We start from the raw sequence: 144,179 nt of genomic DNA, 5'->3' as shown, positions 1-144,179 counted from the left end.
TCTAAGTTCTAGGGGACTGATGACCTCAGCAGTTAAGTCCCATAGTGCTCAGAGCCATTTGCCTAGAACTCTTCTGTAGCGTTTGAATTTATAACCATCGCAGTTTAAATGCGTATTACCACGATCACTAAAATTAGGTCGTAAAACGCGACTTTCTGCCATATTTTTCGCTTCGATAACTAACTTGAACTACACGACGAAACACTGTACGATTCTGCACGGAAATACCACCCCAGTTGACTCATACCTAGGGTTGGACCGTCCTGATACCTGGGTATAGAGATAGCAAGTTCGAGTGTGGGATTAACCGACCCTTCACAGTATCCTTCTTGTGGTCATTAAAAGTTGACGAGTTCAAGTCTGCCCCATTATTACGTGACTACTCTGCAATTCAATTCGCGCTTAAGTGCCTGGCAGAGGGTTCATCGAACCACTTTCACACTATTTTTCTACCGCTCAGTAGCCGCGCAGTCGAGTGCGTCTTGTCACGGTACTCGCGGCTCCCCTGTCGGATGTTCGAGTCCTCCCTCGGGCATGGATGAGTGTGTCGTCCTTAACGTAGGTTAGTTTAAGTTAGATTAGGTAGTGTGTAATCTTAGGGACCGAAGACCTCAGCAGTTTGGTCCCATAAGACCTTACCACAAATTTCCAAATTTCTACCGCTCATCTCAGAGTGCGGAATAAACGAACACTTAAATCTTGCCCAGAGAGCTCTGAGTTCTCCTATGATCATTTCTTCCGATTTAGGTGGGTGTCAATAAAATATTCCCACATTCGGAGGAGAAAGTGACTGAAGTTTCATGAAAAGATCTCTTCGCACCAAAAAACGCCTTTGATTGTCACCGCTAACTCACGTATCTCTCCCCTATTTTGCGATAGTACAAAACGAAATGCCCTTCACTGAACCTTTACGATGGCCCCTGTCAATCCTACCCAGTAAGGATCCCATACCGCATAGCAATACTCTACCAAAGGACGGACAAGCATAGTGTAAGCAATGTCTTTAGTGGATATGTTGCAATATCGTCACGATGGAGTGCGACGTGTAGTGTCTGGAGTTCATATATTTTAATTTTTCTCACTGTGACGAAAGCGTCTGGAATATGAATCTATGCTTGTTGTACGAGAGTATGGCGGAAATTTCTAGTTAAAAAAATGGCTCTGGGCACTATGGGACTTAACATCTGAGGTCATCAGTCCCCTAGAACTTAGAACTATTTAAACCTAACTAACCTAAGGACATCACACACATCCATGCCCGAGACAGGATTCGAACCTGCGACCGTAGCGGTCGCGCGGTTCCAGACTGAAGCGCCTAGAACCGCTCGGCCACACCAGTTGGCTGCGGAAATTTCTCACTCTGGTATAGAGAAGGTGGAAATTTCGTTGTTATTGTATTTGCACATGTTGCATATTAAGTGAAATGTCAACTTTATTTGTGGAGAGTTTCTTTGGAGAGGTTTTTGAAAAAATCGTATCGTCTATATTTCGTTGAAGTCAATAAACCGCAATATCACGCAATCATAAAATTATTTAAAATTTATTCCTGAAATTCATCTTACCCGTAACAGGTAAAGATGTACTATCTAAAGCGACATATGAAGATTTGTGCTGGACCGGGCTCGAACCCGGATTTCCCGCTTATCATGAGCAGTTGTGTTCCCACTTAGGCTATCCAAGCACGCTCCTCGGACCGATCCAATCCTCCACATGTCACACACCCATCTATTTCTTCTCATAGATTATTAATTGCCGGCCTTTGTGGCCGAGCGGTTCTAGGCGCTTCAGTCTGGAACCGCGCGGCCGCTACGGTCGCAGGTTCGAATCGTGCCTCGGGCATGGATGCGTGTTAGGTTAGTTAGGTTTAAGTAGTTCTAAGTTCTAGGGGACTCGTGACCTCAGATGTTAAGTCCCATAATGCTCAGAGCCATTTGAACCATTTTTTAGATTATTAATTAAATTACCCACAGACGCACGTCCCGTCAGTCCTGTGGAGGTTTTTTAGAATCAAGACAACGGGAAGCCATAAATTATCGTTTTCGTTGCAGGTTCGTCTTCGCGTTATATATAAAGGGCGTTAATAAAAAGTGTCGAATAATTTGAGAGGTGGTAGTACTCATCGAAATAAGAAAAATGGGTGCAGAAATGCTTACTTTCTGAGGTAAGTCCAATAAACAAGGATCCGGAAATGCATACCTTCTGCGATAAACACGTGTCTACAGGAGGTGTTTAACGTGGCGTCCATTCACGACAATGCACCCCTCTGCCCTCCGGCGTAAGGAATGACTCACGCTTTGAAGTACACGTGGTGGTTGTTGCACATGCTGGCACGGAATGAAGACGCGGACCTGTAGTGTCCGCATGTCGTTAATTGGCGTGGCGTAGGCCAATTCGTTACAGTGTCCCCGTAATCAAAAGTCTAGAGGATTGAGGTTTTGGGTAACGTGCAGGCCAAGGTGTGTCCTCCCCCATCTCCCTCCCCCTTCCCCCCTCCCCCTCCCTGGCTAATCCACTGGTCCCGAAATGTCTGTGTCAGACGTTCGCGCACGTTGTGACGGAAGTGTGGGTGCGCCATCACGGATGAATCACATTTGTATTCGTCGCTGCAATGGCACAGACTCCAGCAAAGTAGACAATACATCAATGAGAAAGTCCAGATAACGCGCCCCAGTTACCCTCTGTGGTAGCAAATATGGCCCTATTAATCTATCACCAAGTACGCCTGCCCATACGTTGATTGAGTATCGGTGTTGATGCCCTCTTTCCTGAATTGCTTTGGGGTTTACATCTGCCCATACACGCTGAGTATGGATATTCACACCACCATCTCTTGAGCACCTGCCTCGCCGGTAAGCAAAATCTTGGATGTAAACAGTGGATCTGCGGCACAGTTCTTCAATAGCCATTATCAGAAGCGCCTTCTGCCATGCCTTAGGGCATGAACGCGTTGTAGATGATTTGGGTACAGCAACTGTTCATGAAGTACCCCCCCCCCCCCCCCCCCCTCAGATAAGTGTATGAAACACACCTTCTGCAGCTATTAATCGTCGCACACTGGTCCCAGGGGTATCTTCCACCGAACGTAGCACATGCTCTTCCATGTCAGGCTTGCAGACTGTGCGGAACCTTCCAATATCAGTCTTCCGAGGTGCAAGGGTACCTGTGTCCTTCAGACGCTGGGAAAGACTACCAAGCAGCTTATCAGAGGGCACTCTGCGCTGCAGATATTTTTCAGCGTAGAGGATACGGACTCGCAGGCTACGTCCATTTGCTGAAACATAGCAGACCATCACATTGGACATTTCACTTGTCGAGTAGTAGGCTTCCATTGCTAACAAGCGGTGGAAGGAAGTAAATGTAAGTGTGCTACTCCATCTGTACGTACAAACAACGCAATAACAGTAAATACATAAGTGAATTCACGTTTATAATAAGGTAAAAGGTCATGACACGTACCCAGGATTGACAGCACTGCACAATAAGGCACACAAACACGACGAAAACTAACGTAGCCTACAACACTGCTCGAACCACAAAACCGACTGCAGACTACCTAATCGTAGGTAGAGTACCGTGAGTAACGCATCATAATACCCTGCCGACACGTCTGACTCAGCTCCAATGCAGCGACTGTGCTAACGTCAGCAACCAACTGTCGTGCAGCCCTTCCTATAAGGACGTGTTTATCTCGAAAAGTATGCGTGTTTATTGGACTTATTTTCCTCGTTTCGATCAGTACCACCACCTCTCAAAGTATTCGACATAATTTTTTGAACAGCCTGTATATTTATAGTTGATGTTGAACTACAATTTCAAATACTGAAATAATTTCCTGAAATTCAACCTAACTGTAATAGGTATAAATGGACTACCTATAAGGTGAAGGTGGGCATGTTATGAAAATGACAACGATGGCCTATGACTATTCGTTGTCTTGATTCTAAAAAACTGCACGGCAATCACAAGATGTGCGAGTGCAGGTAAATTAATTAATAATCTACAAGAAGAAACAGACAGACGTGTGACATATGGAAGTTTAGGTTGGTTCGGGGACCATTCTCGGATAGCCTAAGTGGTGACCGTTCGCAATAAGTGGATATCTGCGTTCGAGAGCCGGTCCAGCTTTAGGTAGTATATATATTACTGTAAAAATTGAATTTAGAGAATAAATTTCATTATTTGAAACTACGTCACCAAACAAAACATAAAATTATTTGTTTTGTTCAGTTTAGCGGTTACCGAAATTTACTCGAAGTCAGTGAATGTTAATAAGAAATCTACTTCGTCATTTTCAACAACTAAGAATTAGTATCTTCTCACACTTTTCTTGATACTGATCCACATAACGGACGTGCGAAATACGCTACTGGCCATTACAATTGCTACACCAAGAAGAAATACAGATGATAAACGGGTATTCATTGGACAAATATATTATACTAGAACTGACATGTGATTACATTTTCACGCAATTTGGGTGTATACATCCTGAGAAATCAGTACCCAGAAAAACCACCTCTGGCCCTAATAACGGCCTTCATACGCCTGTGCATTGAGTCAAACAGAGCTTGGATGGCGTGTACAGGTACAGCTGCCCATGCAGCTTCAACACGATACCGCAGTTCATCAAGAGTAGTGACTGGCGTATTGTGACGAGCCAGTTGCTCGGCCACCATTGACCAGACGTTTTCAATTGGTTAGAGATCTGGAGAATGTGCTGGCAAGGGCAGCAGTCGAATATTTTCTGTATCCAGAAAGACCCGTACAGGACCTGCAACATGCGGTGGGGCATTATCCTGCTGAAATGTAGGGTTTCGCAGGGATCGAATGAAGGGTAGAGCCACGGGTCGTAACGCCGTCAATGCGAACAAGAGGTGAACGAGACGTGTAACCAATGACACCCCATACCATTACGCCGGGTGATACGCCAGTATGGCGATGACGAATACACGCTTCCAATGTGCATTCACCGCAATGTCGCCAAACACGGATGCGACAATCGTGATGCTGTAAACAGAACCTGGATTCATCCGAAAAAAATGACGTTTTGCCATTCGTGCCCCCAGGTTCCTCGTTGAGTACACTATTGGAGGCGCTCCTGTCTGTGATGCAGCGTCAATGGTAACCGCAGCCATGGTCTCCGAGCTGATAGTCCATGCTGCTGCAAACGTCCTCGAACTATTCGTGCAGATGGTTGTTGTCTTGCAAACGTCCCCATCTGTTGACTCAGGGATCGAGACGTGGCTGCACGATCCGTTACAGCCATGCGGATAAGATGTCTGTCATCTCGACTGCTAGTGATACGAGGCTGTTGGGATCCAGCACGGCGTTCCGTATTACCCTCCTGAACCCACCGATTCCATATTCTGCTAACAGTCATTGGATCTCGACCAACGCGTGCAGCAATGTCGCGATACGATAAACCGCAATCGCGATAGGCTACAATCCGACCATTGTCAAAGTCGGAAACGTGATGGTACGCATTTCTCCTCCTTACACGAGGTATCACGACAACGTTTTACCAGGCAACGCCGGTCAACTGCAGTTTGTGTATGAGAAATCGGTTGGAAACTTCCCTCATGTCAGCACGTTGTAGGTGTCGCCACCGGCGCCAACCTTGTGTGAATGCTCTGAAAAGCTAATAATTTGCATATCACAGCATCTTCTTCCTGTCTGTTAAATTTCGCGTCTGTAGTACGTCATCTTCGTGGTGTAGCCATTTTAATGGCCAGTAGTGTAACAACCATGGATGAAAGATGTAGAAATTGGACAGTGCGGTATTGAATGATTTGGTATTTAAGGTCTATGAAGTAGCTGATACCAGTGGCACATCGGAGTAAAAATGAGGCTCATTTTCGCAAAGAATTAACATAGAGAAAGCTTTTGCAAGAATTTGCCGTATTTTTTGAATTCTGACAAAAACAAATAAAAAGAATGAATTTCTTAGCAGCGTTTGTGCCTTTTCAGAAAGAATCCGATTGTTTTGGCGCGCTGGCTTGTTATTGAGACGTGGATAAAACGGGTCTACCAGAAACCTCAGAAATGGAAAATTAATCGTAGCACTGGGAGGAAGCTGGTGATCTAGTACCGACAAAGTCTAAGTCGATTTCGTCTGAGGAGATTATGATCAATGTTTTCTGGCGTTAAAGAGGGATGGTTTTCGTTTAAGACCTTACAAAGGGGAAAATAATAACTGACGAATGCTTCGCGTGTCATTTGGACCATCTGGGTGAAGGAAAATGGCTATGTGAGAAGCAAAAGAAAACTGTCTTTCATCAGGACAACACACTTGCTCAAAGGAGAGAAAATCTATGGATTGAAACACGGCATGTTCGAACATCCACACTGTTCAGAGGGTCCATGCCCCCGAGCATGGAGAAAAATGTCAATATTCGCCCCGCAAAATCGATCACTTTAAGCTGAACCAGATTTGTCAGCTGTGGGCTATTCGAACGTAGTGAGTGTAAAGACTCGTGTCATAGCACAGTCACCGAGCGAGGTGGCGCAGTGGTTAGACACTGGACTCGCATTCGGGAGGACGACGGTTCAATCCCGCGTCCGGCCATCCTGATTTAGGTTTTCCGTGATTTCCCTAAATCACTCCAGGCAAATGCCGGGATGGTTCCTCTGAAAGGGCACGGCCGACTTCCTTCCCCATCCTTCCCTAATCCGATGAGACCGATGACCTCGCTGTCTGGTCTCCTTCCACAAACAAACAACCAACCAACCATAGCACAGTCAGTTGTTAATTCAAATGTACGGAATGGAAGCGGTAAGCAGAAATCCGTTTACCACAGGTGCAAATACTTTCATGACGTAAAGGAATCTTCTGACCCACCGTCAACAAATCTAAATACAGAAAATAGTGAGGAAGTACGGCAAGTCATGGCTCAACATCGGTGACTGACATTTGTATTAAGGTGCTTTAACACTATTTGAGAGTTTCTCACGAAACAGTTGCAGGAGGCCATTTCGCGAGACAACAGCTTCGGCCTTTCATGTAAATGAAACAAGTATGAACAGGATGAGTTGTCAGTTTGAGTTGACAGACATGTTAAAGTGCTCTGTTGGTCCTCATCCGTAATCGCCCTCACAGCGATGTTATATTCAAAAAAGAAAACAAAGCGAGGTTACTATTGGCAGAGAAAGGTATTATTACGTCGGCGATGCCAGCATTACAACAGTAAGGTTGCTTTAGGGTTGGCTTTGTCCTTTAAAAAGCCGTAATATTTGCGTGTGAACGATTCTGATTCATGTACATCCTCGCTACCTTTGAACAAGTAGTTTTTGTGAACACAACTCTATCAACAACTAATAACTAAGTATTCTGTACTATAAAATTGCACTTATGTACGCGTATGCAAGACAAAATTAACATACCTGACCCAACGTTCATGTTTTTGTCCTCTCTCGACCTTTCGCTTAAGTATTATCCCACTAAATATTTAATTTGTATTTTAAATTTGAGACTGTGTGTTGAGTGATCACACCCAGTTCCTTAGCCCACTCCTACCTCGTTTTTCCATAGTGTGATGCCATATTTTTTGGGATCTCACAAAAGAAAATAGTTTTTGTACATCTCAGTGGTGTTCACTGTTTGGCAAACAAGTACCAGCATTTACAGTACTGTCCGCAGCTGAGAAGAACGCCCTTCACTGGAAAGTAGCAGTGAGTAAGGCACACGTTGTGACGAGCTGATGAGCTGAAATCGGTCTGCAAATTTAATTACCTGGGGTCGTACATACAGAGGGACGGAGGACTGGAAAGCGAGATACAACACCGAATACATTGCGGTAGGAACAACTGGAGGAAAATGAGTGGAGTGTTGTGTGACCAGAAGGTGAGCATTGGGTTGAAAGGGAAAGTTTAAAAGTCAGTAGTAAGGCCTGCTACGATATACGGGGCAGAGACATGGCCAATCACAGTAGCCCAGGAAAGGAAGATGGAAGTGGCGGAAATGAGGATGCTGAGGTGAATGTGTGGGGTAACAAGGAAGGACAGGATTAGAAATGAATTTGTTAGAGGAGCTGTGAAAGTGGGACCCATGGGGAAAAAGATACAAGAGAGCAGACTAAGGTGGTACGGTCACTAACAGAGAAATGGGGGAGAGTATATCGGAAACAGAGTTTAAGATATAAAGATTGAAGGAGCGAGAAGGAGAGGAAGACTGAAGATGAGGTGGAAGGATAAGATATCCGGGCACTTAAGGGAGAAAGGATGGAAGAAGGAAGGGGCAATGCCGGCCGCAGTGGCCATGCGGTTCTAGGCGCTACAGTCTGGAACCGCGCGATCCCTATGGTCGCAGGTTCGATTCCTGCCTCGGGCATGGATGTGTGTGATGTCCTTAGGTTAGTTAGGTTTAAGGAGTTCTAAGTTCTAGGGGACTGATGACCAAAGAAGTTATGTCCCATAGTGCTCAGAGCCATTTGAACCATTTTTTTGGAAGAGGCAATGGATAGAGTACTACGGAGGAGAAGGATCCACAAGAGCAACGCCGACCCTACGTGACGTGGGACAAGGCGACGATGGAGAAGAAGAAGAAAGTGTACCACACAGAATAGTACGCACCGTTCAAAAATAAGTAGATCAATCTAAAAGTAAAGCACGTTTTGGTCTGACGAGCCACATAATCTTCCCCCCTCCTCCTGCCCTGCTCCCTGCTCCAAACGCCACCACCACACTACCACTACCATCGCCGCCGCCGCCACCACCGCCGCCACCAACGCCGCCGCCGCCACCGCCGCCGTCGTGTCATAGAGCTTCCAAATCGTTGGCGCCAGTATTAGCCTAACAGCGAGGAGGAATGATCGTTTACAGTTTGTTTGTGCGATTTTGAAATGTGTGTCAGGATTAACGATCCCGCCAAGTGTTACTTTCGTAATGTAATACGGCATGAAAAAAAAAAAAAAAAAAAAAAGAAATCGAAATTTACAAACGCATAACCACCGAAGTTTAGGGATATGTAACGAATGAAGCTTCAGTTAGAAAATGGTGCAATATGTTTAATGGTGGGCAAATGAATATTCATGGTAAATCACGCTCAAGTCGACATTCATTTGTGACTGACGAACTGAAATCAGTGACTGAGGAATACAGAAGAGTCGTTTCATTATTGCTGGAATGTTTCTGGAAATTTCACAATCACTTCTTTATCAAACTGTTAGTGGTGCTTTAGGACATAGAAAAGTGAGTGCCACGCGGGTCACTCGACTTTGACAGATTATCACAAAAAAAAAAAGAACTACGGATGGGAGCTGCACTGCCTTTTCTCACTCGGTGAGACAAGGATGGCGAGGAGTTTTTGCATCTCACTGTTACTGATGACGATCCCTGCTTTTAGAATAAAAGTTCAGAAACAAAGCGCCAATCAGTAGAATGGCTTCATTCAAGATTCCGAACAAAACTCCTATTTAAGAAGGATAGATATCCAGAAATTAAACCAAAAAATTCTCAGACAAACTCTGAGCACCAAACAGGTTGTGGCCACAGTGTTTCAGGATCGAAAGGGCATCATACTCATCGATTTTACGTCTAGAGAAGAGACCATAAATGCAGCAGCCTACTCTCAGACCTTTCACCGACTGCGCCGTGCCGTTCAAAACAATTGTCGGGGATTGTTGTCAAGTGGCACTGTGCTTCTTTACGATCATGCCTGCTCGCAGTCTGATGCGTTTAGGTACCTTAAGTAGGACATATCTGAATATTCGCCCAACAGCTTGGATTTGGCTCCCGAGCGATTACCATCTTTTTCCAGACAGAGGGGTTATTTGGGCGGAAAGCCCTGTGGAAATGACAACTAACTGAAGAGGGGGTTAGTGACGTTAACAGATTGGCAGCAATTGCGTACGCAGAAGGCGTAGGAAAGCTTGTGGAGAGCTATGACAGATGTTGAAATTTGAACGACAACTACGTAGAAGAATAGCTAATATATCGAAATATGCTGTACAATGAGTTTTCTTTCATTGTCTTTAACTCATTTACCTCATCAGTTATTAATAGTTTATTAATACCGGCACCGGGTACGCAAATAATGAAACGGGTTTTTTCATCACGACACAGTATCGTGGGGCATGTGATGTCTGTATGCACGTCTCATTATAATTTTGCTCTTTGGCGCTTCAAAATAATCGAAGAATTTGGAGACGAAGGGCGGCGAAAATGAAATGCAAGAAGGCTGACAAAAAAGACTAATGGCAAGGGAATACTTTCGGACGGTCAGTAACACAGAGCACGGGCAGTCGCGGGGTGGAAAGGAGTGACGATAAGACTGTTGCTCTGCTCTTCACCTCACCTCTGCAGGTATTATTCTGACCCTCCTAATGTACACGAAACGAGAGGAGCCGGGCCCTTCGACGCAAGTCCGAAAACCGGTGGTGATCTGCCTCAGCCGCGAAACAACCATCTAGAAACATGATGAGATTTTCACTCTGCAGCGGAGTGTGCGCTCATATGAAACTTCCTGGCAGATTAAAACTGTGAGCTGGATCGAGACTCCAGCTCGGGACCTTGGCCTTTCGCGGGCAAGTGCTCTACCGTCTGAGCCACCCAAGCACGACTCACGGCCTGTCCTCATAGCTTTACTTCTGCCAGCACCTCGTCTGCAACCTTCCAAACTTTACAGAAGCTCCCCTGCGAACCTTGTAGAACATAGTTTTAATCTACCAGGAAGTTTCATATCAACGCACACACCGCTGCAGAGTGAAAATCTTATTCTGGAATCATTCCCCAGGCTGTGGCTAAGCCATGTCTCGGCAATATCCTTTCTTTCAGGAGTGCTAGTTACTGTTTGGCAAACGACAAGTCCGCGAACGACAAGTCCGCAACTTCCTTGAAGTTTGGAAGGTAGGAGACGAGGTACTGGCAGAAGTAAAGCCCTGAGGACGGCGCGTGAGTCGTGCTTGGGTAGCTCAGCCGGTAGAGCACTTGCCCGCGAAAGGCAAAGGTCCCGAGTTCGAGTCTCGGTCCGGCACACAGTTTTAATCTGCCAGAAAGCTTCATCTAGAAACATTCTTTACGGATTGAATTAGATTTACAGTATGCGAGACTTGGCTCGTGAAAGTATTCCTCAAAGCCATCCGGAGCAGTGTAAACGCTTTTTCGGAGGACTTGAGGACGAGGTAGAGCAGTCTCGACGCAATCGTCACCGAGGTGCATGAAAGCGAAAGATTTGTTTCCGACTTGCGCCACACAAACAGACTGATGAACAAAGGAAAGGCTGATGAAAACTGCTGCAAATTTATCTCACATTTGTGATCAAGGCCTGTTTTTTCTGCAAACGATTGTAACAGAAGCCTGCTGCTATAGCTCTGCATGATGCTGCTATGCACTGCAGTAGTCTGTGTCGCCTTTCGACGAATGTGTAAGGAGTTATCAGAAAGTTTCCGTTCGAAGTTCGTTCAGCGCAGAATCGGTATTCCAGTTAGGCAAATCGCCATGAACATTGAGACAATCATCCCACCAGTGCACCAGGCTCAGGATACCCGGTTGGTAAAACAAAAAATGGCTCTGAGCACTATGTGACTTAACATCTGAGGTCATCAGTCCCCTAGAACTTAGAACTACTTAAATCTAACTAATCTAAGGACAGCACACAACACCCAGTCATCACGAGGCAGAGAAAATCCCTGACCCCGCCGGGAATCGAACCCGGGAACCCGGGCGTGGGAAGCGAGAACGCTACCGCACGACCACGAGCTGCGGGCCATTGGAGTAACTTCTACGTTACGAATTTGCGCGCTGTGGGGACGTGCATTATCGCGAAGCAGCAGCACCCCTCGACGCACCACAGTCGTGGTTTTCGATAGACATGCTGCTCCACACACTCTACCGGTTTTGTCGTTCGGCAGCGAAGGAAAGATTAACAGCACGGTGGTTCCGTTCGGATGCATTTGGTAATAACATCGCCATAATCACGTTTCCGCGTTTACCGCACGCACGTCGGAAAGAAACGGATGCCACACTAACCCGTTGTCTACATATCGGAGCTTATATACCCCGCATCGGAGTCGCGCTACATTGCACATACGTTTCAGTAATGCCCTCAGATGGAAACTTTTTGATGGCCCCTTATAGAAAACCGCAAGGAAGTGTGTTCACGCAGCAAGCTAATGACCTGGCACACATTATTAACAGAAACTCCACACTTGTCGCAGATGATGCAGTTATCTATAATGAAGTACTGTGTGAAAAAAGTTGCAGAAACATTCAATCAGATCTTGAAATGTTTCACAGTGGTCAGAGATCGGCAGCTTGCTTTGCACCCAAAGAAATGTACACTACCGGCCATTAAAATTGTTACACCACGAAGATAACTTGCTACAGACGAGAAATTTAACCGGCAGGAAGAAGATGCTGTGATATGCAAATGAGAAGAAGATGCTGTGATATGCAAATGACTAGCTTTTCAGAGCATTCACACAAGGTTGGTGCCGGTGGCGACACCTGCAACTTGCTGACATGAGGAAAGTTTCCAACCGATTTCTCATACACAAACTGCAGTTGACCGGCGTTGCCCGGTGAAACGTTGTTGTGATGCCTCGTGTAAGGAGGAGAAATGTGTACCATCACGTTTCCCGCTTTGATAAAGGTCTGATTGTAGCCTATCGCGATTGAGGTTTATCGTATCGCGACATTACTGCTCGCGTTGGTCGAGATCCAATGACTGTTAGCAGAAAATGGAATCGGTGGGTTCAGGAGGGTAATACGGAACGCCTTGCTGGATCCCAACGGCCTCGTATCACTAGCAGTCGAAATGACAGGCATCTTATCCGCATGTCTGTAACGTATCGTGCAGCCACGTCTCGATCTGTGAGTCAACAGATGGGGACGTTTGCAAGACAACAACCATCTGCACGAACAGTTCGACGACGTTTGCAGCAGCATGGACTATCAGCTCGGAGACCGTGGCTGCGGTTACCCTTGAGGCTCCATCACAGACAGGAGCGCCTGCGATGGTGTACTCAATGACGAACCTGTGTGCACGAATGGCAAAACGTCATTTTTTCAGATGAATCCAGGTTCTGTTTACAGGATCACGATGGTTGCATCCGTGTTTGGCGACACCGCGGTGAATGCACATTGGAAGCGTGTATTCGTCATCGCCATACTGGCGTATCACCCGGCGTGATGGTATGGGGTGCCATTGGTTACACGTCTCGGTCACCTCTTGTTCGCATTGACGGAACTTTGAACAGTGGACGTTACATTTCAGATGTGTTACGACCCGTGGCTCTACCCTTCATTCGATCCTGCGAAACCCCACATTTCAGCAGGATAATGCACGACCGCATGTTGCAGGTCCTGTACAGGCCTTTCTGGATACAGAAAACGTTCGACTGCTGCCCTGGCCAGCACATTCTCCAGATCTCTAACCAATTGAAAACGTCTGGTCAATGGTGGCCGAGCAACCGGCTCGTCACAATACGCCAGTCACTACTCTTGATGAACTGTGGTATCGTGTTGAAGCTGCACGGGCAGCTGTACCTGTACACGCCATCCAAGCTCTGTTTGACTCAATGCCCAGGCGTATGAAGGCCGTTATTACGGCCAGAGGTGGTTGTTCTGGGTACTGTTCTCGGGATCTATGCACCCAAATTGCGTGAAAATGTAATCACATGTCAGTTCTAGTATAATGTATTTGTCCAATGAATACCCGTTTATCATCCGCATTTTTTCTTGATGTAGCAATTTTAATGGCCAGAAGTGTAAATTTATGCACGTCAAAAAAGGAAAATAACGTAGGATGCTATGACTACAGTCTAAATTATCCGATTAATCAACTCATACAAACGCGTGGGTGTAAAGATTTGTAAGGGTATGAGATGGGTTTATCACCTAGACTCAGTCGTAGGCAAGGAGAAGCCATACTTTGGTTCATTTGCAGGATACAGGAATATTTAGTCTACCTACAAAGGAAACTGCTTACCAAACGCTCGTGCGATCCACCCTAGAATACTACTCGAGTGCATGGGACCAAGAAGAAATAGGACTAACAGGGGATACTGAACGCTGATAAAGAAGGGCGGCACGTATGGTCACAGGAGAGAGTCACGGAGTATGTGTGTAGATGTAGACGTGTGACTTTGCGTGTCTACCATTTCTGAAAGTACCTTTTATCGACAATTTTCAGCAGTTTTATGGATATTGGCGAAGGGTTGGTGTGGTCAATGAAAAAGAAGAAAGGATGAAACGATGGTCAGAGTTTATCGCCGCTATAGACGATAGGGCTTAAGACATGGAGCGCAAGCTGAGCATGAAAGAATGCAGCAACGGAATCGGCCATGCCGTTTCAGATGAACCGTCCTGCCATTTTCTATCAGAGATACCGGGACACTACAGAAAGCGTAACTCTGGACCACCACATGCGGACCTGAACTGTTTTGCTGCCTAATGTGAGTCCAGTCTACTCGTCCATTGCGGCTGATTGTTGTTCTGAAGGCAGTAAAGGTATTTCGTTTATATCTTTCGTATTTTTTATTCTTACACCCTCGACCAACAATTTTTAGGCGTCTTGTATAAAAATACAGGGTGACAGTTATTGAACTATATGAAAAAAAACGTAACTACGGCTTGCACACACTTTATTCAACATATAAACGTTACTACAGACATTCGCATTTAGGTTATGGCGTGTTCGATGTGCCTGCCATCATTGGCGATTATGTGGCGCAGAGGAATAGCGAAATTCCGCATGGCCCGCTGAAGTGTCATAACATCGATGCTGTCGATGACCTCCTGAATGGTTGCTGTACACCTTGTCTTTAATATAGCGACACATAAAGGAGTCGCATGTGTTCAGATCCGGAGAATATGGCGATCAATCGAGGTCCATGCCAGTGGCCTCTGGGTAACCACAGAGCTAGAAGGCGGTCCCCAAACTGCTCCTCCAGGACATCAAACGCTCTCTTGCTTCGATGGGGTCGAACTCCATCTTGCATGAACCACATCTTTTCGAAATGAGGATCGCTTTTGGATAATAGGGATAAAATCATCTTCCATAACCTTCATGTACCGTTCGGTAGTCACCGTGCCATCAAGGAATATCGCGCCGATTATTCCGTGACTGAACATTGCATACCACACAGTCACCTGTTGAGGGTGAAGAGACTTCTCGATGTGAAATGCGGATTCCAAGTCCCCCAAATGCGGCAGTTTTGCTTACTGACGAACCCATCCAAATGAAAGTGGGCGCCGCTAAAGAATGCGCATGTTAACTGCCATCATGCCCTGCGGCCAACCGCGCAGTTCGAACGTCCTAACGAAAACCGTTCAAAACTTATGTCAATTTTATTTCATATAGTTCAATAATTGTCATTCTGTAAATGCCAATTTGTAAAACACCTGACTTATTCATAGCAGATTAATTTTACCTAGAGGCATCGTGCTCATGAATACGAAACATAAAATAAACAGGGGAAAAATGGAAGATAATACAAAAACAGGCTAAAGAGGTTATAATGAAGTTCAGGTAAAGAATATACACTGTCCAGTCGCATTGATGTGACCACATGTCAAAAGCCTAAATAGTCACCTTCTGTAGCGCGGACGTGCAGGAAGAAAGTCAGTGAGGCTCAGGAAGATACCGACAGGTATGTGGAGCCACACTGACTCCAGCGCCGTGGCCAGCTGCGCTAGGTGAATTGGTTGAGGATCCCAGCCCGATCGAGTTGGTCCCGCAGATTTTCGATTGGGTAGTAATCCGTGGAGTTTTGTTGGCCAGCGGAGTACGGTAAACTCGTCCTGGTGCTCTTAGAACGACGCACACTGCGACCTGTGTGACACGTTGCATTGTCCTGCTGGTAGACCCCATCGTGCAGAGGAAAAATGAACTTCATGTAGCGATGGAAAATGCTTACTTGTGTTGTTCCAGTGTGTCTTCCAGAATGACAAGATCAACCAAGGAATGCCACGGAAACCTTCTCCAGATCATATCGCCCCCTGCTCCGGGTTGGACCGTACTGACGACTGTTGCAGGGTGTTTGCTTTCAGACGTTTTCACGCCGCACACGCTAACGGTCACATGTCCGATGGAGCACAAAACGTGATTCATCTGAAAAGGCCACCTGTCGCCGCTGAGGGGACGCCGAGTTGCTGTAATAGCGTGCGAAGTCCAGCCTTCGCAGCTGATGAACAGTATGCAGCATGGATACACGAGCAAGGCGCCTTCTGCGGAGGCCCATACGCAGCAACCTTCGCTGATTGGTCGTTGAGGAGACACTGTTGATAGCCCCTTCCTTCTTCACAGCGGTCAGTTTGACAGTTGCACGTCTACTCGCCAAACGTATCTCCGCAGCTGTCGTTCACCCCTATCATCTATGGCCCGTGGTGCATCGCATTTGCCTCGACGCCAGTTTTGGATAGAGCCGTTTTGTCATGCACGGTATACTTTGTCCACGGCGGCACGCGAACAGTTTACACATTTAACCGTTTCGGAAATGCTTCCAACCTTGGCCCGGAAGCCAATGGTAACGCCCTTTTCGACATCAGGTAAATCGCTCCCTTTCCGCATTACAACTACTGCTCTATTTTCCTGATCTCCAACACGCTTTATACAAGGTGTTACAAAAAGGTACGGCCGAACTTTCAGGAAACATTCCTCACACAAAAATAAAGAAAAGATGTTATGTGGACATGTGTCCGGAAACGCTTCATTTCGTTAGAGCTCATTTTAGTTTCGTCAGTATGTACTGTACTTCCTCGATCCACCGCCAGTTGGCCCAATTGAAGGAAGTTAATGTTGACTTCGGTGCTTGTGTTGGCATGCGACTCATTGCTCTACAGTACTAGCATCAAGCACATCAGTACGTAGCATCAACAGGTTAGTGTTCATCACGAACGTGGTTTTGCAGTCAGTGCAATGTTTACAAATGCGGAGTTGGCAGATGCCCATTTGATGTGTGGATTAGCGCGGGGCAATAGCCGTGGCGCGGTACGTTTGTATCGAGACAGATTTCCAGAACGAAGGTGTCCCGACAGGAAGACGTTCGAAGCAATTGATCGGCGTCTTAGGGAGCACGGAACATTCCAGCCTATGACTCGCGACTGGGGAAGACCTAGAACGACGAGGACACCTGCAATGGACGAGGCAATTCTTCGTGCAGTTGACGATAACTCTAATGTCAGCGTCAGAGAAGTTGCTGCTGTACAAGGTAACGTTGACCACGTCACTGTATGGAGAGTGCTACGGGAGAACCAGTTGTTTCCGTACCATGTACACCATGTGCAGGCACTATCAGCAGCTGATTGGCCTCCACGGGTACACTTCTGCGAATGGTTCATCCAACAATGTGTCAATCCTCATTTCAGTGCAAATGTTCTCTTTACGGATGAGGCTTCATTCCAAAGTGATCAAATTGTAAATTTTCACAATCAACATGTGTGGGCTGACGAGAATCCGCACTCAATTGTGCAATCACGTCATCAACACAGATTTTCTGTGAACGTTTGGGCAGGCATTGTTGGTGATGTCTTGATTGGGCCCCATGTTCTTCCACCTACGCTCAATGGAGCACGTTATCATGATTTCATACGGGATACTCTAGCTGTGCTGCTAGAACATGTGCCTTTACAAGTACGACACAACATGTGGTTCATGCACGATGGAGCTCCTGCACATTTCAGTCGAAGTGTTCGTACGCTTCTCAACAACAGATTCGGTGACCGATGGATCGGTAGAGGCGGACCAATTCCATGGCCTCCACGCTCTCCTGACCTCAACCCTCTTGATTTACATTTGTGGGGGCATTTGAAAGCTCTTGTTTATGCAACGCGGGTACCAAATGTAGAGACTCTTGGTGCTCGTATTGTGGACGGCTGTGATACAATACGCCATTCTCCAGGGCTGCATCAGCGCATCAGGGATTCCATGCGACGGAGGGTGGATGCATGTATCCTCGCTAACGGAGGACATTTTGAACATTTCCTGTAACAAAGTGTTTGAAGTCACGCTGGTACGTTCTGTTGCTGTGTGTTTCCATTCCATGATTAATGTGATTTGAAGAGAAGTAATAAAATGAGCTCTAATATGGAAAGTAGGCGTTTCCGGACACATGTCCACATATTTTCTTTCTTTGTGTGTGAGGAATGTTTCCTGAAAGTTTGGCCGTACCTTTTTGTAACACCCTGTATGCCATCGACTGCCAGTGTTGCCACGTGCCGTCTGTGAGTGGTTGTAGCACACTGATCTCGAACATAGGCGGTGGTCACGTAAATGTGACTGGCATATACAAACATCGCAGTGGCGGTGCGTGCTGTTTCGGAGGATATCTATAAAGTCAAATAAAAACGGCACAACAGCTATTTTTTCTCTGCGAATGGCACTGCCTGTTTCTCTATTCTCTGCATGATGTGACACAATCGGCTATATCTCACTTACGTCATTCATGTGCTCATAAGGTAATTGAAAATGAGCATATCCATTTCCAATTCAACTAACAGTACAGACCGTGACAGAACAAGGAAGCGACTTACTTGGCTACTTTGTGACGGATCAAGCTGACTATATACCTAATATTAACAACGATCAACAGAACGGAGCAAAACAGGCACTCTCTATTCTAGGAAATGAAAAGGCATTATATTTCGCGTACAAAAAAGACTTCTTTTCGGAATTTCTCCGTGAAGATGATGAAGACTAGCTACCATATCATAATTTTCTGCAAAGTTGATTATAAATTCCCTGTAGGTACCAAGGTTCCGCTACTCAGTAAGCAGCTGCTCTGGAGACCGTGGTTAACCTCATTAACTGTATGTAATCTGTGATACAGGCGACAAAAATGTATGGCTCGTCCACACTTGAACCGAGCGAGGTGGCGCAGTGGTTAGCACACTGGACTCGCATTCGGGAGGACGACGGTTCAATCCCGTCTCCGGCCATCCTGATTTAGGTTTTCCGTGATTTCCCTAAATCGCTTCAGGCAAATGCCGGGATGGTTCCTTTGAAAGGGCACGGCCGATTTACTTCCCTCACCCGAGCTTGCGCTCCGTCTCTAATGACCTCGTTGTCGACGGGACGTTAAACACTAATCTCCCCCCCTTCCACACTTGTGTATGAAACGCTCAGTAACTTTGGTATCATCCAGAAAAGTATAAGAATATTCCGAGACAAATAAAGTATGAAGGTTTTGAATGAAATGATCCGCACTGGCAGTAAAATATATTTGTTCAAAGTCACGATCGGTTTCGCGTCAATTCAGGACCCATCCTCAGGTAACCCGTACAAAAATTAATAAAGAGAAAAAAAATCTTACAGAGAACTCTTACCAATGGTCTGGTGAATAAAGGCATACTGAAATATAGTAACGTATTCAATACTTGAAAAGTACTTACAGAAATTCTATTTAACAACTCATAGCTTTAGAGCCACTACCTATCATTCAGGTCTACTTACACACGCAAGGCGCGCTAAAAGAGGCAGTCCATAGTTAGAATGAAGGGGATAGCGTCGAACATACAAAAATAAAAGCTGGGTAAGACCATGTTGGATCGACAAAGTTGTAAACTAGTAACGGTCCTAAAAAATTTCAGTGCATGAACACAATAAGCGAGAAGAGCTTTATTAAGTTTTGTGCAGATCACCTGAGGATGCTTCTTCAGTCGACGCAAAATCGGTCGTGACTTTGAATAAAAAGTATTTTACTGCCAGTGCGGACCATTTCATTCAAAATGATGAAATTTAGCTGCGTTTGCCCGCAGTTTAAAACAACGCGCCAGCTATGAACGAATGGACGGAGGTATTAACAGACAGAACATTTTTAGACGATATCGCGCGTTACTCGTGGAGTAATTGTTTAAGCATCGTTCCATGAAAAGACAAATGGCAGAGTGAAGTAGAACCAGCTTGACCGGAAGCTCGGATAGCCTGAAGTCATTTAACTTTGCATGCATGAAAGAAGAAGTTTTCTTTACGGCTCTGGAAACACGACAAACAAAAGCATTTCATGGTCTGTGTAGCGTGACGGAAGCATATTAAGGCGGAGGCGGACGGAGTCCAGCGCGACGTTCCCTTGTGAAATAGGCCGCCTCCCAGTTGCTTCGTCACTTTTTTCTAATGGTCATCGCCTTTCTCTGATGCATACGTTCGTTTTTAGTTCCTTTCTTTCACGCACATAGTCGGGCCGGACACACACACACACACACACACACACACAGACACACACACACACACACACACACATATATATATATATATATATATATATATATATATATATATATATATATATATATATATATCCCTACCAAATAAACCATACCCTAATGACAGAGTCATAGTTATATGAATACGTAGTAGCTGACATGCTGCTACTACTCTTCCAGCAAAAAGTCTGCTTCTAACCATAAAATGCAGGCTACGCGGTTTCTATAGTGACTTATTGATCTGGGAATACTGAGATATATCGAATACTAGAATCTTCACGATAAAGGATAACAGCCAAAACAGTTGCAGGATAAAAATTTATTAAAATTCTTGACCAAGATTTCGGTATATATAAATATACCTTCATCAAAAGTAAAAACTCCTGAACAGGAAGACACTTTCATTAGAAAAACCTTAGCATCGGAAGTGAGAAACACAAAATCTTAAGTAACAGTGAAATTACCAGAGTAATACAGGTACAAAATCTTTTAGTTACTTACTAAAATTACATCATGCAGTGGAGATTAATAAAACAATTGTGCCAAAGGCGTCGTCAATAATTAAGACATCTTCTCCATTTGTACAACAAGACTATGTGCACAGGGTCAATGAGAACAGTTTAGCACCAGTACTTCGCCTATGAACTATCGAGACAAGAGTGTGAAAGCACTAGGGCAGATGGTTTCGCCGAGAGAGGGCACTTGTGGTATGTGCCAGACACTCGCGCATATTAAAATCCATGAATACCTACATAAGCGCATCAAAAATTATTAAAAGTTGTGCTAATTCAAACTTTCTGTCTTAATAAATAAAACATATCAGACCATTTAAAAACATTTATGAAAAATAGAAAATATGGAACCAATTTACCTGTGTCCTAGTGTCAAACAGATGATGCTTGCGCTATGGAGCACATCTAACGAGAGAGGGCACTAATGTAATGCGCGAGAATCTCGCGTAACGTAGGCGGTGAAATACATACTAGCGAAAAGAACCAAAATGTTACAATAAAACGAAACCATCTGTCGTTGTGAATAAAAACATACTAGTCAATTAACCACACATATACATCGAAAATCACAAACAGCAATCATCAAAAATACGTTGCAGCCATGTTTAAAATCTTGGAATACTATGACCATTGGTATTTAACTCCTCCAATGGTAAGTGCTACAATGAACGAAAACTTCGAAAACTTTTACTGACGGAGTAACAAAGTGTCGGAGAATTTAAACACTTTAATAATTTCTCCCACGGCAGGAGCCGAATTATCAAGTAGAAACTTACGCTGATAAGCCAAAACATTGCGACCGCTTCCAACCGCAACGCTGGATGCTGCCTGAGGGCGTTGCGAGCACGTGACTCTGTAACATAAGTATCTAAGGAGAGCAGACAGGAATGGGAGGGAGATCACCCAAAGCGGAGGTACTGTGTGAGATGCAAATGGAGAAATCATTGAGATAAGCGACTTAGGCAAAGGGTAGATTATTATTACGCAGAGCCTGTGAACGAATATCTCGAAAACGACGAAGCTGGTCGAATGTTCACGTGCTACTTTCCTGAGCATCTACAGAAAGAGGTGGAAGTACAGTGAAACTACTAGTCGTAAAATGGTTGGACGCCCACGACTCTTCACAAAACGTGGAGTTCGAATACTTGTCTGCTCTGTAAAGTAGGATAGATGGTGATCTGTCGCATCTCTGCCGAAAGAGCACAATGCTGGTGCACGGACAGGTGTTTCGGAGCACGATATTCACCGTACAGCGTTGAACATGGAGCTTCGCAGCAGACCACTCCAACGCGTTCGTATGTTGATCCCTCGACATCGTCAATTAAGATTTCAGGGGGCACAGAACCATAGGGCTTCGACCGTCGATGAATGGAAAGGTGTCCACTCTTCGGGTGAATCATATTTTTGCTACACGAGGTCGCTGGTAGTCTCAACAACCGCCGTCATCGAGGTGGACCGTGGCTCGAAACGTGCAGTGCGCCTCAGACGCAGGCTGGTGGGAGCAGTGTCGTGCATTAGGAGCAATTCTCCTGCGCTTGCATGGGGCCTGTGGTAGTAATCGAAGACACACTCACAGCTGCGAACCACCTGCATCTCGTCATGCTTGATGTCTTCCCCGCCAGCGATACCCTCTATCAGCAGTATACGAGGGTCGGTCAAAAAGTAATGCCTCCCATTTTTTTTCTACTTAAAGAAATTAAGTTAAGTGAAAAATTTGAATTTGGCGCCATTCCTCAAACCTTCTTCTGCAATCCACTGCAGTAGTAACTTTCTGTGTCAACAGGTGGCAGCACAGCAGAGGTTTGTAAGATGGCCGACATCGATGTTCGTTTGCGACAGCGTTGTGTGATTGAATTCTTGAATGCAGAAGGTGAAACGCCCATACGCATTCATGAAAGACTGAAGAAGGTGTATGGTGTTGTGACAGTGGATGTCAGCACTGTTAGACGATGGGTTCGTCGTTGTAAGGAAGCTGAAGGGCAAACACCGTTGACTGACGAAAAGCGGAGCGGCAGGCCGGTGAGTGCAGTGACTCCACACAACATTCAGCAAGTTGATGACATCATTCGTGGTGACCGTCGGGTGACTGCAGATGAAGTGTGTCGCATTATTTCTCTTAGTAAAGGCAGTGTGATCACGATCATTAAACAATTGGGGTACTCAAAAGTTTGTGCACGGTGGGTTCCAAGAATGTTAACCGATCAGAATAAAGAGGCAAGGAAAACAATAGCCTCCCAACACTTGCAGCGCTTCCGTTTGGAGGGAGATGAGTTTCTGAAAAAAATTGTGACCGGGGACGAAACATGGTTGCATTTTTTGAACCCGAATCAAAGAGGCAGTCAATGGAGTGGCGTCACACAAGCTCGCCGAGGAAGAAAAAATTCAAAACTGTGCGATCGGCAGGGAAAGTTATGGCAACAGTTTTCTGGGATACAGAGGGTGTGATTCTGGTTGATTTTTTGGAGCAGGGATGCACAATAAATTCTGTTCAATACGTCACAACCCTCAAAAAACTTAAAGCACGTCTTCAGCGAGTTCGCCCAACAAAATCAATGGCAAATGTTCTTCTTTTGCATGACAATGCAAGACCACACACCAGTCGTCACACCTCTGACGAGATTGTCAAAATTGGATGGGAAGTTTTGCCTCATCCCCCATACAGCCCTGACCTGGCACCATCAGACTTCCATCTGTTCGGGCCACTAAAAGAAGCTCATCGTGGGATTCATTTTGAAGATGAGGAGGCCGTCAAAACATCCGTGCGTCAATGGCTTAGGAAGCAGAGCTGTGATTTTTACCGTGCTGGGATACATGCCCTTGTTCAAAGATGGACCAAAACTGTAGAGATGGGCGGAGATTACATTGAAAAATGACAAAATGATCCTCAATGTTGTGGTTTTCAACCTATGTAATTGCATTTAAATTTCCTGACAATTAAACGTAGAAAAAAAAATAGGAGGCATTACTTTTTGACTGACCCTCGTAATTGTCAATGTCCAGGAGCCAGAACTGTACTACAGTGATTTGATGAGCATTGTAGTGAGCTCAAGTTGATGTCTCGGCGAGCAAATTTGCCTAATGTAAATCCTATGGAACCCATCTGCTTTGCTATCGGGTGCAAATCAGCGGCCCGTTGTTTAAGCGTATTATATGACCTGTGCGTACGCATCTAACGCCACATAGTTCCAAAAACCTACAAACAGACTGCCAGACACCTGATACGCAGAATCAGTGATGTATTTCGTTCCAAAGACAGACAGACTAACTATTAAGCAGGTGGTCATAATACTTTTGTTCATCAGTGTATGTCTTACGCGATGACCTGCGATCCATAATCCATACAACACGGATGCATGCACGCACGATCTTACACGAAAAAACATCACCCTACCAGGAAGCAGCTGACAGCTTAATCGTGACCCACGAGAATAAAATCTGTTTGATGCTGACAGAATGATACAGATATGTCATTGGAATCTATTTCTCCAGAATATGTTCCAATTTCTTAACCACTACGTAGCCTTCTTTTGCTACACATAGTAGGAATGTTTGACTGTTTTACATACATTTGTCTGTTTTCATAAATCCAACACTGAAGAAGAGCACTTTGTCACCTTGGATCGATTTATGTTATAGTCAACAGTAATAACTGTTTGCTTGTTACGTTGATTCGAGACTTGAGAAGGCAGTTTCTAAACAGGATAACCCGCCTAGTTCCAGAGGCTTGAGGAGATCCCAAATTACTCACTTTAAGGGTCTTCTTGACAAGAAAAATACACTCATATACCTATTTCACACATGTGAGAAAAATATACAAAGTAAAGATGCATTAAAATTTTTCTTTTTAACAGCAAGTTAAACGGTTCACAAGGTAAGAGTCTGTGCCACGCTCAATGAAAAATCATGATGCCAAGGCAAGCATTTGATTAAACGAACTGTATTTCACAGAATTAGAAGAAATACTAGTTTTTTGGGACTTCGCTGCGATTAATTTACAATAATTATTCGTAAAACATTTGTGCTGTTGAACTGGAATTAATTCGTAAATCGTTTCTAGTTTTGTGATGATCTTTGTAAGTGAATAACTTGCTAATATTTACAGCGTTCCTCATAATTTAGGTTTATGCTGATTAATTTAGACTGTAAATCATTAATATCTTTTTCATTCATTCATTAATATCTTTTTCACAGCAACAATATTGATAAACCGTAGTGATATTGTTTTTCATTTCCTTTTGAATTAGTTTTTCATTGTTAGAATGTTCTTTGAACGGCTCTTTATAGAAATAGAAGATTATTCCAAAATTATTTATTCTTCGCATAAACCAGTTATTTATTCTTACTTTATGACAGTTTGTAATTAGTCAGTCGCACACGACCATCATCCAACAGATTATAGACATGCATTATTTTCACTCGATAACGGAAGTTAATAGTTTTCGTAGTTTTTACTTTGATGAAGGTTGCAAATAAATAAATGTCCCTGTGATAAAAACCAACGAATTCTATAAGATTTTTCTCACAGTGCTTCATGTATCACCATTTATTGAATTCAGGATACACATGTCGTCTGCTAATTGACTGCGCACTAATACAGGCTATATTCTGTCCAGCACATGTTATTGGACTTCTTCCGTTGTCAGTCAGACAAAACTCCAAAACTGAACATGTACAGTTAGTTAGCGTCATGTGCCATAGATCATTCGAATGTTTTTTTTTATGGAAATTACGTAAAACAGGTCAGTTAATTACGTTAATTATAGCGACAAATTAAGATGCCTTTTATTTCTCATTATTATAACAAAGCGCAGCAAGGCCCCAGGGTTGCGGATCTCCTCTTTTATCGGCCGCCAGCTGTAGGCTAACTGGCGAGCTAAAATAGTTAATGAATCTCAGAGACTCTGCACATCGGCATACGAATTAAGTCCTATCCTGAAAATCGCATTGCTGGCAAACAGCAGCGAAATTGAGTCAGTCAAGCTGTGAGAAATATTAAACATAGGTGTGCCTGCACATTAACCGGCAACAGACGCAAACCACCTGTCCACTGGAAAATACGCGTGGTCTTGGTTTATGCAAAGTAAAAGTTGCAGCTAATTCCATTGTCCCGAAAACGTCATAGATTTACTAACAAACTTACTCGACTGTATGACTAATATGCTCCGCTAAGAACTGGGCGGCCCTCAGGGTTCGGTATTAGGTCATATGCTCTTTTCATTGCATGTCAACGATGTGTCATCAATTTTGTCATCAATCGTGCCTACTGAACACAATGGAATCACAATCCAAATGATGAACCTTATCATTGACTCACTACTATACAAAATAACATATCTCTTTAACTACTCCTTGATTGCAGGAGTTTTCCCTGAGGCTTGGAAACGAAGACTTTTCGAGCCACTGCCCAAACGGGACGTTTGCACAGCACCATTTGATTGCCGAGCTATCTGCATTCTTCCAGCATTGCCCAATCAAGGCCTTAAAATATATGGTACTACCATGCGCTTCATAGACGTAAGCAAAGTCTTTGACACTCGTGATCTTCTTATTTATTGTACTTGCCAAACTTAGCAGCCTAAATTTCTCTCCGAATGCAGTCTAATGATTTCACGCGTGCCTGACTTTTCGCCAACAATATTTCATGTCCGGCACCATAAAGTCGCAATGGAGACAGTAACAGAGGTCCGCAAGGATTCGCTATTAGGTTCTAAACTCCTCTGTCATAATACGTCAATGGTGTATCATCAGTTCTGTCCTACTGTGAATAGCACATATATACTGACGATCTCCAGTTATATCTAATACGAATAAACGTGAAGAGAGCTGTCGAGAATTCCAGTGCTGACCTGTGCACATCATCGTCATTGGCACAAAATGTGTGTTTAAAGCACAATACGCGCGAAACCAAAGTGCTCCTGGTTGATCATTCTAGGCTCTTCATCCGAAATACCAGAAATATCTACCATATTTAATCTTATACGGGAAAAATATTAATTTTTCTCCATCAGATAACTGCCTTGCAGTTACAACAGATGAGACGCTAAACTGGATTGAGCGCATACTTGCAATGTGCGAGAAGGAATTTGCCTTATCCCATTCTCTACAGAAATATATAAAAAACGCTTTCCTTTTGACTTGAAAAAGCCTGTTATACGTACGCTTGTACTACCAGTTGTTGATTACAGCGATGTTACTCTGCAAGACATTCTCAGGGAAGCCCATGGCGCTTGGACCTACTGATGAATGCCTATGATGTTTGACTTTTAAATCGCAATTCTCCATCTTACGCACAGCTATCCCGGCTATATGCAGACAAGAGCAGAGATTTCCAAACACTCTGTCTCTTCTAGCGACTTATTAAAGTATGCGGGTACAGTCTCTTATATCTCTCCTCGATCTTATAGTTCCTATCTGAATAACACAGCAGAGTTCCAGAGCGAAATCCTTTCTGTCGCCCTCCATGACTCAGCCAATTTCTCGAAGTTCTTTCCAGTAGCAAGAATTCAGCTGTGGCTCCCCCCTCACTAATGAGATAACTGAAAAACAGCCCCAGCTTCAAAATACAGTTAGTAACGTATCTATTGAATAATAATATCTATGTGCTCCTGTATGCACTCATTACCTCATTACATCCTTGTTTCCATCCACATCTTCCTCATTTCCCAAAGCCAGTGACAGGTGCAGTCTTCCTAAATTTTTTTTCCCCTCAGAACTAGGTTATCTCGGAAAATATCACTTTTTACACCCATAAATACGTATTGTATCTGGTAATGTCACTATTATTATTTTGATAGTATTAGCTTATTAATTCTTAGTGCTGTTATTCACATTGTCATTAGACATATTCAGATCATTTTAGTTGTATTAAAATAATTTTATTTCTGTTTATCATATTATAATTATTGTCATTAATTAAGAAACTATTATGTAAAATTTGCTGTGTGTATAAAGCTCTCGTCCGATATAAGAGAGATCCTGAAGACCCCTGGCCACGCGGTTACAGGCGCTTCAGTCTGGAACCGCGCGACCGCTACGGTCGCAGGTTCGAATCCTGCCTCGGGCATGGATGTGTGTGATATCCTTAGGTTAGTTAGGTTTAAGTAGTTCTAAGTTCTAAGGGACTCATGACCTCAGATGTTAAGTCCCATAGTGCTCAGAGCCATTTGAACCATTTTTTTTTTTTGAAGACCCTAATCTGATCGGGTTAAATAAATAAACAATAAACGTCCTGAAATCAAAAACAGTAAGCTTACGTAATAGGTTTTTCTTTATTTTATGTCGTTTGACTAGTCATCAGTTTGTAAACATTAAATGATATCTTATTTAACGATTCGAAAGGTACACGAGGCGAACAAGTTAGGCTCGTCGTACTGTAAGCTGTGCATGTTACGTGAAAAAGATGAAGTGCATGTTTGAAGTGTACGAGAAGCTTATTGACTGAAGCTAAGAATGGTGCTATTTTAATAATCTATGATTAACTGTTTCGCCACTGCACGCTTACCGTATCCAGTTTTCCCGTCACGCACGAGAAAAGGACCACTAATCGATTTGGTGTCCGTGTCCAGGTCTCGTGCTTGCTTTGCCAGCACCAATGTACTTATCGAAACGAGTTAACGAACAATAGGCGTCATAATGAATGTGGCGTGATTAACGACCAAACATTCACATGTTTGCAGCAGATAAGCGCTTCAAAACGCCGCAGACGGGTTATTTCTGTTCAGGGTGCATTAACACCGCATCCATAAACATGTATATTCGAACGCTTGTTATGCGTTAGTAGAACACGAACGGGATGGAATCAGTGTATCTGGCTGGTTGAATGGCATGAAAGAAGTTAAACAGTAACGCGTTCATAATCTAATGAAGGTAATGAGCGAACTGTTAAAAGTATGTAGTCATCGATTTCAGTGCGCTAATTGTAGAATCTTCTTCACCTGGAAGAGCCCAACATAGTTAACGTATTGCGATGGTGCGTAATGCGTGTGGAGAGCACGTATCCTCGGATTTGTGGGACAGTTTACTTGATATGCAATAAATAGTTTCTTCAGACAGAAAATTGTAAAATGGCTTAGCCACTGCGCAAGTTTAGGGTAAATGAGTGTCTTTTGACACAACGGTTTCAGGATTCGTGCTAGATTCTGAATAGTGATTTAGTGACGTTTGAATGAGAAACACTTTTCGTCAATCCTGTCGCAAAAATCATGTTTAGTACCTAACAAATTTTCCTTTTTTTCGCTTCCTGTATTCTTCTGTAGTAAAGGAGAGTAGATTTGTCAAGCAATTGGTCAAAGGTGCACGCCATACCCCTTTTTCAAGAAATGTCATAGGACATTCAGATAAGGTGTTTTTCTTGGTAACTTACAAAATAATAATTGAAAGGAATATTTATTTAGATACGTAAACGTAAGAAACCATTTTTTGCTGTGAGATTTGGGACATAGATTTTTCAGTTATTTTCCAGAGAGCTGCAGCAACGAATTATAGCTTTTCAAATATAACATTTTTCTATTGTGCACCTTATGCGTAACTCCAAAGTAATTGCAGTTCAGTGTAATTCATTTATTTAGCGCATGGATTTTATCACATCACACAAGAAAGCTTTTTATTAACAATACATGTATACATATTCAACATACAGAAAAAAATCGTAATTAAAAGTTAGTTAAATTTACGGTATTTACAAAATATAGGTCACATACATACATCCAACTGCTGAATGTATTCAGCTGATGTCGTTTTAGCCATATGGAACTGTAAAAGATTAATTTTGTATCGATTCACTTCACAGAGAATAATTTATGTGCCTTTGGTGGATTTTCTGTCGTCATTTTTTTTGTAAGACAAACAAACATATAGCCGAGCTCTACAGACTAATCTTTCTCTCTTCGGGTGTCTAACCTATAAGATGTCTATTGTAGTAGTCTGAAATTGAATGAAATAAGTATCGTAAATGCACATATTGAATTAATGTTGTTTAGAAAAACCTGTCCCGTGTCCTTGAGTACTTATATGGGCGGATTTTATGTTTCAGCAGTTTACTATCGCTGTAAAGCATAAGTTCGGTGATGTGATGACGACGCACCATCCGCGTTTAGTTGCACGAATCTTTAATTTGCTCATTTTAGAATCTGCAATCTTATTTGCTCTTAAAACGAAGGTCGATGATTTATTGCTGTGAATTGCGATACATTTCGTCGTATCGTACTGCAATATTACACTGTCGCACATCAGCCGACTTATTGCTGACCAACAGAGTACTCTGCGCCTACGTTTAATTCCACGAACACATAAGAAAAAGTGCACAACCGGCTGTGCAGGGATTTTGGTACAAACATATATCTCAGTTTTTTTGGAAAATCCTTTATCATTCATTTTTACTCCCGAAACAGCTCTAGTAATATGTTCCGTAGTGAGGAAATTAACAATTAATCTTGACATTTTAACCTATACAGACTACGGACTATATTACAGAACCCTTATGGATAGCCAGAAAGTGGTCACTTTGAGCCCACAAGTATGAGGTGCTGAACAGTTTATTGTTCTGCATCGCAATCACAGTTGTGCGATGTTGTTAATCCCCATTTGTACAGTGAGTCAGCACATTTTTCACTATTTATCCTTATCATGTTGAGCGCAGTGCTCTTCAGTACCTGGTGGCTTAGACGAGATGCAGAGCACAGTAAGCTGTTCTGAGGTTGCATTGCTCTGCCATATTTCCGTTCATCGGTCTGTTATTGTTAATCCATTGTCCACCATTGGCATTCTGGTGAGGTGGATGACGAGTGCAGGAAAGTCTTCATGTACAGGGAAATAAAGATCGCCAGCTGCTTTTGTAAACTCCTGATTGACAGCAGATCCTCGCCGCAAAACTGAGACAGCTGTATGACTGAGAATAGGCAGCCAGAAAGTGGGAGATGTACTGATCGTTCCTGTTATGATGCGCATAGTCGGACTGAGCTGCTTATCGACGAATTTGCTGTATGGACTGTTGATCCAGGCTGCAGAGCAATATTCTGCTACAGGGTACACCAGTCCAAGAACAGAACTTCTTACTATTGGAGTTCCTGAACTCCATGTCGTATCACAAAATTTCTGCAAGACATTTCTCGTCTTCAAATGGTTCAGATGGCTCTAAGCACTATGGGACTAAACACTATGGGACTATCTGAGGTCACCAGTCCCCTAGACTTAGAACTACTTAAACCTAACTAACCTAAGGACATCACACGCATCAATGCCCGAGGCAGGATTCGAACCTGCGACCGTAGTGGCAGTGCGGTTCCACACTGAAGCGCCTAGAACCGCTCGGCCATAACGGCCGGCTCTCGTCTATATCTTAGTGCTAGTTCTCAGCAAGTGCTGTTTAAAGTATGACCCGTAGATACCGCTGACTTCTGTCGTGTCACAGCTGTGTCTCTTCGTAATGTCCCTGTTGGCGAGCGTGTTGTTAAGGTGAAAACTGTTTTGACAACATTTGGCTACAGCCTCCAGTTACGGAAGTATTTGCCAAGAATTTGAAGATATTCAGTCAAGACACACTAAGTGATGCACAGGTCTTTGTGGTTGATACCAAGAGCCCAACCGCAAGTATATCCAAATTTTCTGTTCAAAAATGGTTCAAATGCCCCTGAGCACTATGCGACTTAACTTCTGAGGTCATCAGTCGCCTAGAACTTAAACTAATTAAACCTAACTAACCTAAGGACGTCACTCACATCCATGCCCGAGGCAGGATTCGAACCTGCGACCGTAGCGGTCGCTCGGCTCCAGACTGTAGCGCCTAGAACCGCACGGCAAATTTTCTGTCTGTTATATACAAGGAAAACAGAAAGGCTAGCAGTGACCCTTGTGGAAGGCCATTATCAAGCTTCATTAGAGGTCTCATCTTATTGCCCACTAGAAAGTGAAAGCTTCTTTTGATAAACATAGCGTCGAGGAGGTTTCCAATTTTAAGACATGGTATGACGCGTGAAGTTTGAATATTACCTCTTACCTCCACACGATATTATAAACCGCTGTTAGTCGACTGTAAACACAGTTGAGGTCCTTTGACTGTTTTGAAATCGTGCTTCGATAAATGTGGTCAGTGAAGTATCTGCGTTATGCAACTGATTTAAGAAAGATAAAAGAACTGTGACTGACGCCCGAACATGCATCGAGACTAGAAAATAGGCTAGGTACTAGCCGAAATGTGGATTTGCCAAATAAAACCCGCAAACAAAGGACGATTGATTGCTACGCCCTATAATTTATAAATCACACCACAGTCGCTGAGTGCTCCCACTTTCCCAATGGAAGGTAACCTGATTATTTAAGAACTACGATAGTGAAACAAACTCTTGACATTGTCATAATTTACACAATATAAAATCTAGATATGCCCTCACCGTTACTCGTATGTCCCTTAGCACTACGATTGTGAACACAGATCTGCAGACAGTGGACATGTGAGCATGAAAATCGGGTGGATGTTTCTTTCGGCCGTTCCCTCTACGTTGGGGAAAGACGGTTTTCCCTGTATTTCATTCTTTGTATGAGGTGTTTCTCTGTATTGACTTGCTCAAGTTCGTGCATTTTGCTGGTCTATCTGCGGGTTCCTGAAAGGTTCACATTTGTTTTTGGCAGCAGGTACGGCCAATTTATGAATATGAGCCTTTACATGGCTGGTATGTTACCTTCCACAACGATTTTAAGTAGCCTTAGGGAGCCCTTCTGAGACTCTCTAGGGTTACTGCCCAAGAAGCTGTTACGGTCAAAGCCATTTCAGGTCGCCGTTCATATAAAACTGTTAGGATCATCATCACCTGGTTGCTACAGATGGAAAACGTTCAACAATTATGCGTTAAATTGTTTTCTTCATAACTGGGTTAACACCCATAAAGAACTCGTTAAATAAAGAGATGTTTCCAAGGATTTTGTAACTTCGTGTGATGTTAGAAATGATATGTACAGATCACTAATAAGTTTATTTCAGTGTGATTTACTAAGCTTTTAATGAGCATCATTCATTTTACCACATCTCATGTATAATTTTATGTCATAATCACTGACAGTCACATTGTAATGTGTGTAACTTTAAATGGCATGATTTAGATGTTACATTGGTACATGAAAGCAAACTATCAGTTAACTGATTGCATCAGAAAATATTCAGCTTAACAATCGACACCTGATTTGGTATCTTTTATGAAAGAGTTCTGCGGTGCGAAATTCACTGGTTATGTAATACATATCTTTTCCTGTGAATATCGATGTATCGACAGGCCTATGACATCTTCTGTACACCATTAAATCGTGAGCAATGTTTTAATCGATACCCGCGGAGAAATTAACAGCGACACATTATCAGGCTAGTGCCACTAAGGCGCACAAATGTTCAATAATAGCTGTCAGTGTACTACTGCATGTGATTCGTATATAATGACAAAGTTTCTGTTACAGTTTAACGTAAGAATAGTTCATAGTCACCATAACATGGATAGTAACTGCGTTTTAAACAGGATCGTCAACGCTGGCTAAAACTATTTTAAAAACGTTTGTTCACTGTCCGCCCAAAAAGATCCGAGACTGATTTTATTCCAGGCGTATAAGCGACGTCTGCACAATAACGATGGTAGCAGCTTGAACTAACAACTGTAAACAACAGATGCGCTGTGAACAGGCAGCGTTAAGTAGCGGACGTGCGGCCGCAATGTGTCAACGTTGCTGTGTCACAAATCGTAATTGAGCAACATCTCTAAATGAAGTGTTCAAGACTCCAAAATGTTTTGAAAAAGAGAAAAGTGTGCGCAAGGTTCGTCCGCACACCTTGACTTCCGAATAAAAACAACGACACGAGAACGCCTGCCGTGACTTGATTGAAATGCAAAATGTGCATAATTATTTTCTGGAAAAAATCATCACAAGTGTCGAGACTTCGTGTTATCAGTACGAACCTACCACAGAACGACAAAGTCCAGATGTTCACGTAAAGAGTCAACGCTTAGACGACATAACCAACTTTCTAGCGTACGCGATGCGCGAGTTGATTAGCAACCCAAACAAGGACTTTTCTGACAGTCTTACAAGGTGGAATCAGCGTTCTGTGCGTTGTACTCAAGTCACCAGCTTTTGCTTCATGTATGATCTACAACAGTAGACATGTGACAACTTACATTAAGTAACACATATTTTATTGTAGGTTTCATCTTTGATTCATGTTTTTTTGTTTTGAATGAGATAGATATTAGTGTCAGTGGTGTTGTGAAACAGGTGAAATCGTTAAAACTGAACAAAACCCCAGGGCTTGATGGGATCCCTATCATATTGTATAGCCCGTTTGCGGCTGAGGTAGTCTCTCTGTTGACTGTAATATATCGTAGATTCCTCGAACAAAAAACTGTATCCAGTGGTTGGAAAAAGCTCGGCTCATACCCGTCTACAAAAGAGTATCAGAAGTTGTCCACAAAACTACCGTCCAATATTCTTGACATCTATTTGTTGCAGAATATTAGGTCATATTCTACGTTCAAAAGACGATGAGGGAGAAACTTCTTGGCAGGTTAAAACTGTGTGCCGGACCGAGACTCGAACTCGGCCCGGCACACAGTTTTAATATGCCAGGAAGTTTCACATCAGCGCACACTCCACTGCAGAGTGAAAATTTCATTCTGATAATGAGGTGTCTCCAGCAGAATGACCCCCTCCACGCTAACAAGCCCTGATATCGAAATATGGACCATGTGGACGCCAACTCGCAACTTTTCTCTGATGACATTCTGAAAGCCATGGATCAAGGCAGTCGGGTAGATGCAGTAGTTCTCGATTTCCGAAAAGTATTTGACTCAGTGCCATACCTACGCTTATTATCAAAAGAAGGATCGTATGGTGTATCAAGCGAAATTTGTGGCTTGGCTGAGAATTTGTTGGTTGGGAGGACGCAGCAAGTTACCTTGGATGGAGACTCATCGATGGACGCCGATGTAGATGTAACGCCGGGTTGAGAGATCCCTTATTATTCATGTTGTATATTAATAACCATGTCAACAATATTAATAGTAACCCCATAATTGCGGAAATGATGCAGTTTCAGACTGTAGTCTGAAAGACGTTGCACAAATATTCAGTCAGACCTTAATAAGATTTAAAAGTTTTGCAAAGACTAGCAACTTGCTTTAAGTGTTCAGAAATGTAAAACTGTGCGTTACACACACACAAAAAAAAAAAAAAAAAAAAAAAAAACAGTAGTGTCGTATGCCTACAGTATCATCGAGTCATCGTTGGAATCGGTAAACTCAGACAAATACCGGGGTATAACACTTTGTAAGAGTCATGAAATGGAATGACCACATTAGGCTTAATCGTGGGTAAAGCAGGTAGCAGACATCGGTTCATCGGCAGAACAATGAGTAAATGCAATCAGTCTACAAAGGAGGTTGCTTACTATTCACTCGTTTTACCCATCCCAGAATATTGTCAAAGTGTGTGGCGGCCGTGCCAAATAAGACTAAAAGGGGATTGTGAACGTATGCAGAGAAGGGACGCACGAAAGGTCACAGATTTGTTTGGCCCGAGGGAGACTGTCAGTGAAATGTTAGAGGAACTGAACTTGGAGACACTTAAAGACAGGCATAAACTGTGACGAGAAGGACAATTTACAAGAAATTATTAAATCATTACGGATTAAATTAGACTCTATTTATGTGGAAAAACAACAAAAAATCCAAATATATCGAAACAAAATTAATGCACTGCAACATAATCGTATTTCAGCACTCACTACACGTAATGGGAACAACACAAATTTGTGTGCAAACAAAAATTAAGGAATTGTAGAGACAGGAGGCAAAAAATCAGTGTTAGACCTACAATTAGAAAAATAATTTGGATGAAGAAACTAACATCAGGAATTAAAAAAAAAAAAAACGCCTGGACAGAATCACGGGCACCCCAGGAATAGAAAACTCAAATTTTACGGACACATTCAGAGGATGGATGAGAACAGAATCGCAAGAAAAATTCTCGGAGTTATTAACTGAAGCAGGGGAAAAACTAAGTGAATGAAGGAAGTTGAATATGACGACAGATGACAAGGAAGATCGGGAAAAGTTCAGGAATGCCATCAACAAACGCGAATTTGAATCCATAAGCCAAAAGAAGAAGACAGGATGTAAATGGGTAGAGCAGAAAGAGAAAAATCACAGGTAGAGCAGAAAGAGAAAAATCACAGGGAACACTTTAAGAGAATTTGCGAAGAGAAAAAAAATCACAAAGAAATCATTGTAAAGGCATTCAAATGCAGACACTATTTACGAGGGAATGATTGATTGTAAATAATAATGATAAAAGTAATAGCAATGCCGCAAATGTCTAGAGCCAATGTAAGTGTCTTCTGTTGTTGCATAACCTTGACGGTCCAGGATTTTCCACAGGGGGAAGGAACTTACCTTTTATTCTTCTATTTCCGCTCGGTCACTGAAAGGGCAAAAATAGCGCAGTCTCCTAATACTATTGCAGGAAATTCCAAGGAAAAAGTTGTTTGACCTGAGAGCACTGTTATGGGCATGGCCAGAGCAAAGCCTTCAGATGATGGCGAACAAGAGGTACATATGAAGAGTGGAAATGGAAAGCCCCAAATCTGACATTTGTCACGAAAATGAAAAAGAATGTACCTCTCTTTGTACTTAACTGATTTGTATAAAATACTAAGAGGTTATTCTGATACCAGAGAATGTCAGTGCTCACCACTTCACCGCAAAACATAATGACACAAATTATAAAATAAATACATTACCCAGTAAAGTGAATGGTTGTAGGTGCCAATTCAGGAGTTCTTAAAAGTTTATTTTTGCAAAGAAGAAAACAGCAACCAGACACTTTTTATGATATTACTTATTTACGGCCGGCCGCGGTGGTCTCGCGGTTCTAGGCGCGCAGTCCGGAACCGTGCGACTGCTACGGTCGCAGGTTCGAATCCTGCCTCGGGCATGGATGTGTGTGATGTCCTTAGGTTAGTTAGGTTTAAGTAGTTCTAAGTTCTAGGGGACTGATGACCACAGCAGTTGAGTCCCATAGTGGTCAGAGCCATTTGAACCATTTTGAACTTATTTACGCAAATATCGCCGATACCGTTTTCGAACTGAAAGATTAATCTTCTCCGTTATATTACACTGTTACCTGCGGCTGCATTTGTAAATCTATAGTTTTGTTATGATGAGTGATGGTGAGTAAATAAACTACTGCATGTGCAATAACATCAACTGCCTATTTGGGTAGGCACAGCTCGTGATGCGCTCCGCGCTCTTTCCCGTTTCACGTTGTCCCTACGCACCAAGGTAATTTAAAAGGGCTACGCACGATGTGTCGGCATGCGCAGCGTCGCTGGCGAGAACAGCCTACGGAAGGACATGGGATCTATGCGTCGTGCTATCGAAGGAACTATACATTATTCAACGCGTACATTATGCAACAAATGGAGCGGAAGTGTGGATTAAACACACTGAAGATTGTATAAGCACTGAATTTATTACTTTGAATAGTTGCACATATCAACCAATAAAATCTGTTTCACAGATATATTAAAGTACAAATGAGAAAGAATAAATACTTTTTCAAAGAGTAAATATTTTTCCCTAAAGCGCGTAATATCCTCCTTGAACTACGTGTCCGCCCCGGTAGCTGAGTGGTCAGCGTGACAGACTGTCAATCCTGAGGGCCCGGGTTCGATTCCCGGCTGGGTCTGAGATTTTCTCCGCTCAGGGACTGGGTGTTGTGTTGTCCTAATCATCATCATTTCATCTCCATCGACGCGCAGGTCGCCGAAGTGGCGTCAAATCGAAAGACCTGTACCAGGCGAACCGTCTACCCGACGGGAAGCCCTAGCCACACGACATTTCCATTTCCATTTCTTGATCTACGCGCTTTATAACGCAGCCTACGCTCTTCCTCGGGATTCAAACTATCTCCACACTAAATTTCATCGAAAGAGATATTTGTACACATATTTCACGTGTCTCTCTGGCAAATTTCGTCCTGCAGTTTCGTTTTCATGCAGATCAATGTTTATGACGTCATATCTCATGAAACACGTGTCATACAATGATACAATTTTGTAGATACATTTAGCGACACATGAGGGCGAAATGTGTTGCGAATACAGTTAGTAGCAAACAAGTGATAGATTTAAACGTCGTGCATGATGCGGCAGTTTTTTACGCATCTGTGTGTTTAAGACGTCATACACCCTGAAGTATGTGCCGTACATTGATATAATTTTGTAGGAACATTCAGCCGTATGTGTGAACATTGTCTGCAAAATGCGTCGTGAATACAGTAAGTAGTAAAGAAATAATAAATTAAAACGTGATGCCTGATGAGATAGTGTTACTGCATGAACAATCAGTATGTAGTGAGCGGTAAACTTTTTTCCTTTCATCATTTCGGGGGACGTGGACGGGGATGGAAGGGGGGGGGGGTAGTAAGAGAATAAAAGTTTCGTAAGGGTTTGAAGTTATGCGTAAAGTTTGAAAGTTTGTTGCAAGTCACTAAGTGTACTCATTCTCAAATACTGGATGAATAAAATCTGGGTCTTCGTGTGTCACGGTCTACATTTATTTTTCATTCCCACCCCCATCCTTTTGATATGTAGGTCGTTCTTATCCCAACAGTGGTTCTTTAGAGACGGTAAGTGATATGTGTACATAGTTTGGTTATAATCGGTACAGCGATTTCGGAGGAGACGTGGAACATATATACATACATACATTCTTATAATACGGATGGGTATCTTTTTTTCATGGTCAGATTTTGATGAAATATAGCCTATACTGTGCCCCAACCTACACTCCTGGAAATGGAAAAAGAACACATTGACACCGGTGTGTCAGACCCACCATACTTGCTCCGGACACTGCGAGAGGGCTGTACAAGCAATGATCACACGCACGGCACAGCAGACACACCAGGAACCGCGGTGTTGGCCGTCGAATGGCGCTAGCTGCGCAGCATTTGTGCACCGCCGCCGTCAGTGTCAGCCAGTTTGCCGTGGCATACGGAGCTCCATCGCAGTCTTTAACACTGGTAGCATGCCGCGACAGCGTGGACGTGAACCGTATGTGCAGTTGACGGACTTTGAGCGAGGGCGTATAGTGGGCATGCGGGAGGCCGGGTGGACGTACCGCCGAATTGCTCAACACGTGGGGCGTGAGGTCTCCACAGTACATCGATGTTGTCGCCAGTGGTCGGCGGAAGGTGCACGTGCCCGTCGACCTGGGACCGGACCGCAGCGACGCACGGATGCACGCCAAGACCGTAGGATCCTACGCAGTGCCGTAGGGGACCGCACCGCCACTTCCCAGCAAATTAGGGACACTGTTGCTCCTGGGGTATCGGCGAGGACCATTCGCAACCGTCTCCATGAAGCTGGGCTACGGTCCCGCACACCGTTAGGCCGTCTTCCGCTCACGCCCCAACATCGTGCAGCCCGCCTCCAGTGGTGTCGCGACAGGCGTGAATGGAGGGACGAATGGAGACGTGTCGTCTTCAGCGATGAGAGTCGCTTCTGCCTTGGTGCCAATGATGGTCGTATGCGTGTTTGGCGCCGTGCAGGTGAGCGCCACAATTAGGACTGCATACGACCGAGGCACACAGGGCCAACACCCGGCATCATGGTGTGGGGAGCGATCTCCTACACTGGCCGTACACCACTGGTGATCGTCGAGGGGACACTGAATAGTGCACGGTACATCCAAACCGTCATCGAACCCATCGTTCTACCATTCCTAGACCGGCAAGGGAACTTGCTGTTCCAACAGGACAAGCTGTTCCAACAGGACAATGCACATCCGCATGTATCCCGTGCCACCCAACGTGCTCTAGAAGGTTTAAGTCAACTACCCTGGCCAGCAAGATCTCCGGATCTGTCCCCCATTGAGCATGTTTGGGACTGGATGAAGCGTCGTCTCACGCGGTCTGCACGTCCAGCACGAACGCTGGTCCAACTGAGGCGCCAGGTGGAAATGGCATGGCAAGCCGTTCCACAGGACTACATCCAGCATCTCTACGATCGTCTCCATGGGAGAATAGCAGCCTGCATTGCTGCGAAAGGTGGATATACACTGTACTAGTGCCGACATTGTGCATGCTCTGTTGCCTGTGTCTATGTGCCTGTGGTTCTGTCAGTGTGATCATGTGATGTATCTGACCCCAGGAATGTGTCAATAAAGTTTCCCCTTCCTGGGACAATGAATTCACGGTGTTCTTATTTCAATTTCCAGGAGTGTATTCTCAACTTACCTGAGAAAAACCCATGAAAATTCGTCAAGTAGTTTAGAGATCAGGGTGCTCAAACAGAGAAACAGGGAGATACGACGGTTTTAGATAAAATAAATCACGATATTTTTTTCATCCGTGATCCGATTTTGATAAAATAAAGTCTGTACTGTGCCCTAAGCTATTCTCAAGTTACCTGAGAAAACCCCTTGAAAATTCGACCTGTGGTTTTGGAGAAGTGTTTTCAAACAGACGGACATCACAGATTTTGAATTAAAATTCAGTTAACTCCTGCTCATTCAGAATGCCCTTGTAGGCTTTTCTGCCTCAATGTTTCTAAAATATTTTGCTACACATACTGTCACTCTATGTATAGTTAACGGCATTAATGATGCTGAATTTAATTCCCACTGTTAGTTCGAAGAACGATATTGGTTCAAGCAGGCCATTTCTTATTGTGAACGCATCCCATTGTGAATGATTTCAACGCATTTGAGCATACACTATCAAGTGATTCAGCGTGTTCTCGTGAAATATCACAAAAAATACCCACAATAACCCGACCGCACCGCCCTCACTCCCAGGTGAAATAACGTTATGATCGACTAACATTAGTATAGATTTGTTGTTGTTTACATCCGTTGTTGGCTGTTTCCGACAGCTAATTCAAATTAAAATAAATGTGATATAACATGACCTGTCGGTCGGAAACTGGTAATGGCGCTATTTGCGTAAATCAGCAGCGTTATTTACAGTGGCTGGCTGCTGTTTTCTTCTTTGCAAGAATCAACTCGTGTTTTTTACACAATCACGGCCTCAAAAATGTGTTTTCGATAGAAGAGCAGAAAGAAAGCTTTCGTTCAAAGTGCCATTAATAGTGAGGCTGTACGTTCTATTTGTGATAATACAAGTACAGAAATACAGCGTTAAGTTTTTAACTAGTAGAACTGTAGTCAACAAAAATCACTTCTCATACCTTTTAAATTTTGGATCTCCAGTGGGAAGCACAGCTATGTGCAAAGACCATGCGTCATCTGCTAACTCATATTCGAAAGACTTTCTCTACGATTTGGCACCTGGATCAAGTCTGTGGACATGTAACACAATACCGAGAACAAAAGTAACACCGGAGACGCATTTTTTGTTGTTGAAAAACTGGCTCTTAGAACGTTTTCCATTTCCGATCTCCACATAATCTGTGACCACAGGATAGACTCCAGTCTACCACCAGTATTGTAGGGTTAACCTTTGTTAATGCCCGCCGTTCGTATTGGCGGAACGTCAGAAAAACCGTTAAACAAAAGCGGTCAAGGATCCCGAGGCACAAGCCAACAAGGTAATACGTCAACAAGGGGCCACGAAAACTTCAACATTTTGTACTTACAAGTAAGCAACATTTTGTACTTACAAGTAAGCGTGTCGTTCTTTTGGATCTACATCTACGAGTGACGTTAAGTGGCCGATGGGGATGGAGAATGCAGAGGTGGAGGGGGCATTGTTGGTGCATCGCTTATCTGCATCGCTCCGCATGCGCTGGTTTGCGGACCATAAACGCGCACTAGACGCAGAGGAAAGAGGCTGACATTATCGTACCAGATTATGCACGAGTTTCGATTTTGCCCATTTGAGTATGAAAGGCAGTGTCAGTTGCGGGAGGTGTGTCCTGCAGTACTTGTGGGAGAGGCGCGCCGCCGTGACGGGCGGAGGAAACTCGAGAGCGGCCGGCGGGGAGCCCGAGGCAGAGGCTACCGCAACCCGACACACAAGGCGAGCCGAGGTGGGAGCACGAGAAGCCTGCATGTGTCCTATCTCTCTGTGTATGTGGCGCGCTACAGCACCAAGCCACACCCTACAGTGTTCCTCACATGCGTACAGCAACTACGCACTTCATAACCAAGTAGTGCACACCATCATCCGCATATGCGTTCGACACATATATTAAACACACCTCCATCCCCCTCCTTATGACCACTTCTTCGTCCCTCCATGTCCACCTCATCCTCCTATCTATCTTCTCCTCTCCCCTCTTCCTGTCTCTTCATATCCTCCCAACCTCTCTCTATCCATATCCTCCAGCCCCTATCTCTGATCATATTTTCCTTTCCCCTCTCTCTCACCATAACCTCTTCTTCCTCTCTCTTTCCATCTCTACCTTACCCTCCTTTTTTTCCATCTGCCCGCTACACCTTCCACTTGCCTCATACATCTCCCTCTCCTCTTCTCTCTCTATCCATTTCGTCCTCCCCTCACTCTCTTCATCCCCTCCTCTGTCCATCTCAACCTGTCCCCAGCCATGCTCATCGGCACGTGTAGCCTCTGCAGTATAGTTCAATAAAGCAGGCTGATACTACTCCCACAACACACTTGTCTTGAAGGGCAAGCTACATATTAGGAGCCTGAAGATCGTTTATTTCCTCTGACATATGGGTGGCCATGCAAAACAGATCAATAAAGTAGGCGATACTACTCCAACACAACCCACCTGTCATACTGGGCAGCCTGCATCCCAGGGGCTGAAAGAAACATGTTTTTGTTGTATCTACGCTACTGGTCGAGGGTTGGGTGTTTTGGGGAAGGAGACCAGACAGCGAGGTCATCGGTCTCATCGGATTAGGGAAGGACGGGGAAGGAAGTCAGCCGTGCCCTTTGAAAGGAACCATCCCGGCATGTGTCTGGAGCGATTTAGGGAAATCACGGAAAACCTAAATCAGGATGGCCGGACGCGGGATTGAACCGTCGTCCTCCCGAATGCGAGTCCAGTGTCTAACTACTGGTCGAGCTAGTAGGTTATAAACCCCACAGTACAGATACTCATGAGGCTTGCTGTTTTTGTGTCAGATTTGACTGGAATGGATCTAGCGATTTGGGAGAAGATCCTGGATAACCGCACATGCAGGGTGATCAAAAATTTAGTATAAATTTGAAAACTTAAAAAACCACGGAATAATATAGATAGAGGGGTAAAAATTGACACACATGCTTGGAATGACATGGGGTTTTACTAGAACAAAAAAAAAAAAAACAAAGTTCACAAAATGTCCGACAGATGGCGCTGGACAGAAAATCTGCTACCGTGACGGGTGAGAGGTACGCCGATATGTTACAGAATCGCATCATCCCCAGCCTGGCTGATAAACACCTGCTGGAACGTACGATGTTTATGCAGGATGGCACTCCACCCCATATTGCTAGACGCGTGAAAGATCTCTTGCGCGCGTCGTTTGGTGATGACCGTGTGCTCAGCCGCCACTTTCGTCTTGCTTGGCCTCCCAGGTCCCCAGATCTCCGTCCGTGTGATTATTGGCTTGGGGTTACCTGAAGTCGCAAGTGTATCGTGATCGACCGACATCTCTAGGGATGCCGAAAGACAACATCCGACGCCAATGCCTCACCATAACTCCGGACATGCTTTACAGCGCCGTTCACAACATTATTCCTCGACTACAGCTATTGTTGACGAATGATGGTGGACATATTGAGCATTTCCTGTAAAGAACATCACCTTTGCTTTGTCTTACTTTGTTATGCTAATTATTGCTATTCTGATCAGATGAAGCGCCATCTGTCGGATATTTTTTGAACTTTTGTATTTTTTTGGTTCTAATAAAACCCCATGTCATTCCAAGCATGTGTGTGAATCAAACTCACCAAAAGTATGTCGACACCTCAATGCAATGCAGAACTGATGTCATAAGGAGTGGCAGTGTCATGCTGTGACTAGAGAAGTGGTAACAGCAGAATGTGCCAGTCAGGACAGCTCAGTGACTTGAAATATGATATGGTGAGTTCCAACATCCTAACAGTAGTCCAGGTAGCACAATGACAGTGCATAAGGCGTTGACAAGAATGGAGTACAATGGCTGAACAACTCCTCATAAACTGTACACTTCTGCACTCAGTGCTAAGCAGCGTTGGAGGCGGTGTAAAGAGCGAGGCCACTGGACAGTGGATAACTGTAAACGAGTGAGTTGGAGTAATGGATGTCACCTGAGTAACAAATCCATCACGGACATTTCAATCATTCTAATGTTACCCAAGGCTACTATTCCTGATGTGACTGCGAAGTGGAAGTGCGAAGGAACAACTATAGCTAAACTAAGAGCAGGTGGAACACATCTACTAATGGACACGGACTGTCGAGAATTGCTGTGGTTATTGTAAAAATATAGCATGAAATCAGCAGAAGGAATCGCTGGTGAGTTTCAAAGTGCTACCAGCAGCCCAGTTAGCACAATGATGGTGCACAGGGCGTTAAAAAGAATTGGGTACAATGTTCGAGCAGTTCTTCATAAGCCATACATTTCTGTAGTCAATGCGAAGCGGCGCTTGAGGCGGACAGTGGATGATCGTAAACGAGTCAATCAGAGTAATCAATCACACTATATCCTGTGGCAATCCGACTGAAGAGTTTGAGTTTGACGAATGTCCAGAGAACTTTATCAACCATAACATGTATTGTCAACAGTGATGTGTGGAGGAGGTGGTCTTACGAAATGGTGAGTTTTTCCTGGTTGGGCCGTGGTCCCCTTATTGCACATAAGAAAACGCTAAATACAGAAGTATACAAATACATTTCACAGCATCGTGTACTAAATACAGTCGAGAAACAGTTTGGAGATGATGATTGCATCAGTATGATAATGCAACCTCTCATAAAGCAGCATCTGCGGACAACAGTAGTCCTCCAAAGAACTGGCCCGCCCATTGTCCCTACCTGAACTCAATAGAACACCTTTGGGATGAGTTACAACGTCGACTTCGCTCTAGACCACAGCGTCCAACATCACTACCTTCTCTGGTTTCATTAAGTGTATTCACACTTGCGAATGTGGACAACCATCAGCTGTAGAATGGAATGACGACAATGAAAATTTGTGCCAGACGTAGGTTCGAACGCGGATTGCTCGCTTATTGCGAGCAGTGCCTTACCGTTTGGCTATCTGTGCACGACTCACAGCCGGATTGAAACTTCCACATGTTGTCAACCACGCGCCTACAACCTGTACTCGTACCTCAGTTATGTATATTCCTGTACATGTGAGACATTCTACTTGAAAGTCGCTTGCCCGGTGTCGGCGGGCAGTACACAATTGCAGTGCCTCTGTTATTCTGAATTACGATGTGAAGTTCCCTTGAACATGCATGATCGGAATACTAAACTCCTTTCCCGAATACTTTTCCCCTACGGGAGATGAGTCAATTCCACCTCTACATCGTCACACAAACGAGAACTTGACGGGCGTCGAAATAAGTGATTACGGTGAAACGTCCCCATAGAAAAATTATGAATGACTGTGCTAGTAAACTTCTACGTTATTTGATTTTAAAACAGCTGAGCAAAACTCAACATACTCAAACAGTTTTCTGTTTACTTATTCTAATCATCACTAAACTGACACACAATATTTTTAGCGCAACGCAATCTGACTTTCAAAAATCCCTACAAAAGAATGGCCCTAACAATAACCTATACCTTTCATGAATCACTTACCTCACAAAAATCTTCGTTATTCGAACTACTGCAATACAGCGAGCGCCAATACTGCCAGCTAAATAAAAGATTATAACTACTGAAGGCACTACCTACGGATAGGCATAGTTAGCAAACGAAAGATTTTGCTAGAGAACAAACAATGTATTGACCTTCATTGTGTTCAAAAGTCATCATATATATCAATTCATGACATCCATCTTTACAAATTTCCTTTTTCTGGCGGACACAAGTCCAGATCGTCCGCTCATAGCAACCTCTCAAAACTCTGGCATCTCTCTCTCCACATCCACCACTGCTGGCGGCTCACCTCCAACTGCGCTACGCTACGCGCTGTTCACATCCAACTGCCCAACACTACACAAACCAACGAGTTAAAATTTCATAGAGTGGCTGAGATACTAGTTACAGAGCTCCTAGCGGCAACCAACGCTAACTCGGCCGCCATGTTCTCCTTAGTCAATACATTAGGAAAGCGTTACTGTTGTTTGTGTTGGAAGTGTGTCAGCTGTTGTGATATTACTGCAATATTTAAATTTTCTAGTTGACTTTTTTGTTACAAAATATAAAGTCAACATGCCTGCAGTGTGTTCAGCGTTCAACTGCACAAATCGCAGCGATAAAACAACAAATATTTCATATTATAAGTAAGTACAGGGTGTTTCAAAAATGACCGGTATATTTGAAACGGCAATAAAAACTAAACGAGCAGCGATAGAAATACACCGTTTGTTGCAATATGCTTGGGACAACAGTACATTTTCAGGCAGACAAACTTTCGAAATTACAGTAGTTACAATTTTCAACAACAGATGGCGCTGCGGTCTGGGAAACTCTATAGTACGATATTTTCCACATATCCACCATGCGTAGCAATAATGTGGCGTAGTCTCTGAATGAAATTACCCGAAACCTTTGACAACGTGTCTGGCGGAATGGCTTCACATGCAGATGAGATGTACTGCTTCAGCTGTTCAATTGTTTCTGGATTCTGGCGGTACACCTGGTCTTTCAAGTGTCCCCACAGAAAGAAGTCACAGGGGTTCATGTCTGGCGAATAGGGAGGCCAATCCACGCCGCCTCCTGTATGTTTCGGATAGCCCAAAGCAATCACACGATCATCGAAATATTCATTCAGAAAATTAAAGACGTCGGCCGTGCGATGTGGCCGGGCACCATCTTGCATAAACCACGAGGTGTTCGCAGTGTCGTCTAAGGCAGTTTGTACCGCCACAAATTCACGAAGAATGTCCAGATAGCGTGATGCAGTAATCGTTTCGGATCTGAAAAATGGGCCAATGATTCCTTTGGAAGAAATGGCGGCCCAGACCAGTACTTTTTGAGGATGCAGGGACGATGGGACTGCAACATGGGGCTTTTCGGTTCCCCATATGCGCCAGTTCTGTTTATTGACGAAGCCGTCCAGGTAAAAATAAGCTTCGTCAGTAAACCAAATGCTGCCCACATGCATATCGCCGTCATCAATCCTGTGCACTATATCGTTAGCGAATGTCTCTCGTGCAGCAATGGTAGCGGCGCTGAGGGGTTGCCGCGTTTGAATTTTGTATGGATAGAGGTGTAAACTCTGGCGCATGAGACGATACATGGACGTTGGCGTCATTTGGACCGCAGCTGCAACACGGCGAACGGAAACCCGAGGTCGCTGTTGGATCACCTGCTGCACTAGCTGCGCGTTGCCCTCTGTGGTTGCCGTACGCGGTCGCCCTACCTTTCCAGCACGTTCATCCGTCACGTTCCCAGTCCGTTGAAATTTTTCAAACAGATTCTTTATTGTATCGCTTTTCGGTCCTTTGGTTACATTAAACCTCCGTTGAAAACTTCGTCTTGTTGCAACAACACTGTGTTCTAGGCGGTGGAATTCCAACACCAGAAAAATCCTCTGTTCTAAGGAATAAACCACACACATGCACGTTGTGAACAGCACACACTTACAGCAGAAAGACGACGTACAGAATGGCGCACCCACAGACTGCGTTGTCTTCTATATCTTTCACATCACTTGCAGCGCCATCTGTTGTTGAAAGTTGTAACTACTGTAATTTCGAAAGTTTGTCCGCCTGAAAATGTACTGTTGTCCCAAGCATATTGCAACAAACGGTGTATTTCTATCGCTGCTCGTTTAGTTTTTATTTCCGTTTCAAATATACCGGTCATTTTTGAAACACCCTGTATATTAGTACCGAAATACGACACACGTTATTTAATGTTTATTAAAGAGTCATTTGCATTGGAACTGTAATTATGCTTAAGACAAATGCAGGAAAGTAATTTATTTATCGTTGATTACAGGTTTCCTTTAAAAGATAAGGAAATTACAAAAAGATGGGTTAAAAATATGAAGCGAGAAAACTGGTTTCCTACTACAGCCAGTTACCTCTGTTCAGCTCATTTTGAAGAGAAATACATGTACCACACAAATATCCAGAGGCGCCTTTTGTCAAAAGCAGTACCTACTATCTTTAACTTTCCACCACATTTACAAAAGCAAAATAAAGTATTACGACCACAACCCAGAAAGCGATCTTTCGACAATTTGCAAGACAGTGCTGTTACAGTGACATCATTAGCACAAAGTACGTCAATAATTTAATTTTACTCCGTGTTCTTATTACTTTGAATTACATAATTTCTATTATAATCTTATGGTGTAACTCTGTTATAAATTTATGATGTAACTGCATTCTTTCAGTGCCTGTCGGACCCACATCTGTTTCTGCTGACCACAATTACTGTCTACCAAGCCCTAAGAAGTTGAAAACACAATATAACAGAGTACAAGCAGAGAATGTGCAACTAAAGAATCGGATAAAGCAAATGAAGCAACTTAGTGTACGACACAAAAGAAGAATAGTGCAGTTACAGACCTTAGTTGCTGGTTTGAGAAGAAGGCTATGTAGTTCAGTTTCTGATATGTTAAACAGTGAACATGTAGTTGGCTTGTTGAAGGAGCTATTGGAACTTCAGTGCAGTGCTAAAGTATGCCATTATTCTCAGCAAATAAGGAAATTTGCCCTGACCCTACACTTTTATTCTGCCAAGGCATACAGCTACTTACGAAAATTTGTACATTACACCACCCAAGAACGCTTCGCCTTTGGGCAATGTCAGTGGGTGGCCATCCAGGTTTTACTGAGGAGGGTTTCACTAAAATTGCCTCTGAAGTTGAGAATAGCACAACCCAAATTTTTGCAACATTGATGTTTGATGAGATGGCTATTAAGAAGGACCTTGTTTGGGATGGGGAAAAATAGGAGGCTATGTTGATTTTGGGGAGGGTGGCATAGAAAGTGATGATAGCGAGGCAGCAAAAGAGGCTCTTGTGTTCATGGTCAAAGCGCTAAACAGAAATTGGAAAATTCCTGTGGGTTATTGTTTAGTTCACTCCCTATCTTCTACTGTAAAGCTAAATTTGGTACAACAGTATCTCCGAAAACTTGAAGACACTGGTGTTACTATAGTAGCTGTGGTTTGCGATGGTACTGCCACAAATAGATCTTTAATGGCAAATTTAGGGATCAGATGTGATGAACAGGGAGGACAGTGTTGGTTTCCCCACCCTTGAAATAATTATATGAGGGTATTTTGCATGTTTGACACAGCTCACATGCTAAAGCTGGCACGTAATTTACTTGCAGAAAAGAATTTTTTGTTAGATGGTACCATTTCAGGCAGTGATAGCATAATTAAATGGGAATATTTTAAAAAGTTAGTGGACTTGCATGAAAGGGAAGGTTTGCATGCTGCAAACAAACTTAGGAGGCAGCATATTCTGTACCATACTCAAAAAATGAAAGTGGCTGTGGCAGCACAAACCCTTAGCAATTCTGTTGCAAATGCCATGTTGTTCTGCAAAGATTTAGGCATTAAAGAATTTTATGGGTGTGAGGCAACAGTTAAATATATCAAAATGTTAGACAGTGCCTTTGATTTATTAAATTCTTGTCACACAATGGGCAAGGGCACTAAGGCACCAATTTTCAGAGGGAACAGAGAGACAGTCTGTAAAAGGATCAATGAATACGTTAAGTATTTCAAGTCTTTAAAGCTTTCTGATGGATGTCCTGTTATTCTGTCTAACAGAAAAGTGCCGTTGTATGGGCTTATGCTGAATTTAATGAGCATAAGTCAGATTGCAGAATTGTATGTTTGGAAAGAAAATGCAGAGCTCAATTATATTTTGACCCGTAGAACGAGTCAAGATAACTTGGAATTATTTTTCTCCACCATTGGTAGTAGAGGAGGAAACAGAAATAACCCAAATGCTGTGCAGTTTAGATCATCATACAGGAAATGCTTAATTGCACAGATAGAAGGTTCTCAAAATGGCAATTGCCAAGAATCAAATACTAGTATGCTACCTCCCGCTACCGTTCCATCACTTCCTTTTGCTAAGGTAAGCCCTGCAGCTGTAGACCATGATTATGTGCCAGATTATGCCTCACGGAGTATGTACTCTGAATATGTCATTGAGTAAATAGCTGGAAGTATAGTGAGACAGGTGACAAACAAAATTAACTGTACTGACTGCTTAGAAGTTATTTTTGCTTGTATTGAGGCTAAAAGAACTGGATTGATTACAGTGAAAGATGTGAAAACCAGTTTAATCAATCCAGCTAATGATGATGTTAAACTTTGTAATGTTGCTGAGAAGGTTTTCAGAAATAATGAGGACATAATCCTGAAATGTCAGAAAAACGTTTTGTTGAGGTTCCAGACAGAAGTGTTGCAATTGGTGAGAGGCTCCTTATTTATAAACAATGAACATCTTTTTACAGAAACTGAATTTGGTGAAGAAACCCATTATGTTAAACTGATAAAACTGCTGCTCAAACATTATTTTGTATGTCGAATAAATCACTTATGCAAATCAAAATCATCTGAGCAGAGAGGTAATGTTGTGAGACAACTATACACGAAGCTTATTTTATTTAAAGGTCAGTGAAAAGACTGAAAAAATACGAATGTCAGTTAAAACATTGTAAAAATTAAATTTAAATAAATTATTTTACTTTTCTTGTAGATTATTATTATTATTGAATTACTATGCTTGTGTTAACTACTTGTAACACATATTTCAAATAATATTCTCGTTCACAGTGTACTGGTTTTTGAGGCTTTGACTGTTTGCTTTGAAATAGCGACAAAAATATCGCATTTCTGCGCCCGTTACTGTTTCTAATAGTTAACCACAGCATGTTTAGAAGTTTCACCGTAATATTCTGGTGGTACCTGCTCTAATTGCATTAATTTATGGGCAACAAGTAACGTTATAGTGAATGGACAGACTTATTTGAGTTGTCTTGTAGTGTTATCTACATCGAAAAGTTTAGCCATATTTTGACAAAAACATCCCTTTTTGCTGTCAGTGTACACTAAAATCACTGCTGTCTATTGCTTGTTTTAGAAAAAATAAAGCTAGTATGGGCTATTTCAAGTAAGTCAAACGCAGTTACAAGGGGGCGGGACACAGCAGACGAATGCCTTGACTAAAGAAAACATGGCGGACAGAACTTCAATTTGCTTCAAACATGGCGGACCTATAGCCACTCTATGAAATTTTAACTCGTTGACACAAACGAATATTCAAACAATGAGTCCAACCAGCCACAGACTGCACACAGCACAGTCAGTGATTTTCATACAGAGCGCTACGTGGCATTACCAACATAAAAACCCAAACAGCCTACTTACAACGGGACAGAAAGCCACTGAATTAGCTCAACAGAGGAAGAGACACTGGAGCTTATGGGATGTCTATGCGATTCTGCACAGAGTATGCGAAAATATTTGCTCCTGTTTCAGCAGCAGTGTATTATAGGTCGCTGTAAGAGCAGTGCTGTATTCCTAACAAAAATAGGGATCTGAGGTGGGGGTGGGGAGGGACTCACCTACAGAAGACCCCATGAGTTGGAGTGTCGCTCAGACTACTACTGCACACGTCGATTAGCCTTCTTCCATTGGTTGTCCCCTGCATGCTTATATGTTTTGAAACATACTTTGATGTAATCGTCGGTGTTCCATCCTGCAGTGGGAGTACTACAATTGGAATAAACATTAAAAACTAGGGATGGCAAACAGAAAGCAAAACCGCAATGTCGTCACGACTAAGTTCATATACTGAAACCTCTTTCACAGTCCGATTTGCTCACAGGGAGTGTATCAACACAAACAAAAATCGGTTTCAGGAATGGTCTCTCCACTGCTGCCTATACAATGTCTGAAACATTCTCTTACATTTGGAATAGAAAGAAGAAAAAGTCATACATTTTTCATATATTTTATTCCCCTTGTAGCCATGAACATGATAGGGCCATTTTTTACTGTCCAAAATGTCAATCTCTTACATCAAGGAATTGAATTCTTCACTGTTTTTCGAAATTTGCCTTTGCCTCAAACTGTGACTAAGGCTTTGACAGAACTGTTTCCTACTAATTTAGGTAGACATTCTGTTGATGCTCTTCTGGGAACCAGCGAAACGTCTATGAAGCGACCTTTTGAAATTGCTTCCTTCATGCAGGCACCTGGCGTTTCGTTCAGTTGTTCAAAGGCTCTTATTGATCTATATGACGAGTAAATATCAGCACTGTTTGTTAGAAGATTGTTATGTACGACTTCATAAACAACGGTAAGGAGGGTTGGGCTATGCAATGGTGCGTCAACTGTCATCGTAGGAAAGCTGGACAGGAGCAGAAATGATTAGCGAACAAGTTAACACAGTAAACAGAAGATTTACTTAACCTGTTTTTCTTCAAGATGATGATGATGTTTGGTTTGTCGGCAGCTCAACTGCGCGGTTATCAGCGCCCGTACAAATCCCCAACTTTTGCTCAGCCCAATCTCGCCACTGTCATGAATGATGATGAAATGGGGAGGACAATACAAACACCCAGTCATCTCGAGGCAGGTGAAAATCCCTGACCCGCCGGGAATCGAATCCGGGACCTATTCTTCAAGAGTACGACGATTCATTATAAACAATGCAGCAAGAAATGGTCCAGCTCATGCAACAGCACCAAGGAGAAGTATTAACGATGGTGTCGGAGCCGCGACTAGACGGCGTCTGCGTAGGATCACGTAGCGAAATGGCTCTGAGTGCGAGTGGGCTGTGTGGATGCTGCCGGCCGTCCTGCAACGCGGCGGCAGAGGGCGCTCATGGTATGGAGCTACTGGAGACTAGTTTAACTTTAATTATAATCACCCTAATTAAAGCTAAACTTTTAAAACGCTGTAGAAATAACACCACTGGTCAGAATGACGTCAAATTGAAACGGCATATTATCGGAGAAGGGGGAAAACGTATGGCAGAAGGAAAAAATAGTGTTAAACTTGATCAATAAATGGCGCTGTACGTGTCAGAATACGTAAATGAAAACACCTGTCATGCGCACGACCCAATGAAGTTGGTATAAACATGCAGGGTACACGGCTTTTCCTCCTTTCGCGTCTGCGACGTTCGCCATGGCTGTTCAATGCAGGATCGCGCTCTGCTTGTAAAGCAGTATTACAAGAATGATGATTGTGCACACTTCGCTACAGAAGTTCCGGACACTGAAGGGTTTGAAAAAAGGCGTTGGTCCGATGACTGCCGTGGGTCTGGAGAAAGTGATACGGAAATTCGAAAAGACGGGTTCTTTTGGTGTGCAACCTGGTAGAGTTAGGAAACGAATTGATTCGACGTCAGTAGAAGCAGTGGCCGCAGCGATGCAGGAGAAGACGAGCGGTGGTGTGCAAATGTGTAGTGCACGGAAAATTGCCCGAACATTGGACCTACCCGTGAGCACGATGAGTAAAATCCTACGAAACACCCTTCTTTGCTTTCCATTCAAAATTAACCATGTGCACGAGTTGCCTCCTGTTGACCTGCCAGCAAGAGAGCTTTGCTTTAGAATTTCTTGCTCGCATGGAAGTGGACAATGATTGGCTGTGGAAGATTTTGTGGACAGCGAAGCCCACTTCCATCTGACAGGATATGTCAGTACACAGAACTGTCGAATATGGGCAACGGAAAATCCACACGCAAATCAACCAGCACCACTTCATCCTGAAAAGGTCACTGTGTGATGCGGGTTTACAGCATCGTTTATCATAGGACCATATTTTTTCGATGAGACAGGTGCTTCCGGTCCTATTACCTATACCATCACTGGTAAGCGCTATGAGTGTCTTTTGCGCAACCACGTCATTCCAGCTCTCCAACAGCGTGGATGTGTGGATGGAATCTTTTTATGCAAGATGGCGCACCTCCGCACATTGCAAACCCGGTTAAGGATACAGGGTACTTATAAATGGTGGAAAAATGGAAATTTTTTATGACTTTATTAAATTCTATAGTCTTTCCTGATTACATTGATATATACATTATATGGTTTCCAATGAAAAATGACCTATATATACCAAATTTTAAAGTTACAGTCATGTACGCCGCCACGCCCCCTTCATTTCTGTTACAGAAACCAGAAAAGCGTGAACTTTCTGTTTACAGCGATTAGACGTATGATACATTGTATATGTTGGTAACAGTGCAGGTTCTAGTGTCTGTAAATGATTATGTTTCCTAGTATTTACTTTTGTTTTGCTGGAGCAGTTTGTTCACGTGTTGCTGAATGTTTGTTGCCCAAGTGCTACATATATTTGTGGAAGTACATATCCTTTAGTGTACAATAAATACGAACTATGCCACGCATCAAGAAATTCAATAAAAGGAAATTTCGTGGTAACCAGTTCACAAACAAAGCAAGCCACACTGCTGAAGGTAACCTATGTATCAGTTCTTCAGGGAAGAAACTCCCACATGTACGCCTCCTGGTGATTCAAATTTTTGTGTTAACAATGACGCTGTTTGTAGTGGATTTGTTGTTGTTGATGTGGGCATCTTATCTTCTTTGATAAAGTGGCGAAATGTAAACAATATGATGGTGTAGGCTGTCTGGAAATAACTGAACAACAAAGTAGCAGGAGAGGTTTAGCATCAAAATTAGTTGTTCTGTCGATTCTGCAATAAATCTACCTCGCAAATGACTTCGAACATTGTGCAATATGAAAAGGAAAAAAAGGCTGCTCAAAAGTTTTGTGGTTTGAGGGACCCTCCTCCTCCTCTCAGTAGGTTCAGCGTGTACATAAAAATACTTTTAGGTGCCTTGACGGTTGTGCCTAAAGCATCTATGAAATGTGCAGTAGAAGAAACTGTAAATATTAGTGGAACCAGGGACATTGCTGTTGCACTTGATGGGACATGGCAACGTCGAGGACATCGTTCCTTGAATGGTGTTGTAAGTGCTACTTCTCTGGAGAATGGAAAAGTTGTTGATGTTGAGTGCTTATCTAAGTAGTGCCACATCTGCCATGGTAACACTGAAGGACATATTGAACATCAGTGTTCTAAGAATTACGATGCTTACAGTGGAGGTAGGGAGTTTCATGGAACTCTAAAAATATTTCAGAGATCGGTGCCCATTTATAACGTTAGATATACGAAGTACCTAGGCGATGGGGACTCTAAAGCTTTCAATAAAATTAATGAGTTTAATGTTAATGGTGATACCTTGGTAACAAAACTGGAGCGTTGTGGACATGTGCAAAAGAGGATGGGTGCTAGATTGAGGAAGCTACGAAGAGAATTGAAAGCAAAGTTGCTATCTGATGGAAAATCTGTCTAGCAGAGGCAGATTGACAGAAACTGTAACAGACCTTCTTCAGAGCTATTATGGACTGGCCATTAGACGAACTGCACCTTTGAATGATGTTACAGTAATGAGAAAAGCTGTACGGGCCACCTTCTTTCATAAGTTGTACACAGATGACCACACTGTTCAAGGACTTTGCCCTAAAGGAGCAGATTCTTGGTATGGTTACCAAAAGGCAAAAGAAAGTGGTCAAATATACCATCATAAGCATTCTCTTCCTGAGCCTGTTATGAATGAAATAAAACCAACTTTTAGAGACCTGAATTACCCTGTTTTGCTTAGTAAATGTCTTCATGGGGGCACTCAGAATACAAATGAAAGTTTCAACCATTGCATATGGGAAAGATTACCCAAGAATGTTTTTGTAGGACTAAATACATTAAAAGTTGGTGTACTAGATGCAGTAATATGTTTCAATGGTGGAGTGATAGGAAGGTTGGAAGTCCTGAGAAATTTAGGCATAAAATGTGGCTCTGATAAGGAAGATTAATTGCTTCAGTGTGGCAAACAACAGTTTGCATGAAGCTGAAAGATTTGCACTTCAAGTTACCAAAGAAGCAAGAGGTGCTAAAAGGAATACCAAGAGGAAATTTGAAGATGAAGAAATGCTACAGGATGAAGACTATGCTTCAAGAATGTTCTGAGACACAGTTTAATTGGACTTGTATCTTCATTCGCAATTTCCTGCAAGTTGTTTTTTTTTTCAGAATTCAGGTACAAATGGTTCAAATGGCTGTAAGCACTATGGGACTTTACATCTGAGGTCATCAGTCCCCTAGACTTAGAACTACTTAAACCTAACTAACCTAAGGACATCACACACATCCATGCCTGAGGCAGGATTCGAACCTACGACCGTAGCAGCAGCGCGGTTCAGGACTGAAGCGCCAAGAACCGCTCGGTCATAGCGGCCGGCAATTCAGGAACAAATATTTCCCAAATTTTTTTAAAGTATTCCTCTAATTTTTTATGTAACTTGCAATAGTCCATACTTATGTAGTAGACCTAAGCTTTATTGCAGAACCAATTAAATTATAGAAAAAAATAATATTTTTATTAGGAAAAAAATTATAGAAATTGAAATGTAAGATGAGATATTTTTTTATCCTTGTAATATACACAATAGATAAAATTAAATAGGTCTAGTACCTCAGCCATCATGTCATGCATATCTGGTAAAAATTTGGTCTCTTTCAAATGTATAACATAGAGTTAAATAGTACCTTAATTTGAGGAAGCATTTTGGGAAAAAATTGCATAAATTTCTTTGTAATTCTGATTAATAACCATAAGCAGGCTCAAAAAATAGTACTTCAAATTTGTTTAGAAGGTGTGCTGCATTAGCTGATATCAACAAAAAAATCTGTAAAATATATACACTACTGGCCATTAAAATTGCTACATCACGAAGATGACGTGCTACAGACGAGAAATTTAACCGACAGGAAGAAGATGCTGTGATATGCAAATGATTAGCTTTTCAAAGCATTTACACAAGGTTGGCACCGTTGGCGACACCCACAACGTGCTGACATGAGGAAAGTTTCCAACCGATCTCTCATACACAAACAGCAGTTGACCGACGTTGCCAAGTGAAACGTTGTTGTGATGCCTTATGTAAGAAGGAGAAATGCGTACCATCACGTTTCCGACGTTGGTAAAGGTCGGATTGTAGCCTATCGCGATTGCGGTTTATCGTATCGCGGCATTGCTGCTCGCTTCGGTCGAGATCCAATGACTGTCAGCAGAATATGGAATCGGTGGGTTCAGGAGGGTAATACGGAACGCCTTGCTGGATACCAATGGCCTCGTATCACTAGCAGTCGCGATGACAGGCATCTTATCCGCATGGCTGTAACGCATCGTGCAGCCACGTCTCGATCTGTGAGTCAACAGATGGGGACGTTTGCAAGACAACAACCATCTGCACGAACAGTTCGACGACGTTTGCAGCAGCATGGACTATCAGCTCGGAGACCGTGGCTGCGGTTACCATTGACGCTGCATCACAGACAGGAGCGCCTGCGATGGTGTACTCAACGAGGAACCTGGGGGCACGAATGGCAAAACGTCATTTTTTCGGATGAATCCAGGTTCTGTTTACAGCATCATGATTGTCGCATCCGTGTTTGGCGACATCGCGGTGAATGCACATTGGAAGCGTGTATTCGTCATCGCCATACTGGCGTATCACCTGGCTTGATGGTATGGGGTGCCATTGGTTACACGTCTCAGTCACCTCTTGTTCGCATTGACGGCACTTTGAACAGTGGACGTTCATTTCAGATGTGTTTCGACCAGTGGCTCTACCCTTCATTCGATCCCTGCGAAACCCTACATTTCAGCAGGATAATGCACGACCGCATGTTGCAGGTCCTGTACAGGCCTTTCTGGATACAGATAAGGTTCGACTGCTGCCATGGCCAGTACATCCTCCAATCTCTCACCAATTGTAAACGTCTGGTCAATGGCGGCCGAGCAACTGGCTCGTCACAATACGCCAGTCACTACTCTTGATGAACTGCTGTATCGTGTTGAAGCTGCATGGGCAGCTGTACCTGTACACGCCATCCAAGTTCTGTTTGACTCAATGCCCAGGCGTGTGAAGGCCGTTATTACGGCCAGAGGTGGTTGTTCTGGGTACTTATTTCTCAGGATCTATGCACCCAAATTGCGTGACAATGTAATCACACGTTAGTTCTAGTATAATATATTTGTCCAATGAATACCCGTTTATCATATGCATTTCTTCTTGGTGTAGCAATTTTAAGGGCCAGTAGTGTACATTATAAACAGAGGTGAAAGAAATAGGTCTTGATTTTTACATAATATTGAGTCGGTAGAGTACTCTGTATCCTTAAGCAGCTGCTTAAGCGCCATTTCGGAAATGCTAGAATTATCAGTCGCCATTTCGCTACAGTGTGGCCGTCCCAATCATCTGTGGGGTTATCTGAAAGATATAGTGTTCAGTGTTCCGATTTGCAAACTTAGCTGCATTGAGGGCTTGCATTGCACAACACATTCTGAATTTGACCCCAGAAACACTTCAATCTGTTTCTCGGCTTCAACTTGTTGCAGAAAACGCTGGACAGCATACTGAACATGTTTTGCGCCGGTCACATCCGATTTGATTTTGATTGATGCTTTTTGAGCGGTTTTTGGATTCAAGACAGTTAAAACCCGATGTGATTGATGCTTCTTATGCGTTTTCTGCCTCAGGACAATTAAAAACCGAATTTACCCATCCGATGGGATATGACCTTGCCGTGGTGGATAGGCTTATTCCCATACACACTGAGTAGTACAGTTTGTTTAACGTTAAACCTGCACCTTAGACATTGTTGGATGGTTCATCTGTCTTTTGCAGTCGACCACTATTAAATTATGATGCTTACAGCGCCATCTATTGCTACATTTTGTAACTATTTATTTTTCTTCTGCCATACATTTTCCGCCTTCTCCGATAATATTCCGCTGCAGTTTGATGTCATTCTGACCAGTGTTATTTCTACAGCTGTTTGAAAGTTTAATTATAATCACCCTGTATATACAAAATTCTCAGTTATACCCCTATAGTTCCACTATAGAAGAGCATGTGAACGTGAGCCAATTACAGCTTCATTTCGTTTTCTTCTTTTCTTTTCTTACCAAAATCTCTTTATTTATGCACTTTGTTTTTTCTTCCTACCATTCCTGTTGTGTCTTTCGTTGAGGCATTTTCACGTTTCCTGAATTTGATTTTACTTCTGAATTGTTTTCTGTCCTAAATTTATTCTTCTGAAAATTTCCGTTGCAGGTCTTGATGTGGTTCTTTCACCCAACTGGTCTTTAAATTGCTTGCAGTAACAATATTAACAATGTAATCTCCCGGCAGATTAAAACTGTGTGCCGGAGCGAGACTCGAACTCGGGACCTTTGCTTTTCGCGGGCAAGTGCTCTACTATCTCTCTCTCTCTCTTTTTTAATCTCATTTTGTTCGTTTTCGTTCGTTGTATCTGCTCAGGGCGGACGTCGAAAGACACCCTTTTCAGTTCGTTGCTGATCCATAAACTCAGTTTTTTTTTAATTTTTTTATTACAGAGTGCAGCTAGCCCTCTGAGCGAACGCGCTGAGTTACCAGTCGGCTACCATCTGAGCTACCCAAGCACGACTCACGCCCCGTACTCACACTCTCACAGCTTTACTTCCGCCAGTACCTCGTCTCCTAATTTGCAAACTTCACAGAAGCTCTCCTGCGAAACTTGCAGAACCGGCACTCCTGGAAGAAAGGATATTGCGGAGACATGGCTTAGCCACAGCCTGGGGGATGTTTCCAGAATGAGATTTTTCACTCTGCAGTGGTGTGCGCGCTGATATGGAACTTCCTGGAAGATTAGAACTGTGAGGACGAGGCGTGAGTCGTGCTTGGGTAGCTCAGATGGTAGAGCGCTTGTCCGCGAAAGGCAAAGATCCCGAGTTCGAGTCTCAGTCTGGCACAAAGTTTGAATCGACCAGGAAGTTTCATATCAGCGCACACTCCGCTGCAGAGTGAAAATCTCATCCTGGAATGTTGATATTTTCTTTGTGAGTCTCTTTTCATCCCTCCAACATAGGAGTCCGTACAATGATAGGCGTCTTTTCCTAAATTTATCTGCGATGTTGTCTGCGTGTTCGTACAGTTCCTCTGTAGATTTTATGACCAATATAAACCTGTCATTCTTGGGCCTCTTGATTGCATAAAATTATATTAAGATAAAATATATTAGGAAGTCAAAAGGATGTGATAATGCTTATGACAAGATGATCGTTATGTAATGTTCATTCCCTTCATTATGAGGCGGGCTCCTGGTAATTCTGAGAAGGTATTGGAATGTTTGGACTATTGGAAATGACGCTACATAGAATATTGGACAGAAGTGATAAGTGGGATGTAGGTGTTAGGTGGTGAGAGTGATTCCTGCTAGGTAAGGAAAGGGTGAATTGGAGCCTACATTTGCGATTGCATGGGGAGTGTTTGAAAAATAGGTGAACTTCAGGGATGCGTTCATGATCAGGGAGGGTAAGGTGATTGGGAAGGACACGGGGAGTCTGGATGGAGGGTAGGTGGGATATGTTGACAGAGGCGTGGCAGCGGCTATATTTCACTGCTGTTGTACCACAGATAGTAAAGTAAAAGAGGGAGTTCGGCAGATTAAAATAAGGTTGATAAATAGTCTACGATAATGTAGCTTTGGTTGTGGGAGAGCAGCCATACATACTGGGGGGCGAAGGAAACTTGGTGTAAGGTTTGGGCGCGGTGGTCTCGCGGTTCTAGGCGCGCAGTCCGGAACCGTGCGACTGCTACGGTCGCAGGTTCGAATCCTGCCTCGGGCATGGATGTGTGTGATGTCCTTAGGTTAGTTAGGTTTAAGTAGTTCTAAGTTCTAGGGGACTGATGACCACAGCAGTTGAGTCCCATAGTGCTCAGAGCCATTTTGTAAGGTTTGGGGACGTTCGAAATGATGGATATTTTGGAGGAGTATGTTACCAGACCGGACTACTTGGTCAGATGCAGTAGTCGGCCAAGAAGAGCGTGTGAGATTGATTGGGGTATCAACTAGGCAGATTCTTTGGAGGAGTTTTGGCCTTGCACTTATGGGACTATGTTGAATGTAACTCAGTGCAGGTGTTACAGGTTGGACGATATTTTTAAGCCATCACCGTCTTTAAGGAAGTGGTGAGATTTGCAATGGGGACACGTGGGCAAATTATTGCCCTAGCAGCTTGTGTTGTGATCATTATTCTGGAGAGAGCAAAGCCAACATAAGGCTTGGGCTTGGCGTTTGAATGCTTCGACTTTATGGTGTTGGAAGTGTTGAAGGTCAAGTCCTTGAGTAGATGGTCAGTGGTGGCGGGGAATTCTGTGGAAATGCGGTCTAGGTAGGTGATCACCGGTATTATTGTTGCGGAAAGCGGTTCGCGTTTCTAAGTCAAGGTTGGAGGTTATTTCCCATACGATCTCCTCCACTGTGATCTATGTATTCACACCCATGACGTGGTGGGGGTCTGGGGTGAGAAGAGGATAGAAGGGTAAGGGTGGCATGGGTGCCAAAGGTAGCAATCTGGCGGAATAGTTGTGTGCTGTAGTGGAGTTCGATGGACTTATAAAGATTTTATCTATCTTAATATGATTGTAAATATTTTTATATTTGGGTAATACTGTCCGATTTCCTGTAATCGTATTTTTTAGTTCTGAACTTTACGATCATTGGAGGACAATGGAGTAAACGTCTACAACGGCCTGAAGTTGAGTGACCACACACACACACACACACACACACACACACACACACACACACACACACACGCACACGCACACACACACACACATACACACACACATAAAAAAATTAGGAACAGTAGATGACAGGCTGAGATTCATTGGGAGACTCTTAGACTCTTAAGGAACTATAATTAGTCTATGAAAGAGGTTGTGAAGGCAACTCTGCAGTACGGTGTAGATATTTTTTTCCTCTTTCCTATGCTTTCCTTCTTCCTTCCTTCTTTTCTTGGTAGGCCTACGGTGGAATATTTATTTTAGGTTTTTTGCAACTACGTTTTTGTTTACGCCATGGAGTTGATTTGAATGATTCTACATAAAACTGAAAACTGTTCTACTTGATATATTCAAAGTTTGACATTAGACAGTGGTATAATGTTAAGTGAGATTTGTTGGGCTGCAGAAATAACCCACAGGTCGAGAGAAAACACCCCCAAATATCCTATGTAGAGAGGACGTGTGCTGATTGCCGAAGACCGTGCGTGCTTGTGTACTGTTTTCTTCGCCGTTGTTAAATAACCGTTTTAACGGTGATAGGCAGTTTGATCTCGTTGTTTACCGTAGACAAGGAACAAATAGCCAGTTGCGCCGCGTTGCTTCATTCTGAACGATACTCGGCACATTAATTTTAAATTAAGATGTGCATATCCTCAAATCACGTGAATGCTCTACGTGTAAGGTTTTGACAGTGAACTGCACGGACTGTGTAGTGCACACAGTGTACTGTCTAATTAACCTGGAAATACAACGCATTTTCTCATCTTGAATTGACACTGAGAACATTAATCTTGAATGTACGGTGTGCCGAGAGGCACGCGACTGACGTGAGTGTACGGCGCCCACTGCGAACAGAACGGACTGTTCGGGGCGTCCTGCGGATTCTTTAATCTAATTACAAGTATACTGATGCACTTCGTCATTGCAAACTGTGGTATTTTGCAATGTTCGGTACCGGGATAAGCCGGCCGCTGTGGCCGAGCGGTTCTAGGCGCTTCAGTCTGGAACCGCGCGGCTGCTACGGTCGCAAGTTCGAATCCTACCTCGGGCATGGATGTGTGTGATGTCCTTAAGTTAGTTAGGTTTAAGTAGGTCTGGGTCTAGGGGACTGATGGCCTCAGATGTTAAGTCCCATAGAGCTTAGAGCCATTTGAACCAGGATAAAACGGGAAATAGCAGATTTCAGACTATGGCTGTAAACGGCTAACAAGCGTTATGAGGTCGGAATACGTCACTTATTAATTGAATGAAGCGTGACTTACCCACTGGCAAGTGATCAGTGAGGTTATCTTTTAATTTCTGACCACTTGTAAGTTGTTTAACGACGTCATTTTCTATTGCAATTATGCAGAGAGAATTTAACCTATCATTTGTCATTGAATGGCCAAGGCGATTTTTAATTCTTCTAAGGGTGCTCATACTTCTTTCAGAAGCAACTGTAGTGACAAAGAATGTAAGGATCAATTTGATAAACTTCGTTACTTCATTATAAATATTTTGAAGATCATTGTCCATTAAGAATCTGAGAGGACTGTAGGTGGTTAATATTTGTTTGTCAATGTGTTTCCTAATTCATTTTCTAGTCATTCTTTCTTGGAGAATGTTTACAATATGTTACGATGGGAAGGCTGAGAATCGTGTGAAACACAGCTCCAATTATTAATACACGATATGTTAAAAGTCGAAGTTGCTGGTAGGTCGTCTTCCTAGACTCCCGAAAGGCTTTCGTCATTGTACCGCACGGGTATAAGGAACAGTGCACGGTTAGTAACGGTACCGGTGCACTGAGGGAGCACGCCGGAAGTGTGATGTTGCAGTGGCACGTCGGCGACTCGGCGCTGCAGCAGTTAGCTCTCCCCGGGCACTGAGAGTGGAGTTCAGGCGGCGCAAACGGAGCGTGGTGCCTCACCGCGGCAGACATGCAATTAACGGCGGTCAGCCGCCACAGCGCGACGGCCGCTGGAAGCAGCCGCGGCTGCGTGGACGCCGACTCGCGAGCAGGCGGGCGCAGGCTGCAGTCCGGACCTGTGGGCTGCGCTCGTGGTCGGACATTCCTTCACGGTTCAGGACTGAAGTCCGTCGCTAACCGTAAACCGAGCACTGCGAGGCTGCAACCTGTCCCGCAGTGGTGGAGGATCAGCGCAGCGTGACCCAGAAGCTAAGGCAATGGACTCTGGGAATTTTCGTCTGATGGAACTTAATGTCTCGTACTGGACGGCCAGTGTCCACCATGTACCAACGTAGGTCAGGCCCTCCTATTGTACTAGTAATGGTGTTATTCTTGTCAGTCGGAAAACTGTTTGATGCCGTTTCCCATGTCTATTTGGTGCGAACCTTCTCATCTCTGAACAACTATTGGGCCCCACATCCATTTGAACCTATATACTGTATTCACACCTTCAGCTCGTTCTACGATTTCCCCCTCCCCTCTTTACAGACAAACTTCCTTCCATTGCCAAATAACGATTCCCTCATAACTCAGTATGTATCCTATCAACCGATCCCTTCTTTCAGCCAAATTGGCCCACAAATATCTTTCTTCCCCAATTAGATTCAGAACGTCATTACTCGCTCTGTCTACCCATCTAATCTTCAACGTTCTTCTGTAGCACCACAGTTCAAAAGCTTCTATTCTCTTAATTATTTTCAGCCATAGTGGCTATGTTTGTGAACCGTGACCGTGTGGGATAATTATTTATTTCTAGTTTCTGCTACCAGTCACTTTTTTATTTCATGTTTAATCCAACATAATACAACGCGTTTCGAACATGTTATGTCCGTCTTCAGGCATTTATATAGTACATACATACATACAGAGAAATGTTACTTAAAGTTAAACAGTCTTAAACTAGAACTCTAGTTTTCTCTGTATGTATGTATATATAAACGCCTGAAGATGAACAGAACATGTTCGAAACGCGTTGTATTATCTTAGATTAAACATAAAATAAAAAAGTAACTGGTAGTAGAAACTAGAAATAATTAATTCTATTCTCTTCTTTTCTGATCGGCTTCTCGTTCACGTTTCATCTACATCTATATCTATATTCCGCAAACCACATTACGGGGTGTGGCGGAGGGTACTTTGTGTACCAGTGTCGTTTCCTCCTTTTCATGTTCCAGTCTCGTATGGTTCGTGGGAAGAACGGTTGCTGGTAAGCCTCTGTGTGTGAGCTCGGATTTCTCCAGTTTTATACTCTTTATTCGAGAAGTACGTAGGACAGAGCAATATATTGGTTGGCTCTTCTAGGAACGTACGCTCTCAGTACTTTAACAGTAGGCTATAACGTCAGTGCTCCACTGTTGTCTATTTGATCTCTGAAACCTTCTCTAACATTTGGAAAAGAAAGAAGAAACCGATCACATTTTTTTCTTAGATTTTCGTCCCCTTTTAGCCATGAGCTCGCAATGTGGCACGGTCATTTTTTACTGTCCAAAACATCAATCTCTTTTATGAAGAATTTGAAGTCTTCATTGTAATTCTAAATTAGCCTTTGCCTAAAATTGTAACATTCATAGCCTGGTAGGATTTGAGGCCACACAGTGCACTGAGAGTGCTTCAGGTATCTTCTCAGGTCCTGCATCTAACACTGGTGCAACAGCTGATGGGTCAGGTCGATTCTTTGGTGACTAATGATACAATGCATACGACAGGTTAATAATTTATAATATGATTCACACTGGGAACCTCTTCAATTGCATCAGTAACCCCTAATTCAGTCATGTGGCACAAACTATGCCACTTGAGTATTTTCTTGTATTTATTCTTGTGTTGCTCTTCAAGTCCTGGATTCCTATCTAGCATCACAGTAGTAACTTCAATGCATACTCCAATAAAATATTCATTCAAATAACTTGAAGAAAAACCATGTTTCGGGATAAATTTCAGAAGTTACATTTGCTTTTTGAAGCTCAAAGATATTCAAGAAGAAGGTATTTACATTACTATAAATAATTCTGACCTTAAATGCACTGTTCGAAGATAAGCGCTGTCGGGCGTGGCCGGCACTTGGATGGGTGACCATCCAGGCCGCCATGCGCTGTTGCCATTTTTTGGGGTGCACTCAGCCTCGGGATGCCAAATGAGGAGCTACTCGACCGAATAGTAGCGGCTCTGGTCAAAGAAAACCATCATAACGACCGGGAGAGCGGTGTGCTGACCACACGCCCCTCCTATCCGCGTCCTCAACTGAGGATGACACGGCGGTCGGGTGGTCCCGACGGGCCACTTGTGGCCTGACGTCGGAGTGCTTTTTCTTTTTTAAATGCACTGTTAAAACTAATTGTAAAGCCACTGATGTAGACCATTCTTCGATATTCTGGACGAACAGAGCTCCTTCCTCATAGTGTCCGTAATGGAGTCTACGATGTTGGCACAACTGACTTTAATATGCAGTGTTTTGCCCATGAGGGACCTTCTTCAATTTTCAAATCCACAAGCTTGTGAAAGTCATATAGTTTCTCTTTTTTTTTTTTTTTTTTTTTTTTTGCTGCCAAATATATTTTGCTTTCCTTGTACTTTCAAAAACGTCTTTCTGTTGTTCAACTACAAGTTTTTTTTTAGATCACTGTATTTTTTTCGTATCTGCATGTAGTTAAATGGGCTTCGAAATTTCTGTGTTGATTTCTTTTTCTCAATGACGTTAACTGAGCTCGTTTATTTCCGCACAATGGACGCACCGAAATAATACTCCATCTTTATACACTCCCTGTTGATCACTCAGTCTTATATTCTGCAGATATTTATACTCTGATCCCCTCAATTTGCCCTCTGCACACACCAGTCATTAGTATTTTGTCATAAATTTTCTCCATGTACAGTCGTCCCAACAAACAGGGTAATTAGATGCATTTTGGGACTCAAAATATCAAGAAACTATTTCACATGATTGGTGGGACTCAAAATATCACGGGATTACTTCACATGATTGGCTTTTGTCTTCTTGTTCCGGCGCTACTACTCGTATATGCCGTAGATGGGCCGTTATCACTTTCACGTTCTTTCGAACCATGCGAACCATTATGTGTAGTTGAAAGCACATAAGATATACTGCAGTAATCTGCTATACTGCGTTTCATACTGAAAAACGACAACTCTCAATTACTAGACAATTTATACACTTATCACTTAAAAATGTAATATGCCAGGCCTTGTAACAGCGATGTTCACTGCAACGCCTGTAACTTCACTGGGAAGAAAACTGAACCACAACTCGTGCCGTCCGTGTAGTGACTAACGATTAAAGATTTTAACAATAGGACTGTAAACGCACAAACGGAAGGCTCGACAATGACTGAAAATAATAAAGAGGCCTACTGTTCGTTACGCGACAATAATATCATTGATAGCAGAGGGTCAAGAGGCGACATTCGATATTGTTGTTACATAACTGAAGAGTGCAATATCAGAATAAGTAAACGAGAAATGTTTTTATTTTACTGATGTCGTATCTTGTAGCTTATGTTTAAAATAGGAGTACAATTTGCTTCCATCATTAAAGAATGCAACATCAGCGTGAGGAAGAAGGGTATTAACGATTGTCTTGCCAGACATTATTTTCGCGGAACGTGTTACATGATGTACCTGGCGATTCGTACAAGTCACTAATGTACTGATTTAAAGTATCATATTCTGCTATTTCCCTCATAGTGCCAGAAGTATGTGAAGCTATTTCATTGGTGTTGAAGAATTACATAAAGGTAAGCACGCAACATTCAATACTGATTTCATTTAAGTAATGTTTTATTGGCATTTTAAGCAAATTAAAATGGATATTAAAGAGCTGTTAAAAATACTTATTTTTAAAATCGAATTAATTCGAGCTCTTCTGTTTCTGTTTGAACAAATTCGTCACAATTATTATTGTCCACATATACAATTTCACAGCTAGGTTCTGCAACCAATGTTTCGATGCTCGGAGTTTGCTGTTCATACTCCCCCAAGGCCGCTTTAAAAAAAAAAAAAAATTGAAAATATGTGCTTGACATATGTGGGAGGTACATGTTCTTCAAGAGCTTCATCGCCGTCATCTTTTGATACTGTGTCCCCTGTGTCATCAGTCTGAAAAAATAGGGAAAGTAATGAGTATGTTTTACTTTCCAGATTCCAAAGTATACTAAAGAATGGCAGAAGGTAGCAAGAAATTTCGAAGTGAAGTGGAATTTCCCTCACTACATAGGAGCCCTATATGGCAAACATGTGCAAATTATGTGTCCTCCGAATACTGGAAGTGAATACATCAACTACAAAAAAAAAAAAAAAAAAAAAAAAAAAAAAAAAAAAAAATTCAGCATTGTCCTTATGGCAATTGTAGACGCAAATTACTGCTTTCAATACGTAAATGTTGGATGTCACAGGGACAGAAAGAGAAGGTAGGATGAGACTGACTTAGAGGGGGAGAGAAATTGACCTTAGTGAAGGGGAGAGTGACGGAGGGGGTAGGAGGTGATGGAGGAGAGAAGCAGATTTTGAAATGCTTAACTACTACATAACACTTTTTCAAAATTAATAAGCAAACATATTAATAGTAAGACAGTATTAAAAACTTTCAGTGTTCGGCTCCACAAATTTAAATTATATGTAAAGTTTTACTCCAGTGCGTGGAAAATAAACATCCCAGGTTGGGATGCATAAACTAAAACCAGAGGAGAGGATGGTCTGATGCAGAGGGGGGGAAATCTCCCCCCCCATCCCCCCCTGCGAATCGCACACTGATTATAATATATCGCTGGTACATTGGGACAGGAATACATCTTACTTCTGTGCGTATGTGGGACAAAAACAATATACTATTATACAATGTTACGTCTATTGCCGACATTTAAATGCTTTTGAGGATAGATCGCTGGACTGACTCTTTTTGTGCAGACGCCCACTGGAACGTCCTTCACACCAAGAACAAATAACGAAGGGTGAACAGACACCACTATTCTGCCAACCTGAAGAGAGTTGTGCCGACCGAAAAATGCCGCACCACAGTACTCGATGAAATGGTGCGCTGTTCCGCGTACTTCCAAGAAGGGCCGATCAAAGCCGGGACAGGCTAGGTTCCTGCCCCATACGCGGCTCTCATACCTCGCACGCATGGTGTTCTGGCGCACCGTGGCCATCTCCGTCATAATTGTTTCACATGAAAGACAACTCGAATGATATCCAGACCTCCAGATGTCAGCCGGCCGCGGTGGCCGAGCTGTTCTAGGCGCTTCAGTCCAGAACCGCGCTACTACTACGGTCGCAGGTTCGAATCCGGCCTAGGGCATGGACGTGTGTGATGTCCTTAGGTTGGTTAGGTTTAAGTTGTTCTAAGTCAAGTCCCATTAGTTAGGTTTAAGTAGTTCTAAGTTAAGTCCCATAGTGCTCAGAGTCATTTGAACCATTTGAAGCCGGCCGCGGTGGCCTCGCGGTTCTGGGCGCGCAGTCCGGAACCGCGCGACTGCTATGGTCGCAGGTTCGAATCCTGCCTCGGGCATGGATGTGTGTGCTGTCCTTAGGTTAGTTAGGTTTAAGTAGTTCTAAGTTCTAGGGGACTGATGACCACTGCTGTTAAGTCCCATAGTGCTCAGAGCCATTTGAACCATTTTTTTTAACCATTTGAACCTCCAGATGTCAGACACTCAGATCGGTGTCAAACGTTGTATGTTGACAGAGTATCGACCAAAACTCCAGTTTACTTCGTACCATGTGTTGTCGTCCAGCAAAAGGACGTAAAGGTTAATTAAAAGTAATACCAGAACTATGGGGCACATCAAAAGCAAAACTGTGAGTAACTGACGTATGTACTTCCGTGTGGATGTTGGAAGAGCAATAGATCCTCCTTCCAAAGATCCTGGGTTAGAACCCCAATGACGACATTTTTTTTTTATTGAACTATGTGTGAAAGTGTTATATGGGACAATGTGTTTATGAAATGCAAAAGGGCTGTTTGGAGTTTACAGCAATGTTCTCTTAGGAATCTGCTTTCACTTCGTTTTTTTGAAAGTAGTAACACTATAGAGTACATTTGTTGTTTCACAGAATATACACCCAGAACAGAAAAAATAAAGAAACAATCGCATCATACATGCGGAAGTAATAGTAATAATAATAATTAATAATAAACAAAATAATAAGAGCTATAATAAGTAGATAATGATAAAGTAACGAAGCGAAAGCATCCTGGCAGATTAAAACTGTGTGCCGGACCGAGACTCGAACTCGGGACCTTTGCTTTTCGAGGGAAAGTGCAGTTTTAATCTGCCAGGAAGTTTCGTATCAGGGCACACTCCGCTGCAGAGTGAAAATCTCATTCTGGAAACATCCCCCAGGCTGTGGATAAGTCATGTCTCCGCAATATCCTTTCTTTCAGGAGTGCTAGTCCTGCAAGATTGGCAGGAGAGCTTCTGTAAAGTTTGGAAGGTGGGAGACGAGGTGCTGGCGGAAGTAAAGCTGTGAGGACGGGGCGTGAGTCGTGCTTGGGTAGCTCATTGGTAGAGCACTTTGCAAGATCCCCTCGCTTCTAAACTGATACTGTTATTATTCAGCCCCGAGTTCGTAGAGGGTGGTATATGTGACGTACAGTATAACTGGTCAGCATTTCCACCCGCAATTTGCGAGTGTAAGTCGGACCTTCCTTGATCCGCCTTGGTGGTTCGTGTCGTCGGATTTCCTCCTACCTATGCGCGATGCAGCTCTCGTAAATGTCGTCCCGTGCAGGTTCTTCATTGGCGCGTTGGATGTCTCTGTCGGTGGAAGCTAATTATCTGAAATTGGAGTCGATCAACTTTGCGGTATCTATTTACTCGAAATTAACATTCAGAATGCCGTAATATCACCTTTATTCCTATTACATCAATAATGAAACACTCATGTCACAAACTACTCGTAACCGAGAGCATGGCTACCATCGAACAAGACAGGAAGAGCTCTTAACGCCGACTGCCGACTTCGGCGCGCAGTCCGTATCTCTTACTAGTTTCGTCATAGTTCGTGGATTTCCGATCAAGTTCGTACTTACTACGATATGTATTTGTAAATGAACGGGTGTGAATTTTAACGAGGCAAAATTATGATAAATAGCTTTAAACATACAGAGGCTCCTCCTAGTATTCATGTTGTCATAAACGGCTCAAAAATGGCTCTGAGCACTTTGGGGCTTAACTGCTGAGGTCATCAGTCCCCTAGAACATAGAACTACTTAAACCTAACTAACTAAGGACATCACACACATCCATGCCCGAGGCAGGATTCGAACCTGCGACCGTAGTGGTCGCGCGGTACCAGACTGTAGCGCCTAGAACCGCTCGGCCACTCCGGCCGGCTGTCATAAATGACTTTAATGATTAAATATAAATAAACAAAATCGGTGACTTTGGCGCCAAGATGGCGGTACTTCCCGTCATGTATATTTCCCAGGGTAACGCTTGTTGCTACGGTCCAGCGCCGAGCCCCACCCCACAACGCGCGAGACATGGTCGCTTCGTCACCTAGCCAGCCAGCGTGGGAAATGCTCTGCGATTCATGGCCGGCTACGGACTACAGCACTTCCTAACAATCGCGAATACATCAATGAGAGACAATAATTTATTAAGACTGGTAAAAATGTCTTCCTCACGTAAGAGGCACCTTACAACTTGCCCGCGAAAGGCAAGGGTCCAGAGTTCGAGTCTCGGTCCGGCGCACAGTTTTGATCTGCCAGGAAGTTTCATATCAGCGCACACTCCGCTGCAGAGTGAAAATCTCATTCTGGAAGGGAAAGCAGTTTGCCAAAAGAACATTGCTACAAACCCTGAAAAGTCCTTTTACATATCAGAAGAATGTTCTCCCATTTAACAGTTTCACTCGTAAACAGTTAAAGAAATATTGTCATCAGTGGGGTTCCAACGCACTAACTTCTCACTCACGCGAGATCTACATAGCAAGCTTTTCCTGTGCTCCGTAGCTCTGGTGACACTTTTAATTACCGTTTACGCATGTTCTACTGGACGACAGCACACAGCACGAACTAAACCGGTGTTTTGGTTCATGCTCTACCGTCACACAACTTTTGGAACCGGTCTGAGTGTCTGACATCTGGAGGTGTCAGAGCCATTACGAAATGTATTGACTATCATTGCTATATTATTGTTGATGATGTTACTCTCTTGAGGACTATATTATGGAAATGGAATAGGATGTAGATGAAAATGAAATGGGAGATATGATACTGCGTGAAGAGTCTGACAGAGCACTGAAAGACTGAGTCGAAACAAGGCCCCCGGAGTAGACAACATTCCATTAGAACTACTGATAGCCTTGGGAGAGCCAACCCTGACAAAACTCTACCATCTGGTGAGCAAGATGTATGAGACAGGCGAAATTCCCTCAGACTTCAAAAAGAATATAATAATTCCAATCCCAAAGAAAGGAGGTGTTGACACGTGTGAAAATTACCGAACTTTCAGTTTAATAAGCCACGGCTGCAAAATACTAACACGAATTCTTTACAGACGAATGGAAAAACTGGTAGAAGCCGACCTCGGGGAATATTAGTTTGGATTCCGTAGAAATGTTGGAACACGTGAGGCAATACTGACCCTACGACTAATCTTAGAAAATAGATTAAGGAAAGGCAAACCTACGTTTCTAGCATTTGTAGACTTAGAGAAAGCTTTTGACAATGTTCACTGGAATACTCTCTTTCAAATTCTGGAGGGGGCAGGGGTAAAATACAGGGAGCGAAAGGCCATTTACAATTTGTACAGAAACTAGATGGCAGTTATGAGTCGAGGGGCATGAAAGGGAAGCAGTGGTTGGGAAGGGAGTGAGACAGGGTTGTAGCCTATCCCCGATGTTATTCAATCTGTATATTGAGCAAGCAGTAAAGGAAACAAAAGAAAAATTCGGAGTAGGAATTAAAATCCATGGAGAAGAAATAAAAACTTTGAGGTTCGCAGATGACATTGTAATTCTGTCAGAGACAGCAAAGGACCTGGAAGAGCAGTTGAACGGAATGGATAGTGTGGTGAAAGAAGGATATAAGATGAACATCAACAAAAGCAAAACGAGGATAATGGAATGTAGTCGAATTAAATCTGGTGATGCTGAGGGTGTTAGATTAGGAAATGAGACGCTTAAAGTAGTAAAGGAGTTTTGCTATTTGGGGAGTAAAATAACTGATGATGGTCGAAGTAGGAGGATATATTTCGCAGCAGAAGATAGGATTTTGATCTTATGAACAGGGAATTAACACACAGCACGAATAGATATATACCTTTTAGAAGTATTAGTATAGATCTCTAACTGCTCTGTACAAATTATAGTTCTTGTAATTTGCACGAAACTGACGTTCAACAGAAAAAATATGTTTCAGTTCATCAGTAGTCTATTTCTTGTGGGAGTTCCATTACTATTGTATAAAATCGATACCGAATGTAAAGGACATCAGACGAACATGTTTCGATCTGGAGCATACGTTCTTGACACCAGTCAGTTAAGACAATGGACCCGTTTAATAACATGGTTTAGTTGGCGGGACTGTGAGCGGACGATGTACTGTTGGAGGAAATGTGTCTGGATGGTAGACGAGGTTATTACTTGCAATATGCTGATTCGCCATTGCACTTGTGATACCTCATTCGTGAACCATGGATCGGCTGAGATGGTTCGTCTTGCACGAATAGCATGTCGAGCACCTCCTGTATGAAGCCGCCATTAAATGAAATGGCACCAAGTCATAAGAACTACCAGTACCGTCTCTGGCGGTACAATTCAGAACACGAAGGGAGTCTTCAAGAGCGTGCTACAATCACAAATTCGGGCACCTCGTGTATATTCCACCCCCGTCCATGTTACGGGGGCTACAGCAAAATCTTTGTAAATGCTGCGTGCCACTATAAGCTGACGTTAGCGAGATCATGGCGGTACTCCAAAAACGACGGCTGATTTGTGTTTACGCTTTTAAAATAAATGGATAGGTCCAGAACAGAAGAATGTATCTATGACGATGCAGGGGCTCCGCCCATCATTGTCGATCCAACCTGAGAGAGTGAGAAATAGAGAGCTCAAAGATAAGAAAACAGGCATACAACTCTGCGGAAGACAGTTGTTACTTTCAGAAATATTGTTCTGTAGTTAAGACAGTAGAGAGGATATAATATGTAGACTGACAATGGCAAGGAAAGCGTTTCTGAAGGAGAGAAATTTGTTAACATCGAGTATAGATTTAATTGTCAGGAAGTCTTTTCTGAAAGTATTTGTATGGAGTGTAGCCATGTATGGAAGTGAAACATGGACGATAAATAGTTTGGACAAGAAGATAATAGAAGCTTTCGAAATGTGGTGCTACAGAAGGATGTTGAAGATTAGACGGGTAGATCATATAACTAATGAGGAGGTACTGAATCGAAATGGGGAGAAGAGAAATTTGTGGCACAACTTGACGAGAAGAAGGGATCGATTGGTAGGACATGTTCTGAGGCATCAAGGGATCACCAATTTAGTATTGGAGGGCAGTGCGGAGGGTAAAAATCGTGGAGGGAGACCAAGAGATGAATACACTGAACAGATTCAGAAGGATGTAGGTTGCAGTAGGTAATGGGAGATGAAGAATCTTGCACAGGATCGAGTAGCATGGAGAGCTGCATCAAACCAGTCTCAGGACTGAAGACCATAACAACAACAACAACAACAGAGTTATCATCGTTGCCACCTCGTTTCCTTGGTGCGAGGGAGCGGGGCCCGGCGTGCGCCCGTGCGCGGTGCCGTAATTCACGGGTGCGGCTTCTTCGGAGCCAGCCGCTTCCCGGAAGCGTGTTCGGCGTGCGTATCGCGTGACAGCCGGCCCGCCGGTGAGTAACGCGCGGCTGCCGGGACGGCAGTGGCGCCTGGCCCAGTCGGCGCGTGGGCAGCTCCCAGCGGCGGCCACAGACACAATTCTCCCAATTAACGCCGGCAGTGTTTTTAAATCTAAACCACCTGCTGACGTTTACAGTACGCTCCCGGAGTTTCTTGCTCGTAGAAAGTAATTATGACAAAGTGCTGCGCCTTTTGTGGACGTAATATGTTAGAAGAGATGGGCTGACGTCATGTACTTTCAGCTACCGGATAGCATGCTAGTCTTTGAGCAGCCTTAAACCCCCTTTACACGAGCGGCTTTCTGGTCAAAATCGTCTACTCGTACTTGGTGTGTGTCACGTGCCTATGTTTAATCCGCCGTCACGGTGTCGTGAGTGGTTCAGTTCAAATGGTTCAAATGGTTCTGAGCACTATGCGACTTAACTTCTGAGGTCATCAGTCGCCTAGAACTTAGAACTAATTAAACCTAACTAACCTAAGGACATCACACACATCCATGCCCGAGGCAGGATTCGAACCTGCGACCGTAGCGGTCACGCGGTTCCAGACTGAAGCGTCTAAACCGCACGGCCACACCGGCCGGCACATTGGTTCAGTGATCAGTTGACTATTCCGAATGCAGTATACAGTAGACTGTGCAGGCGTAGAGCCATGGGTTGTGGCGTCGTCTGTTGACATCTACATCGACATGATTACTCTGCAATTCACATTTAAGTGCTTGGCAGAGGGTTCATCGAACCACAATCATACTATCTCTCTACCATTCCACTCCCGGACAACGCGCGGGAAAAACGAACAATTAAACCTTTCTGTTCGAGCTCTGATTTCTCTTATTTTATTTTGATGATCATTCCTACCTATGTGGGTTGGGCTCAACAAAATATTTTCGCATTCGGAAGAGAAAGTTGATGACTGAAATTTCGTAAATAGATCTCGCCGCTACGAAAAAGTCTTTGCTTAAATGACTTCCATCCCAACCCGCGTATCATATCTGCCACACTCTCTCCCCTATTACGTGATAATACAAAACGAGCTGCTCTTTTTTGCACCCTTTCCATGTCCTCCGTCAATCCCACCTGGTAAGGATCCCACACAGCGCAGCAATATTCTAACAGAGGACGAACGAGTTTAGTGTAAGCTGTCTCTTTAGTGGACTTGTTGCATCTTCTAAGTGCCCTGCCAATGAAACGCAACCTTTGGCTCGCCTTCCCCACAGTATTATCTATGTGGTCTTTCCAACTAAAGTTGTTCGTAATTTTAACACCCAGGTACTTAGTTGAATTGACAGCCTTGAGAATTGTACTATTTATCGAGTGATCGAATTCCAACGGATTTCTTTTGGAACTCATGTGGATCACCTCACACTTTTCGTTATTTAGCGTCAACTGCCACCTGCCACACCATACAGCAATCTTTTCTAAATCGCTTTGCAACTGATACTGGTCTTCGGATGACCTTACTAGACGGTAAATTACAGCATCATCTGCGAACAACCTAAGAGAACTGCTCAGATTGTCACCTAGGTCATTTATATAGATCAGGAGCAGCAGAGGTCCCAGGACGCTTCCCTGGGGAACACCTGATATCACTTCAGTTTTACTCGATGATTTGCCGTCTATCACTACGAACTGCGACCTTCCTGACAGGAAATCACGAATCCAGTCGCACAACTGAGACGATACCCCATAGGCCCGCACCTTGATTAGAAGTCGCTTGTGAGGAACGGTGTCAAAAGCTTTCCGGAAATCTAGAAATACGGAATCAACTTGAGATCCCCTGTCGATAGCGGCCATTACTTCGTGCGAATAAAGAGCTAGCTGTTAATTTATCATCGCCCCGTTTGTTGATGTTGTAGTAGAGTGTTTTGCACTTTTGAGACTTCCTAATCTTTATTTTATTGTTCGTGACACATTACAAAGGTTGCAAGATAATGGTGATGATATGCCAGTGTGGCCACATGACAATAAGGTTTTTAGCGCCCGAAGGTTACAAAAGGACTTGATATTTTTCCTCTCCCGTAAGAGAGACCAGATACCTGAAAATATATATTTATGTTTTAAAAGACAATATCTGGAGAACGGAAAAGTTTACACTGCGCATTAACAAGAACGTAAATAGATAAATGGTTTTTTTTTAATGAAAACTGTTTCAATAGCAAAAAGTAAAAAATATTGACGATGTCATTGTGCACTTAGAACGATGTTATTTGCAACTTGGAAAAATGAGACGCAAAGGACAAAATAAAAAGGCGTTATTTACCACCTTCTAAGTATTGTTTGATGTGGTTATACGAATATATTTTTTCGAGAAATAAATGGTAATTTTGTGAACGGTTTGGACGACATTTTCTCTACGCTTTCAATTGTCAGTGCCGGCCGCGGTGGCCGAGCGGTTCTAGGCGCGCAGTCCGGAACCGCGCGACTGCTACGGTCGCAGGTTCGAATCCAACCTCGCGCATCGATGTGTGTGATGTCCTTAGGTTAGTTAGGTTTAAGTAGTTCTAAGTTCTAGGGGACTGACGACCTCCGATGTTAAGTCCCATAGTGCTCAGAGCCATTTTCAATTGTCAGCAACGTGGAAAATTCCTCATACCAACTTGGTCAACAACATCCAAGATGAATTTTGCTTCGGTCATTAATAAACTCCATTAACATTGCTAATTCTTTAATTCTGTTACTATACTTTGACTTTTTGTGAGAAGGATGCTCTCTCATAACATCACTTTCAACGTTCAGGCGCCAAACTGCACAGCAGACAGCTATCACAATATACGCAATTCTGGCGCCTAAGTGTAAACAAACTGACACTGGTGACAGCCGGGACTCAGTACAGGAGTAACAATACGCCATGGGTGTTGTGGCAGACTCACACCAGCCGGCTGAAGCATCAAACCCCCTCATGTAACAGACTATACATTATAGCGGTTTTACCCTCTATCGATCCGTTGTTAACTATTTATTCATTGTTGAGTCACAATCTGCTAGTTAGAAGTACACGCCGCAACTAAGCGACCTGTAACTGACCGTCAGGTGCTAACAGTCCTCCGCAGGTATACGGGGCCATCTTTTTGCTGAAATTTCCAGATACTTTGAGGTGCTTGGCGGAGGAGTAACGCAGCAGAACATGACATTGAAGTTGATCCGCCGGCCGCTGTGACCGAGTGGTTCTAAGTCCGGAAACGCGCTGCTGCTACGGTCGCAGGTTCGAATCCTGCCTCTGGCGTGGGTGCGTGTGATGTGCTTAGGTTTAAGTAGTTCTAAGTGTAGGGGACTGATGACCTCAGACGTTAGGTCCCATAGTACTTAGAGCCATTTGAACAATTTTTGAAGTTGATCCCAAAGTTCCTCAGTTGAGTTAATGCGGGGAACTGGGCGCCCAGGAAATTACGTCCAAGTACTGAGTGTACTCTTCAGTCACTTAGGACATTTATAGCCTTGTGGAAAGGTACATTATTTTTCTGAAATATTGAACCTCCCACATGGAAATCTGTCATTTTGTAATTTATAGTATGATTTGTGTAATTTATGTATTCGACAACATTTTGAACAGTTTAAGCATCACGTTTTATGTTACTATTTCGCTTTCTCTACCAGACTGCAGTTGCAACAGTCGAAGGCCATGAAAGGGAGGCAGTAATGCAGAAGGGTGTGAGACAATGTTATACCTTAATGTTATCTAGCGATGCACAGAGCAAAGGGAAAGCAAGTTGGGTAAAGAAGAATTGGGAAACGAAATGTAGTTCAGTAAGAGAAAGTAGAAGCTTCAGGATTCATCGACGTTATTGCAGTTACACGACAGATGAATTCGTAATTGCGAATAATGACTGCCATTTGCTGTAGAATGCAATAACGACAATGAAAATTTGTGCCGGAGCGAGACTCTAACCCGGATTTCCTGCTTACAGCGAGCAGTCGCCTTACAATTCGGCTATCCGTACACGATTCACGGCCAGCCCCAAACTTCCATATATCGTCAACCATACGTCTACGATCTGTACTCGCACATCCATTATGTATTTTCCTGTACAGATCAGACGTTGTGCTTGAAAGTCGCACGAAAAAAAATCATTGTCATCATTCCGTTCAACAGCTGATGGTAGTCATTATTCGCAATTGCGGATTCATTTGAAGTGTTTCGTAACGGCTGTGGTCGCCGCAGTGCACTGTCATCAGAATAACACAGGCACTGCAATATCGTATTATTTTAGTTATACCAAAGATTGGCAAGGACTTGGGAGAGCAGCTAGACTGGATGGATAGCGAATTCGTTCTGAATGAGGAGCGGATGGGATGGATAGGATGTGTGACTGCTGTGTACGGACGCAGGAGGAGCTGGCCACTGTTCGCGAGCAGCTGAGCGTGTTGATGGCCGCGTTCAGCCGTCTTCAGGCTGTTGCCTCGGAGTGTAGCGACAGTGGGGAGTCTGGTGCGTCGCATGGTACACACCAGGTGTTACATGCTTCACCCACTGTCCCTGCTGTCGAGACATCTTCGCGGGTACCGGGCGAGGTTGGGCCGCCCTCTCCCCAAGGGGAGTGGCGGGTTCAGCGGCGTTCGCGGCGCACGAGGCGGAGGGTCAATGTGGAAGCTGGCCGTGTGGCATCGCCCGCTCTGCCTGTCAGTGGCCATGTGACCGCTCCTTCAGCAAGGTCCGAGCAGGCACACGGGGGGAGGGGTTTATTAGTTATTGGGAGCTCCAACGTTAGGCGGGTGATGGAGACCCTTAGGGAAATAGCGGAAAGGTCGGGGAAGAAGGCCAGTGTTCACTCTGTCTGCTTGCCGGGGGGTCTCATCCGAGATGTGGAGGAGGCCCTGCCGGCGGCGATAGAGAGCACTGGGTGCACCCGATTGCAAATTGTTGCTCATGTCGGCACCAATGACTCCTGCCGTCTGGGTTCAGAGGTCATCCTCAGTTCGTATAGGCGGTTGGCGGAATTGGTGAAGGCGGAAAGCCTCGCTCGCGGGGTGGAATCTGAGCTAACTATTTGTAGTATCGTTCCCAGAACCGATCGCGGTCCTCTAGTTTGGAGCCGAGTAGAAGGCTTAAACCAGAGGCTCAGACGATTCTGCGGATATCTGGGGTGCAAATTTCTCGACCTCCGCTATCGGGTGGAGAAATGTAGGGTCCACCTGAATAGATCAGGCGTGCACTACACGCCGGAAGCGGCTACAAGGGTAGCGGAGTACGTGTGGAGTGCACATGTGGGTTTTTTAGGTTAGAGAATTCCCTCCCTAGGCCCGACAAGACGCCTCCTGAGACGCGGCAAGGTAGGAGTAGGTAAAATGCAACAGGTAATAACAATATTAATGTGCTAATAGTAAGCTGCAGGAGCGTCTATAGAAAGGTCCCAGAACTGCTCTCATTAATAAACGGTCACAATGCCCATATAGTACTAGGGACAGAAATTTGGCTGAAACCAGACGTAAACAGTAATGAAATACTAAACTCAGATTGGAATGTATACCGCAGAGACAGGCTGGGCAGTGAAGGGGGAGGCGTGTTTATAGCGATAAGAAGTGCAATAGTATCGAAGGAAATTGACGGAGATCCGAAATGTGAAATAATTTGGGTGAAGGTCATGGTTAAAGCAGGCTCAGACATGGTAATTGGATGTCTCTATAGGCCCCCTGGCTCAGCAGCTATTGTGGCTGAGCACCTGAAGGATAATTTGGAAAATATTTCGAGTAGATTTCCCCACCATGTTATAGTTCTGGGTGGAGATTTTAATTTGCTGGATATAGACTGGGAGACTCAAACGTTCATAACGGGTGGCAGGGACAAAGAATCCAGAGAAATTTTTTTAAGTGCTTTTTCTGAAAACTACCTTGAGCAGCTAAACAGTGAACCGACTCGTGGCGGTAACATATTAGACCTTCTGGAGACAAACAGACCCGAACTATTTGAAACAGTTAACGCAAAACAGGGAATCAGCGATCATAAAGCGGTTACTGCATCGATGATTTCAGCCGTAAATAGAAATATTAAAGAAGGTAGGAAGATTTTTCTGTTTAGCAAAAGTGACAAAAAGCAGATTACAGAGTACCTGACGGCTCAACACAAAAGTTTTGTCTCAAGTACAGATAGTGTTGAGGATCAGTTGACAAAGTTCAAAACCATCGTACAATATGCGTTAGATGAGTATGTGCCAAGCAAGATCATAAGAGATGGAAAAGAGCCACCGTGGTACAACAACCGAGTTAGAAAACTGCTGCGGAAGCAAAGGGAACTTCATAGCAAACATAAACATAGCCAAAGTCTTACAGACAAACAAAAATTACGCGAAGCGAAATGTAGTGTGAGGAGGGCTATGCGAGAAGCGTTCAATGAATTCGAAAGTAAAATCCTATGTACTGACTTGGCAGAAAATCCTAAGAAATTTTGGTCTTATGTCAAAGCGGCAGGTGGATCAAAACAAAATGTTCACACACTCTGTGACCAGAATGGTACTGAAATAGAGGATGACAGACTAAAGGCCGAAATACTAAATGTCTTTTTCCAAAGCTGTTTAACAGAGGAATACTGCACTGTAGTTCCTTCTCTAGATTGTCGCACAGATGACAAAATGGTAGATATCGAAATAGACGACAGAGGGATAGAGAAACAATTAAAATCGCTCAAAAGAGGAAAGGCCGCTGGACCTGATGGGATACCAGTTCGATTTTACACAGAGTACGCGAAGGAACTTGCCCCCCTTCTTGCAGCGTGTACCGTAGGTCTCTAGAAGAGCGTAGCGTTCCAAAGGATTGGAAAAGGGCACAGGTCATCCCCGTTTTCAAGAAAGGACGTCGAACAGATGTGCAGAACTATAGACCTATATCTCTAACGTCGATCAGTTGTAGAATTTTGGAACACGTATTATGTTCGAGTATTATGACTTTTCTGGAGACTAGAAATCTACTCTGTAGGAATCAGCATGGGTTTCGAAAAAGACGGTCGTGTGAAACCCAGCCCGCGCTATTCGTCCACGAGACTCAGAGGGCCATAGACACGGGTTCCCAGGTAGATGCCGTGTTTCTTGACTTCCGCAAGGCGTTCGATACAGTTCCCCACAGTCGTTTAATGAACAAAGTAAGAGCATATGGACTATCAGACCAATTGTGTGATTGGATTGAAGAGTTCCTAGATAACAGAACGCAGCATGTCATTCTCAATGGAGAGAAGTCTTCCGAAGTAAGAGTGATTTCAGGTGTGCCGCAGGGGAGTGTCGTGGGACCGTTGCTGTTCACAATATACATAAATGACCTTGTGGATGACATCGGAAGTTCACTGAGGCTTTTTGCGGATGATGCCGTGGTATATCGAGAGGTTGTAACAATGGAAAATTGTACTGAAATGCAGGAGGATCTGCAGCGAATTGACGCATGGTGCAGGGAAAGGCAATTGAATCTCAATGTAGACAATTGTAATGTGCTGAGAATACGTAGAAAGATAGATACCCTATCATTTAGCTACAAAATAGCAGGTCAGCAACTGGAAGCAGTTAATTCCATAAATTATTTGGGAGTACGCATTAGGAGTGATTTAAAATGGCATGGTCATATAAAGTTGACCGTTGGTAAAGCAGATGCGAGACTGAGATTCATTGGAAGAATCCTAAGGAAATGCAATCCGAAAACAAAGGAAGTAGGTTACAGTACGCTTGTTCTCCCACTGCTTGAATACTGCTCAGCAGTGTGGGATCCGTACCAGATAGGGTTGATAGAAGAGATAGAGAGATCCAACGGAGAGCAGCGTGCTTCGTTACAGGATCATTTAGTAATCGCGAAAGCGTTACGGAGATGATAGATAAACTGCAGTGGAAGACTCTATAGGAGAGACGCTCAGCTCGGTACGGGCTTTTGTTGAATTTTCGAGAACATACCTTCACCGAAGAGTCAAAAAGTATATTGCTCCCTCCTAGTATATCTCGCGAAGAGACCATGAGGATAAAATCAGAGAGATTAGAGACCACACAGAAGCATACCGACAATCCTTCTTTCCACGAACAATACGAGACTGGAATAGAAGGGAGAACCGATGAGGTACTCAAGGTACCCTCCGCCACACACCGTCAGGTGGCTTGCAGAGTATGGATGTAGATGTAGATGTAGATGAGCAGCGCCTTGAAAACAGGTTGTAAGATAAACACAAAAAAAATAAAAAAATAAAACGAGGGTAATGGATTGTAACCGAATTAAATCGGGCGGCGAGGAGTGAATCAGAATGGAAAACGAGAAGATGCGTGGAACTAGCATGTCGGAAACGACAAAGCGGGGAGGCTGTTCGCGTGCTGCTATTGTGAGCGTCTATGATAAGTGGTTACAGAACGGTGAAGCTACGAGTAGGCAACAAGGTTTCCAGAATGAAATTTCTCTCCGCAGCGGAGTGTGCTCTGGTTTGAAACTTCCTGGCAGATTAAAACCGTGTGCCGTCTGGGAATAGAAAATGGGACCTAAGCCTTCGTGGGCAAGAGCTCTACCGATTGAACTATCGAAATATGACTCAGTATCAGCCCTCACAGTTCCATTACTGCCAGTACCTCTGAAAATTGGAATGCAGGAGTGAAGCTCTGAAGGCAGATCGTGAGTCGTGCTTGGGTAGCATAGTTGACAGAGCACTTCCCCGCGAAGGGCAATAGTCTCTGGCACACAGTTACTTTAAACTGCGAGGGAGTCTTTGCCAAAGAGGTGTCACACGTCCATGTCTCATCACAGAACGTGTGATGTCGGGGGCTTTCCCGCTTTGCTGCTCTGAGGACAGAGTACAGTGGTGATACAGGTACAAGCGTTTCGGAGCACACCGTACAGTGCACAGTGTTGAATGTGGGGCACTGCAGCAACCCATATACATCCCCATGTTGAACCAACGACATTGCCCAGTGTACACGCCATCATTGAAATTAAACTGTCGATCAATGGAACCGTTGCGCCTAGTCCGATGGCTACAGTTTCTTGTTACACAAGGTCAATGATCGTGTCCGGATACGCTGTCATCCGAGTGAATTGCTCCTCGAAACATGCACCACACCTAAGACAGAGCCCCACAGGGCCAGTGTAATGTTATGGGGGACACTCACCCGGTATTTCATGGGACCTTTTGCAGGAAACGGAGGTACCACAACAGATGTGGACTAATTGAACATTATCGCAGACCACTTTATCCCTTCATGCTTGACGCCTTCCCCGACAGCGATGACATATTCCAGCAAGAAAAATGTGAACGTCACACGGCCAGGGGCTTGATACTGAACTGACGCTGGTGTTTTGGCCACCAAATTCGCCAGATATGAAGCCGACGGAACACTTTGGAACGACACCGGGCGTCATTTCCACAGCCACAAACACTAGCGCGTAATTTACTGGAATTTGGGAAATGAGAAACCAGTACGTAGACATCTGGTACAATATAGCTCCGGAAACCTACCAAGGACTTATCGAAAACATTCCACGCAGAATCTCTGTCGCAATGCGTTTCCAAAGGAGGATCTCTCTTAAACTTGTGGGCTTAATGTTTCGGTTCATCAGTACATTCACACCTGAGAAATGATTACGAATGGCTCCGATAAAAACAATGAATTTATAGGACGTTAACTCTTTCTATAAGATCTCATTTCCCAGGCAAATAATGCTATTTTTAGGATATAGCAATTACTGATTTCAGCTGAAGCAGACGGCTTAATATGGCTGGCACAAGTGAATAAGAAAATATTCAGTAACGTCAAGAAAGTGTCAGCACAGAGTACGAAGTGTAGTCATAACATTTTAATTATAACCTCAGAGAAATAAAGGTACGATTCTCTCTTGTTCACTCTCTGACCTTTTTTATTTGTTTATTTAATTTTTTCTAGTACATTGAAGTCCTCGCGCTACAGTGCCGTAGCACGCTGTTAGAGAAGCCAAAACAAATTTGTGCAGTGCAGTGATAGTGGGGAGTGTAGTACGGTAGTTCTATTCCAGCATCTGAAGAAGGAGAAAGGTGGAACAGTCCATCCTGAGTTGGTGGAACAGCACGGCTCAATGTTGTGTGACAGTCCTTACGTGACGCAGTTTTCAGTATGCTCAAGCAAATCTAAATGCCGGATGAGGAAGTGGGAGACCATCTCTCTATGAAGAGCTGAGACTTGGAGGCTTTGATGCCTGAAGACCGGCGTATAACAACCGCAGGGACAATGCGAAAAAGGGAGAATCAGCCAAGAGTCACTTTCCAACACCTTGCACGAAATTTTGAACATGACGAAGGTCGGCACTCGCTGGGTTCATCTCCTGTATAAAAGTCAACATGGGTCTCACAAAAAGAGATCTTGGGACACTCAGCTTGCTCCGTTCCCCCAAGAGATCCATAGGGCTGTAGGCAACAACGTTGAGGTTGATGGCGTGTCCCTAAACTTTCACAACGTCTCGCACTGCCGTTTAGTGAAAGAAAAAATAATGGAACGAGCTTACCGAGTATCGCACCACATTTTCAGCTGTTTTCAAGACTTGCTAGCAGACAGCTCAACACATCTCTTCTAACGGAACAAAATCGACAGATGTGAAGATAATTTCCGGAGTATCACAAGGAAGTGTGTTAGGACCGTAATTGTTTACACTGTATACAGATGATCTTGTAGCAAGCGTCGGAATCTGTTTAAGACTATTCGGAGATGGTGCGGTTGTCTATAAGAAAGTAGTAACGCCAGAAGACAGTACCGATTTGTAGAATGACCTGTGCTGGATTGATGAATGGTGCAGACCCTAGCAGTTGACCCTGAACTTAAATAAGTTAAACATATTGTGCATACACTCTTGCGTGGTTACACTATTGATCTATTGATGACTAATTGCCGGAAACAGAATCTACCGTAAAATATCCAGAAGTAACTATATAGAGCGCCCTTAAGTGCAATAGCCACATAAAACGAGTATAGGAAACCCAGGTGCCATAATGAGATTCATAGGAAAAATTTGAAGGAAATGTAACACATCCACGAAGGAAGTGGCTTGCATGGCACTTGTTCGACAGACTGTTGAGTATTGTTTACCAACCTGTGACCCTTACGAGATAGGACTGATGGAAGAGATAGAGAAGATCCAACGAAGAGCGGCTCGTTTCGTCCTGGGATCATTTATTCTGCACGAGAGCGTTATAGAAATGCTCAAAGAACTCCAGTGTCAGACAATGCAAGAGAAGTGTTGTGCGTTACGAAAAGATTTACCACTGAAATTTCGAGAGACCACTTTCCCGGAAGAGTCGAGCAACGTAGTCCGACGTACATTTCGTGAAATGACCACCACGAGAAAACTCGAGAAATTAGAGCTAATACGGAGGCTTACCGACAATTATTCTTCTCATGTGCCACTCGCGAGTGGAACGGGGAAGGGGGCATCGGTTAGTGGTACCAGAAGTACCTTCCACGACACATGGTCAAGTGGCTTACGGAGTGTGACGTAAATGTAGATTATTGAGCACCGCCGAAAAAGACGAACACCAGACTATGATTGCTGAATGTTGTTCAGGACTGAAGGACTAATATGGTGTGGTGTTAACATATTATGGTCCTAAGGGGCAAACCATCGTTGGAGCATACTTCCTAAATCTCCTAAATTACGGAAGTGTTACGGGACGCTGTCCTAAGGGGAGTTATTGCCCCATGACCGTACACCAGAAGATTCTGTGCAGCATACAGACACACATGCTACTTCTATGGCCAGTCAGTTTTCGCCTCGCCCTGTACTCTCTTTAGACAGCACCCTGTGACTCTTATCTCTTTCCTCGAAAGAGGAATCGGTTGTATGCCAACCATTTCCAGAATGACGACGAGGCTATTTTCGAGGCTGTATGTCTCCTGAACAGCCAAAATTCAGACTTCTACAACCAAACTCTCCACCAGGTCATGATTCGTTAAAAAAAAGGTGTCACATTTAACAATGACTATGCAGAGAAGGAATAACACCATGACCAACTTTAACGACCGCAGCTTGGTTTTTAGAAGTGATAACTGAAACTTTATGAATACCCGTCGTGCTAATTTTAGCTCTGAGTTGCTGTAAATGAAGCTAATTTTGCTGCCTCTCTTTCAGAAACTGCGTACGAGGACAAACAGCAGCAAACTGCGAGTTGCGTGATCGCAAGGAATCTCATTTTCCGCTCAGAGCCCACCGTGCCTGACACGCGAGTGGCTCTGCGCAGATTGTGTTCCTTTCGCGAGCTGTCACGGAGAGTGGTTTCCAGAACAGCTGACAGCTGAGGGACGGCTGAGCGAGCCCTACTGTTTGTTGAGACAGTCTCGACCATACACTTCCTTTTTTTGTTCTTCAATTTGTTGTCCATTTCTCCATTGCAATTTTCGACGCTTTTAACGTAGGGAATGTGAAACACCCCTGTGGAGTGGGCTAAAAATCTGACAACAGCATTCCATTGGTAGTAGCAACGAACTGATAGGGCTGATATGCAGCAACAGGTTTTCGTCCGTTTGATCCGTTATGCTCAATGTGTCGACCAAATCCGTACTCACGAGACGTATTCCTAAAGTTTTAATTTCCACCACGAAATACACCAGACGACCATGAAATTCGGTGATGTTGTTAGTCCATCGCCACAACTCGCAGCTCAATGCGATACATTTGTTCTTAACGATGGATGACATGACGGAGGCCTTCATTGTTGATGGTTTTGGCAGTTCAGAAAACGTCCCACTTCGAAAACCACCTCCTCGTCATTCTGGATTTTGTTTTTTTCATCCGAGGAAAGTGGAAGAAGTCACTGGATTTCACGTCAGAAGAATACGGAGGGAAGGAGTGGGGCAGGGGTGTAGGAAAAAGTTAATAGCACAAAGAAAGCAGAATGTGTCACTGTGTCAGGTACAGAGTGGGCTGGCGAGTTGTCGTGGAGCAAATATACGCTCTTGGACTACTGAAGCATCACCTCCGGCAATTTCCTGCAACGCTTCGCCTTAACAGCCTCCTGTAATAGTCAGGAGAGTCCGGTAGCGTGCTCTTGTGACTGTTTGCCCCTTACAATTATATCACACCACGACAGTCCCCAAAAACACTCACCATCACCAAGCCTGTTATCGGTAGCGTCTTCGCCCTTTTCACCGGTGGGGAATCAACATCTTTCCATCACTTGCTTTGATCCTTTGCTTCGAAGTGACAGTGATGCACCCAAAAATCGTTAGTGCTCGTCATGCGCCAAAATAAGTTAATCTGGATTGGCCTGACACGACTGCAACATTTTCGATGATGCCTCGCCTCGATACTGCGTGCATTTCAAATCGCTGGGATCAGCTCTTGAATTCTGTTGGCGGCGAAATTTGCCATGTTCAAAATGTCGTGGAAGGAGGTCAAACCTGATCCATTACTTACTCCCATTTTTTCTACTGTCACCTCGATTGTGGAATGCGGGCTTATATTTCACGTGAAAATACTAGCTTCTCACAGAACGATGATTTATCACTTCGCTCTTCGTTATTCGGATTTGCTTTGAGCACACTGGAATTGTCTACACCAGCCAAACATTGTGTCATGCGATGATGCATTGTTTGCATACACATCCACCAGATGGTCATGGATTGTTCCAGCGCTTTATATTAAAATGCAGGAAAGTAATTACCACAAGACACTCTCCTTTATCAGGGGGCTGTGCCATTTATATTAACGTAATACAGTTTCTGTGGCGTTGGGCTTTCAGTATGTACCTGGACTGTAGATGTGAAACGAGAGAGCGGGAAGGGGGCGGGGGAGGGAGGGAGGGAGAGAGAGACAGGAAGAGAGAGAGAGAGAGAGGGAGACAGACAGAGAGAATTGTACCTTTACTTTTTCGGGGGTGATAATTAAAATTTTGTGACTGTTTCTCGTATTCTCTGCATTTACATCATGCCGCTATTCATTCGAGAGGAGGACTGTTCAAACCCGCGCCCGGCAGTCCCGGTTTAGGTTTTCCGTGATTTCCCTAAATCGCTTCAGGCAAATGCTGAGATGGTTCCTTTGAAAGGGCACTGCCGACTTCCTTCCCAATCGTTCCCTAACCCGATGGGACTGATGACCTCGCTGTTTGGTCCACTCCCCCGAATCATCAAACAACCACCCATGCCGTTATTGAATAAAGTTTATTCGGTTGTGCCGGCATTATTAAGTCGAGTGCTTCAGATGAGCTCAGTAATAGCAATAACTTAAAAAACCGGACAAGTTCGAGTAGGAGTCGCGCTCTGAGGGTTCTGCACAAACGTAATTACACGTATATGTAGTTCATCCGTAGATTTTGTTGAGTGAGTTTGTGAGTATCAACATGGGTGACGTAAATGGCCGTATCTTTTGATTGCATTGACGTAGAAGCTTAAATATTTTACGTCGCCAGGAGAGAGTAAACCTTAGTATTTGACATGCATTCTAAGTTTATACTTCTATTCGTTCATTAAAAACTGGGTCTTAGCAGCCGGAAGGACAGACAAACAGAGGGTGATCCTACAAGGATTCCGCTTTTATCGATTGAGGTACGGAACCTAAAAAATAGTATTATATGCCTGCAAAATAATAACTTATAGAAAGAGTTAACGCCCTATATATGACTGTTTTTATAGAAGTCAGTTATGAGCATTCCTCAAGGGCATATACGGACTGATGAGCCAAAACGGTATGGCCACATGCATTATAGCTTTTGGTCCACTTTTTCAAAGTAATACAGCAGCAGTTCTGTGTGACCCATTCGACAAGCCCTGGGTAGGTTTCCGGGGCTATTTGGCACCAAGTGACTACACACGGGTCACTCAGCTCCCGAATCATCGTAAACTATCGGCCAGTGGTTTGTCGGCGCGGAGATGGCTCCCGATAGCGTCCCAGATGAGTTCCGTCGTGCTCAGATCTGGCGAATCTGGTATCCAAGACCTCAGCGGGCGTTCACTGTTATGCTTCTGAAACAACTGAAGTACGATTCTGGCCTCGTGACACACTCATTTATCCTACTGAAAGATGCCATCGCCATGCATGAACGGATGCAGATGGTCTCCAATAACTTTCAGGTAGTCCTCATCCGTCATGGTGCCTTATATCACTAACACAGATTCTTGGGAAGCTCAGGCGAATGTCTCCCATACCAATACTGACCCCATCAGCCTATGCCCATGGAGCGGTGCATGTTACAAGTAGCCGTGCCCCTGGATGACGGCTTGTCTGGAGACGACAGTCGAACTGGTGTAACGAGAAAGGCCATTCTCCCGACTAGGCGACACGTTTCCATTGATCTACGGTCCAGTTTAGACAATCATGGGCCCACTGCAGTCTGTCAGCACGGGAACATGTAGGCGTCATCTGCTGCAGAGCCACAAGTTCAGCAGTGAACACTGAACGGTGTGCTCTGACAGACTTGGGCCTGCACGAGCATTGTACTTTATCGCCAGATCGCCGCTCCCTGGGGGTCCGGGGTAAGAATAGGCCCGAGGTATTCCTGCCTGTCGTAAGAGGCGACAAAAAGGAGTTTCAACCGTTTCGGCCTTCCATGTGATGGTCCCCCTTGGGGTTTTACCTCCATTTTTTTTTTCAAAATTCTACAGAAGTACAAGCCTTTTGGGGAAGGACGCCTTACGTGGTGTACCACTGGTCCTCAGTGCACTAAGACCTTGGCACTCAGATTTTGTACCGGCGTTGTAACCATACCCACTATTCCTCAAATTGGGCCTAAACGCCTGATGGGTTGTACAAGTTACGCCCATAGTGCGTCCCCATCTGCACCTACGATCATGATGGACTTTCCATGGCACCAGAAATCCAGCACGGTAGCCAGCCCGTTGCGGTGGGGTCATCATGTACCCTCTAGGTTGTAGCCCCCTGACAAGACAGGGATCATACTGCCGATACCTGAGCTGCACCCTCCCCATGTCGGCCAAGGAGTAGATGCCCGTCTCCTTGGGGCATCAGGACTCCCGGCAACGGTCATCCTGCCAGGTGGCCCTTGCTGAGGCTGGGTGGCGCCCGTGGGGAGAGCCCCTGGTCGGAGTGGGTGGTATCGGGGCGGACGTTTCGCAGATGAAACGTCAACATGTATCAGGTCGCTCTGCGGCCGAGTCTTTCAAAAGGAAAGGTACTGTCTCTAGTTCTGGTTCTCCTGCCCTTTCCCCCTTGGCCACTCCCTGGGAGGAGGGACAGGCCTGCCGGCTTGGGGCGAAGTACTTCCCCCGCTATTTGGTCTGTTCTCGAACCGATGGGGGAACGTTCGCCACCTCCAAGCCCATGTTCTTTGTTCAGCACATTGAGGACATCTTCGGGGAAATCGAGGCTCTCAGTAAGATGCGTTCGGGGTCCGTTCTTATAAAGACCACCTCCACCACACAGTCGGCGGCGCTCCAGGCGTGCGACCGCCTAGGGGATATCCCAGTGTCCATTGTCCCGCATCTGGCACTAAATAGGACGCAGGGGGTTATTTTTCATCGGGACCTCCTGCTGCAATCTGATGAGGAGCTCAGGGCCAACCTGGAGCACCGAGGCGTGCATTTCGTCCGGCGATTCCAGTGCGCCCCCAAAGACCGTCGCATCGACACCGGGGCCTTTATCCTCGCCTTCGAGGGGGACGTTCTCCCGGAGAAGGTAAAGGTGATGTGCTACCGGTGCGACGTGCGACCTTACGTCCGGCCTCCTATGCGCTGTTTTCGGTGTTTGCACTTTGGGCACATGTCGTCACAGTGTGAGGCTGAGCCCCTTTGTGGCGATTGTGGACGTCCTCTTCGTGAGGAACATACATGCACCCCACCACCTCGGTGCGTTAATTGTCCTGGCATCCACTCGCCTAGATCCTCAGACTGCCCCGCATATCAGAAGGAGAAGAAGATACAAGAACTCAAAACTTTGGATCGTCTCTCTTATTCTGAGGCCAGGAAGAAGTATGACCGCCTCCATCCCGTGCCGTTGACCACTTCGTTTGCCTCAGTTGTGTCCCCTCCTTCCGTGGTATCCTCACCCCTATCCTGTCCCCCCTCCACCTCCTCCCCCCATCCGGGGTCTCTACCTCCGCCTCCCAAATCCCTCCCTTCCAAATCCTCCTCCCCCATGGCCCCCGCCCCCTCTGCCCCAGGGGCCACCCTTCCTCCTCCTCCTCCCCCCCCCCCGCCGCCTGAGAAGCGATCCTCTTCTCAGGCGTCCATCGGGGAAACGTTCCGGACCCCAGCTTCTGAGGTCCGGCGTTCCAAAACGGACCCCGCACGTGAGGACCTTCTTCGGGTCCAGCCCACCACCCCTGTGCCTCCTCGGACTTCCAAGAAGGCCCCCAAGAAGAAGTCTCTATCCCCCTCTCCACCCCGGCGCGTTTCGTCTGACGCTCCATCCGTGAGTCGCTGCTCCCGGCCGTCCTCAGTTTCGCCGGGACGCTCTGCTGCCAGGCGCTCAGCTGGCCTCTCGTCGGCAAATGATGCTGCCCCTCCTACACCACCAGGGACAGCGGCCGCAGCTGGCGACGACTCGATGGAACAGGATCCGCCTCCCGCCGGTTGTAGCGTTGTTCCCTCGAAACCTGGCCCTCCGCGGCCGTCGAGGTGACCAGCTCTTCCCCCGTCTCGTTCCCCCTCTTTTTTGACTAGCGATGGCCTTGTTACATTGGAACATAAGAGGTATTCGATCTAATCGGGAGGAATTACAACTGCTCCTCCGCCTGCACTGTCCTCTCGTCCTTGGTCTCCAGGAAACCAAGTTGCGCCCGACTGACCGTATTGCCTTTACCCACTATACCTCGGAGTGGTATGACCTCACCCCTGTGGACGGTATCCCAGCTCATGGTGGGGTCATGTTGCTCGTTCGGGACGATGTCTATTACCATCCCATCCCATTGACCACCCCACTCCAAGCAATAGCTGTCCGTATTACTCTTTCTGCTTTTACTTTTTCAGTTTGTACCATCTACACTCCATCGTCATCCGCTGTTAGTCGGGCTGACATGATGCACCTGATTGTTCAGCTTCCCCCACCGTTTTTATTGTTTGGCGACTTAAATGCCCATCATCCCCTTTAGGGCTCTCCTGCATCCTGTCAAAGAGGCTCACTCTTGGTGGATGTCTTCAACCATCTCAATCTTGTCTGCCTCAATACTGGCGCCCCGACTTTCCTCTCGGACTCTACTCATACCTACTCCCACTTGGACCTCTTGAACTGTTCTACCACTCTTGCCCGTCGGTTCGAGTGGTATGTCCTTTCTGACACCTATTCGAGCGACCACTTCCCCTGTGTCGTTCGTCTCCTGCACCACACCCCATCCCCACGTCCTTCGAGCTGGAACATACCGAAAGCTGACTGGGGTCTTTACTCCTCCCTGGCGACCTTTCCGGACCACGATTTTCTCAGTTGTGACAGTCAGGTCGAATACCTCATGGCTGTTATCATCAATGCTGCCGAACGTTCCATTCCTCGTACTACCTCTTCTTCACGTCGCGTTTCCGTCCCCTGGTGGAACGAGGCTTGTAGAGACGCTATCCGTGCTCGACGACGTGCTTTACGCAACTTTCGCCGCCATCCTACGTTGGCGAATTGTATTGGATACAAACGACTCCGAACTCAATGCCGTCGAGTCATCAAAGACAGCAAAAAGGCTTGTTGGGCCTCTTTCACCAGCTCCTTTAACAGTTTTACTCCCTCTTCTGTCGTCTGGGGTGGCCTGCGCCGGCTGTCGGGCATTAAGGCCCACTCCTCGGTACCTGGCCTGACCTCAGGTAATGAGGTCCTCGTTGATCCTGTGGCTGTCTCCAACGCCTTCGGCCAGTTTTTCGCGGAGGTTTCAAGCTCCGCCCATTACCACCCTGCCTTCCTTCCCAGGAAAGAGGCAGAAGAGGCTCGGCGACCTTCCTTCCACTCGCTGAATCTGGAAACTTATAATGCCCCCTTTACTATGCGGGAACTCGACGTGCGCTTGCACTGTCCCGGTCCTCTGCTCTGGGGCCAGATGCCATTCACGTTCAGATGCTGGCACACCTTTCTCCGGCGGGCGAAAGCTTCCTTCTTCGTACCTACAATCGCGTCTGGACCGAAGGTCAGGTCCCCATGCGTTGGCGTGACGCCGTCGTTGTTCCTATACCCAAACCCAGGAAGGATAGACACCTTCCTTCTAGTTACCGCCCCATTTCTCTTACAAGCTGTGTCTGTAAGTTGATGGAGCGCATGGTTCATGCTCGGTTAGTTTGGATTCTTGAATCTCGACGGCTACTTACCAATGTCCAATGCGGCTTTCGTCGCCGCCGCTCCGCTGTTGACCACCTTGTGACCTTGTCGACATTCATCATTAACAACTTTTTGCGAAGGCGCCAAACGGTAGCCGTGTTCTTCGATTTGGAGAAGGCTTATGATACCTGTTGGAGAGGAGGTATCCTCCGCACTATGGACAGGTGGGGCCTACGCGGTCGCCTGCCCCTTTTTATTGATTCCTTTTTAACGGATCGAAAGTTTAGGGTACGTGAGGGTTCCGTATTGTCCGACGTCTTCCTCCAGGAGAACGGAGTGCCTCAGGGCTCCGTCTTGAGCGTAGCCCTTTTTGCCATCGCGATCAATCCAATTATGGATTGCATTCCACCTAATGTCTCAGGCTCTCTCTTTGTCGATGACTTCGCGATCTACTGCAGTGCCCAGAGAACATGCCTCCTGGAGCGCTGCCTTCAGCGTTGTCTAGACAGCCTATACTCATGGAGCGTGGCAAGTGGCTTCCGGTTCTCTGAAGAGAAGACGGTTTGTATCAACTTTTGGCGATATAAAGCGTTCCTTCCGCCATCCTTACATCTCGGTCCCGTTGTTCTCCCATTCGTGGAAACAACTAAGTTTCTAGGGCTCACGTTGGACAGGAAACTGTGTTGGTCTCCGCATGTCTCTTATTTGGCGGCCCGTTGTACACGTTCCCTTAATGTCCTCAGAGTTCTTAGTGGTTCATCTTGGGGAGCGGATCGCACTGTCCTGCTTCACTTGTATCGGTCCATAGTCCGATCGAAGCTGGATTATGGGAGCTTCGTCTACTCGTCTGCTCGGCCATCCCTCTTACGCCGTCTCAACTCCATCCACCATCGGGGGTTACGTCTTGCGACCGGATCCTTCTACACTAGTCCTGTCGAGAGTCTTTATGCTGAAGCTGCCGAATTACCATTGACCTACCGGCGCGACGTACTGCTGTGTCGGTATGCCTGCCGGCTGTTGTCTATGCCCTGAGGCATGCCATTCAGCCTTGTGGTGGGCATTGGTTAGTGAATGCGACGGTTTGGCTCGTGACAGTCCAGTGTTTTAATGACACCCGCCACGACTTCCTCTCCTACGCAACCACTTCCACCCTGCAAACTCAGTTAGTTATTTGATACATTCCAACCTCTGCCTGACTCTACAGTTTTTACCGTCTCATCTCCTTCTAGTACCATGGAAATTATTCCTTGCCGTCTTAAACACGACCTATCATCCTGTTCCTACCCCCATGAACCATGCACCTTGCCGTTGGTGGGGAGGCTTGCGTGCCTCAGCGATACAGATGGCCGTACCGTAGGTGCAACCACAACGGAGGGGTATCTGTTGAGAGGCCAGACAACGTGTGGATCCTGAAGAGGGCCAGCAGCCTTTTTAGTAGTTGCAGGGGCAACAGTCTGGATGATTGACTGATCGGGCCTTGCAACACTAACCAAAACGGCCTTGCTGTGCTGGTACCGCGAACGGCTGGAAGCAAGGGGAAACTACAGCCGTAATTTTTCCCGAGGGCATGCAGCTTTACTGTATGGTTAAATGATGATGGCGTCCTCTTGGGTAAAATATTCCGGAGGTAAAATAGTCCCCCATTCGGATCTCCGGACGGGAACTACTCAGGAGGACGTCGTTATTAGGAGAAAGAAAACTGGCGTTCTACGGATCGGAGCGTGGAATGTCAAATCCCTTAATCGGGCAGGTAGGTTAGAAAATTTAAAAAGGGAAATGGATAGGTTAAAGGTAGATATAGTGGGAAGTAGTGAAGTTCGGTGGCAGGAGGGACAAGACTTTTGGTCAGGTGAATACAGGGTTATAAATACAAAATCAAATAGGGGTAATGCTGGAGTAAGTTTAATAATGAATAAAAAATAGGAGTGCGGGTAAACTACTACCAACAGCATAGTGAACGCGTTATTGTGGCCAAGATAGACACGAAGCACATGCCTACTACAGTAGTACAAGTTTATATGCCAACTAGCTCTGCAGATGATGAAGAAATTGATGAAATGTATTATTAGATAAAATATATTATTCAGGTAGTGAAGGGAGACGAAAATTTAATAGTCATGGGTGACTGGAATTCGAGAGTAGGACAAGGGAGAGAAGGAAACACTGTTGGTGAATATGGATTGGGGGAGAGAAATGAAAGAGGAAGCCGTCTGATAGAATTTTGCACAGAGCATAACTTAATCATAGCTAACACTTGGTTCAAGAGTCATAAAAGAAGGTTGTAAACATGGAAGTATCATGGAGATACTAGAAGGTATCAGATAGATTATATAAAGGTAAGACAGAGATTTAGGAATCAGGTTTTAAATTGTAAGACATTTCCAGGGGCAGATGTGGACTCGGACCACAATCTATTGGTTATGAACTGTAGATTAAAACTGAAGAAACTGCAAAAAGGTGGGAATTTAAGGAGATGGGACCTGGATAAACTGACTATACCAGAGGTTGTAGAGAGTTTCAGGGAGAGCATAAGGGAACAATTGACAGGAATGGGGGAAAGAAATACAGTAGAAGAAGAATGGGTAGCTCTGAGGGATGAAGTAGTGAAGGCAGCAGAGGATCAAGTAGGTAAAAAGACGGGGGCTAGTAGAAATCCTTGGATAACAGAAGAAATATTTAATTTAATTGATGAAAGGAGAAAATATAAAAACGCAATAAATGAAGCAGGCAAAAGGGAATACAAACGTCTCAAAAATGAGATCGATAGGAAGTGCAAAATGGCAAAGCAGGGATGGCTAGAGGACAAATGTAAGGATGTAGAGCCTTATCTCACTAGGGGTAAGATAGATACTGCCTAAAGGAAAATTAAAGAGACCTTTGGAGAAAAGAGAGCCACTTGTATGAATATCAAGAGCTCAGATGGAAACCCAGTTCTAAGCAAAGGAGGGAAAGCAGCAAGGTGGAAGGAGTATATAGAGGGTCTACACAAGGGCGATGTACTTGAGGACAATATTATGGTAATGGAAGAGAATGTAGATGAAGATGAAATGGGAGATACGATACTGCGTGAAGAGTTTGACAGAGCACTGAAAGACCTAAGTCGAAACAAGGCTCCGGGAGTAGACAACATTCCATTGGAACTACTGATGGCCTTGGGAGAGCCAGTCCTGACAAAACTCTACCATCTGGTGAGTAAGATGTATGAGACAGGCGAAATACCCTCAGACTTCAAGAAGAATATAATAATTCCAATCCCAAAGAAAGCAGGTGTTGACAGATGTGAAAATTACCGAACTATCAGTTTAATAAGTCACAGCTGCAAAATACTAACGCGAATTCTTTTCAGACGAATGGAAAAACTGGTAGAAGCCGACCTCGGGGAAGATCAGTTTGGATTCCGTAGAAATGTTGGAATACGTGAGGCAATACTGACCCTACGACTTATCTTAGAAAATAGATTAAGGAAAGGCAAATCTACGTTTCTAGCATTTGTAGACTTAGAGAAAGCTTTTGACAATGTTGACTGAAATACTCTCTTGCAAATTCTAAAGGTGGCAGGGGTAAAATACAGGGAGCGAAAGGCTATTTACAATTTGTACAGAAACCAGATGGCAGTTATGAGTCGAGGGGCACGAAAGGGAAGCAGCGGTTGGGAAAGGAGTGAGACAGGGTTGTAGCCTGTCCCCGATGTTATTCAATCTGTACAATGAGCAAGCAGTAACGGAAACAAAAGAAAAATTCGGAGTAGGTATTAAAATCCATGGAGAAGAAATAAAAACGTTGAGGTTCGCCGATGACATTGTAATTGTGTCAGAGACAGCAAAGGACTTCGGAGAGCAGTTGAACGGAATGGACAGTGTCTTGAAAGGAGGATATAAGATGAACATCAACAAAAGCAAAACGAGGATAATGGAATGTAGTCGAATTAAGTCGGGTGATGCTGAGGGAATTAGATTAGCAAATGAGACACTTAAAGTAGTAAATGAGTTTTGCTATTTGGGGAGCAATATAACTGATGATGGTCGAAGTAGAGAGGATATAAAATGTAGACTGGCAATGGCAAGGAAAGTGTTTCTGAAGAAGAGAAATTTGTTAACGTCGAGTATAGATTTAAGTGTCAGGAAGTCGTTTCTGAAAGTATTTGTATGGAGTGTAGCCGTGTATGGAAGTGAAACATGGACGATAAATAGTTTGGACAAGCAGAGAATAGAAGCTTTCGAAATGTGGTGCTACAGAAGAATGCTGAAGATTAGATGGGTAGATCACATAACTAATGAGGAGGTATTGAATAGAATTGGGAAGAAGAGGAGTTTGTGGCACAATTTGACAAGAAGAAGGGACCGGTTGGTGGGACATGTTCTGAGGCATCAAGGGATCACAAATTTAGCTTTGGAGGGCAGCGTGGAGGGTAAAAATCGTAGACCAAGAGATGAATACATTAAGCAGATTCAGAAGGATGTAGGTTGCAGTAAGTACTGGGAGATGAAGAAGCTTGCACAGGATATAGTAGCATGGAGAGCTGCATCAAACCAGTCTCAGGACTGAAGACAACAACAACAACATCATCCTGTTTCTTCTTCTTGTAAGTGTTTTCCATATGTTCCTTTCCTCGTCGTTCTGCAGAGCCTACTTACTTAATCCCTTTGGCCTCTTTGTAAGCATAGGATGTCCAGGAGATTTCGCTATCTATCCCTTTCTTTGTCCATTTCCCCCAGTTCCGCCCACGTCTCGCCAACTCTCCTTGCTACCCCTTCCATCGTCCTCTGCTGTGTAGCTATGGGTCCTCCTCCCTTCCTTCTTCCCTGGGGTTCGATTCCAGTGCCTTCTCGACTGCTCCGTTTGGCTTTCTCAGTGTGTGCCCCAGCCATCTCTACGTTCTCCCACGTCTCTGGTCTTTTATACGTATCTGGTATATTTTCTTCCAGTGCTCCTCACTGCTTACTTTTTTCTGACCAACAGATACTCATGATGCACCGGAGACACCTATTTATAAAGCTCTGTAACTGTGATGTTATATTCTTGTCTACTTTTTAAATTTCACTGGCGTTTAGAAGGCAGAGAACCTCCTTACTTCTTGTCTTATCAGTTCATCCAATTTTCAAAATCCTTGTTTGGTATCACATCTCAAACTCTTTGGTTTTCTTTCTTTCCGGTTCCATCACAGTCGATGAATCACTGCCATACGAAGCTGTGCTCCAGGCGCACATTTTCAGAAATTTCTTCCTCAAATTAATGAAAATATTAATACTAGCAGACTTCTTTTGGCTAGGAAAGCACTCTTTGTCTGTGCTAATCTGATCTTTATGTCCTCCTTATTTGGTACATAAAACGTTATTTTCCTTCCAAAGTAGCAGAAATCCTTCGTTTCTTCTACTTTGTTGTCCCCAATTTAGATGATAAGTCCCTCATTTCTGCTACTCCTCATTACCTTCGTTTTTCTTCGTTTTCCTTCATTTCAATTCTATGCTCAGAGACTGTTCACCCCATTCAGAACGTCAGGTAATTCTTCCTAGCTTCGTGACGATAAGAATGTCATCAGCAGATCTTATCAACTGATATCCTTTCACTCTGAATTTTAGTCCCACTCTTGAATCTATCTTTTATTTCCTTCATTGCTTCATCGATGTACAGGTTGAGGAGTAGGGAAGAAGGCTGCATCCCTGTTTTACACCCTTTTTAATCCGAGAACCTCGTTCTTTGTCTTCCGTTCTCATTGTTCCTACTTGATTCTTATATGTATTATCTATTAGCCGTCTTTCAGTATGCCTTACACATATTTTTCTGAAAATTTCAAATATCTTGCACTATTTTACTTTGTAAAACATTTTTATGTCGAAAAATCCTTTGAAAATATCTTGATTTTTTTGAAGTCCTGCTTCCATTGTCAAACACAATGTCAGAACTGCTTCTCTGGTGGCTGTTCCTTTCCTAAAACTATACTGATCGCCATCTAAGAGATCATAAATTTTTCTACCTTTTGTATATTATTTTTGTCATAAACTTGGATGAATGATCTGTTATGCTGATCGTGCGATAATTCTTACACTTACCTGCCCTTGCTATCTTCGGAATTGTGTGGATGATATTTTTCTGAAAGTATGATGATATGTCTCCAGTCTCATAGATTCTAAACATCAACGTGAATAGTCACTTGTTTCCTACGTCCCCCTAATGATCTCCCAATTATATTAGAAATTCCAGAGGAATGTTATCTACTCCTCATAACTTAATTGAATCCAAGTCTTCCAAAGCTCTGTCAATCTTGATCCCCTATTAAGTCTTCTAATTCGTCTTCCATTTCTTCTTCTATCACGTCACAGAGAGTTCCTCCTCCCCGTAGAGGCCATTAATTTCTTTCCACCAATCAGCAATCTCCTCTACGTTTAACAGCTGATTTGTTCCTGCTGTCTTAATGTTAACATCTTTACTATTAATTTCACCAAAGACTTTTTTATGTGCTGTATATATCCTTTGGACCACCATTTTTTTCGATTTCTACACATTTTCCTACAACCATTTCGCCTTAGCTTCCTTTCAGTTCCTACTTATTTCATTCCTAAGTGACTTACACTGCTGTTTTCCTGTCTTTCCCTGAGCAGCTTTGTAGTTTGCTTCTTTCGTCGATCAACTGAAGTATTTCTTCTGTTACCCAATGTTTACCCACCATTACCTTCCTTGTACGTATATCTCTCCCCCAACTTCTATGGTTGCCCTTTTTAGAGATGTCCGTTCCCCTTCAGCCAAAGTGCTTACTGTGGTATTCGCTATCACAGCATCTAGATCCTACAGCCTCTTAGAACTTCGAACGCACATCATCATTTCTCAGTACTCCAGTATCCCACTTCTTACCACGTTGATTGTTCCTGACGATTCTCTTAATCTTTAGCTCACTCTTGATCATTGCTAAATTGTGCTCCGAGTCTATATCTTCTCCTGGGTATTCCTTACAATCCTATCTTGCGTGTCTGTGGGCCTCTCCTCTTCCTCTAATGATTATTGAACAGTTTATTCACTGTTCGCAGTTGAAGTTTACAGCAGAACTTAAGAGTTTAGATTTTTTATGCTATAATGCTGCTCCAAGGAAGCCTACAGTGATTTTGACAGTAAGAGGTCCGTCCACCAGGTTTCTTTTCTGAATTCATCATATGGTAACCTGCTGCGTATGATGTTATTAGAGATGCAACTGCCGAATAAAAGACACACAGTTGCCTTCAGTGACGAGGCAAATCTTAATTTTGTGTGTTAGCCATTTGGAAGAGCGGCGTCGATCTGAAGAACGCCACTGACAGGAGTGTATTAGCAGTAGCATACAACAGCAACTCCAGAATCTACACTGACCATACCTCCCTCGTGTTTGTTGAGTGAGCTTCAAGCAGCACAGGAAACACTATGGACATTATCCAACTCATTTGTAGCCTTTCATTCAATGTCAGGTCTTCTAGTTGACCGAGCCCTTCGATATACCTGTACTGTTATGCAGCGCGCTCTCTAAGCTCTCTAACTCCATTGTCTAGCACCATTACCAGACCTGATTTCCAGTGCGCATAAAAGAGACATTGGCCACTCTCCATTGCTAGTGGCGACGAAAGGTGCAAGTAGTAATGAATATTAGTTCCCAAGAGTACACGCCACATGTCGATGATCGTCTTTGTGCACGATTACAGAATTGCGTTTTAATTTCAGGAGGTTGTACTACACGTAAAAAAAAAAAACGGTGGATACATTTCGTTCATACCAGCAAACCAACGTTTTTTTTAAAGAATCGCACTACAATGTATAAAAACACTACTTTGCAAACGAGTTAATGTGTTAAATATTTCACATGAAGCATATAAGCGAGCTTATGATTAAAAAAGATTTAAAATTATGTTTAAAGTTTTTTTGGTGGTCGCTCAGTGTTCTTATTATCAAATACTGAAACAGTACAGTCTACGTAATTTTTGCTCCGTTTTAACCGAAAGCTAGTTTTTCACGCATCTCAGTGTTTATGACGTCATACGCCCTGATTTATGTGCCGTAAAATGATATAACTTTGCAGGTATTCAATGGTATATGTGAATACTGTTTGAAAATTCGTTACAAATTGAGTTAGTAGCACAGAAGTAATAAATTAAAACGACCTGCTCGATGCGAGAGGAACTGGGGATCAAGTCTGGTAATGGTGTACGAGTAGCTTGCTCGTGTTTTTTTATTTTTTTTTTTATTTTTGCTTCGGAGGCACCGAAATGAAAAAAAGAAATGATCTCTGTCTGTCACCGTATTGCCTGCAATCAGATTAGGGGGACATCACCTGATGATCTGCTAGTGTCCAGACCGTGATGGCGTCGGACTCTTCTTCACGTACTACAGGGGTTCCGACTATAGGGGGAGACTGCAGACCAATGACAGACAGCTAAAAGAAAAGCATGTATATTCTCGTAAAAACATCGAAATGAGAGGCAGTCTTGATACAAATAGATAGTAACTCGCCAGTCCACAATTTCGAACTATACAGGTGATTCGCAGGCTTGCTGTGCGCCAAGCCACAAGCACACGGAGAGAGGTGAAACACGAACAAAGATAGCGATAACCATCCCAGTCCCTAGCAGCTTGACAAGGACAAACCCCTGGATTCGAATCAGGAATTAAGGTAAAATTCCACGAGTAGAAAGACGCTGCGTACACACGGACAGTGGCAGCACTACGACGATTAACGAATTAACATTGATAAAGCCGTGAGGCCTATCAGTCGCGATGCAAACGCGTTCGGCTTTACTAATAGCGCTCTACCTCCAGTGACTTGATAAAAACTGCGAATAACTACCCACGGTTGCTTCCAAGGCGGTGGAAACGAAGACATGAATCGCAAAATGGCGGGTACCACCACGCGACTCTGGTCACGAAGCAAAGCCTACCAAGTACTGCCACGAGCTGAGCGTACTTAGCGGTGCAACGATGTGAAATGGAGACGGCGTCTGTCAACAGTTTTGTAAACTAGGGAAGGGGGAGGGGGGGTTGGGGTTGGGTTGGTTTGGGGGAGGAGACCAAACAGCGAGGTCATCGGTCTCATCGGATTAGGGAAGTTGGCCGTGCCCTGTCAAAGGAACCATCCCGGCATTTGCTTAAATCGGTTTAGGGAAATGGCCGGACGCGAGACTGAACCGTCGTCCTCCCGAATGCGAGTCCAGTGTGTTAACCACTGCGCCACCACTCTCTAGTGTCTTAGCACACTATATGAACAAACGGTCCCTACTGCCATCATGAGCGAGGGCGGGAATGCTGACTTTTGCTTACGCTTTCGGCCGAAAGGCCGAGCGGCGCGCTTATGCACAGGTTGGTGTTACTGGAGGGCGCCAGGGGTCTCGCCGCCGGGAGACCAGTGTCCCACCGTGTCTCCGTCGCCTTTGCGCTGATTTTGGGAACCAAAGGCCTCTAGATCTTCTGCAGTTCTGCGCCATTTTGAGGAATTTATGAATTAACTGATGGGTGAACTCAGAAATTTCTCCATCTCCGCCATTTGATAGTCCTGTGCTCAGGCAAGCTGCTTGCGGTTGTAGACTGCTCGAGAATATTACTCTTAATGCACAATCAAGCGAATTAAATTCATCAACTTTTACATAAAGGAGTGTGTGGCCCCGTGAACTCGTTTAAACATCCTGAATCTATGACTGTAACAGCAGTTTCAATCTTATTTTACTGTCTCTATTTGTGTAGGGATTGGACAGCACCGCCATGGAGACTTCGACGCGTGTTCTAAAAGTCTCTGTGTTACACATGAACAACAGAAATATAGAAAGTGGTAAACTTTTTTCCTATCATCATTTTGTGAGGGGTTTGTAGTTATGTGTAACGTTTGTTGCAAGTCATTAAATGCTCTCACTCGCAAATACTGGATGTATATATCCTGGGATTTTAGGGGAGAGGGGGGCAGTGAGTTACGGTGTTTCGCGATGTGTACGCAGTTTCTACAGTCTAAAAAAAGGGGGGGGGGGGCAACAGAACGGGGCGTAGGATATCGTCGACGTACCGCTGTGCTGTAAGAGTGCGGCGGATGGAGACGCCCTGGACAACGGTGGGGTACCGACCTGACTGTCGCCCGCCATGCGGCTCGGCAACCAGGAGCGATAATCAGGGGTGTCATTTCTTTCCATAGCAGGACTCCTCTGGTTGTTATCCAAGTCACCCTTATAGCACAAGAGTACGTCTACGATATTCTACGTCCCGTTTTGTTGCCCTTCAAGGGCTCACAGTTCAGCAAGATAATGCCCGCCCGTTCGTAGCTAGAGTTTCCACTGCTTGTCTTCGTACTTGTGAAAATTTACATTGACCAGCGAGGTCGCTGGATCTACCCCAATTGGGAACGTTTGGGGCTTTATGGACAGTGTCCTCCAAGCAGCTAGGGGCTTTGCTGATCTAATGCGCCACTCGTACAGAATTTGTCATGATATACCTCTCCACCAATTTATGCCAAGCCGAATAACTGCATAAAGGCGGGACGTGGAACAACGCGTTATTGATTTGCTCAGTTTAGGAAGATCTTTCTCTGGAATAAATTAACCAAAAAAATCTAATCTTTTTTGTATATGTAAGTACATCACATCCACCGATTTCCGTCCCATTCGGATAGTTCCTTCTAGGTGTGTCGTTTTCCTTTCTTAGAGTGTAACCTGAATATAAGACTATGCTTCTTAAGAAGTAGATTATGTCAGCCTTTTAAAATTTTAAATTTGGTCAGTAATTAAATGAACTATTGAAAATCAAACTTTTCTTACCCCTGAAAACCGCTAGATAAGCGACCTTTAACTGGGACTGAGTGCCATGAACCGGATTAGCCGTTTATTAATATGGATAAGAGACGACATCATTGGACAGCGAATTTTTTGGAAGTCGCATTCTTTTATTACCCGTATTTCTTCCTCACTAGGAAATTTAACTTAGGTAGAATGCGGAAGGGCTTCGGACCTCCATACTGGTATGTGGCATAAATCGGTGCAGACGTGACTTCATCTCAGAGGCAGGGCCGTGACAAACGATGCGGCCGCCGATCGTCTCAGTTAATCGAATGTCATAGTCGCTTTGTTCGCGACGGCTCGCTGACGTCTCAGAGCGCGGAAGTGATGTCACCCTCCAATTCCAATCACTGCTGTTCTCAGCAGCACTCCCGCCGAATATTCCGCTAACAATTGCCAACGGCGATGGTTCTCAGCAATGAACATGCAAAGTAATATGCGAATAAGCTTACTAGCTAGAGTATTGCATGTATTACAGTCGAAAACGCCCGTAAGAACGTCGAGGCAAGATCACATGCGTCATCTAATAAGTCTGTAACAATTCTAGCAGTGTTAAATATAGCCTCAGTTATATGTGCGGGCAGGTACTGTAAGTTTTATTGTTGTTGTTGTTGCTAACAAATAATGCCATCTTTACATTTTGAATCTAGAGGAAGAAACTCAGCGTTCATGACAAGAGTTCTGGTAGCGACAGCGTTAAGCGCTTTCACACAGCAGGGAGGTCCCTTCCTTTCTGCCCCCTCCTCTTCCAGTTTACGTAATACGTACTATAGCTGCGGATTCCGCGTGTTGTCTGTTCTTTCGGACATGTAGCGAGCACAGAGGGCATGGACAGGGAATGTGGATCGGTCGAAAGGCGTACCGAGATAGCCCGCGTAGGTGCGATGAACACTGAGTCGGGGTGGCACTGTGGTTAACGAATTGCCTCTTGAGCGGAAGGTACCGGGGTCGAGTCCCGGTCCGGCACACATTTTCACACGATGCCGCTGACATCAATAGTCCTTTTCCTTTCTCCCCCCCTCCTCCTTCAATTTCAGTAGTATGGTTCAAGTGGCTGTGAACACTATGGGACTTAACATATGAGGTCATCAGTCCCCTAGAACTTAGAACTACTTAAACCTTACTAACCTAAGGACATCACATACACATCCATGCCCGAGGCAGGATTCGAACCTGCGACCGTAGCAGTCGCTCGGTTCCGGACTGAAGCGCCTAGAGCCGCTCGGCCACCGCGGCCGGCTTCAGTAATAAGCTCATATGTTTTGTCACCTGTCACTAGGAAAAATGTGAACAACATTCATTCCATTTCATTTTGGATAAGTTCCTATTTGATCGTGAGCATGCCAGAAAAAAATGAACTTCGAGCATGAGTCGGCAGCATTTTGATGACCTTGTTTTTGGATTTCATGTCTTGTGGTTAGTCTTACGTTCTGTTCTGGATTCTGTACTCGTACATGGATTCTGTTCATGAAATAACTGCCATACTTTCTTCACAGTTCACTAATGAGATATGTCCAAAATTTCCGTAAGCTGTTCGAGCGAATTAAAGAAATCATTTGAAAAATTGTACATTTTGCTAAAATTCTCCATATCCCTTCAATGCTCCCTTTCAGTACAACAAAGTAATATCAGGAGCTCAAATGTGATCTGAAAGAGCTACTAACACTTTCGTTAAGGAGATAAATCTTCCTGTATTCCGGTAACGTATTAAATCTCAGCGAGCAACTTTGTCATTTGCAAGGTAATCTAAAGCAAAAGACGTCATAACGCAGATATTACTAGATATGAAATTCCTTCTGTTACTTACGTGCAATATATCGCGTTTATACAAAGTGGCCATTTAAAGCTACGACTTTCGAGCAATATTCGCCACTTCAGAGTTCTTTGCAAGTTCCAATCGATTATGAGAACTCTTCGAAACTCCGCTACCGGAACCTTACTTTTTGAAAGGACTGACTCACGCAATATCGTTCCATCAGTTTCTCGTTCGCGGGTGTTCTTAACATCGAGCGGGTTTCCATTTATTTTACATCTGTCAGCGTGCACTCTCTTAATAGTCTTGATTTTCACTTTTAAATTTAATCCACACAGTTGAAACTCGACTGTTCGTCTTCTTTAATATTGTAATTTTAAATACACCACAAATTTTACATATATTTAGAAATAATTTTGAAACTGAAGTAAATATTTCTTTTGGAGAAGAATCATAATGCTCTGTCCCTTCAGAACTGTTTTGAAATCTATGTGATTCACTCTTTCATGAATCCTGCCGGCAGGCGGAAGTTCATTTTATTCTATCTTTAGTTTATCCTTCCTTCTCGAGGCCTGTGTTATATTTAAGAAATACTAATTCGAATAGTTACAGTAATGATTCTTTCGCATTTCGAAGGCTCCTGACATTTTAAAACTATATGGCAAACTGAACCTCTCTGAAAGTAATTGAGAGCCTGGGAAATGCCATATGATACAAGACTTGAGAAAGGAAAGGGTAAATCCTGACGTCATCTCGTTATAGAAGAGAGAGGGCAACATCCGCCCAAACGGCCGACACAGGGACAGAGTATCTATGGGAATAAGGGGATCACTCCCAGCCAAGCACGAACTCCCTGTTCTGAGGGAGTATGAGCAAGTAGAAGGAGGGGGAAATCTCACGCTTCTGGAATGGGAAACCATTCCCGTAGGCCGATGAACCTATGTAGGTCAATGTTTTAGGACACAGAAGACAACAGGAAACCACTGCATTAAATACTTTAGTGATATGCCTTGCCCCGATGGATGACTTTCACAAGAATACCGGTGGGAACTTTTTCAGGAGAGTAATGTTGAATGTTGCAGAATAATAAGGAACGAAAAAAGAAAGTACCCGGTTGAGAACTGACATGTGAATTGTAAGAAAGATGAATAGGAGCAAGAGGAAGGATAAAGAAATTAAGTGTGCAAATGATCACCTGTTGTTGCAGAATCAGAGGAAGAACTACAATTTATGTTGAAGACTGTTGTAAATGTGGGAAAAGGGAATGGAATGAGGATGAATAAATGAAAGGACTGAATGGTGAGAAATGACGAAGATGGATTTTGGTGAAAATATAACTGAAAAGAGAAACCTTATAGAAGTCAAATATTTCAGGTGCTTTGTTAGTTTGGTGGCAGGAAATTGAAGCTCCGTGCATGATATAAAGGTAGTACAAGTACGGTAAAACATTTTGAAAAGGTGAAACGTTTGTTGACAGAAAAAAATATTCCGATAGAAATAAGGAAGATATTCCAAAAGTGGTTTCTCTGGACTCCAATATTATACTATGGCATCATGCAAAGCAGCTCATAATGTAGGCCTACTGTACAAATAATTATTACCCTTCTAATGGGCTCATTTTGTAACCTTTAAAATGTGTAGGTGACACTCTATCTCAACCCACGTGCATACAAGCATGTCTAAGGTGATGGAGTTTATTACACTGTAGTGCCAAAGAAACTGGTATAGGTATACGTATCCAAATACAGAGGCACGTAAACAGGCAGAATACGGCGCTGCAGTCGGCAACGCCTATATAAGACAACAAGTGTCTGGCGCAATTATTATATCGGTTACTTCCACAACAAGATTTAAGTGAGTCTGAACGTGATGTTATAATCGGCGCACGAGCGATGGGACACAGCATCTCCGAGGTAGCGATGAAGTGGGAATTTTCCCGTATGACCGTCTGAAGAGTGTACCGTGAATATCAGGAATCCGGAAAAACATCAAATCTCCAACATCGCTGTGGCCGGAAAAACATCCTGCAAGAATAGGACCAACGTCGTCTGAAGAAAATCGTCCAGCGTGACGGAAGGGCAACAGTCCCACATATTGCTGTAGATTTCAGTTCTGGGCCATCAACAAGTGTCATCGTGCGAACCACTCAACAAAACAACATCGGTTCTCGCGTACCCTCGATGACTGCACGACACAAAGCTGTACGCCACGCCTGGGCCCGTCAACACTGACAACGGACTGTTGATGACTGGAAACACGTTGGCTTGTCGGACGAGTCTCGTTTTGAATTATGTCGATAGGATGGACGTGTACTGGTATGGAGACAACCTCATGAATCCATGGATCCTGCAAGTCAGCAGAGGACTGTTCAAACTGGTGGAGGCTCTGTAACGGCGTGGGGCGTGTGCAGTTGGAGTGATATAGGACCTTTATAAGTCTAGATACGACGTAAGCACCCTCTCTGATCACCTGCATCCATTCATGTCCATTGTGCATTGCGACGGGCTTGGGCAATTCCAGCAGGACAATGCGACACCCCACACGTCCCGGATTTCTACAGAATGGCTCCAGGAACACCCTTCTGAGTTTAAACAGTTCCGCTAGTCACCAAACTCTCCAGACATGAACTTTATTGAGCATATCTGGGAGGCCTTGAAACGTGCCATTCAGAAGAGATCTCCACTCCCTCGTACTCTTGCGGATTTATGGACAGCCCTGCAGGATTCAAGGTGTCAATTCCCTCAGCACTACTTCAGACATTAGTCGAGTTCATATCACGTCGTGTTGCCGCACTTCTGCTGCCTGCGGGGGCCTACACGATGTTAGGCAGGTGTACCAGTTTCTTTGGCTCTTCAGTGTACATTTACAACTCTTCCGCGGAGGTCGCCAGTGTCACGTACAAGCGGGGCAAATACAATGTTTCTCACATAATCTACAGAAAGAAATCCAGAGGGGCTATGTCTAGAGATCGTGGTGGCTACTTGGTTGGTCCAAGATGTCCAAGACCCCCACTGTGAAAATGTTCGGTCCAGGAAGTCACGAACATGTAACTCCAGAGCGGTGGTGTGCCATTCTGTGGGAAGATCGCGTTTTATTGAAGGGGAAGGAGTTGAGGGACAGGAAATTTCTCAAGTATGTCTAGATAAACAGTTCAATTTACTGTTTGCTCGATGAAGAAAAATTGTCCAGCTATCAGCGGAAAACACACATTCTGCTTTATGTTATCTGTTATACGTATCCGAAAACTGTGGGTGTTTTCCGAGTCGTAAATGCGAATGCTGTGCCGATTAACCTTCCTGCATGTGGGATTTTGACGGATCTGATCCAACATCTCAAATTCGAGGCGAAGCTGCAAGATTCAGTGCAGAATTTGAACTTTGTAAGCATGGAAGCTAAGTCGTGAATGCAGCACCTTGTGAATGGTTCAGCTCAGCAAACTGATTTCGACGGGCTTACGTGGAAGATCTTTCTGAACTCCTCAACCATTTCATCAGATGTGCTTTTTCTGCCGGAATCTGACTGACTTTTCAATCTCGCAGTGGTTAAGAATTGGACATACCAAGCTTCAATCGTCTTAACGTCAGGTGGCTCGCTTTGAAATTCACGTGGGAAATTGCTGTCGACAGCAGTGGGTAATTATGTTTCCGTATACCCCACCTCGGATTGGGCTCTGGTAATTGTTTAGAAATTTGTCGTAAGTTCTATGGGACTAAACTGCGGCGGTCATCGGTTCCTAGGCTTACACACTACTTAATCTAACTTAAACTAACGACAACACACACGCCCATGCCCAAGGGAGGACTCGAACCTCCGACGGGGGCAGCCGCGCGAACCGTGGCAAGGCGGCGCCTTACACCGCACGGCTACCCCGCGCCGCTAGTTATTTAGCACCTAAGTAAAATAAAAGTAATCGTTCTGAATAAATCGTACACAAAACTTCTTGAGTTGCCTTACACGATAACGCAAATCGCAAGAACGAGGTTCGGTCAATAAGTAACGCAGCACATTTTTTTCTCGACCAGTTTCGGTTGAAAAATTTGTTGTGGGACGCCGTGCAATATTCCCGCTTCAGATCCTAAAGCTTCATGAAGTTCCGACAGGTGGCGGCGCTATAAGCAGTCTTCTAAACGGCGTCTGTAACGGAAGTGTATTCCAAGCAGAGAGCTATCATTGCGTTTCTTTGGCGGAAAGCCAGAGCATTCCAGATCCTAGGCGCTTTCAGAATGTGTAAGAAGACCAGGCAGTGAACGAAATCACCGCGAGTTGTTGGGCGAGGCGTTTGTCATCATCGCAACAAGGTTGCGCAAATCTCTCCAATCTACTGCCCACCGGCCGGCCGCGCACGTCCTCAGGAAACTGAAGAAACGACTTCGGCGTGTTCGGTGCCACAAAAATACAAAAGAACTTCTCGTTCTCCATGACAACGGAAGGCCTCACACAATTCTGCGTATCCGAGAGGAGCTCACAGAACTTCGTTGGACTGCTCTTCCTCTTCCTCCCTACAGCCCGGATCTGGCATCCTCCGACTTTCGTTTGGCCCCATGAAGGATGAACTTCTCGGGAAGCAGTAAGTGGATGATGGGAATGGTATGGACGCGGCAAGACGTTGGCTCCGACGTCGACCAGTAGGGTGGTACCATGCGCGCACACAGACCATGCCAGTAAGGTGGGGTAAGGCCGTCACATTGAACGGAGCATGTGCTGAAAAGAAAAAAGGAGTCTCTAGTCAAAAGAGTGGAGAATAATATGCGTACTGGAAACCTGAATAAAACCAACATGATTTTAGAAAAGAAAAAGTGTTGCATTACTTACTGAACGATCCTCGTATCTATGTTTCATGGTTTTCTTAATAATATTTGGAAATCGGGGATGTTTCATGTGGTCGTCTCGTATAGCAGTGAAGCAATCATACGGTAGTTCTGAAACGTTATTGTGGAGAAGATTGCTTGAAGTGAAATGGACTGTCAGAATGAGTAATTAAGAAGTAGTGCTTAGAATAAGTGAAGAAAGAAAACCAGTGGAACTGGTGAGAATGAGCAAAACTTCTTGGAAGGTGTATACATTGGAAGAAATTGCCTGCAACAAAGAGTTGCTGAAGGAAGGATTTCAGGGAAGAGAACGAGAGGAAGAAGGCTTTGAATGCTGGATGGCACTGAAAATGGACAAAGTTACCAGCAGGTCAGGACTGAGGGAAGTAGAGAGCGTCCAGTCCATTCTGTCGTCAGGGAAGAAGAAGACAAGACTGGTACTCGAAGAAGCCTCTGCCTTACCTCACTTCAGCACCTATCTTGGGTCGCCTCCCCTGTTCAGTTTGCTAGAAACTCCCTACTACGTTGTATGCGAGTGCCTAAAACCCCGCCGCGCGGGTTAAACAGCCACGGTTCGCGCGGCTTCCCCGTCGGAGGTTCGAGTCCTCCCTCGGGCATGGGCGTGTTAGTTGTCCTTAGCGTAAGTTAGTTTAAGTTAGATTAAGTAGTGTATAAGGATAAGGACAGATGTCATCAGCAGTTTGGTCCCATAGGAACTTACCACAAATTTCCAAATTTTCCTAAAACCCGGTGTCGGATCCCGTTCCGGCACCGGATTTTAACTTGTCACGAAGTTTCACAACAGCGAACACTCTGCAGTTAAGGGCAATATTCATTCTGGGAAAAAAAAACGACAGCCTGTATCCCAGTGGTACTAGCCGAAGAAGACGTGCAAGATAGCTCCTGTGGGGTGCACACAGTAAGCTAGGAGAGGGAGTATCGAGGCACGCCGTGGGAGTTGCTTAGAGCGTTGCGCACGAATTGCAGGGACCCCACTTTGAGATCCCGTTCCATGCGCACTTTTAATCTGTCAGAAAGATTCTTAGAATGGGTGCGTACAGTCAAAAAAGATGTCTTACAAAAAAAATGAGGCTGAGGTTTGATACAACGTACAAACTGTTGGCACTCTCTAGTTGGAATATCATTTAGGAAAAAGGTATTCGTTGCACTAAGGCGTGACAGAAAAGTATCACGTTGTTTCCACTGTTGAACTTGTTGCACAGCAAGCATCTGAGGAGAATGCTTGAAAGGAGAGAGGGGGTGACGGCGGGAACAGTCCTTCTCTTCGCTCACTTTCACCCTGTGTTATTGACTGTCCGAAAAATATTGCCTTACCAATAGGCTCCATTCTTCGCCGTTCATGGTTTGCCAGTGTCTTCTATTTTCTATGTGCAGCGCCAGTAACAAAAAGGAAAATTCTATTAAAAAGTGTACGTAGACATCACATCCATATTATAAGAAGTGAATAGAAAACAAAGCCTTACCATTGGCGACTGAATAAAACAAAACATTTATGTGACGAAAACCCATTTCAGCTGTTGCCTACACAGAACAAGTATTTATAAACTATTTATTATGCAGCAGTTGTTAATACGTGCACAAAAATACGGAATGTGATCGATATTATTTCGGAAGTGTTAGTGTACTGAATTGGTGAGACGATTTAATATACTCTCTCTCTCTCTCTCTCTCTCTCTCTCTCTCAACCGACGCGACACGAAGGAGTTGCCCGAACAAGGTATATAATTCTTGCTTTCCTTCCGGGCTAGACTCACCTTCCAGGCTCAGTAGTTCGGGCTATAAACGATTTTTATGTCCGAGTAGGTTAGGTGCGTTCAGTCTGCGTGTCAGACAATTATTAAAAATTAATTCCCTTGAAGAGACTCGATTCCAGAATGGTAACGCACATTCGCTGCACTGGTGCCAGAAGCGTTGATTTTCGAATTAATTCTGGAGTACAGTCGCAACTATAAATCAAAGGCAGTTATTAAAATGCTCTCCCCTGTTACGAAGCTGAAACTTACGGCCTGTGGTAATAAACACAGCAGGTAATACAAACAGAACGGACTGTCTTGAAGGTGAGTGACCCCAGGTGGGGAGGGTGGCAGTAGGGTGGGAGTGGTGGCTGCTGGCCCTGTGCCAGACTGCTCCAAAGTGACTGATACGTGGTTTGCGTGTACGCTGCTTTCGCTGCTTAAGTTGGCTTTCATTAGCACGCTGCCGTGCTGCTTGACCGTGTAATACGACTGTTATTCTCAACGCTGTTTAACACTTGAAGAAACTGGGAAAAGTATCGTAAACTGTACCACGCGTAGCCGCACGCTATTATGCTTGCATCGTCGGCATAATACGAGGGTTGCGTGTTGAACCTCAGGAAAAGCAAAGCTGTCTCCAACCCGAAAATTAATTTTAACATAGCACTACTTTACTAGACATGCTTGTTTTGTGAGTGGTTTTCCCTTACCTTTCTTCGGCTTTGACTGTTTCCCAGCCCCTTCTGGAGGGACTCTAAAGGGTGATGCAACTCGGTAATTTTTACATCAACAAATTAATGAATCACGTAATAAGAAACAGAAAAAAATTCCAGGATTGCATATTACTCATACCCACTTCGTCACCGAGACACATGTTAACTGATTAAATGGTGTCCTTGACCTGTCTTTAAGCTCAGATGGTCTCGCTGATAGCTGTCTGTTAACGAACGATTCAGGCAACTCATAAACGTAACTACATTGCAAGGGGATCTCATTACAACTCCGAAATTCTGGCAGTTAGTATGCAGCGGTGACAGACAAAAGTTTGAGTCGGTTATCGGAGGAGCGATTTAATAGTTACGAATCCAGATATTCAGATACAGGTTTGTTCGGTTTGTTCGCTTCATAGATTTAATTTTCACACAGTCACCTTCACAAATTCTTTCCTCTTGCATTAATGTCTCTATTAACAGGTTGTTTGATTAGTTTGGTTTTGAGCTAAACAAGGCACCCAAGTGCCTCCCCCCTTCCCTTCCCGTGCAGATACTTGTAATATTTTCCGTAACTACGTCACAGACGAATATTTTTATACATACCAATTTTCTTTACGGAGAAGGTGTCCTCGTCCGGTAACATCTTTTGCACGTTGAAATGTTTATAGATTTCGAGGATTAGCAGCTAAAAGTCTGAAGAACTCAGATCTCACAAATAATATCTGTAACGAGTATACATGAGTCGTAGATTTACGAGGGTGAGAAAAACTCTCAAAATTTTGTAAATAAAACAAACTTTATTAACAATCTACATCTTTATTCTTCACGTCTTCATCTTTATTTCCTGACATAGTCTCCATGGCGACGAAAACATTTCTCTCAATAAGAGTGAGAGACCGGCTTGTTGATACCATCACTGTAGAATGTTTGACATTGTTGACGGAGTCACAACCCCACATCTGCTTGCACCGCTTTATCACTATCGAAGTGAAGCCTTCGAAGGTGTTCTTTCACTTTTGGAAACAGATGAAAACCGGATAGGGCCCAGTCGGGACTATACGGACGATGATCGATGACAGGGAACCAAGGATATACAGGGTGGTCCATTGATAATGACCGGGCCAAATATTTCACGAAATAAGCATCAAACGAAAAAACTACAAAGAATGAAACTCGTCTAGTTTGAAGGGGGAAACCAGATGGCGCTATGGTTGGCCCGCTAGATGGCGCTGCAATAGGTCACAAACATATGGCTCACAATTTTAAACAAACAATTGGAAACAGGTATGTTTTTTAAATTAAAATACAGAACGTAGGTACGTTTGAACATTTTATTCCTGTTGTTCCAATGTGATACATTTACCTTTGTGAACTTATCATTTCTGAGAAGGCATGCTGTTACAGCGTGATCACCTGTAAATACATTAATGCAATAAATGCTCAAAATGATGTCCGTCAACCTCAATGCATTTGGAAATACGTGCAACGACATTCCTCTCAACAGCGAGTAGTTGCCTTCCGCAATGTTCGCACAGGCACTGCATCAACTGTCGAATGCGCACAGAGCGTTCGTGGAGAGCCTTGGCTGCAGTTATCACGTTCCGCCCTCTATATTTCAAAATGGTTCAAATGGCTCTGAGCACTATGCGACTCAGCTTCTGAGGTCATCAGTCGCCTAGAACTTAGAACTAATTAAACCCAACCAACCTAAGGACATCACACGCAACCATGCCCGAGGCAGGATTCGAACCTGCGACCGCTCGGCTCCAGACTGTAGCCCCTAGAACCGCACGGCCACTATGGCCGGCTCTCTATATTTCCTTTTACTATCTCTGGTCGGGTTTTCCGTAGCATTTGTCGGTTATTCCATAGCAGATGGTAGTTGCATCTTAGCAAGAGTCAGTTTTCTCTTAGCAACTGTCAACCTGTGTACTTCCGGCCCGCGTCACAGCTTGGAATTGTATTCAAGAAGCGAGGAGGGAAACCAACATAGGTAAGTATTTCAACTTCTGTGCGTTTCATGGGATTTACGTATAAAATTCATTTCCTATTGAGAAAGGAGAAGCAAAGCGAGATGTGTGGGTGTTTGTGTAGGGGGGAGGGGGGGGCACTTGATTGCGAAAGGTTATTAATTGGTTACGTGCTGAATGTGGAGCTGCGAACGTTGGAGAAAAGAGGAGCCGCTGCTCTGATATGAAGAGATCATTCAGCTATGCACGGGATGTTTCATTTCCATGTTAAAGACCAGACTTTTGCAAAGACCACTCCGGTTTGTTACTTAAAAACTTGTGATGAGTGTTCTGCGGCCACTACTTTGTCTTAGAAGGTATAATGTACTACTAACTGCGATCAGTTGCAAGCGGACGTGTCTTGTGACTCACTCCAAATATTGTACCTGTATCTCTCACAGATTCTCCTTCTTCCCCAGGAAACATTGGCCTGCAAACAGGTCGCTTATTTCTATGTGAACGGCGTTTTATAAAACGTTTAGATGGTATGTTGGTGGAAACATTGCTGTGGGTAGAGTTCGTAATTTCGCATACATCCTCTTGTCAACAGCAATAAGTGCTGTCTAAAAGTACTAGCCTAAGTCAGAGTGACACACGTCTCACGTTGGAAAACTCGCAAAAGGGAGTTCAAATGTGCTGTAAAAATGAGAACACTCAAGCAACGACAGTATGGGATGGGAAGGGTCACAAAGTTCAGTAAGTGGTGGTTTGAGCCAACATGTCCAAGAGGCTATCTCAGGTGCAGTGTGCTCAAGTCTTTAGCTTACTGAACCCAGAAAGTTTATGGAATTTGGGTTTAACTATTTCTCTCGTTCTGAAAAAAAATTAGAACAAAATGTGATTATAAGAATGTCAGAAGAGAAGAATGTAGGGAGCATCGAAGCACATCCTGACTGAATCTACAAGATTGGGTATGCCGGCCTAGGACACACGCTTCCAATGCGCAGTGCGGCGCAGGTGGCAAGCGTGGAGGTGAGCTTACATATCTGTTACTTGTCTTGCTTCACAGAGGAAACCCAATATGCCAGAGAGCAGACCTGGCTGTGGCGAACTGGAGGGGCAGGAGGGAGGCTGCGACAACACCACTCGCCCTGTCCCGTCTTGCTTTGCATACATGGTTTGAGAATCCTCTACGTACAAGCTGACAAATGGTCACACAGTCAGCTATTCGGTGTCGTTCAACTATAAAGGTAATAGCTCGCTGCCGAATATAGAAATAAGTATACATATAAATAGATTTATAGCGTTGGAGATCAATTAGCAGGTTTAGCAAGTGAACAAAAACAAAAAAACAATATCTTCTGACCAACATACTAAGAATTAAAAAAAAAAATAACACGCTCTCCATCGACTTCCGTCAAATTCAGCACGACAGGGCTCCAAATACTTGTCCAGATACCCATAAATAATCCTACGTGACTGAAATAGCTTATGTTCATATGTACATCTACATTAATACTTCGCAAGTCAACTGACGGAATGTGGCGGAGGTTACTTCTGGCACCACTAACTGATTTCTCCCCCCCTCCCATTCCCCCCCCCCCTCCCCCCTTTCCCTGTTCCACTCGCGAATGGCGATTGAGAAGAATGATTGTCGGTAAGCCTCTGTATCAGCTCTAATTTCTCGAATTTTCTCCTTGCGGTCATTTCGTGAGGCGTATGTGGGAGGAAGTGATATGCTGGCCGATTCTTCCCGAAAATTACTCTCTCGAAATTGCAATAATAAACCTCTCCATGATGCACAACGCCTCTGTTGTAGCGTCTGCCACTGGAGTTGGTTGATCGTCTCTGTAACGCTCTCCCACCGACTGAAGGATTCCGTGACGAAAAGCGCCTCTCTTCGTTGGATCTTCTCTATCTCTTTTATCAATCTCTACCTGGTAAGGGTCCGAGATTGATGAGCAGTACTCAAGAATCGACCGAACAAGCGCTTTATAAGCCACTTCTTAAGTGGGTGAATTACGTTTCTTAAGATTCTTCCTATGTATCTCAGTCTGGCACGTACTTTTCCTACAATTTATTTTGTGTGGTTATTTCAATTTAGGTTGTTCGGAATAGGTACTCCTAGATTTTTACGGCAGATATTGTTTCCAGCAATTTGTCATCAATAATGTAGTTGCACAGTAGTGGATTTCTTTTTTTACGTATGCGCAAAATGTTATATTTTTATACGTCGAGGTTCAACTCCATCCCCTATACCATTCATCAATCCTCTTAATTCCTTCTGCAAATCGTTACTGTCTTCTGGCATTGCTACATTCTTACAGACAACACCATCACCTGCAAACAGCCTTAAAGAGCTAACGACGCATTCTAGTAGATCATTTATATACATTGTAAACAGGCACGGTCGTATCACACTTCCTTGGGGTACTCCGGGAATTACATCTGTCGATTTCATTCATTTAAGAGCGACGTATTGAGTCCTACCTGCAAGGAAGTCTGAAGCCAACTGCAGATATGGTCTGATACTTGGTAAGACCGCATTTTTTCACAAAACAATAGCGTGGGACGGTGTCAAATGCCTTCCTGAAGTCAGTAACACGGCATCAACCTGACCGCCGATGTCTACTGCACTGTGAATCTCATGGAGGAACAGAGTGAGCTGAGTTTCGCAGAGTTGCAAAGCAACTTTACCGAATGAACTGTCTAATTGCCAGTAAATTAGGCAATTTGAATGCGGAAATAGGGCAGTTCTATCCGGATACCAAATGATTTCCAGGGTTGCGGAGAAATACAGGAGATAATGAAAACTGACGATGTTTACAATATGATAGCAGCTTGACATCGAATTTCTGTGCGCAGTTACACGAGCTATCACATTAAAACACTGTAGAAAAGATACTGTAAACGATAGCAATTGCCACACATTAAAGTTATGGTAAGCACTGCAATTGACTACTGTCATGCTTTAATAGGAATGTTTGCCATGTCACGTTTTAAATAATATTTAATAATTTCATATAATTGTAACTACTTCTATATTAAATAATTAAAATTTATAATGTGTACAAGATCAGTTAAATTATCGCAATGTGAAAGATTTGCCGTTTGAAATATGTATTTTGAAACGACACTTTCATAATTCATTATTAAAATATTGCTTCAAGAACATCGTTTGTAGGGAAAAAGTTTTATCTTTTTGCTCATTTAACACACAGTACACACCACAGATTACGTAAACAATTTCAGTTTGATATTTAATTAATAATGCGATAGGAGGCGCACTGTGTTAATTCAGTTTACTTTGTATTGTTCTTGTGCACTGTAAGCGGACGTTAACACAAAGAACTGCTAACATTACAAACATCACAGGTAATATCAGTGGTCTTACACTCCACCTTTCACTGCCAAGTAACGCACGCAATGCAGTTAGGAGAGCCTGTCGTGTGACAGTTTAGGGAGCTTATTTTCGTAAGCGCTGCTTGCTACAAACAATATTTTCGCGTAGTAATTTATTTAGAGTCCGTGTCGTCACTAAGGAATAAAAAGTAGAACTAAGGTAATTCTTTGTGATCGCGTACATGATTGCCTAAAATGCTTATGTATTGGCTGATGACGGACAAAATTTGTTTGAGAAGTTTGATGGTGGATTTCGTAATATGGTACTATCTGGTGAGAATAACTTTCAGAAGAACTTGTAACTATTATTCTCTTTCGTAAAATGGCTCTGAGCACTATGGGACTCAACTGTTGAGGTCATTAGTCCCCTAGAACTTAGAACTAGTTAAACCTAACTAACCTAAGGACATCACAAACATCCATGCAGGAGGCAGGATTCGAACCTGCGACCGTAGCGGTCTTGCGGTTCCAGACTGCAGCGCCTTTAACCGCACGGCCACTTCGGCCGGCCTCTCTTTCGTAAAACCGAACTTGCTGTTTGATGGAGGAGTCTCACTTCAGAGATTAACTTCGTTAATTATATTGGAATAAAGCAATATTTATTCGAAGAATTATCATCAGGTAGTAAAAGATGCATGGTCCATCACAAGCCCAAATACTTTTCTAAACATTCCTGAACTACTTATTTGCTTTTTGTTTCTTTCTCGGTGTCATAAATGAAGAAAATCAAGCTTGGGCTATGTTGCGTGCTATTTCATTATGTAACATGCAGCCACACTTCGGTCGCGCATGTCGGACTGCTTACATACAGGTCTATCAGCTGCTACTCCTTTGTCCACCACCGCATCGTCACCAAGAACGGGCCAGCAGCATGCCCTCTTGCCAGCAAAGCAAGCATCAAGCAACAGCGACTTTTTTGCTCTCTCTCTCTATCTTAGGCCCTGCCTTCATCATTCGGAACCCTTTGGCATGGTCTTATGGTAAGTGTTGCCAACGTTATCCAGGCTTATACTTTGTTTGCGAAAAATGCAGGCGTTTACAATAGTAATGCATAGTAGTTGCTATATAAATTCTATTTGGAAAAAAGTACATTAATAATCAGTAAAACAAAACAAACCCTGAGGAACAATATAGAAAAATTTCTTAAAGTATATACACTGAAGCGCTGAAGAAACTGATATAGGTATTCGTATTCAAATACCAAGGTATGTAAACAGGCAGAATACGGCACTGCCGTCGCCAACGCCTATTTAAGACAACAAGTGTCTGAAGCATTTGTTTAATCGGTTACTGCTACACCAATGGCAGGTTATCAAGATTTAAGTGAGTTTGAACGTGGTGTTATAGTTGGCGCACGAGCGATGGGACACAACATCTCCGAGGTAGCGATGAAGTGGGAATTTTCCCGTACCACCCTTTCACGAATGTACCGTAAATATCGGGAACCCGGTAAAACATCAAATCTCCGACGTCGCTGCGGCTGGAAAAAGATCCTGCAAGAACTGGACGACTGAAGAGAACTGTTCAACGTGACAGAAGTGAAACCCTTCCGCAAATTGCTGCAGATTTCAGTGCTGGGCCATCAACAAGTCTCAGCGTGCGAACCATTCAACGAAACATCATCGATATGGGTTTTCGGAGCCGAAGGCCCACTCGTGTACCCTTGATGACTGCACGAGACAAAACTTTACACCTCGCCTGGGCTCGTCAACACCGACATTGGACTGTTGATGACTGGAAACATGTTGCCCGGTCGGACGAATCTCTTTCCAAATCGTAGCGAGCGGATGGACGTGTACCGGTATGGAGACAACCTCATGAATCCACGGACCCTGCATGTGGAGGCTCTGTAATGGTGTGAGGTGTGTGCAGTTGGCGTGATATGGGACCCCTGATACCTCTAGAGACGACTCTGTCCTGTGACACGTACGTAAGCATCCTGTCTGATCACCTGCATCCATTCAGGTCCATTATGCATTCCGACGGACTTGAACAATTCCAGCAGGACAATGAGACACCTCACACGTCCAGAACTGCTACAGAATGGCTCCAGGAAAACTCTTCTGAGAGTAAACACTTCCTTGGGCCACCAAACTCCCTAGTGAACATTATTGAATATATCTGGGATTCCTTGCAACGAGCTATTCTGAAAAGATCTCCAGCTCCTCGCACTCTTACGGATTTATGGACAGCCCTGCAGGATTCATGGTGTCAAATCCCTCCAGCGCTATTTCAAACATTAGTCGAGTCCATGCCACGTCGTGTTGCAGCACGTCTAAGTGCTCCTACACGATGTTTGGCAGGTGTACCAGTTTCTTTGGCTCTTCATTGTATATAGTGTAAGTAGGCTGTTTAGGTTTTTTTGGTAACGCCACCTCTGTATGAAAATCACTGGCTGTGCTGTGTGCAGTCTGTGGCTGCTTTGCATTGTTGTAATACTCGCCATTGTAGTGTTAGGCAGCTGGCTGTGAACAGCGCGTAGCGTTGCGCAGTTGGAGGTGAGCCGCCAGCAGTGGTGGATGTGGGGAGAGAGATGGCGGAGTTTTGAAATTTGTCTTGAACTGCTATATATATATATATATATATATATATATATATATATATATATATATATATATATATATATATATATATATATATGATGATATCAAGGTAAATACATTGTTTGTTCTCTATTAATATCTTTCATTTGCTAACTATCCCTATCAGTAGTTAGTGCCTTCCATAGTTTGAATCTTTTATTTAGCTGGCAGTAGTGGCGCTTGCCGTATTGCAGTAGGGGGAGTAACCAAGATTTTTGTGAGGTAAGTGATTTGTGAAAAGTACAGGTTAATGTTAGTCGGGGCCGTTCTATTGTAGAGATTATTGAAAGTCAGATTGCGTTGCGCTAAAAATATTGTGCGTCAGTTTAAGCACAGTCAGGTATAAATTGTTAAAAGGGGACGTTTCATATGTCGACCCTTAGCCGAGGATACCTCACTGGAATCTTCTGATTTTTTTTCTTGTAGTTTGTGTAATTAGTGTAGTTTTTGTTTATTGCCAGCGCGTAATTATAGAGAGAATTTCCATTGTAGTTGTAGTTTTTCATTGTTGTACAGTAAAACAGTTGTGGCATGCATGTAGATTTGCACCAAGTATTTCGCAGCTGCAATTAACTAGATATTATTTTCAGTGCTATGTTAATGTGTTCCCCTATTTTTGCTCTTCAAATTGTGTTTTTCTGTGTTGTCGTGTGAAATATTGTGACAATAATGGCGTGTGAAAAACGTAACACTAGGCTCCAAAGTAAATTGAGAAATGACAGCGAAGACGAAAGCAGTGTGTTAGCGCCACCGTGTAATGAATTAACTAATATTCAAAGTAGTAATTTGGTAACTGTGCATAGGGAAATGGAGCGGGCGGCAAACAATGGCGTGGACAGTGAAACAATTAGTGAAGAGGGAAGCATTATCGATCGATCGGTCGGCAACAGCTCGCCTCAGGAATCCGAAATGACAGGACACAATTTTGCAAATACTGTAGATTCAGGTTTTGGGTCCTCACCGTTTTCTCAAATAAGTCAAGACACATTTTCTGCTTGTCAAAATGTGAATGTTGCCGGTGCAACTTCACTGCCGAAAAGCACTGAGGAACGTGTTTCAGACACCAGTGCATTGTTATTACAGTTAATGCAACAAATGGGACAAAGGCTACAAAAGTTAGACACAACGCTTGAACAAAATCAGAAACAAATGGAACAAAATCAGAGTCAAACACAGCAAAAGCTACAAAAGTTAGACACAATGGAACAAAATCTTCAAAAGTTAGACACAATGGAACAAAATCTTAAAAAGTTAGACGCAATTGAACAAAATCTTCAAAAGTTAGACTCATTGGAGCAAACTCTTGAACAAACACGTGAGGATTTAACTACTGAGTTACATCACATTGAATCGAAATGTCAAAAAGTCTGTAATGACGTAAAAACAAATTTGTGAGCATTTCCAACCTATTTTTTCGCGTCATGAAAATGCACTACAGAATCACGAAGCAGCCATAAAAGAACTGCAAACTACTGTTCATGAAAATCATGAGACCTTGCAAGCTAAATTTGACTCAGTTGCATCTACCGATTCGGTTACGCAACTTGCAAAAACTCAGGAAAGCTTGAAGGACACAGTAGATTCGATTTCAACACAAATGGACACTCTGAAACTTGGTTCAGAAAAACACACTGAGGAAATGTGTTCACTATCGGAGAAAGTAGCCGAACTTTCGGATCAGGTCACTAACTTATCTACAAAGGTAGATGATGATCTGAATGACACAAGACCTGTAGCCTTCACTGACACAGAAGAGTATGAACAAATTAGAAAATTCAAACAAAATCAAAATCAAATCAATACACAGTACAAAAGAGAAATCCGGGAAGTACAAGATCATTTGGCACAAGTAATACAAGAATTACATATTTCAGAGGACACTCGCGCTCCAGTACGGGAAGAGGGACATAGAAATACGGAACAGACACAAAATAACAACACAGGGCACTTTGGAAATTATGAAAGAAATTGGCAAGGTACACCGAATTTTGAGATGGAACGGCCGACACGACCTAACAATGACCGATATGCGACTCGCCGACATGATGATTTTGACTATAAGCTGTTCATTACTACACGTAAATTCAAAACATTTAAGAATTCTGGCAACGACATTCATCCACAAGCATGGCTCCATCAATTCTCTCATTGTTTTCCTCCCAGCTGGTCGTTAGAACACAGATTAGAATTTATGTGTGGCTACTTAGAGAATGAACCAGCTGTAAGAATGCGATCGGTCATTCGCGATTGCCACAGTGAAGGAGAATTTTACCATGCCTTCCTCTCAGCATATTGGTCTCAAGCCACACAAGACCGAGTAAAACATGGCATCATAATGATGAAACATTTTGAACACTCTAAATTTTCCAGTCTTGTCAAATATTTTGAAGACATGTTGCATAAGAATCAGTATCTTTCAAACCCATACAGCCCCTCAGAACTCATCCGCATTTGCTTACTCAAATTACCTGAACATTTACGACATATTATTTTAGCAGGACGTTGCAAAGACGACATTGAAGCTTTCCAGGGACTCCTACAAGAATTAGAAATTGACACAGACAGTCGCCGGATGCGAAAACAGAAAAACAAACACTACAGGTCACATACGTCACAATTCCGTGACGACAGAAACAATAACTGGACACGACAAGGCTATTCTTACAACGCAAATCGTGACCAAAACAGACATCACCCGTATGACAACCGTTGGCAGAATAATAGTTACAGAGAAAGATCGCATTTCCGTAGTAATGAATATGACAGAGATAACCACATAAACAGACAATATGGGAACCAAAACAATTATTATTACGAGAGACAGAATAACTTTAGACGCAACAGTTCGGCGCACAGTTACGATTCAGGGAGAAATTCTCCACCACGTGACGGACAAGGAAGAAACTACGGAACCTACCGACATGACGACAGACAATATATTCGTAACGACAGACCTGAATTGCATCAGAACTGGCGGGATTTAAACAGGGCAGGGCCTTCTCGTCAGAGTGAATTTGTAGAAGTTAGGTCTCCTAATCCCAATAACGGCACGCACCAACAAAGAGACAGACAATGACTCGCACAGCAGGCAGCCGCGTGCGCCCGCTGGCTCCGAGAAAAATAACATAAGACGCTAGCCTTGAGAAAAATTTTAGCATTCTTTACCGATGTATAAAACATGACAATTGCTTTTCAGTTGAAAGTCGAAGAGTAAAGGTTTACACCACATTTCACATGTAAAACCATTTATTGAGAGATAATCTGCTTTTTAACTTTGTCTTTGCCATAAAACTTTTCACTTCACATTTCTAGTATGCTTTGTCCGACTTAAGAAACTGTTAACATGCAACAACGTTTGAAGTTAAATATCCAGTCAAGAACCAAGAGAACATATTTAAACAGAAATTACGAATGCATTGTTATAGTGAACAGACGACACAGTGTTATTGTGTGTGTGTACATTCTTGCTTGTTAGTTGCACGATTATGTAATGACTATAAGGCTCACATACTTAGAACATGTACCGGTACTGCTAATGAGATTTTAATGCAACATTTTGGTTTACTTGAAAATACATGCTGGATTTAAAGTACTTTCTGAGAGATACCAGATGACACAGAGGTTAGTTTATGTGACAGCTACACGATTTTATCACGACGCTACTAATGAGTGACAATTTACCTTGTTGCTTTTGCGGTGTATCTGTTTTATATATGCACAGTTTTTCTGAATTCTTCTGGAAAGTAAAACATGTTTTAGTAGTAACTTTTGTGGTATAGCAACAATGAGACAGCCTTTTTCGTGGCACAACAATACGTTACTGTACAGTACTTTCTTCATCACAACAATAAGCGTAATAACTACGATATCTATACACAAAGCATTTCACTTTTGTTTATCATGAGGTAAGTACATTGACTTCTGCAGAACTTAGCTTTCGGAGGACGATAACTACGACACTTCCACAGAGATTATGTTGCGACAAGACGCACAGTTTAGCGCTACAGTACACGCATTTGAGTGATTAATCTTATACTTAAGACACTTATTTTTAAAGACTTTTTAATTACAAAGAAAGTTTTCCGTGATACGTTTCATTCCATTGCTGTAATCTGTAACACCTGAGGGTATAATGACATTAATCCTCAGGGGGGTACACGCTTACTTTGTGTACCATGTGTTTGGCAAGCACAAGGATCCCTAGCTAATATGGTATTTGCTTATACAACTTTACACATCGGTACCATATTTCTCTAACACAGAATTACACAGTTATCTGATTATTTGACAGAGATAAACATTTTTTTTACTACATCGGTGACAGATGTTTACGCAATTACACAGTTGGATAACTTCACACTTATGAAACTGTATTTTGTCTGTACTTTGTAAACTGTTCACATTTTTTCGGAACCATTGTGATACTATAAGAGCTTTGAATGATGTATTTGGTAAGGGAGCATGATTTTTAAAGTACGTTTGAGGTAAATGACACTACTGACATGAGCAGAGAATTTTTTTTAGGTTTTGAAATTATTGGAGGAAGCTACGACGATTTTGAGAGTTGACTGAGGTGTTATGATGTTATTATTACGATGACTATGTGTATTATGCTGTTGCGGTATGTTTATGATCAGTAAGCTGATGCTATATGAGTTATTTGATTAAGCTACGTATTTATTATCAGGAAATATTGAAGAAGCGTCGACGAATTTGTATATGTGTAATAAGGTAAGGAGTAATGAATTAGGGACTCTGACTTGTAAAAAAGGATGTTGGAAACCAAGAATCGTACTTTAAGAGGTAGGAAATGTGTGTAAATGCGTGAATGTATCACAATGCTGGCTAAAATTTTTTGGACGCTGTTATATTTATAGGATTTTGTTTCTACAGATTTGTAACCCAAATTCTTGACCTGTGAAATATTTTTATATGAGACTGTCACTGTAGCGAAAACTGGTGTCGTAAATATTTCGGTAAGAACGTTCAGTGACCACCTGCAGGTAATGCGTCGTGGGCACCCAGCGGAGCGGCCAGGTGTGCCAGCCGCCTTGAGAAACAGCCATTAGGTGGTAGAAAAAAAAAAGGGGAGGCCATTATCCTCGCTATTGACATTCCTTTGTAGAAAGCATCGTAAATACGACACGCTAATAATAACTTGGAAACATTTTTACATCTGCACACCTGATTATGACAAGCGTCTTTCTACGAGAGTTGAGAGATTTTCTGTACTACCTTATGAAATGCCCTATGGCTAATGAATGATGTTTCATGCCTTCCTTTGTACATATTTACTCATTTTGTTTAATATCTAGTTTCTAGCTGCACTGCAGCATTGGTTAAAATAAAATTTAATATATGTACTAATATAGTTATTTTATGCCTACAGATCGAGTCAATAAGAAATTTATGATCTACTTCCAAGAAAACGAGGGCACATAAATAGACATTTCCCTTCACAGGAATTGCATAAATAATTTCTTTACGATTTGGTAACTTATCTGCTAGTGTAAGTTCTCGTGATGCATCACGCTAGTGTTAAGATGTGACATAGGTATTAGACATGGCCATTTTTAGTGTAATACTTTTTCTGCTTGAACTTTCTCATGTTTAGGTATAAGTTATGCTGTTTGCCAGGCATAGTGTTGCTGAATTTGAATTTGTGTTACTCTGCTAAGCCAGATTTATTTTTCTTGTTTGCTGCTCATTGCCTCATATTAGTTGTAATGTTGAATTGCTTGGTAATTTAGATTTACTGTAGCTTGCTTTGCCAGCTTGAAATTTTTGTCATTGATGTTTGTGTTACTTGATTTGTGCTGCTGCATTGCCTCGTCCCTTAGTTTAGCATCTGAGCTCAGTAGATTTAAGTTAGCTTAAGAGGGGGTAGACTATATAAGAAACTAACTATGATGAATTGGAAGCAATGCATTAACAAGGTATATGAAAACGATTTGGGCCAAAATGAGTATTGTACAATGAGCCATAATTATTTTGAAAGAAATATGGTTAGAATACAGAAAACAGGTATAGATAGGGCTTTTTGGAAATAGTGAGGAACGAAGGGAGATCTCCGAGAAGTAAAGAAAGTTTTTTTTGCAAAATACTGCAGTAAAACAAACCCTGTCCTTTCCTTGTGTTATCCCACTATGTGTTTGTGTACCCTTGTGTATTTGTTTTCTTCCTGTCTCTGTGTAGTTTCATAGAACTTTTTTCTCTTCTAATACTAAGCTACATTCACTATGATGAGGAATACTGTTATCCTCAAATATAATTGGCATTAATAATATGTTATTTACCTTGTAAATATGCTTAGACATTATTTATTCTGTTTTGTTTTAATGCTCATGTGTGAAGTTGATGTTTCGAAAGTTATTCTGATCTTTTATGTATGTATTCATGTCATAATTCCTGTAACACTGATGTAGATGTTTATTTCTATTCTGTTGTAAAGCCCCTAGTACTACAAATGTTATCTGTATTGTTATGTTCTTTAATGATGTATTTTGTACCTTTGTAATTGTATTCTTCTGTTATAAAATTGTAATTGACACCAGTTCATCATATTATTAACTTTTAAGTTACATTTCACTGCACACGTATCTATTGGTCATAGTATATGGACAATATGTGAGAAGTAGGGACTGTTAGTGTTTGCACGTGTGTTAATAATTCAGCAAGGGACTGGTTAACAGCATTGCAGGTTCTCTGTACAATTCAAAAACTTTGTTAGTGCACAAGTGGTGGTTATGGACTTGCTCTATTATCCACAAGACTCTTCAATGGTGATTGTGCACCTGCATAGTCACAACAGATGGCTGCTGGCCATCTCTACAAGGACTACAGTGGGTCTGCATCTTTGATGACCCACCAGTACCATTATCTCTACAAGGACTACAGTGGGTCTGCATCTTTGGTGGCCCACCAATACCGTAATCTCTACCAGGACTACAGTGGGTCTGCTCTGTGATGACCTACCCACCAATACTCTTCAAAACCTCGACTGACTCCGCTGTGGGTTTGCTCTGTTGTGGCCCATGACCTGTCTGCATGTCGAGAGTCAGCACTGTCTTTCCGATGGAAGGACAACGCTACTTCTTCAAGATTGCATGGAAATCCACTACTTCCGTATGCATTTTCTTTTACTGCTCAGACTTTGAGAAAAACACTGCAATGTGATGAATGATCAGGACTGTCTTTATGGACTGTGAGAAAATTTTAGCTTTTGACCAACATTGTATCAATAAGTGTGTGCATTTGATTTCTTTGTTATTGTTATTACGATTATGAAAAATTTTAACAAATCTGTATTGGCCACTGCCCAAACCAATTTGTAAAATTTTTTGTGGGGAGCATGGGGGCTATGTAAGTAGGCTGTTTAGGTTTTTTTGGTAACGCCACCTCTGTATGAAAATCACTGGCTGTGCTGTGTGCAGTCTGTGGCTGCTTTGCATTGTTGTAATACTCGCCATTGTAGTGTTAGGCAGCTGGCTGTGAACAGCGCATAGCGTTGCGCAGTTGGAGGTGAGCCGCTAGCAGTGGTGGATGTGGGGAGAGAGATGGCGGAGTTTTGAAATTTGTCTTGAACTGATATATATATATATATATATATATATATATATGATGATATCAAGGTAAATACATTGTTTGTTCTCTATTAATATCTTTCATTTGCTAACTATCCCTATCAGTAGTTAGTGCCTTCCATAGTTTGAATCTTTTATTTAGCTGGCAGTAGTGGCGCTTGCCGTATTGCAGTAGGGGGAGTAACCAAGATTTTTGTGAGGTAAGTGATTTGTGAAAAGTACAGGTTAATGTTAGTCAGGGCCGTTCTCTTGTAGAGATTATTGAAAGTCAGATTGCGTTGCGCTAAAAATATTGTGCGTCAGTTTAAGCACAGTCGTGTATAAATTTTTCAAAGGGGACGTTTCAATAGAACATGCAGTGGGTTTAGTACATCCCGCTTCAACTAGCGGATGTTCTTGTCAGTCACATGTGGACTTTTCTAAACTTCATAAAAAAGTTGTAATTAGCCACTTTGCATTTTAAATAAAAAATACAAAAATGTAATAATTATAATTACGTGTTAGATGACGTGTCGTTCCAGCCTCCACAAAAAATGGTAATATTAAACGTTAGTGCTGTGGTGCTTGACCCAAAGTTAGCCGGTTCGCATCCTCTTAAGGAAAAAAAAACTGGCCAACACAGGACAGCGCGTCGATGTGGCAGTGTTCTAGGTTAAATACCGAACTTTCTCACAGTACTTCAATGAATGAAGGCTTCTGGTGCAGGTGATGATCTGACTGTCGGAAGGGAACGGCCGGGGCTTCTTCTGTGTTTTAGGTGGCAGTAGATAATCTGCCGTCACTCGGTTTAATGCTCTCATATCTGCATCAAAAATGAAAACACAAGGCCACTCTCTGCAAGTATTCGTCGTATCATCTACACTAAAGAAATAAAGACACTTAATAATACTTGCAAATCACGAAGGGTACAAATGTAGGTGAAGCAAGAAATTCTAGGAATAAACTATGGAACTGGTCGCAGCTAGTTCACTGGATTCATATTCAATGAGTAATCAATCTTTGAAGGTACCATACGAATGATTCGAAAACACATAGCCAAATGATTCCCGTCTGCCAGTGTGGAATGTTGGGAGAATGGTCAACAAAACAGAGATCTGCTGGTGGCTAATATGTGATCGTCTACATATATCAATCGCAGGAAGAACTATGTAGAACAACGCAACGCTTCACCACATTGGTTGTATTGCGACATGGGTATAGTTGACTGACAACAACGTTATTGCACCACCGTACTTTTGACTTCATCTTGGACCCTTCGAGAGTAAGGTGAAGACCATGGACTCTGTTGCAATGACTCTCAGTGAGTTCTTAGCGACTATTGAGATTTGTGATTCATCTGGACTTTGCAATGTATCTTATGTCTTGCGCAGCACTTGCCACGATGGGTAGGAAGGGGGAAAAAGAGTTCAAATGGTTCAATTGGCTCCAAGCACTATGGGACTTAACATCTGAGGTCATCAGTCGCCTAGACTTAGAAGTACTTAAACCTAACTAACCTAAGGACATCACACACATCCATGCCCGAGGCAGGATTCGAACCTGCGACCGTAGCAGCAGCGCGGCTCCGGGCTGAAGTGCCTAGAACCGCTCGGCCACAGCGGCCGGCGAAAAGCAGTGATTCGAGCTTTAGGAGGGTATTCTAATGTCATTGTTAATTTGTGAAAAGCACCTTGAACGAGGTGGATTTATAAGTGGTGGTTAGCATGACTCGAACGTTAAAGGCAATGTAACGTTTTGCATCATAGACAACTTAACCAAACGCTACCAAACTGATACTCCAGTATTCCGATGTGTGTGGCATATGTTGGTTAATACATCATCCTTAGCCGAGCTTATTTTCAGTTCAGAAAAAAATCATTCCTGAAGTTGAAGATTGGCTGGTGTGACTAAAGTTATTGGAAATTTTCAGTTGGAGATTGCAATATTGCATGCGTCACGAGCAGCCTATCGCTATCTTCTGGACCATGAGAACGGTTGAATCGTTGACATGAAGGGCTCGAGAGCACCATACAGACGGATCGCAGAGACAGCTAGCTATAGTGCACTGCCAGCATAACTAGTGATGACGAGATGGATGATAACTGTATGGCAAGAAGGGTAGTCATAGTTACCTTCAGAAGGACTATGCCACGAGAAGATCATACGGTTGTTCGAGTGTCTCTGACAAATAAATGGATTACAACAATTGAAATCCAGGCTGAGGGTATAGGCAGAGTGTCACAACGTATCGTCTAGAAAAAATTACTGGAATCCGACCTGAGATCTCGAGTTGCCACACGGCGGTCAACGCTGGCACCACACCACAGACAACAGAGGTTTGTGTAGAACCAGAATCATAACAATCGAGTGGTAGGTTGTGGCGTTCAACACCGTTTGTAGCGGTCAGATCGACGATAACGTGTCTGCAGACGCATGGTAAAATGTCACCTCAGGAAGCAGTGATTCTCGAGACCGACGTCTCTCCAGCCCCTGGAATCCTCGTACTGGGAGCTACTGGATATAACAACATTACTTATTTCCTAATAGTTGAAGAGACGCTAAATGCTCGACAGTATGTAGCAAGAATGATAAACATTACTATCGTACGTATGTTTCTGGATAGGGTCCGCCTTTAGCAAAACACAATTTTGTTTTTTAAGCCAAACATGTTTCACTGCAGTTGCAGCATATTCAGTGGGCTTTTATTTTAAATCTGTTAAAGATAAAGAGTGTTCTTTTCTGTTTGTATACATGTAGCTATTAGTTTTTAAATCGTAATTACAGATATTTAAAAAAACACATAAATTACGAATTCATACCTTTTTATCACCCATGAACCATGGACCTTGCCGTTGGTGGGGAGGCTTGCGTGCCTCAGCGATACAGATGGCCGAACCGTAGGTGCAACCACAACGGAGGGGTATCTGTTGAGAGGCCAGACAAACATGTGGTTCCTGAAGAGGGGCAGCAGCCTTTTCAGTAGTTGCAGGGGCAACAGTCTGGATGATTGACTGATCTGGCCTTGTAACATTAACCAAAACGGCCTTGCTGTGCTGGTACTGCGAACGGCTGAAAGCAAGGGGAAACTACGGCCGTAATTTTTCCCGAGGACATGCAGCTTTACTGTATGATTAAATGATGATGGCGTCCTCTTGGGTAAAATATTCCGGAGGTAAAATAGTCCCCCATTTGGATCTCCGGGCGGGGACTACTCAAGAGGACGTCGTTATCAGGAGAAAGAAAACTGGCATTCTACGGATCGGAGCGTGGAATGTCAGATCCCTTAATCGGGCAGGTAGGTTAGAAAATTTAAAAAGGGAAATGGATAGGTTACAGTTAGATATAGTGGGAATTAGTGAAGTTCGGTGGCAGGAGGAACAAGACTTTTGGTCAGGTGATTACAGGGATATAAATACAAAATCAAATAGGGGTAATGCAGGAGTAGGTTTAATAATGAATAAAAAAAATAGGAGTGCGGGTTATCTACTACAAACAGCATAGTGAACGCATTATTGTGGCCAGGATAGACACAAAGCCCATGCCTACTACAGTAGTACAAGTTTATATGCCAACTAGCTCTGCAGATGACGAAGAAATTGATGAAATGTATGACGAGATAAAAGAAATTATTCAGGTAGTGAAGGGAGACGAAAATTTAATAGTCATGGGTGACTGGAATTCGTCAGTAGGAAAAGGGAGAGAAGGAAACATAGTAGGTGAATACGGATTGGGGGGAAGAAATGAAAGAGGAAGCCGCCTTGTAGAATTTTGCACAGAGCACAACTTAATCATAGCTAACACTTGGTTCAAGAATCATAAACGAAGGTTGTATACCTGGAAGAATCCTGGAGATACTAATAGGTATCAGATAGATTATATAATGGTAAGACAGAGATTTAGGAACCAGGTTTTAAATTGTAAGACATGTCCAGGGGCAGATGTGGATTCTGACCACAATCTATTGGTTATGAACTGCAGATTGAAACTGAAGAAACTGCAAAAAGGTGGGAATTTAAGGAGATGGGACCTGGATAAACCGACTATACCAGAGGTTGTACAGAGTTTCAGGAAGAGCATAAGGAAACAATTGACAGGAATGGGGGAAAGAAATACAGTAGAAGAAGAATGGGTAGCTCTGAGGGATGAAGTAGTGAAGGCAGCAGAGGATCAAGTAGGTAAAAAGACGAGGGCTAATAGAAATCCTTGGGTAACAGAAGAAATATTGAATTTAATTGATGAAAGGAGAAAATATAAAAATGCAGTAAATGAAGCAGGCAAAAATGAATACAAACGTCTCAAAAATGAGATCGACAGGAAGTGCAAAATGGCTAAGCAGGGATGGCTAGAGGACAAATGTAAGGATGTAGAGGCTTATCTCACTAGGGGTAAGATAGATACTGCCTACAGGAAAATTAAAGAGACCTTTGGAGAGAAGAGAACCACTTGTATGAATATCAAGAGCTCAGATGGCAACCCAGTTCTAAGCAAAGAAGGGAAGGCAGAAAGGTGGAAGGAGTATATAGAGGGTTTATACAAGGGCGATGTACTTGAGGACAATATTATGGAAATGGAAGAGGATGTAGATGAAGATGAAATGGGAGATAAGATACTGCGTGAAGAGTTTGACAGAGCACTGAAAGACCTGAGTCGAAACAAGGCCCCGGGAGTAGACAACATTCCATTGGAACTACTGATGGCCTTGGGAGAGCCAGTCATGACAAAACTCTACCATCTGGTGAGCAAGATGTATGAGACAGGCGAAATACCCTCAGACTTCAAGAAGAATATAATAATTCCAATACCAAAGAAAGGAGGTGTTGACAGATGTGAAAATTACCGAACTATCAGTTTAATAAGTCACAGCTGCAAAATACTAACGCGAATTCTTTACAGACGAATGGAAAAACTGGTAGAAGCGGACCTCGGGGAAGATCAGTTTGGATTCCGTAGAAAGGTTGGAACACGTGAGGCAATACTACCTTACGACTTATCTTAGAAGAAAGATTAAGAAAAGGCAAACCTACGTTTCTAGCATTTGTAGACTTAGAAAGCTTTTGACAATGTTGACTGGAATACTCTGTTGCAAATTCTGAAGGTGGCTTGGGTAAAATACAGGGAGCGAAATGCTATTTACAATTTGTACAGAAACCAGATGGCAGTTACAAGAGTCGAGGGGCACGAAAGGGAAGCAGTGGTTGGGAAAGGAGTGAGACAGGGTTGTAGCCTCTCCCCGATGTTATTCAATCTGTATATTGAGCAAGCAGCAAAGGAAACAAAAGAAAAATTCGGAGTAGGTATTAAAATTCATGGAGAAGAAGTAAAAACTTTGAGGTACGCCGATGACATTGTAATTCTGTCAGAGACAGCAAAGGACTTGGAAGAGCAGTTGAACGGAATGGACAGTGTCTTGAAAGGAGGATATAAGATGAACATCAACAAAAGCACAACGAGGATAATGGAATGTAGTCAAATTAAATCGGGTGATGCTGAGGGAATTAGATTAGGAAATGAGACACTTAAAGTTGTAAAGGGGTTTTGCTATTTAGGGAGTAAAATAACTGATGATGGTCGAAGTAGAGAGGATATAAAATGTAGACTGGCAATGGCAAGGAAAGTATTTCAGAAGAAGAGAAATTTGTTAACATCGAGTATAGATTTAAGTGTCAGGAAGTCGTTTCTGAAAGTATTTGTATGGAGTGTAGCCACATATGGAAGTGAAACGTGGACGATAAATATTTTGGACAAGAAGAGAATAGAAGCTTTCGAAATGTGGTGCTACAGAAGAATGCTGAAGATAAGGTGGGTAGATCACGTAACTAATGAGGAGGTATTGAATAGGATTGGGGAGAAGAGAAGTTTGTGGCACAACTTGACTAGAAGAAGGGATCGGTTGGTAGGACATGTTTTGAGGCATCAAGGGATCACAAATTTAGCATTGGAGGGCAGCATGGAGGGTAAAAATCATAGAGGGAGACCAAGAGATGAATACACTAAGCAGATTGAGAAGGATGTAGGTTGTAGTAGGTACTGGGAGATGAAGAAGCTTTCACAGGATAGAGTAGCATGGAGAGCTGCATCAAACCAGTCTCAGGACTGAAGACCACAACAACAACCTTTTTATCACATGGTGTGGTTTTTCTGATGTGTTGTGTTTCTAGTGACCGTTTTGTTCCACAGTTTGTCATCTGCAACAAAACTGTCACTGTAGAAACACAACACATCACAAAAATCACACCATGTGGTAAAAAGGTATAAATTCGTAATTTATGTGTTTTTGCAAATATCTGTAATTACGATTTAAAAACTAATAGCTACATGAATACAAACAGAAAAGAACACTCTTTATCTTTAACAGATGAAAAATAAAAACCCACTGAAGATGCTGCAACTGGAGTGAAACATGTTTGGGTTAAAAAACAAAATTGTGTTTTGCTAAAGGCGGACCCTATCCAAAAACATACGTATTGTTAAAAGAAAACACGGAAGAAAAGAGCTTCAACCCCAAGATGATTATTGCTAGCGTACCTCCATGACGATGGTACCAGATCACATATTCCAACAGAATAATGGAAGACTCCTCGTTGCAGATCACAACAAAACTACCTTAGGAATCTCAGAAACCTTTACTGGCCTGCTTGGTACCCAGATTTGTCACCCGTAGAGCACGACCGGAAGGGAAGATCAATACTTACATACAAGACTCCAGGAAGCACTCTTCATGAATTGAAATAGCATGTGTTTCAGGCTTGGCAGGAAATTCCTGAAGGTGACATTCGGGATCTCTTTGCTTCCGTGCCACAACGAACACATGAGTGTATTCGTAACCATGTCGGTCGCACCTCATATTGGTTTTGATGATGGAAATTATTTTCGAATGGAATGACAGCTTTATCATATTATACCTGTTATCTGAGAATGAGAGCTTAATTATTTCACAGCCGTTATGTGATAAAATCTCCGCAAAATTTGACAAATATCAAAGTTCCAGTTTGACATTTATCATATTTCGTGAAATTTTTCATCACATAACGGATATGAAATGTTTAAGTTTTTATTTCCACATAACGGATATAAAATGATTAAACCATCATACCATTCGAAAGTAACTTCAAGTTGCAACTCTTCTCATTTCAGTCAGTGTATGAAATCTACTCGCTCTTGTTACACCGCCGCTAGGCCTCTGTAGCGGCAGCGTGGACTAAATGAGTTGAGAAAATGAGTATTCGTTAGAGAGTGACACACTGTGCGTTGAATAACAAACAACGACGAGCAAAGAGCTCACTTTTAGCAACAACTTTACTTTATCCTGTTAACAGGGCTAAGCTGCCGCAATTAACTCCAAAATATCATTACAAACTGTACCGATCGGACACCTTCATTTGCTCTCTATAGGGGCAAAAATACGAGTGCAGCGAGCACATACCCCGCAGTTACAATAAACCATCGGCGCCTATTTACATTTTTGATTCCCGTCAGTTGGTCTCATATTTTCTAATCTTCTTATCGACCAACTGTAATCACGTAACAAATTCATTCCGTCTCCTTTCTTAGATGTCCATGCTGCTCCCCATTTCTTATTATTTCTAGCTTGAAAGCAATCTGAATGTTACTGTTGGCAATAGCATAGTTGTTCGTTAGCATTTTCTCATTTATTCAATAAAGTTGACCTAAGAAGATTATCTCCGCTTTGTCATTAGTTGTGATGTTTACTGTACACTTCGGTAGAGCTCCTCAATATTTCTCATTTTCCAAACCTCTTTTATTTGTATGGCAACCCTTATTTTTCTAATATTTCGTCTTTCAGGTGTCTCGGTTCCGTCCACCTTATAGTCCATGCATATAAACATTCCGGTCTTACAGTTGAGCTACAGTCTTTTAACGTTCATATAGATGAATTCTTGCTGTAGATATTTTTAGTTAAACGATTTGCTCCTTCAGTTTTACTAATTGTTACATCTATTGTAAATCGTTCAGTTTCCCTCTGCTGCATGGTTTCTCCAAGATATTTAAATTTGCTAACCGTTCTGTTTTACCGATTCGCATTTCTATGTATTTTGGAATGCGGGTAAGCTATTACAAACAGCATAGTGAACGCATTATTGTGACCAAGATAAATACGAAGCCCACGCCTACCACAGAAGTACAAGTTTATATGCCAACTAGCTCTGCAGATGACGAAGAAATTGAAGAAATGTATGATGAAATAAAAGAAATTATTCAGATAGTGAAGGGAGACGAAAATTTAATAGTCATGGGTGACTGGAATACGTCAGTAGGAAAAGGGAGAGAAGGAAACGTAGTAGGTGAATATGGATTGGGGGCAAGAAACGAAAGAGGAAGCCACCTGGTAGAATTTTGCACAGAGCACAACTTAATCATAGCTAACACTTGGTTCAAGAATCATAAAAGAAGACTATACATGGAAGAAGCCTGGAGATACTGACAGGTTTCAGATAGATTATATAATGGTAAGACAGAGATTTAGGAACCAGGTTTTAAATTGTAAGACATATCCAGGGGCAGATGCGCACTCTGACCACAATCTATTGGTTATGAACTATAGATTAAAACTGAAGAAACTGCAAAAAGGTGGGAATTTGAGGAGATGGGACCTGGATTAACTGACTATACCAGAGGTTGTACAGAGTTTCAGGAAGAGCATAAGGGAACAATTGACAAGAATGGGGGAAAGAAATAAAGTAGAAAAAGAATGGGTAGCTTTGAGGGATGAAGTAGTGAAGGCAGCAGAGGATCAAGTAGGAAAAAAGACGGGGGCTAGTAGAAATCCTTGGGTAACAGAAGAAATATTGAATTTAATTGATGAAAGGAGAAAATATAAAAATGCAGTAAATGAAGCAGGCAAAAATGAATACAAACGTCTCAAAAATGAGATCGACAGGAAGTGCAAAATGGCTAAGCAGGGATGGCTAGAGGACAAATGTAAGGATGTAGAGGTTTATCTCACTAGGGGTCAGATAGATACTGCCTACAGGAAAATTAAAGAGACCTTTGAAGAAAAGAGAGCCACTTGTATGAATATCAAGAGCTCAGATGGAAACCCAATTCTAAGCAAAGAAGGGAAAGCAGAAAGGTTTAAGGAGTATATAGAGGGTCTATACAAGGGCGATGTACTTGAGGACAATATTTTGGAAATGGAAGAGGATGTAGATGAAGATGAAATGGGAGATATGATACTGCGTGAAGTGTTCGACAGAGCACTGAAAGACCTGAGTCGAAACAAAGCCCCGGGAGTAGACAACATTCCATTAGAACTACTGACGGCCTTGGGAGAGCCAGTCCTGACAAAACTCTACCATCTGGTGAGCAAGATGTATGAGACAGGCGAAATACCCTCAGACTTCAAGAAGAATATAATAATTCCAATCCCAAAGAAAGCAGATGTTGACAGATGTGAAAATTACCGAACTATCAGTTTCATAAGTCACAGCTGCAAAATACTAACGTGAATTCTTTTCAGACGAATGGAAAAACTGGTAGAAGCCGACCTCGGTGAAGATCAGTTTGGATTCCGTAGAAATGTTGGAACACGTGAGGCAATACTGACCCTACGACTTATCTTAGAAAATAGATTAAGGAAAGGCAAAGCTACATTTCTAGCATTTGTAGACTTAGAGAAAGCTTTTGACAATGTTGACTGGAATACTCTGTTGCAAATTCTAAAGGTGGCAGGGATAAAATACAGGGAGCGAAAGGCTATTTACAATTTGTACAGAAACCAGATGGCAGTTATAAGAGTCGAGGGGCACGAAAGGGAAGCAGCGGTTGGGAAGGGAGTAAGACGGGGTTGTATCCTGTCCCCGATGTTATTCAATCTGTACAATGAGCAAGCAGTAAAGGAAACAAATGAAAAGTTCGGAGTAGGTATTAAAGTCCATGGAGAAGAAATAAAAACTTTGAGGTTCGCCGATGACATTGTAATTCTGTCAGAGACAGCAAAGGACTTGGAAGAGCAGTTGAACGGAATGGGTAGTGTCTTGAAAGGAGGATATAAGATGAACATCAACAAAGGCAAAACGAGGATAATGGAATGTAGTCGAATTAAGTCAGGTGATGCTGAGGGAATTAGATTAGGAAATGAGACACTTAAAGTAGTAAATGAGTTTTGCTATTTGGGGAGCAAAATAACTGATGATGGTCGAAGTAGAGAGGATATAAAATGTAGACTGGCAATGGCAAGGAAAGTATTTCTGAAGAAGAGAAATTTGTTAACATCGAGTATAGATTTAAGTGTCAGGAAGTCGTTTCTGAAAGTATTTGTATGGAGTGTAGCCACATATGGAAGTGAAACGTGGACGATAAATATTTTGGACAAGAAGAGAATAGAAGCTTTCGAAATGTGGTGCTACAGAAGAATGCTGAAGATTAGATGGGTAGATCACGTAACTGATGAGGAAGTGTTGAATAGGATTGGTGAGAAGAGAAGTTTGTGGCACAACTTGATTAGAAGAAGGGATCGGTTGGTAGGACATGTTCTGATGCATCAAGGGATCACCAGTTTAGTATTGGAGGGCAGTGTGGAGGGTAAAAATCGTAGAGAGAGACCAAGAGACGAATACACTAAGCAGATTCAGAAGGATGTAGGTTGCAGTAGGTACTGGGAGATGAAGTAGCTTGCACAGGATAGAGTAGCATGGAGAGCTGCACCAAACCAGTCTCAGGACTGAAGACCACAACAACAACAACATGTATTTTGGAGAATTTTAAATCTTTGCCACGAATTCTAATTTCGAGGTGAAATATCAGTTCTATTGGTTATTCTTTTCAGAATATTTATTTAATTACTACAGATTATTTGAAACTTTGGATTTACAGATCAGATTCTGTTATTTTTCAATTCGAGATCCTCACATAATTAAACAGTAAAGACGCTTTCTCCCATTCTTATTATTAAAAGTAAAATGTTAACCGCCAAACACATATGTACAATAAACGGAGGAGCGGTAATCATACATGTGTGTACCTTGCGTGCAATTCTCCCAATAGCGCAAAAGAAGTGGATCTGAGTAAGCAAACTGATCTGACTCTCTTCACTTGCGAAAAGCTTTCCATTCATCACAGACGCATAGCAAAGACAGTTTCATGCAATATAGCTACAGCAAGAATGTGCTCAGGATGTGACCCAAAGAGCAGCTCATTAATTTCTCGGAAGGGAAGGGATGGAGGAAACGAACCAAATTTCACACAAAGTAAAATTCATAAGCTGTATTTTATGATAATCAAACATTATAACGCGACAACCTTTTAATAGTTACCTGCTTCATTCAATGTGCTTCACTGAAAGAGTGTACTTTGCATGAGATTTGTACTTATTATTTCGCTGTCAGGTGAGTGAAACTCAGATAAACGCGAATACTTTCTACATTCACATTTTAGGTAGTTGTGTAGACCGACTGCTAGTACATCGAGAATAAAGGTACAACTTTACTGGAAGCTTTCAGAACCCAGAGCCAGCTGACATTTTCAGTCGCAACAAAAATAGTGACGAGTGGTAAAATAGTCTCTAGATGCACCTGGCAGTTAAAATCCCTTACCTTTTCTAACTTTCTTGAAACTGATATTGAACTGATATGTCTGTACAGTAGCTGATAGTGCGGCCTGACCACTAGATGACACGAAAGGCAGACCCGCCACTATAAAAGAAGGTTTGAAGTATAGTGTTGTCAGCAGAGAAGCAATAGCAGTGGAATTTGTCCCTCCGGTGAGCTCAGAGACTTCGAACGTGGAGTAATCACTGGATGTCACTTGAGTATCACATCAGGGACATTTCAACCCTTCTGAAATTGCCAAGTAGATTGTTGGTTATGTTATTGTGAAGTGGGAACGCAAAGAAGCAACCACAACTAAAGCAAGACTATGTAACAACAGACAGGATCGTCGAGCATTGTGGAGGGTGGTTATAAAAAATCGCCTGAAATCAGTGGAGGGAATCACTCGTGAGTTCTAAAGTGCTACCAGCAAGCAGTCCAATAGTACAACGACTGTGTGTAGTGAGTTAAACAGAATTGGGTAAAATTGTCGAAGGTCCCCTCGTAAGCTACAGATTCCGGTAGTCAATGCTTAGCGTTGATTGAGGTGGGGTAAAGAGTCATGCCACTGTACAACGGGTGACTGGAAACGAGTGATTTTGATTAATTTATCACGCTTACCCGGTGACGATCGTTTGGGAGGTTTGGGTTTGGCGAATACCTGGAGAATAATACTGGCCATCATGTACAAGGTGTGAGACTTACGAACTATTAAAAACAGTTTTTGGAGATAATTGTATGAGCCAGTCAAATGTTTTTGTCTGGTTCAACAGATTAAAAAATGGCCGCAAATCATCTGAAGATGAAACACGTTCCGGCCGTCCTTCCACCTCAAAAACGAATGAAAATGTTGTGAAAGTTTGTGAGTTAGTGCGCTCTGACCGTAGACTTACAATTAGGGAGATGGTTGATGAACTTAATTTCTGTGCAGTTCAGTCAATTTTAAATGAAGATATGAACATGCGTCGAGTGTCTGTAAAATCCATTCCAAAAGTGTTGTCAAGTGACCAGAGACAATACCGTCTAGAAGTGTGCCAAGAATTGATTAATCGGACTAAAAACGACCAAATTTGTTAACTAGGGTAATTGCAGGTGACGAATCGTGGGTAAATGGATATGATCCTGAAACTGCAGTCTTCGCAGTAGAAGACTCCAGGTTCACCGCGACCGAAAAAAGCACGGCAAAATCGGTCGAAGGTGAAGACAATATTGGTGACTTTTTCTATTCTACCGGTATTGTGCATCATGAATTTACCCCTGGAGGACAGAGAGTTAACCAGGAATACTACAAATGTATCCTTGAGCGTTTGTGCTAAAAGGTACAGAAGAAAAAGCCTGCATTGTGGAAAGCCAGGAGCTGGATGCTACACCATGACAATGCTCCAGATCATTGTGCCTTCTCCATCGTTGAGTTTTTGACCAAATTCAAAATTCCTGTGCTTCTACAACCGCCATATTCCCCTGATTTGGCCCCTGCGTACTTCTACCTGTTTCCTAAACTGAAATTTTTCACTGAAAGTGAAGCGATTTGACTCGATTGAAGACATCCAGGCAAATACGGAGAGTGTCCTTAACATACTTCAGGAAAAATATTTCCAGGAATGTTTCCAAAAGTGGAAACACCGTTGAAGTCGGTGTTTTCAGTCAGAAGGGGACTATTTTGAAGGAGATGCATCACAGTAGCATGTAAGTACCACCACTGAACAATTACAAGCCCATTCTCAAAACTTTCCAATCACACCTCATATAGTGCCAGGAGGAGGTGGTGTTATGATATGAGGGTGTTTTCTGTGGTTAGTGTTTGGCTCCCTTACTGTGCTTAAGGAAACTCTAAATGTGGGATGGACATGAATATACGTTACAGCATGGTGCGCTGTCTCCACTGTTCGGAGACGGTGATTGCTGGTATCAGCATGACAGTGCACCCTAAGGCAGCTTCTGTGAGGGATCGGTTTGTGTACGGTAACATTCCTGAAATTGACTGGCGTGCCCTGAGTCCCGACCTGAACCAAATGAAACACCGATCGGGTGAGGAGTTAGAATGTCGTATTCACTCCAGACCCCAGTGTCTTACTTCACTGCCGGCGAAGTGGCCGTGCGGTTCTAGGCGCTGCAGTCTGGAACCGCGAGACCGAAACGGTCGCAGGTTCGAATCCTGCCTTGGGCATGGATGTGTGTGATGTCCTTAGGTAGGTTAGGTTTACCTAGTTCTAAGTTCTAGGGGACTAATGATCTCAGAAGTTGAGTCCCATAGTGCTCAGAGCCATTTGAACCATTTTTTTCTTACTCCACTACTTTTCCTGGCTTCGAGTCTTGTGGAAGAACAGGCTGTCATTCCTCCACGGGCATTCAGATACCCTTCTGGAAGGCTTCCCAGGAGAATTGAAGCCGTCATAAGAGTGAACGGTGGACACACCCCATATTAATGTGCGTTAATAGGTGTCCGGATACATCTGGTCAGATAGTGTGTGTGTGTAGAGGCGTGGGGGGGGGGGGAGGAGGGGATAGAATGGGAGTTCGGTTCGCGAGTATAGAATTTTTTCTGATTGAGTGGGGAGAGGGAGGGGATGGAGGCAGCTGCCTTCCCTGCCCCTCTCTGGATGCGCTCTTGTCTAACGGGATTGAACTGGTAGAGAATGGCGTAATAACTACACTGTTACGTTCAAGGGTTGCATATCAGTTGTAACAGACTGAAAGATACGTTTACCTATGAAGTGTCATTTACGGACAACTGCATACGAATTCAGACTGGATATGAGAATATTTTACAATGGAGAGAAGGTTCACAGCTGATTTTAATCATAATGTAAGGTAAAGTTTTGCACTTCATAAAACATATACTCATTTTCCACTAAAAACATGGAATTAAAGTCGCCAAGAATATGAGGCGGAAGAGTTTCAGAAGTTCATTTGTGGATAAAGCAAATGCTGGGTATTACTATTATTCATATGACACGGGAGGCCCTAACGCTTTGTACCATGCACGCTGTTACTTCACTTCTGTAATCCAACGTTGTTGAACATAAAAATTTATTTTTAAAAAAGAGAGAGAGAGAGAAGAGAGATAAGAAGGTGAAATTCATTACATTATATTACTGTATCTGACCACAAGGCTCTATAGTACAGCATAAGTTTTAATGTCATTCACCATTTACCCGTATTCTTCTTTGTTTTCAAATTCCACTTTGCAGCTACACAAATCCATTATTTCCATGGCCTTGGTATCGGTGCCTAGTCGCCCCTGTTTATGGTGAACGCATTTGCGTATTAGAAAACATCCTATCCCATAGTCTTAGGTGGAAAACGGTCATATCCTATTCATTGTAGATGACGCAGCCGTATTAGTTTCTGTAATTTATTAAATCTGGTGATTTTTTTATTTCATAAAATATTGTATGTCTTTTCACCTGTGTGCTCAAGCCCTTCACTACTCTCACTGATAGGATCATATATTTTCCACATTATTTCCCTCTATAAAATTCAAGCTGCTAATGTTTGTTAGTAGCAAAAGCTTTGCCCAGGCTACAGATATTTAACTGCTGTTTTAGAGAGACTGCATTTGTCTTCCTGTTGTTCTCTTTAAAAATGGGAAATTTTCACAGTAGGTTCTGTTTCAGAGTTGAATTTTTCTATATGTCTGTCGTAATATTCTATTTTGTTATTACTTGGCCTAGATATTTATATGTATCTTTATTACGAATTAATGGGTTCCAATGTGACTTAATAAAAACCTACAGACAAAATTAAGAATTACATGCGTCGTTTTCTCGACTGTTTCTCATTCACATTTCATTTACGTAGGAGCATAAACTGTCAGGACTCAGAAGTTAAATTTCAGTTGTACTCTTACTGTGCACATTATTTCGACGACCGGTCTGTTCCTTTTCGCTAGGTGTTTGATGTGCTGGCTGCCTAGACTTCAGTACGATTGACAGCATCAGCGGAAGACGGCTTGTCAGTCGTCGGATTGTTGTGCATAAAATCTGGTATCGTCAATATGATAGGTTACTCAGAAACGTACCATCGGACAGCTACGATGAAACCAAAAATTCACAG

The sequence above is a fragment of the Schistocerca nitens genome, chromosome 2, assembly GCF_023898315.1.
Source record: "Schistocerca nitens isolate TAMUIC-IGC-003100 chromosome 2, iqSchNite1.1, whole genome shotgun sequence".
Lineage (NCBI taxonomy): Eukaryota > Metazoa > Arthropoda > Insecta > Orthoptera > Acrididae > Schistocerca > Schistocerca nitens.
The sequence above is the reverse complement of the archived record's forward strand: the minus strand, read 5'-3'. Positions refer to the sequence as shown.